The sequence below is a fragment of the Python bivittatus genome, unplaced genomic scaffold, assembly GCF_059951505.1.
Source record: "Python bivittatus isolate LINGU-HERP-01145 unplaced genomic scaffold, Pbiv_v1 ctg000700_np1212, whole genome shotgun sequence".
In the NCBI taxonomy this organism is placed as follows: domain Eukaryota; kingdom Metazoa; phylum Chordata; class Lepidosauria; order Squamata; family Pythonidae; genus Python; species Python bivittatus.
Window position 1 is genome coordinate 85,429,562 of NW_028277098.1, and position 124,831 is coordinate 85,554,392.

At 38.9% G+C, this 124,831-nt stretch overlaps 2 protein-coding genes, 3 long non-coding RNA genes and 3 other non-coding genes across 14 annotated transcripts; 6 read left to right on the plus strand and 2 right to left on the minus strand.

Annotated features, from left to right (window-relative positions):
* The first annotated feature begins 5,918 nt into the window (after positions 1–5,918).
* Positions 5,919–45,167, plus strand: CSE1L (chromosome segregation 1 like). Of its 2 annotated transcripts, none has more exons than XM_088128478.1 (25): positions 5,919–6,063; positions 9,761–9,853; positions 14,287–14,429; positions 15,127–15,228; positions 18,222–18,367; positions 18,506–18,596; positions 18,956–19,063; positions 20,008–20,100; positions 20,292–20,459; positions 20,551–20,680; positions 23,219–23,284; positions 25,075–25,277; positions 26,197–26,281; positions 26,861–26,922; positions 28,471–28,607; positions 28,982–29,085; positions 30,997–31,094; positions 32,866–33,016; positions 33,737–33,945; positions 38,632–38,729; positions 38,866–38,951; positions 39,172–39,253; positions 40,382–40,528; positions 42,647–42,878; positions 44,660–45,167. In XM_088128478.1, the coding sequence occupies exons 2-25, from the start codon at positions 9,769–9,771 to the stop codon at positions 44,747–44,749; spliced, it is 2,916 nt and encodes a 971-aa protein (XP_087984604.1). In that variant the 5' UTR covers positions 5,919–6,063; positions 9,761–9,768; the 3' UTR covers positions 44,750–45,167. The 2 variants fall into 2 exon arrangements, with proteins under 2 accessions (XP_087984604.1, XP_087984605.1); XM_088128479.1 differs by lacking the exon at positions 5,919–6,063 and adding an exon at positions 6,451–6,609.
* Positions 44,870–48,919, minus strand: LOC148214267 (uncharacterized). The gene is made up of 2 exons (XR_015793463.1): positions 47,917–48,919; positions 44,870–46,254 (listed from the first exon to the last, which is right to left on the minus strand). It is a non-coding gene; the product is annotated as an uncharacterized LOC148214267 (long non-coding RNA).
* Positions 48,920–49,046: 127 nt separating this feature from the next.
* Positions 49,047–92,916, plus strand: STAU1 (staufen double-stranded RNA binding protein 1). 6 transcript variants are annotated; one of them, XM_088128480.1, is made up of 16 exons: positions 49,048–49,277; positions 54,988–55,058; positions 60,798–61,074; positions 62,973–63,097; positions 67,105–67,261; positions 71,331–71,469; positions 74,076–74,241; positions 78,298–78,396; positions 79,741–79,971; positions 80,413–80,556; positions 84,657–84,803; positions 85,144–85,216; positions 86,215–86,531; positions 88,852–88,974; positions 91,432–91,517; positions 92,077–92,916. In XM_088128480.1, exons 3-16 carry the CDS (start codon positions 60,870–60,872, stop codon positions 92,162–92,164), a joined length of 2,100 nt encoding a protein of 699 aa, XP_087984606.1. In that variant the 5' UTR covers positions 49,048–49,277; positions 54,988–55,058; positions 60,798–60,869; the 3' UTR covers positions 92,165–92,916. The 6 variants fall into 6 exon arrangements, with proteins under 6 accessions (XP_087984610.1, XP_087984606.1, XP_087984608.1 ...); XM_088128482.1 differs by having other exon boundaries at positions 79,759–79,971; XM_088128481.1 differs by having other exon boundaries at positions 49,050–49,277; positions 80,419–80,556.
* A 379-nt stretch (positions 92,917–93,295) lies between these two features.
* LOC148214268 (uncharacterized) lies at positions 93,296–99,171 on the minus strand. Its single transcript, XR_015793464.1, has 3 exons — positions 99,079–99,171; positions 98,039–98,184; positions 93,296–95,123 (listed from the first exon to the last, which is right to left on the minus strand). It is a non-coding gene; the product is annotated as an uncharacterized LOC148214268 (long non-coding RNA).
* An 88-nt stretch (positions 99,172–99,259) lies between these two features.
* LOC103056096 (uncharacterized) lies at positions 99,260–105,344 on the plus strand. Its single transcript, XR_456537.4, has 5 exons — positions 99,260–99,279; positions 99,727–99,843; positions 101,585–101,710; positions 103,087–103,182; positions 105,224–105,344. It is a non-coding gene; the product is annotated as an uncharacterized LOC103056096 (long non-coding RNA).
* LOC112541882 (small nucleolar SNORD12/SNORD106) lies at positions 99,528–99,622 on the plus strand. Its single transcript, XR_003085833.1, has one exon. It is a non-coding gene; the product is annotated as a small nucleolar SNORD12/SNORD106 (small nucleolar RNA).
* Positions 101,421–101,511, plus strand: LOC112541881 (small nucleolar SNORD12/SNORD106). Its single transcript, XR_003085832.1, has one exon. It is a non-coding gene; the product is annotated as a small nucleolar SNORD12/SNORD106 (small nucleolar RNA).
* LOC112541883 (small nucleolar SNORD12/SNORD106) lies at positions 102,909–102,998 on the plus strand. The gene has a single exon (XR_003085834.1). It is a non-coding gene; the product is annotated as a small nucleolar SNORD12/SNORD106 (small nucleolar RNA).
* Positions 105,345–124,831: the final 19,487 nt, after the last annotated feature.

A 124,831-nucleotide genomic window follows, 5' to 3' on the forward strand; every position in this document is an offset into this window, starting at 1 on the left:
AACGGCTAAGACTTTAATTAAAAACATATAGGTGGGAATCTAATAACCATGTATTTATCATGAAGGGTAGCGTGTGTGTGTGTGTCTGTGTGTGCATGTGTTTGAAGATGTTCCATAATAGCCTTTGTGGTGTTCCTGAAGATTGTGAAGAATGGTAATAATGGTGCATATATTATTTGAATGTGTTTTTATAATGACTATGGGCATCAATACAACTGTTTTGGCAACACCAAACTCCATGGACAATCGTAATGTTAGGAATACTCCCTAGAAGAAAGTTTCCACAGTAATTGATTTGAGTTCAGATCATTGAACAGGTTCTGCAGGGTAAACACAGTGTTTCCTGTGTCACTTCTTTAAACATTCATGAAATTTTGTTTGAGCTGGCCGCATAATAGAATTCTGTATCATGAAACCAGTGCAGGATGAACTGTCTGTGACACACAATTCCAGTGTACATGCAGTTGCTATTGATCTCTTAGCAATAGTAGTAAGCCTTAGACTTGCATGTCAAGCTGCACTTGCCTCTTCCCTCTCTGGTATGAATCTCCCCTTCTTTTGTCAGCATTAGCTTTGCTTTGATTTCATGCCTACAATAGCAGCAATTGTGATAAACATGAAATAGATTCCTTCTGAAGCAGGTTTGCAACATTAATTTAAAATAGAAGCTTTGATTACCATTAACTCTAGCGGGTGCTGATAGCAGACAAAGTATTACTCTATTATTTCAGTCAAAGGAGTACAGAAATAGTAGTAAGAAAACAGAGGTAAGAATGTACAACCCTGCCCTACTGGTCATTCAGCATTGTAATGTCGCTCCCATAGAGTACTCTTATATTTTGAGATAGTTAGGTTCTGGTTAAGTCATGCTGCGACATTCAAAATACTGTGCAAAAAGTTGTACAGAGTTGTATGTAATCTAACACTTGAAATACTTGGAGGAAGTATTTTACAGTAAATGGGCTAGAAAGAAGCCCATCCGCAGCAGCCTCAAAGTAATTTCCATTTGACTTCTCCCTGGGTTATCTGGTGCAGCAAGTAGTATTTTTTTTCACATTTATATCACTTAAGAGTTTAGGGAGGAATAGTATTATGAATATTCTAAAACACCAAGTCCAGTACAAGTTTTCCCATTCAAATCCCTATTATAAATTCAGAATGAGGCTGAAAACCCAGTTATTTGAGGTCTGCAAATTTGCACGTAAGGGACATTTTTTAAAACAAATAAGTAAAATTGAATTAAAACTTGCTTAAGTGCTTGGTGCATTGCATTTTTTAAAGAATGGTTCACTTACCACTGTTATACTCCCACTGAAGTTAACACAAGCCAGTATAAATTGCCCGTGAAATTTGTCCCTAAGTATATTACAGTTCAATCAGATGATGTGATGTGATTCTTGGCTTGAAGCAAAGCAACAGAAAATTTTGATTTGTGAGAGGTGCAATTCTTTAAATGTCTTGATATTTTTGTCCAGAATATCTCTTTGCAACTTTAAATAAAATATACTTTGTGCAAAATGTATGTTTTATCTATATAATGCTTAAAATTAGTTATAAGCTACTTTTTTTCTTAAGAGACCTTCTATTATGAAGTACGTTTAATATCATTAAGTTAATGAAAAGCATTCCTTGCCCGATGGATGTATACATTTTTGAGAGAATAGCATAATTATATACTGTAATACAAAAGCTATGTAAAGTTTTTTATATAAAATATTATGAAGAATGTTGTATTCCATGCTTTAATCAGGTGGTAAATAAAGTTTAACATCAAACTTAATTTTTTTGACCTTGTGATTAAAAGCTTGTGTCAACTATTTTTATCACCTTGTCAGGGACTAAAGGCTGTAGAACAGAGGCATAGGTTATGTTTTGCACTCAGTGCAACTTCCTGGGACAGGCATAGCTTCTGGCCAGTCAATAAAGGGAGAAGCTCTAAGACCTAAAATGTGATGTGTTTTCCACACAACATCTCTGAGTTGAAACTCTTCTGTAAGGAGGAATGGGCTAAAATTCCTCCAAGCTGATATGCAGGACTGATCAAGAGTTATTGGAAATGTTTAGTTGCAATTACAGGTTTAATGACCACTCGGTCAGTGACTCTTTAAAGTTCTAATGGCACTGAACAAGACGATCAGTCCTCATAGTTGCAGCCATTGCAGTGTCCCCATGATCATGTAATCACAATTTGGGTGCTTGGCAACCAGCTCACAATTATGAAGTTGCAGAGTCCTGCGCTCACATGATCGCCATTTATGACCTTCACTGCCAATTTCCAACAAGCAAGGTCAATGAGAAAGCCAGCAGGAGGTCACAAATGGTGATCACATGACTGCAGGATACTGCGACCACATTGGATTTGCCTAACGATGGCAACTGGGACTGCTGGAACTGCCATTGTAAATCAGCATGGTCACATGACATCACACGTTACAACTGCATTGCTTAGCAAGAGTTCTCAATCCCAATTACTGTCAGTAAGTGAGGGCTACCTGTATTGCTGCTGGGAGGGGTGGGCTCACCAGTTACTGAAAGCAAAAGTTCACATACTTTTGCCACACACAAATATGTAGCTTTGGATCATTTTCCTCAATAAATAAATGAATAATGTTTTTTCTCACTTGTTTGAGTTCTCTTTATCTAGTTTTAGGACTTGTATGGAAAACAGATCACATTTTAGGTCATATTTATGTACAACTATTGAAAATTCAAAAGGGTTCACAAACTTTTAAGCACCACTGTATACTGGAACAGCACTCTACAATCTATGGAACCCCAAAAGTTGCAGATGATAATGCTGGCAAGAACCTGAGGTTTGGAATCCTACTTCTTTATCAGGATTATGAGATACACAGCTGGCTTAGTACAACTCAACAGGTTGTACTATATCATGGCAACGGTGATTTTTAAAATTCTTCTAGGACTGTGGTCAACAATTAGTTTTGAGGGACCGGAGGCAGAATATAATTTCACTTTACTAAAGCATGGTTAATTAAATAAACCACAGTTGCCAGATTCACACAACACATGAAGTCAGAAGAAGCCACAGATCCAGCTATTTTTGATAACTTTCATCCCATCTCCAACCTTTCCTTTTTAAGGAAAGTTGTTGAGAAGGTGATAGGGAATCAGCTACAGAGGATCCTAGGGGAAGCAGGTTATCTGGATCCTTTTCATTTGGGTTAGAGTTGTGGGACAGTGACCTCCCAAAGGAGATGGCTCATGACTTGGGTATCATCCTGCTTAAACAGCAAGTCATAGCTAACTAAGATTTTTGCCCAGGTTCAGCTGGTGTACCAATTACAATCCTCCTAAAGGAAGTCATTCTGACCTCAGTAACTTGTGCCTTGATCACCACTTGGGACTACAGCAACATGCCCTGTGGGGCATCCTTTGGAAATGCTGCAGCAGGTACAAAATGGAGCCACAAGATTATTGGCAGGACAGCCCGCATTGCTGGCCAGGAGGCTTCCAGAACCAATTCAAAGTGATGCTTGTTACCTTTAAAGTTTTAAACAGCACAGCATCAGAATACAGCAGGCAGTGTCTTGCCAGAATTGAATTGGGCCATCCAGCCCCATCATCAAGAGAAGGTCTGCTGAAAGTTCCCTGCCCTGTGAAATTCATGGAATGCAAGTGAGACAGAAAGACTTCTCTGAAATAGACCCCACTTTATAGAACAGTATACACCCAGACATATGTGCAGTCCTCATGTTGTTGCAATTCTATAAACAAAGTTATTTTATTTCAATTTACTTTCAGTCCCAGCTGACTTTGGGCACCTATTTTGGGATTCATAATTTTTCTTTTTGTTATACTGATTTGGATTATGTTTGTTTTTGCTTGATATTGTACACCACTCAGGGACTGGGGCAGGCTATTAAGTACTGTAATATATATACACAGAGAGAATAATGAATTAATCATATCTATTACATCCTCTTAATCCATACGAACATAAGCAGTTCCCTGCTAGATTGGACGCCTGGCCCATCTAGTCCAGCAATTTGTTCTCACAGCAGCCAGTCAACTGCACAAGGAAGCCTACTAGTCTCCCAGCAGATGGCTTTCAGAGGTTATCACTCTGCCATCAAGGCTAATAGGCATTGATTCTAATGACTTCCATGAACTGGTCCAACCCTTTTTTGAAGCCAGCCAAGCTGGTAGCCTTCAGAGCCATATTTCAGAGCTTTTACAGTCTGTGAGAAAATGTGCGCAAACAAGCAACCAACTAGTTTTGAAGTTGTTCTTACAGATGTCAAGAGCAGAAATGTGACAGATCTTCTTAGAATACTATTTAAGATGAACCCAACTTGATGACTTTATGTATACATCCATGTAATATTGTTGGCTACAATAGGAAAGTGATTTGTAATAAACAGATGTCTCAATCTCCTGAGTACAGGCACCCAAGAGGCATCTAATGGACTAATATGAGGGCGGGGGGGGGGAATGCTTGAGGATGTTCTTATAAGTCCTATGCAATTCTTTCTCTTCTGCTGTTTAATATCTACACACAGCCACTGGGAGGGGGATTTTAAGATTAGGAATTCAGATTGCGAATTCATCAATATGCAGATAAGACTAAAGTCTACTTTTTCTTAATAGCTGACTCAAGTGAGGCTTTACAGTACTGATCCTTTACAGTTGCTTGGAGGCAGTTCTGGACTGCATGAAAGCCAACAAATCTGAATCCTGATAAGACTGCTGTTATGAATCAGTAGTTCTTGGACTTAGGAACTGGGAAAGCAACCAGTTTTAGATGAAGTAGCAGTCTCTCCAAAATGGTGCATAGTTATAGATCTTTCCTCAATTCCAACCTTTAACTAAAGGCATAGGTGACATCAGTGACAAAGATGACTTATGCCAATTTTGGCTGGTACTCCAGCCTAGCTTCTAGATCCATGCCCTAATTATTTCGAAACTGAATTCCTTCAATATGATCTCATATGAGTGTACCCTTGAAGATGCAGCTGGTGCAGAAAAGAGCTGCCGAATTGTTAAGTAAGGTAGCCGAGTTGGGCCATATAACACAAATCTTTAAAGCGCTGCTCTAGCTGAGCTATCAGGCACAAATCAAAGTGTGGACATTAGCGTGCAATGCCATAAATGGCTCAGAGTATCCAAAGGCCTTTTTCCCTCATTACTCATCCCACGGGATATGATCAGCTGGGGAAGTCTTACAGTCCCAGCAGTGGGCATGGATTCTAGTGCGATGGCCAAGGTAGTGCCTTCTGGGTAGCGGCATCCTAATCCTAGTACTCTTTCCATTACAAATGGGTCCAGTTTTAAACAATTTTAAATAAAATGTATTTTCCCCTGAATTTGCGAGATAATAACCAGGTTGTCTTTTATTTCAGCAGTTTTAAATGGCTGATCCCCAAGGCTTTATCGCCTTGTGGGGGAGGGGGGATTTTTAAAAATTGAGTGCCTTTATTAAGAAGCTTTTTAAGGTAAGATTGTTTTCTTTTGTTCGTTTTCCATAAACCGCTCCAGTGGGAAGGAGAGCAGCATGGAAAGTAGCATTTTTCTGGGAAAGAACAAGACTTTTTACACCAGGCTGTGTTGGTTTGCCCTGCTTACCCATCGTTCCCCGTGGTCTAGTAAGCCGTAAGCCAGCCCACGGGGCTGGGTTCACAAACGTCAGGCTAAACGTGGTTGGCCAATCTGTGGACCGGCGTGTAACGCAAACTCAGCCCACAGCGTTCACAAGGCTCCGAAGGCTCGCCCAGCGAGGAAACGCGCATTTCCTATCCTTCTTGGGGCTTCGAAACCGCCTCACTACTTTCGCCACCCCGCAAGGCCTTCTGGGATGTCCCCGGACTGAAGGGCTCTGCTCATCTGGTTTCAGATCTAGCGCATCCGTGATTGGCTGGCGGTTTGGGAGAGCCGCCTGTGGATTGGTAGCCGCGGGAGGGCGGGGGAAAGCTGGCGCCGCATTCTGCGTGGTGCCGTCACCACGTCGCCGCCGCCGCGCCGTCTCACCGAGGTTTGAATGTGAAGCTGAGCCGTAGGAGGAGTTGCTGTTGTCGTTGCTGCTCGCGCTGTCAGGGGACCCGTCAGGTAAGGCCAAGCCGTTGAGCGCGATCCGGCGTCTCTTTCCGTGCGGCTGGGCCCTCCGAGCCGCCGGGGGAGAGAGCCGCGGAGAGAGCCGACGGAGGCGAGCGTCTCGAGTCTGGGGAGTTGGTCGCGAATGCGGGCCCACGGCGCAGCGGAGGGAGGTGCATCTGAACCTGCTGCGTCTATCTTGGCCTGCCTCCTTTTGCCTACGCGTGCCCCCGTTGGTTCCTGGGCCTCGCCCGCGGCAAAAGCAGTCTGTTGATTGGCTAGCCTCGCCTGTCACTCGGGCTGGAAACGAGATAGCGTGAACCGTGCACCTCGATCGCTGTCCCTCTCCATTTTTCCTTTTCCCCCTTTATCGCCGAGTCCGTCCTCGCGCGTCAATCTGTTGAGGATGGGTCAGGATCTCCAATGGCAGGGAGGTTCCTCGTCCTATTAAGGAAACTGGTGGTTTTTCATTTTCTGAGACAGCAGCGTAAAGGGATGTCAGCAACGCTTAATCTTTTTTTTTCCTTTTCGAAAAAGGATGCTCTGCGGACTCCTTCTTGGGTAAAAAAAGCAAATCCTTACTGCAGATGTAGACCGTTGGGGAAAAAAATACTCTACACGTACGCAGAAACTATTCTGTTTGGTGCTTGTATGGAGGGTTAAACCTAACGTAGCGTTCTCCTTGCAACACTATTACTGTATTTGGATTTTTTCAAATGGGGCGGAGAGAAATATTATGGCCACTTCGTGAGGTCATGGCAGAGGGAAGATTTAAATCAGCTGTAGTTTATTCAATACGTACGAATGAAGTAAGCTATCTACCCTATAGCAACATTACATTGCAGCTTGCTTACAAAAGATGGTTGGGATACTTGGTTTATTGATGTTAAATTCTTTTTTTCCCCTTTTCCCTCAAAGCCCATTTTTTTCTATTGGGAAAACACAGCTATTCTAAATAGTATCCCTTCTGCTTTAATTTTTTAGTCCTTCCTTCCAGATTAAACATAGTTTACTAATTTGTAATTGCATTTATGCATGTTCATTTTTTTATTTTTGCTGCTTCTGCCTCCCTAGGGCCTCTACCAAGGTTTAAATGAATTGATCCTCTTAGGAGGAGGGTACTGAGCTCTAGAGAAATTACCATAAGCTTTCAAAAAAGCAGTGAATCATAGGCATGTCACTGTGATAATAGGCTAAGGGATGTAAGGTATAGGAAGGTGTTTTCAGGCATAAGCTGTAGTTGATTTATATATTCCTCCTTTGTAGAAGGACAAGAGCTGTGTGTTTAATAATCAGAAAAGGTTTGTTAATAGTAACAGTATGGCATATAAACATTGTTTTTAAAAATTAATGTTAAAATAATACATTAAAATGCAGCAATTAAGAATTGAGAAACAAAATAGCTATCAACTAAAAATTCAGCTTATTACCAAGTTATACCTATGGGGAAGGTCATGTACTTAAAAAATGATTTAAAGCGGTTCTTAAAGTTGATCAAGGCCAAAGCCAATCACAACAGGGATCGTGGAACAGAATGCTAACACAGCTTCAAGGATGATTCTATAAAAGTCCTGTTTCTTTTAAAACAATTGGATAATTACCTGAAATGAACATGGATTTGCCAAAATAATCTTTTCTCATTTTTTGATTGGGTAACTTTCTGAGGTGATTGTTTGATATTTGTGGAAATTAAGGTATATTATGTCAACAGCATTTCCACAGAGTATTCTATGGCAAGCTTAATTAGCAATCTAGTTAAGTATGAACTGGAGGGCATGACAATTGTGGGTACATAGCTTGAAACTATGCCAAGAGTTCTTATTAATGGCCCATCATCAAATTGGAGAGAGGTATTAAGTGGGATGCCACCAGAATCAGTCTTGGGCCCTTTAATGGTCAATACTTCTTTAATGACTTAGATGAAGAAATGGAGGGAATATTTATCAAATTTGCAGATAGCACAAATTTGGGTAGAATGCATAATAACCTAGAAGATTATTAAATAATCTTAATATAATAATATTATCAAAATAATATTAATAGGTTGGAGAAGTGTAACAATAAATATAACAGGAGCAATAGTAGTTGATTGCAAATTGAATATGAACCAACAGTGTAAAGGGTGTAAAGAAAGGCAAGTGCAATTTTAGGCTGCATCAACAGAAGTATACTTTTTGATTCATGAGAAGTAATTATTTTGCTCTTTCTGCATCCTCAGACGTCACTTCAAGTCCTCTAAACAGTTCTGTCAACAAAGAAATTGAAACAGGTTCTGAGAAGCGCAACAGATATTATTAGAGGATTAAAAATGTTCTGAAGGAGCTAAGTATGTTTAGCTTTGAAAAGGGACATCTGAGAAGATGTGATAGCACTCTTCAAATATGTGAAAGGGTGTCACATAGAAGGTCAAGTCCGTTTTATATTGTTCCAGACCACAAGACTCAGAATAATGGACCTAAATTACAAAAAGACAGATTCCAGCTTCCTAACAGAGCAATTTGACAGTGGAACCAATTAACTGGAAAGGTGGTGGATTTCTCTTCCATGTTTAAGCAGATGCTAGAGAGGCATTCATCTGGAATGCTTTAGTCTGGCTTCCTACGCTGGAGGCTTGAACAATAGCCTAAATGGTCCCTTCCAACCCTTCAGTTCTAGTCAGAAATAGAGTATCTAATGTGATAAAGAATAAATAAACATCTGGAATTTGGTTTGGAAAATGCAGCTTCAGTGGAATTCGATACAGTTTTCGGTACCATGAAAAATGTGGAAAAATTAAAACAGCTTGAATGAAAAGCATAATAAATAATCTTTGTATTGAAAATGAAACAATTTGAATAAGGTCATAATTACCAGTATTTGGTGTTAGATAGTATAGAGTCATACATACTCTTATTTTTAAGTCGTTTCATGATTAATGTTAACTCTTCAGGGTAGGCAAGGTCAGGAAACAGGAACAGCAGGGTTTTCAGGAATGCCTTTTATTGTAGGGTATAATAATAGAGTCTTGAAAGTCTGTTAGCTAGTTTAGTTTATTTTTATTGATTAGCCATTAGGCCATATCAAGAACTCTCTAATATATTTTATATCAGTCTCAAAGAGGATCATCATCCACTAGATTTAATAAATTGTGTTACTCTTGGAAGACACATTGAAAAGAATGTAGGAAGGACGCAACGTTTATGTCTGATACTATTCTGAGATCATACTTTCCAACCCAATTTAGGCAAGATTGAACTAGGTTCAGCAAGATTTTCTTTATGCATTTTTAATCCCACCACAACATGTACTTTTCATATTTTTTTCTAGAGAATTGGGGGCGTTTTCCCAAGCAAATATGAGGCACAACTGAAATCTTAGTCCACATGATGTCAGATCATGAAAGTTATAATTTACATGTGAAGAAATCTATTATTTTTGTCTATGTTTTTATTCACAATTCCAGGTCATGTTTACTATTGGATAGGAGAATGTACAATGAACTGTGTGTGTATGTGTGTTTTTAATGACAGGTCATTTGTCAGTTTAGGAATCCTAATTGAGAACATATAGAAGACTGATTTGAACTTCCATCAGTGTGTGTTCTGTTGGCAAAAGGATACTTTTTAAATAATACATATTGTAGTGTTTGCTTTGTTGAGAATAAGGTTGGTCCCTTAACTGTTCTTAACACACAGCATTAAAAGTTACTGAACGCTATTTTGTTCATTTTTAGGTTCAGTTATGGAGCTGAGTGATGCCAATTTGCAGACTTTAACAGAATACTTAAAGAAGACGCTAGATCCTGATCCTGCCATAAGGCGTCCTGGTAAACCATTTAAAAATTAAGAAAGTGAATAAGAAATTTGAGACCACCTTAAATGGCATCTTGTGATGGTTTAGAGCAGAGTATTACCTGGCATTTTTAGAACTAAATGCTTCATTTTTTTTCCTGACTCAGATATGTTGACCAGAAGAAGATGTTTCAAACTGTTACAACATTATTATATGCAACATTTTAGATTCAAAGACAAAAGGATGCTTTAGAGTGCATGGGGCATGAACATAGCACCTGTCTATAACTTTTTAAACCAAATGTATCTTTTCTCAGGATGGTGTGCAGCTATGGAGGGCAGTCATGTGATCTCAGGAAAAGGCATCTCTGCTTTTAGGAGCTGCAGAGAAGTGCTACTTTACAGCCCCATGTGCTCCAAAGCATCTTTTTTTTTCCCTTTAAATCTAAGGTACTGCATAGCTATATTATAAAATGAAAGATAAATTGTTTGAAATGATTCTAGCTTCCTTATTTTTGAAAAAAATATAGCATTGACCAAATAGAAAAGGCATTAACTGGAGGACACTGACATGTGCCAAACTGAAGGATAATATTTTATATCCCTGTTTCATTTTAGAAAATGCATCTATTAAATTTCAGAGAAAAATAAAGTCAATTAGCTGATTAAGAAATTATCAACATGTCTTTAATACACTAGCTACAATCAAGGGGTAGATAAGCTTTTGCCAGAGTTATTAACTGTCTGAATCCCTAATGAGACCTCTGTATAATGAGATAACTGAGATGATACAAAGAATTTCATACATTAAAATCTAAGTGACCCCAATGAAGTAAATCATTTAGTTATGTATAATTACCTATCTTCGTATTTGTATTATGCCTCAAAATCACTATAGCAAAAGTAATGATTATGGTCCTCCCCATACTACAGAAGGGAAACCAAAAGAAAGAAATTTCATTAAGACAAAGAGAAAAACAAATGTGTATTTTGCCCATGGAGGTTTTTTAAATTTTGAACATTAGATCTTCATGTCAAATCATATAAATTATGAAACTCCCTTCACTACATCAGATTGGCTTTCTATTTGCAATACTGCAGGGAGAGATTCTGTTAAAAGAATACAAGTCCAAGCTGCTCTTTGGGGCAAGCTGCACCTTTCAGGGGCAGAAAAAAATATAAGATCTTTGCAACCCTTTTTAATTAAACTGGGGGCAGACTGAGGCTTGGTGGGCATTAGGAATATCACTGGTTGTGATAATGAAGGAGACACAAAGAAAAAAAAAGTTATCAAATCCTGGACACATGGCAGTAGGAAAAACAATAAACAGCCTCCAGTGTCTGTGTATCAGTATATAACAAATAAAATCCTAATATGGTAAGACAAATGATCTGATAATTATCACAGAATCCTGGTGGATAAGAATCATGATTGAAATATAGAACCCCAAAGATATTATTACTTGTTCAAAATTAATGTTCCCAATAAAAAGGAAAATGAAGTATCTTTATACAGTGGGGCAAAAAAGTATTTAGTCAGCTACCAATTGTGCAAGTTCTCCCACTTAAAAAGATGAGGCAGGCCTGTAATTTTCATCATAGGTATACCTCAACTATAAGAGACAAATGGGAAAAATAATCCAGAAAATCACATTGTCTGATTTTTAAAGAATTTATTTGCAAATCATGGTGGAAAATAAGTATTTGGTCACCTACAAACAAGCAAGATGTCTGGCTCTCACAGACCTGTAACTACTTCTTTAAGAGGCTCCTCTGTCCTCCACTCGTTACCTGTAGTAATGGCACCTGTTTGACCTTGTTATCAGTATAAAAGACACCTGTCCACAACCTCAAACAGTCACACTCCAAACTCCACTATGGCCAAGACCAAAGAGCTGTTGAAGTTCACCAGAAACAAAATTGTAGACCTGCACCAGGCTGGGAAGACTGAATCTGCAATAGGCAAGCAGCTTGGTGTGAAGAAATCAACTGTGGGAGCAATAATTAGAAAATGGAAGACATACAAGACCACTGATAATCTCCCTCGATCTGGGGCTCCACGCAGGACCTCACCCTGTGGGGTCAAAATGATCACAAGAACGGTGAGCAAAAATCCCAGAACCACACGGGGGGACCTAGTGAATGACTTGCAGAGAGCTGGGACCAAAGTAACAAAGGCTACCATCAGTAACACACTATGCCGCCAGGGACTCAAATCCTGCAGTGCCAGATGTGTCCCCCTGCTTAAGCCAGTACATGTCCGGGCCCGTCTGAAGTTTGCTAGAGAGCATTTGGATGATCCGGAAGAGGATTGGGAGAATGTCATATGGTCAGATGAAACCAAAGTAGAACGTTTTGGTCTAAACTCAACTCGTCGTGTTTGGAGGGGAGAGAATGCTGAGTTGCATCCAAAGAACACCATATCTACTGTGAAGCATGGGGGTGGAAACATCATGCTTTGGGGCTGATGGTCTGCAAAGGGACCAGGACGACTGATCCGTGTAAAGAATGAATGGGGCCATGTATCGTGAGATTTTGAGTGAACACCTCCTTCCATCAGCAAGGGCATTGAAGATGAAACGTGGCTGGGTCTTTCAGCATGACAATGATCCCAAACACACTGCCCGGGCAACGAAGGAGTGGCTTCGTAAGAAGCATTTCAAGGTCCTGGAGTGGCCTAGCCAGTCTCCAGATCTCAACCCCATGGAAAACCTTTGGAGGGAGTTGAAAGTCCGTGTTGCCCAGCGACAGCCCCAAAACATCACTGCTCTAGAGGAGATCTGCATGGAGGAATGGGCCAAAATACCAGCAACAGTGTGTGAAAACCTTGTGAAGACTTACAGAAAACGTTTGACCTCTGTCATTGCCAACAAAGGATATATAACAAAGTATTGAGATGAACTTTTGATATTGACCAAATACTTATTTTCTACCATGATTTGCAAATAAATTCTTTAAAAATCAGACAATGTGATTTTCTGGATTTTTTCCCCCATTTTGTCTCTCATAGTTGAGGTATACCTATGATGAAAATTACAGGCCTCTCTCATCTTTTTAAGTGGGAGAACTTGCACAATTGGTGGCTGACTAAATACTTTTTTGCCCCACTGTATATGCCTGTGAAGAAATTATATCCGTATAAAACATCTGAATAAAATACCATTGTGAGAGGTTATTACAGGTGACGTACTCAAACAGGGGCCAGTGCCTTTCCAAATGAACTCAGTTTTTCAAGAAGTGATGTGAGAGTTCAACTACTCTGCTGAGTACTGGAAAATTAACTCAGCTAGAATCTCTCTTGCTGACAATTTCATTTTTCAGAAGGTGAAAGAGGAAACAAGGGATCACTCTGGACAATCTTAATCAATAGAAAGAAGTTGGTCAATGGCCTGAAGGTGTTAGGCACCTTGGGGGAAAGTGACTGTGTTTCTGGTGGAGTTTGATAAAGGAGAAAAACCTGAGAAATGTCAGTTCTTGGACTTCAGGAAGGCAGATGTTAATGAACTCAGGTGAAAGATGAGCAGCAATATAATTGCAATTGACCCTAGAGAATGAAATGAAAATTTGTAGATATCAAATTAGGAAGATTGGCTACTACATTAAAGGATAAAATCGCTATTCAAAATTATCTTGGCAGGCCAATAAGAGGACTGGAAATAAAATTCTGTGAAGAATGGTTAAAGGAGCTAGGCATGTTTAGCTTGTAAAAGAAAAGCTTAAGAGAGATATGACAGCTGTCTATAAATATCTGATAGGTTGTCCTATACAAGAGGGGGCAGATCTGTTCTTTGTTCACACCAAAAGCAGGGTAAGGTATAATGGATTGAAATTAAGGAAAGATTTTGGCTGAATGTCGGACAGAATTTCCTGATAGGAAAAGCTGTTAAGAAATAGAACAGTCTGCTTAGAATAATGGTGACTTCCATTCCCTGGAGGTTTTCAAATGTAGCTTGTTAATAGTAGTGAATGGCTCAGTAAATTCTTGCTCTGAGTGCAAGTTTGAACTAGGTGTCTTTTAAGTTTCTAATTCAGATATTCTATGATTCTGTGAATAATTGTTCTATCCATAGTTTTCTCTTACTTTACATTTCTAAACAACTTTAAATATATTGCCAACTTGTTTCTGTACACTGTTAAAAATCCTCATTTTTCTGGTACAGTGATGGAGGTGAATCTATTTTATTCCTATTCAGTGATTCCAAGCAATATAAGAAAGTAGTCCAGAGTAGATGTCTTTTCAAAATATAATAGCCACAGTATAAAATTTAAGAGCAGCATCCTGAACTATGCTTAGCAGCTACTATACAAAGATGTTTAATACTAGCAGGACAGCAACAGTACTGTCAATATAAAAATATTGATTTCAATTTATTATCCTTACCCAGTCTTTTTATTTCTTTTTGATGTTAAACAATAGGAGTTTGGCAATAATAAAATTATGAACAATATTATATATGTTTTCTTACAGCGGAAAAATTCCTTGAATCTGTTGAAGGAAGCCAGAATTATCCACTGCTACTCTTAACGCTATTGGAGAAGTCACAAGACAATGTCATAAAAGTCTGTGCTTCTGTCACATTTAAGAACTATATTAAAAGAAACTGGAGAATTGTAGGTATTTTGTTAATTTGCACAGATGTATTATATGTTGCCTGTTTATTATGCCCCAAATTAATCGTTGGGATGCTGTAAAGAACTTGTAGGAAATCCAACCGATAGGTTTTCTGTTATATATTATTGGAGGCAGAATCAGTTTTATACCTGAATCCGAGAACAATAACTACATTAATTTGTCTATTATACATACATACACCCATGTGCAAATTCAGATTGATTATATGTTCATGGATTCAAAAGATGCTTGAGTTCCCAGGTCCTGTGGTCAATGCAGAGGTCTTCACTTTGCGTGTGGCACAAGCACAAGTGGCAAAAATAAATTGCCTAGCCTTTTCCCCTCTTGCATAGTATGGAGAAAGGACTAATGATTTCTCTCTTACAATTTGAACTTTTGGAGAAAGTAGAGAAGCCATCAGGAGATGAGGGGAGGGGGTTTTGCAGATCAAAGTTTTATAACTCTGATTTGGAGGGTATTACATAATTAGAATTGAACTTTAATTTCATAATCTGTTTCAGATTTTACAGCCACTGATATTAATTCAAAATTATATCATCTATCCTGAGTTGACTATGCATTAATTAGGGGTGTGCAGAAAAGTATTTGTCTCCTATTTACCCTCTGTGTGAAACAGTCGGCTTAGCAGTCTCTAGAAAAGGTATGGTCTTAAGTTAACTAATACTTTGTTTGTAGATTGAAGATGAACCAGACAAAATATGTGAAACTGACAGGATAGCTATTAAAGCCAACATAGTACACCTGATGCTCAGCAGCCCAGAACAAATTCAGAAACAGGTAAGGCAACTAAAACTGGAAATCTACTTCTTAATTTGCAGGGAGATTGGTTGTTACATAAGGGTTTTAAGGAACATTAGATGTATCAAAGTATATCAATTCAAGTATGTTAAGACCAAGAATATTTAAGAGCAGTCATATCTGTATTAAGTACATTTAAGTCAAATGTAAAAATTGATAGGTTTTTCTCTGTTGTGGTAAAAACAGTTATAACATTGGCTTACCTAACCTGGTTAAAGCATTCTGTGGATAGTTGGTAATGACTAATACTGTAGAGCCTAAATCCATTGGTCTCAGAGAAAAAAGATGCTGGATATGTTATAATGACTGTTTTATTAATTTTGAAAATATATTTGCTTCTGTTCAGTGCATGATTATCAGAGTAGAATACATATTTACAAAATAAAATAAGAATGAAAATAATGTTCTAAAAACTGGAGCACAAGGCAAGATTATGCAGTGGCTCTTTCTTAAGAATAACAGCTTCCCCATTGAATGTTTCTCATTAGAGATGAGATAGAATCACTCCATGTTTGTTGGGCTTTTCTCCACTCAGTGTTGCCAAACGTAGTTGATTTGTTAAAGATGTCAGATACATGTCACTGCAGAATAAAAACTTATAGGAGAGGTTTAGAGTCAGGAAATGTTAAGGCACTGTATGAAACTCCACCATTTTTTATTCCAAGAAAGTTTTTATTTTTAATTTCCATGTGCAGTATCTTTACCTAGCTTCATATAGTAAAAGTGGCATTGCTTTAGGGCTAAATTAGTTATAATGATAAATATATGTCTGCAGTTGAAAACAGCAACTTGTATGTATAATTATTTATCCATAGCATCTAACAGAACTTATAGCATGACATAGTCTGCGGCCCATTTCCATTTGCTAGAGGCAGCCATTTATATGGGGTGGCAGAATGAAATATGTATAAATTTATATAGCCATCTACTTGAAATATGAGTCAGGGTGCCATAATATTTTTTAAAGGAAATAACTATAAAAATGAAATATACAACATAATAAAACATTTTGCGCTACAGGCAGTTCATATAATCAATGACAGTCACTCAAGACAGGCTCCAAAGGCTTCCTGACCCAATATCCTGGGGGAAAATCAGATTTTAACAGCTTTTTGAAAGGCAGGCAGAGTCAGGGCCATCCTGATGCTGTTCCATAGGGCAGGCACAGTGACAAAGAATGGGCATTTCCTGGGTCCCAGCTGATGATACTGCTTACATGACAGGATCTCAAGTATATGAACCTTGTCAGACAGTGCCCCAAATAACCAGACCCTGTGCCATGAAAGGCTTTAAAGGGAATAACCAGCACTTGAATCACACTCAAAAGCCCACTGACAATCAGTGCACCTTGCAAAGTAATAGTGTTACATAAGCATACTGAGGTGTGCCCATTACTCACGCTGCTGCGTTCTGGAATAGCTGTATCTTTCAATTGGTCTTCAAGGGCAAGCCCTACACACTGCAGTAATCCAGACAAGAGGTACACAAAGGTGAGTGGCTGAGTAGGACCCTCTGATCTAAGAATCGTGCAATTGGCTCACAAGATTGATTTGTGCAAAGGTCCTCTGAGCCACAGCTGCCACCTGCTCTGGGTTGGTCTGGGTAGTGCAGCCCCATCCAGAATCAAGATGGAAAATCTCTGGATCCAGGAGGCCTTGAAATCTAGAGCCACTCAGTCTTATTAGAGTTGAGTCTCAATTTGTTCCTCCCACCCACTTAGACAGAACCTTGATGGCATCACTTGGGTAACCAGTAGCTGAGTATCATCAGTGTGCTGATCATACCTAACTCCGTGCCATGGATTAACTCACCTAGCAGCTTTGTGTAAATGTTAAACAGGAATAGGAAAAGAATCAAGCTCTGAGATACCCCACAGAGCAAGGTTCAAGACTGGACTTCTCCCCCATCAACTTTGATTAGAACCGGCCCTGGACGAAGGAGAAGAACCACAGAAACACTGTGCCTCTGACTCTCAGTCTCTTGAAAGAGTCATAAGAATACCATGATCAGTGGTATTGAAGGCCATCAAGAGATCAAGGACTGGGATGGACACCACCCAATCCCAGTTCCACAAGTGCTGTCTCAGTACTGTCCCCAGGCCTGAAGCCTGACTCAAAGGGATCCAGATAATCCATTTCATCCAGAACCCTCTGAAGCTGCAGCCCAAGCGCTCTTTCAGCAGCCTTAGCAGGAAAGATGGGAGACACATTAGATATACAGGTTTGAAATTGCCTGAGACCACTGGTCCAACAATGGCTTCTTGAAGAAGGAGCAGACCATTGCCTCTTTAAGTTCAGGCAAAACCATTCCCTCCCTCAAGGATGAATTCATCACTTGGATTCATCACATCATGTCCCAGAAGATCTTGACCAATCAAGAGGGCCATGGAAGTAAGCAGGTGGCCATGCTTACAGCTACAAGGACCCTGTATACTTCCTTGGGACAAACAGGCTCAATTTTTCCCCCAAATAACTATCCCAGATACTTCAGCCGGCTGTATGGGACCTGCATGCTGGAGTCCAACTCAGAGCAAATGTGAGCAATTTTATCCAACAGATGCCTCAAATAGTTCTCACAGTGGCCCTTCAAGTGATCTTCCAGCTCATTCCTCTGTAAGGAGGAATATCTTTAATAGGGCTGCTAGAAGGCAATCTGTGGGTGCGGTAAAAACAGAAAAATAATGATGTTTTGCTGTTCGTGCTACCGTGGGGTAATCCTTAATAAAGGCTCTTACCTATGTTCAGTCAGATTAGCTCTTTACACTTCATCTTCTTCCAGCAGTGTTCTAGGTATCTGTTCTGCAGCCTGATGCCATGAACAAGGTCTGCTGGAGAAAAAGGGAGGTAGACATATGTTTACTGTTTTCAGCTACTAATGTGTAATTGGGTCCTTTATTTAAATAAGGTTCTGTATTGCATTTAGTTAAAGCAACTGTTTATCCCTTTTCAAGTATCCTTATTCTCTTTTTGTAGTTAAGTGATGCTATTAGCATAATTGGTAGAGAAGACTTTCCTCAGAAATGGCCTGACCTGCTAACAGAAATGGTAAATCGCTTTCAGAGTGGTGACTTCCATGTTATTAATGGAGTTCTTCGTACGGCACATTCTCTATTCAAAAGGTATGAGGAAGGGCTCTGAACCTCCCACTCTTGTTGTGCAGTAACTGGATTTTGACTGACTTAGAGTGTAGTTTACCAACTTCTTTAGAAATGTATTCAGTATACATTAAATTACTTGAATTTTCCTTTCTTCGTTAGGTACCGTCATGAGTTTAAATCAAATGAACTGTGGACGGAGATCAAACTTGTCCTTGATGCATTTGCACTACCCTTGACCAATCTCTTTAAGGTACAGTGTTGCTTTTGACATTTGAATCCCGGCAAAAACACTTTACAATATCTTATCTTCATAGCATACCTTAAAACATAGGTTGGATACAGTGAGGTTGTGATTTCTGTTTTACTGCTTTGAATGTTAACTTCTTAGGAAAGCTAAGATAAGAAAAAATAGATACTGATATTAAGATTACTAAGAAAGTTTTTTAAAACAGTGCTTTTGATACAAAGACTTCTGATGGTAGTGGCTGTGTTTGTTTTGCTAACTCTGATTTTTTAATATCTTGTTGTTATTGTACACTTTTTGCATTTTAATAGAAAAGAAGCAGAAACTTTTAAGTTTAAAATCATTATTAATCTTTCCTTTTCTAGGCCACCATTGAACTTTGCAGTACTCATGCAAATGATGCCAGTGCTTTGAAAGTTCTGTTCTCCTCTCTGATTCTTATTGCTAAGTTGTTCTACAGTTTAAATTTTCAAGTAAGCCACCTTTATGTTTTCTAGTTAATAGTTCTGATCCATCCATAATGACAGAATTCAAGCAGCAATAGTTGATGAAACAGCTTGGTGTTGCTAATTTTAAAAAGAATCTTCATGGGTTTTTGAGATGATGAAATGTTTTAAAGCACAAAAATCTGGATAAAGGTGTATGCTGGCTGTATGAGTTACATGAACAGAATATTTCTTGCAGTTTTAACAGATGAAAAATAGTGCATATATCACCTTTTAATGTAATAAAATTGCATTTTACGTTTAGTTTCTGCTCTGGTTCATTTCAATAAGAATAAGCCTGATCAAAATTTATGTCAGGAGAGCAAAGGAAAGAGTTATAATGAATATTAAGAGGCAGGATATCAAATTTGGAAATAGTAGATGGACTTAAATATAATTAAGTCAAGACAAAGGTCGATGTTTTCAGAATTTGGTTAATTTTATGTTCACTGCCTTTAACTAAGGGGGCGTCTTTTGAACAAAAATGATTTTTTATAATACATTTCTGATCCATTCTGTGTGTCCACCTTTGCTGAATGAAGCTGGAAGTTAATGAGTATCCTGAAGGGCTAGAGAGGGTACTGGAATACAGCTCCTTTGGTTTACCTTCTGGTAAATCAGTGTTTTCCTACAAAGCTTGACAGCCATTTTGTGAATGGACAAGCCTCCCCCCCCATCACAGACATTTTCTTACATTGTTAATGACATGTTTTCAGATAGTCATGAATTCACTGATCCAAAAAAGTTGGATCAGCTGTACTGATCAAGAAATGAGAAGATTGGAACACTAAATATAAAAAATATAATTTGGATTTCATAAATCCTTTTTTTATAATTGCTGTGTTTTGAAAGCTTTCCTTTGAGCAGGTCCTGCCAGAATTATTTATTGTAAAAAATAATTTAAAATATGAACTTGTACTTTAACTCTGTAGGACCTCCCTGAATTTTTTGAAGATAACATGGAAACCTGGATGATGAACTTCCATAACCTTTTAACTTTGGATAATAAACTCTTACAAACAGATGTAAGTAATATGATGATAAATATTTTGTTAATTTTCTCTGAAATGTTATTCATATTCAGTAGTAAAAATGGCATTGTGACTGTATGTCTATTGGTAGTGAAATTTATATGGATCTTTTGGGTGGTAAGATGTATTAAAATGTGAATAAAATGAGTGTGATTGATGATTATTTTTGTTGGTGGTGGTGCTAGGATGAAGAGGAAGCTGGTCTTCTAGAACTTTTGAAATCCCAAATTTGTGATAATGCTGCTCTGTATGCACAAAAATATGATGAAGAATTTCAACCTTACCTGCCCCGTTTTGTCACTGCAATTTGGAATTTATTGGTCACAACTGGTCAAGAAGTTAAGTATGATCTGGTAAGTGTAAGTGCCTGGCTCTCTTTCATCATGCTTGAAAAACATTGTAGTATTTTTTCAAATAATGATTGTTCATGTCTTTTTCTTACAGCTGGTAAGTAATGCAATCCAGTTCCTGGCTTCCGTTTGTGAGAGACCCCATTACAAGCACCTGTTTGAAGATCAGAATACACTGACAAGTATTTGTGAAAAAGTTATTGTTCCCAATATGGAATTTAGAGGTACATCTCTTTATTTATTTATTAAATGTATATGCAGCCAGAGACCCAAAAATGACTTCCAGCACTTTACATCACAAAACATAAACCATCATTGAACATGAACACACCGTAAATTAATTAAAAACAAGTGCAAAGTGCAAATAAGTGACATTTCCAACTGCCCTGCAGAAGAGTTCATTCTTCAGTAGCTTCCAGAAGACCTGCAAGGAGGGAAGGGGGTACTATTTTTATTTAGTATGCATTTTACATCTAAGCTCAGTACAATACCTATTTTTTCCATTTCATGATACGGGGTCTGTAGCTGAAAAAGTTACCTGGGGGTTCCCGTCTCCTTCACCTTGTTGGCTTGGGGAACAATAAAAGTTGTTAGCAGGACATAGTCACTGGATGAGTCAAGAGGGCTGCTTCAGGGCCTAGAAGGTGGTCCTGAAAGTATGTAGGTCCTAACATTTTGGTCAAAAATAGCACCTTGAAATGTATTAGTAACCAATGAGCAACTGTAAAATAGGTGTTATGTGGCTGCGGGGACTTGATTTGTTAATATACAAGCTGTTACATTTTTCCATCTGCATTTTCTGAATGGTTTCAAAGTCACTCCCACGCAGGAGCACACTGCAATAAGCAGGTGATAAGTGCATCAGTCATTTCCCATTCCATGTAGGGCTGCAACGGGCACACCAGCTAAAGCTGGGCAAAGTTTCCCTGGGCGCAGACTCCGTCTGCCTACCCAGCAGTAGCTGTAAATTCAGGAAGACCCCACAGTCCCGGACTTGCTCTTTCAAGGGGAATACCACTTCACTAATATCATTGAAGGTGACAGAGAACTCTTCTGTAAATTTTGCTTGGACTCATCTTTAGATCTGGGTGTCAGAACTACGATGCTCAAATCCCAACGAAGAAAAATCTCTTGAAACTTGTAATAAGTTCAAAAAGAAATTCATTTACTGAGACCTACAAGTAGCTTCAAAGCATTGCTGAAACTAAAAGCCCACGCATCCCCATTCTACTTTTACCCTTTTTTCTACCCCTCCTTCCCCTCAGCCAGTTCTCATGTTGCTGCGACCTTGTACATTCCTGGCCCTAGATAGCAGTCCATCTGTGTTAACGGTCTCACCTTCCTTGCTCCCCCATCCCCCCTACTAAACAAATGGCAGAAACGAAGCAAGCAGCTAATGAGCTGATAGATTGATTGCTGGAGGTTCTGACACTGGGTGTCCGGTACACTACAATTAGGCATGAGCCAGCAGTGTGCTGCAGTTGCTAAAACAGCCAATGCAGTCTTGGGCTGCATCATTAGAGATCAAGATCACAGGAAGTGATAGTTCAGCTCTATGCCACGCTAGTCACACGGCATCTAGAACACTGTGTCCAGCTTTAGTCACCACAATAGAAAAAGGATGCTGAGGAACCGGAAGAGTGCAGAGAAGAGCAATAGAGATGGCAAGGGGTCTGAAGGCTAAAGCCTAAGAAGAACAGTTAAAAGAACTGTGTATGTTTAGCCTAAAGAAGAGAAGCTAAGGGGAGACATGATGGCAGCCTTCCAATACTTGAAGGGCTTCCACAGGGAAGAGAATGTGAATTTATCCTCTGTAATAAGAGTAGGACAAGAACCAATGCATGGAAGCCTGACAGAAAGAGATTCAAGCTTGAAATGAGGAGGATTTTCCTGACCATGAATGTTATTAAGCAATGGAATACCCTGGCTAATGGAGTCATGGGTGACCCATCACTGGAAGTTTTCAAACAAAGGTTAGATGTCTGGTGTGGGTCTTCCGGGCTGTGTGGCCGTGTTCTGGAAGTTTTGTTTCCTAACGTTTCACCAGCACCTGTGACCGGCATCTTCAGAGTGCAGGAGCACAGACAGGAGCAGTTCTCTCTGTGCCCAGGGTGATGTGACTCTTTTGTGGGTATTTATAGAGATCTGAGGGGGGCAGGAAGAGAGAACTGCTCCTGTCTGTGCTCCTGCACTCTGAAGATGCCGGTCACAGGTACTGGCGAAACGTTAGGAAACAAAACTTCCAGAACACAGCCACACAGCCTGGAAGACCCACACCAGCCATCATATGCCGGCCGTGAAAGCCTTCGACAATACAAAGGTTAGATGGTCTTTAGTTCTGGCTGGTCTGAGGATTCATGCCCTGGCCAGGGACCTGAAGTAGAAGACCTCCAAGATCCCTTCCAGCCCTATAATTCTATAAGATGCTCTTAGTTTCATTCATTGTAAATGGAAAGGGAGAATCAGAATCCTGCATGGTTTCATGAAGATTTCATAACCACAGTACTGAATGTTCATAAAACGTTTTCATACTGTGATAAACTGCTTAGGATTTTATAATGAGAAGTTGTATATTCATAATTTGACCTGGAAGTTCTCTTTATTTTGTGATGATAATATAACAAATAATTAAAAATATTCTAGTGATTATACTAAATTACTTCACAAATCATGCATGTGGTTGATTTAATTACTATCAAGAATATGTGATATTAAATTAGTTTTAACAAGTTGTTTAATCTTTACAATTTTATGTCACCTAGCTGCTGATGAAGAAGCTTTTGAAGATAATTCTGAAGAATACATTAGAAGAGATTTGGAAGGATCAGGTAATTGTTTTGATTGAGGATAAACAAATTTAGCAGATAAACGTGTGTGTGTGTGTGTGTGTGTGTGTGTGTGTGTGTGTAGATTTAGATATAGATATGCCTTTGAGTTAGTTTTTGAATCCTGGTGACTGCCTAGACAAGTCCCTGCAGTTTTTGTTTTTGTTTTTGGAAGTGGTTTGGCTTTGCCTTTTTCCTAGGGCTGAGGGAGAGTGACTGGCCCAAGGTCATTAAGATGGGACTAGAACTCACAGTCTCCTGGTTTCTAGCCTGATGCCTTAACCACTACACTAAACTGGCTGTCTATATAGTTTTCGCATATCCCTATTAGAAATAAGGATGTTTAAAGTATTCAGTGCATGAACTCTATTTCCAGGTAATCCATGCTTGGGTCAAAGCATGTATGTTCAGTCTGGACACAGGACCAAAACACATGTGTTTCTGATGGACGTAGTTCAGGAGGGGGAGAGTGGAAAAAGGCTGAGGACATCAGCAGAGGCTTACTTCACTAGTTCTTCTTAGCACCCTCCTTTCTCTCCTTCTGTATAGCCACCACCACTGATGCCAGCTTTAAGAGTTTTATATCCAACCAGCCTCTCTGCCTGCCCCCCTTGATATTCCCAGTGCCTGCCTTGCCTTTTCTCCCCTTAGTTGTTGCCAGTATTCTTGCCTTCAAGGACAGCATACCAAACTGGCCTGTTCCCGCAATTTTTCTGAAGGGGTAGAAAGGAAAGCAAGATATTTGGAAGGTGTTGGGGACAAATGTGCTCACCCTCCAATAAAGAGAAGAGAGAACATCTTCATAACTTGAAAGTGCAAAATTTTCTTATCTTAGAATAGACACTAAGTTGTAAGCAATTTAACTTTTGCGGTCCTTTATGCTTCCGTTATATAATGGCTAAGTGTTTACATTTAGTTTACATTCGACTTAGCCCTAAAAGCAGTTTTGTCTGATTACATTTTTCTTTCCTTGCTTTTTAGTATCTATTAATGCTCTCTTAATAGCTTAACAGTGCTACTGCAGTACTACCATGGGACTTATACTTTATCTCCAGTTCTAGAAGTAGCTCTCCAGGTGTTGCTTAATAATAATACCCAGGAGCCCTAGCAAGCATGGCTATTGTGAGGGAGTCTTGAAATTATAGTTCAGCAAATTCTGGATGGCCACAACATCTCTGCTTTGCTTTAATTTAACTAATGCCCCCAGTCCTTCTCAAGTCATTGTAAACAAGTCTGTACAGTGTTAATTCAGAGATCAACCACTTTGAAGGCTTCCTATATATAATTTCAGCATACTCAATTCATGTTCTTCAGCTCTGATCCTATGGAGTATTGTTGAAACTAACTTAGTAGCACATTATAAACCCAACTAATTTCTTATTCCAGGAGTTCAGTGCAGTATGTGTGCATTTAGAATTTAAAACTTACTGATTTCTGGGGCCATAACAGTTTTTTTCTTTTTTTCATTTTCATCATGCACAAGGTGGTGCCAAAGAAGCAACAATTTATCTTGTAGTTTTAAATGATTGACAGTATTAGAGTGCATATATAGAACCTTGAATTGTTTTTGATTGTGCATTCAATTTCTATATTTTAGCACTAATTAAACTACTATATCTTGACAAATAGGCACTTCATATGTTCTCTTTTTTTGTTGTTGTTGTCAGCCTGTCCTTACTAGTTTGGTATGCACAGGTCTTATTTGGTAATATGAAAAGCAGTGTATCAAAATCAAGAGACAGTGCTGGTGTTTAACCTGTCATGCATTTAAATTTTACCTTTTTCTGGTGTAGATATTGATACCAGACGCAGAGCAGCCTGTGATCTAGTAAGAGGATTGTGCAAGTTTTTTGAAGGACCTGTGACGGGGATCTTTTCTGGTTATGTTAATTCTATGCTGCAAGAGTATGCAAAAAATCCATCTGTCAATTGGAAGCATAAGGATGCTGCTATTTACCTTGTAACATCTTTGGCATCAAAAGCTCAGACACAAAAGGTACTTGGTGTTTGATTAGGAATTAAAGGGTACAATAAGATCTGAGTCCTTTTGGGGAAGAGATAAATAACATCAGTTCATACCTTGATTTCTGTCATGTTTCCCTATTTTAATCTTTAGCATGCTTCATAATGGTATGAGCCCACTGGCATATATTGGTTACAATCTTTGAAACCTAAAAAGTGGACATCATGGAATACTTATCCTGGAGATTGCCTGTATGGACACTGCTCACACTACCTTCCACCCATGCTTGAGATGGCCATCCCCCAGTGCTCAGCAAAGAACAGATATTTGTTAACCAATGTCGGGAACTGAATAGCGGTGTCTTAGAAATGATTAGCAAATGAGCAGTACTGGAATTGTGTGAGGTGAAGCATTTAGCAATGATAAGTCCTGAATAAGGGCCAGTCATCATAATGTATAGCTGGAGTGAATAGAACTTTGGTGATATGAAGACAGATATATGCCTGGCTGTTCAGATGATTCCATTTCTTTTCTGCAGTAGAATCAGCTTGGGTAACTTACTTCATTGCAGAGTTATAGGAGATCTCTACAATAAAAACTGTCATGGGCCTGCAGATCCTTCAAAATCTCAGTGTGGCTTAAAAGGAAACTCTGATGAATAAACTAGATTAACCGGGCCTACTACTTGCAGGGCCGCTTCTGAAACCCAGGAGATATTGCTAAAATATTGTGGTTAATCTAGTTTATGCTTGCCCAAATCTCCAGATATTTGATTTAGAGTGTTCATTTGTTCCTACTTCACAGTTTAAACTTTGAAATCAGAACAATAAGGCAAATAACTTACAGAAATTGCTAGATACCATTCACAGTGCATTTCAGCAATGCATATTCAAATAGAAGTATAAATAAACCAATAGACTTTTAAAAGTGATTATCTTGCTTCTCTCCATAGCATGGGATAACCCAAGCCAATGAACTGGTAAATTTGACAGAATTCTTTATGAATCATATTCTGCCAGATTTAAAGTCTCCTAATGGTAAGTTTAATATTCTATGTGAAATATCTTCAATATCTCTAACTATTAACTAACATGGGTATAATTTAAGAGCTGTGGTTATGGAATGCAGAAAATATCTAGGCCAACAGAAGGATAGTGGTGCTATACAGAGAAGCTTGATTTTGGAAGATTTTAGTGTTGTTATAGGTACGAGTAGACTGTTACACATATTGGATTTTTGTAGAGATATGTTCTGAAACATTATTACAGGAAAGGAAACTGCCTAAATCACTAAAGGGCCTTTGCTGATCAAGGACAAAATCCTGAACTAGATGGTACTTGACTGATTATATTCTAAACATAGAATCCAGTGGAAGAATAAGGTTTTTTTGGAGGAACATTTAAGTCTGGTGTATAGACATCTCATACTTGGTTTCTCACTCCTATTTTAGATTATTTTACTGTTTGTTATATCCTTAATTCACCCAATTACTCGTGTTATTAATATCATTAGAGATTTTGCTTCTTTTGTAAATTGGGGAGTATGCTGAAAAACAGATAGCAGACTTAAGGATTCTACTATATATATTTATGTATAAAACTATTTAATTTTTACAGTAAATGAATTTCCAGTGCTTAAAGCTGATGGCATCAAATACATCATGATTTTCAGGAACCAAGTAAGTTTTCATAAAATTTATTTATTTGTTTGTTTGTTTGCTAACTTTGTATGCTGCCTAACTCCTAACAACTCTGTTGCTGTCAGGTTCAGTCGAAAGAACTCCATGAGACAGTGCAGTACAGTTCTGTTGCATTTATTAGCTTCCACCTCAAGACAGAAATCTCTCCAGACTCAACCTAAGTTCCCAAGCCAGCAAGCCACAACACCGTGAATTCCTTAGGGTGGTGCCAGTCTCATCTTCTTAAACTTCCCACGCTCCTGCTGGGGGCTAAGGAAACGCTTATCTCCCTGAGCGTGGCCTTCATAACACCATTCCATCACAGTTGCCTTATCTATCTTAATTCTGTAATGCCCATCCATTCTTGTTGTATAACTGGGAAATGCTGTTTCATAGAATCTAATATGCAGGAAATGCTTGATCTTCATTTAAATAGGAGGTTGTTCCCTTCAGTATAACTCTTAAAGGTTCTTATCTTCAGTACAACAGGTCTCAGGGGCCCTGTTTTCCTGTGTATTATAAAGGCTAAACCCTGGGAAGATGAGAACCAGCAGTAGTTAAAACTAAACAGAACCACTGTGTAAATATGGAGCCAGGTGTACTTCAGTCTTGTCAATACTTGACATTTCTAATTTTACCTAATTCTGAATGTTGGGTTGAGTTTTGGAAAAATAAATATTTAGAGTCTGAAAAGTAGAATGTCTTAAGAGTCTTGCTGACTTTCATTCATTCATTCATTCATTCATTCATTCATTCATTCATTCATTCGTCAAATTTATATCACCGCCCAACTCCCCCACAAGGTGGTTCACAACAAAGCAATTTAAAATCAGTAAAAACATAAATAATACAATATAAAATACAATTATTAAATACAATGAAATCCAAGAGATGGTGATATTACTTCAGCCTGTGACCAGATAATATCGGTCAAAGGTAAGACTAGGGAACCAACCAACCCCAAAACTGACTATTCCCATCCCCACCCTATGCGTGATGACAAAACCAGGTCTCCAGTTTTTTTCTGAAGTCTAACAGGGAGGGGGCCAACCTCCCTTCTGGGGGAAGAGTGTTCCAAAGGGCAGAGGCTGCTGCAGAGAAGGCTTACCTCCTGGACCCCATCAGATGAAATTTTCTTGTAGACGGGGTCTGTAGCATGCCCCGTCTGCGTGACCGGGTGTGACGGGTTGATGTAATGCAGATGAGACAGTCCTTCAGGTACCCTGGACCCATGCCATGTAGGGCTTTAAAGGTGATAACCAACACCTTTGGTTAAAAAACTAATATTTTTTCCAACTGATTTTTTTTAATAGCTGGACAATCTAAGTATACTTTTACTTGATCCATGACTCTAATTTATAGAATATATTAAAAAGCTTCATATGGTTGTGACTAAGCCCTCAGTATTCTGTCTGCATTTTTAAAATACGATGATTAAGACAAATAATAACGTATTCAGTGGACAATAGTGAAATATTTCACCCATTATTTCGATCAGATCATTTGATATTGTTTCTAAAATATTTTACTTATATGTTTGTTTTGTAGGTACCTAAAGAACAGCTCTTGGTGTCTATTCCTCTCCTGATCAATCACCTTCAAGCAGAAAGTATTGTAGTTCATACATATGCAGCCCATGCTCTTGAAAGATTATTTACAATGAAAGGAGCTAACAATACCACGCTGTAAGTTTTAGTCTGGTTATAAATGTGCTACGGAAAACATTTATTTCTTGCTTTCTTATTGCTCAGTTAGAAAACATTTGATTTTTCCCATTCTTGGACTTAGGAGACCCTAATTTCTAAAATTATCCACATTTATGCATAATGCTGATTCTTACATTTCCTAAAATGAAACTTTTGAATTACTTATTGATTGAACTTCAGTTCTAGAGGGCCTTAAAAATAGCATGATTTTCTATTTCTTTGCACTTTTATCCATTCTCTAATGCTATGTACTTTCTCTCTTTGAGAGCAAATCAGAATATTTGTCTCCTCAAGGGTCTTGATGAGTAATCAGAAAAGTGCTGGGGATATTAAAATATTGTCTCCCTTTACAGAATTACAGCTTCAGAGATGGTTCCATATGTTGAAATGCTGCTAACAAATCTTTTCAAAGCTCTGACACTTCCAGGATCATCTGAAAATGAGTACATTATGAAAGGTAGGAGTCTACAAGAAATGAAGAAGTGGTAGAATAAGCTTAAAACTTAAAAGCCTAAGGATATCCTGCTGAATCAGATCAAGGCCCACCTTGGTCTAGAATTTTGTTTCACACAGTAATGAACCAGGTGCTTCTGGGATGCTTGCAAGCAAGAGATGGAAAAACAGCCCTCTCCCACTGTTGTTCCCCTGCAGTTGGTATTTGGAGGCATGCTGCCCCCAACCTAGAAATAATACTGACTTTTCAAGACCAATAGACCTGTCCTCCATGAATTTGTCTGTCTGTTTTTCAAGCCATCTAAGTTAGTAACCATTAGCATGTCTTATGGCAGTGAATTAATTCTACAAACTAATTATGCATTGTGTGAAAACTTCATTTTCTTTGTTCTAAGTCAACTTAACTGGATGACCTCTGGTCCTAGTGTTTTATTACAAGCAGAAAAATTACCCTGCATGAATTTATATGCCTTGATCATACCCTCCTTAGTTATCTTTTTTCCAAACTACAGAGTCCCACATGTTCTAGTTTTTTCCTGTCAGGAAAATGTCCAACCCAAGATGGTTTTGTTTGTTCCCTTCTGTACTTTTTCCATCTATCTATCTATCCATCCATCCATCCATCCATCCATCCATCCATCCATCCATCCATCCATCCAAAACTGCACACAGTATTTCAGATGTGAACATATTATAATTTATATAAAGGCATTCCAATGTTGTATGTTTTATTTTCAGTCCTATCAAAGTGGAAATTAGTCAGGGTGCAAAGAAATTCAGCAGAAAGGAAGGGTGTATATTTTCCATCTGAACTGAGCTATAAATTCTATAACTGATATCAGCCCTACAAGGTCTGTACAGTACAGATCAAGAAACAGATGCCACATAGGCTTAGAATATATCTTTTGAGAGAATCGCCCCATGGAAAACAATTTTGAACTTCTTTGATATCTTCCCCCTGGCAAAAAAATATAACCATAGATAAGAATGTGTATTTTCTGTGATGGAGAGAAAATATTTACCAATAGAAATGCACATGTCTTGGTTTCACCTCAGCCCTTATATTGTATTTATAAATGGTTTCACTGTATTATTCTTAAAGCAATGGCCAAGAGAATGTCCCATAGAAATGTCAGTTTTGTGAAACAGATTTAGCTTTATGAACAGTATAAACGCTTCAATAATTTGACAACCTTATTGACTGGACTAGAGGCTTCACATGAGGTTAATGATAAATTATAGGACTGTTCCATCCATTTGGCTGGTAGAACAAGAGCTAATAGTGGTAGTAGTGAATGCAAGTTAACTAATGCAAGGTCCTTACCCACTAGTCAAAGAATGATTTTTCCTGGGACCTTACGTTCTATTAGTTGTGATGTCCTTTTTTGTCAAAAGAGACAGTTCTGGGCTTTTAGAAACATTTCTGCAAGTTTGGGACTGTCTCAGGCAGTCTTCATGACAATTGGAGTATCTCAGTATGCAGTGGTATAAAAATGTATGTTACTATGTCCTTAGATATTTAGCAGCTTTTTCTCTACTATTTTGTGAGGTCATAGTGATTGCCATTTTATAGAATGGTGACTGAAAAGGCAGGGAGTTGCTCTAGATTAGTCTCTCCAATCTGATATTCCCCAAAATGTAATGACTGTTTTGATTACATAGGATTGTCATCCATTTATCATTTCCTCAAGCTGGAAACAAGCACAAGAATTGTAGCTTCCAGGCTAAATAATTTTTCTTATCTTAAAAGCTCTAAAGCCTGGATTGTATGCTTATTTGAAACTTAACAAACATTAATGTTCAGTTTATCTTGATGCATTGTACAAGATGTAGCATTTTATACAGTTTATAAAATTAGATTACAAAGAATTGCAGTTCTTTCTGCCTTCGTTAATATACATTTCTGAATTTCTAGCTATCATGAGGAGTTTTTCTCTTCTTCAGGAAGCCATAATTCCATATATCCCTTCTCTAATCACTCAACTCACAGAGAAACTGCTTGCTGTTAGTAAGGTAAAGAAAAAGATATTATATTTCAGTTGTAATACCTGTTGCTTTTTCTGTCATCTCTTTCATCAAAGTGATTAGATTCATTGACACTAGTTTCCATACACTTCATGACCAGTTAAAGTAGCAGCTACATTTTAGATTGTCTTTCTATGGAAGAAAGAAGGATATTTGCTAGAATCTGAAAATCTGCTAAAGTAATTTAAGTATTTAGAATTGCTATAGGCTAATACCTGTTGTATGTAGCCCAGATGCTGGATGGCAAAGTAGCGAGGGGGTGAGGGGAGAAGATGCAGAAGAAATTTTAAAACAATGTGAGGAGATTATTATTTTTTCCAATGGAGACAAGATAGTAATATTCAGAAATAAAAAGAAAGCTTTGCTCTCCTTTATCAGAACTGTAATATTTCTTAACATTGTGGAACTTTTAAGATATACAACTGTTCTAATTATTTAACTTATCTTAGGTTAACATTAAGGGTAAACCCCATTCTAACAGTTGCTTCTCTTAAAAATGTACAGCTCGTAGCCAAAACAAGTTGTCTACTCAGGTGTAGATGGCCTGCAGTTAAATGTCTTCTCTTAAGAAGGATTTCCTGATCCAAAATAATGAGTATTTCATAGATGTGGGTTTTTGTAACATTTTTAGTTCTTGTGCTTAGAAGAGAGTAGCTATGGAAAAAGAGAGAAAAGAAATCTTGTGCACTCAACTTTTCCTGTTTTATAAACAGGCAAACATATTTCCAGATAAGTTAGAGTGGAGATCTGCTGTTCAAAAGGTGAAGCAGTTTTTAAAAAATTCTACTAGATGAGCAGAACCCCTTGGGCTGCTTATTGGGATCTTGGCCATTTTATAAAACTTCATCTCATTTTATTTCAGCTCCAACTAAAATGTTTAAAACGTATTATGATTTATATTACAGAAGTTTATTTTTGTTAAATATAAGCAATAGAAGTAGCCAGAACTGGTTACTCCTATGACTCTTCACTCCATATGATTTTCTGAAAGAATACATTTTAAAAGTTGTAGGATATAGAAGATTCCTCTAGATAAGCTATGTCGCACCTCCCCACCCAAAAAGTGAGCTGTTGTATGGCACTACTTAATAGGAGAACTCTTCCAGTTGAGCCTACTTTCAAATATTCATTGGACTTCTGTCTAATGCAATAGAGTACAGAAAAAGCATAATCTTTTAGCTAAAAATCTAAATAGCACTCCAGAAGGGAAGACATACTCTAGCAATTTTAAAAGTGATGTATTAGCTAAAATATCCTGCAAATTTCTTATTGGTATTGCTGTATTTTGTTTTAGCTCTTGTGGAAGTTACTCATGTCTCATGTAGGCATTATTTATGAATGGAAATTGGAGGCATTCAGACTTTCCAGTAGAAATATTTTGATGTAATTTTTAATGTATGATCATCATATGATCTCTGTAGTTTATTGAACTTTTAATATCAGTATGGTAGAAAGTAACTGAGTAATCAGAGACATGTTGATACTTTTCTCTGATGAATCATGGAAATTCCAGAGAAGATTCTAGTCAGATGGAAACTAAATATTGCCATCTGAAGCCATTAATATGATTACTGACAGTGGGGTATGTCAGAGGTAAACTACATGATTTGTTATAATTTGAATAGAATATTCATAGTCTATACTGTATAGTGATCTGGACATTACATACAGTGGTAGACATTTTCCAATGTTTTTTTAATGCATACCTTTACCATTTTGAAGCATCAGTAATCTTGGTCTGTTCATATCTTGCTTTTAGAATCCAAGCAAGCCTCACTTTAACCATTATATGTTTGAATCAATCTGCTTGTCAATACGGATAACTTGCAGAGCAAACCCTACAGCTGTTGGAAGCTTTGAAGATGCTCTGTTTATGGTATTTACTGAGATTCTGCAGAATGACGTGCAAGGTACAAATGAGCCATTAATGAACTAATGCATTGATTCTTCATTTTAAATAAGAGTTATTTTTAATCTGCCTATATCCAGGCCTTTTTGCCTGTATATTGTTGCAACAGTTGACAAAAGGAATCATACTTCTTTGCATAACTATATTATGATTTATAGTCCATCTTTTATTCAAGTTTGGCATGTATACACTATGGAGGTTCAGGGCCACATGTGGGTCTTGTGGAATTGCAGGGCCATGTATGAGCTTTCTAAAAAGGAAATGGCATTTTCTTAAGTCCTATCTCCTGTATTCAGAAGTAAATTTCCTTTCCATAGCTACACCTTCCCATTGTAATCTATCATAAAGTCTTTTAATTAAAATGTAACTTAATTGGATATCAGCAACTACAGATGATCAGTGGAGTAGTGACCTGAGAAAGCATACATGTTGTGCCCATGATGTAGCCTGGGATAGTCAGCCTCTAATCCTACAGATGCTGATAAACATCTGTATCCCACATCATTGACCATGTTGGCTCGGGCTGCTGGGAGTTGAAGTTTACTAACATCACAACAGCCATAGAAGATGAACTGGATGGACCAGCAGTGTCTCTGTACAAGATAGCTTCTTAGAATGCTACAGGAAGCTTGTAGCATGAGCTAACTTTATGGCATTACTGTATATGAATATAATCTCTTAGTCACTAGTCCAGGATATTAACTATTTCCTCCTTTGCCAGAATTCATTCCATACGTATTTCAAGTGATGTCTCTACTGCTAGAGATGCATAAAAATGATATCCCATCATCCTATATGGCCTTATTTCCACATCTGCTTCAGCCGGTCTTGTGGGAAAGGTCAGGAAACATTCCCCCTCTGGTGAGACTTCTTCAGGCCTATTTGGAGAGAGGTGCCAATACAATAGCAAGTGCTGCAGCTGACAAAATTGTACGTATAAACTCAAATGAGGATAATATTTTTAGATTTGTATATGTTTGGGGGGGGGAAGGCAAATCGATTTCAAAATGAAGATCTTGCAAATAAGCTCAAAAATGTTACTTGCTTAAAAATGTAACTAAGCCAAATGTTCTATAGATCAGTGGAAATGCTTGTTGTATTCTTTTCATTCTAAATTTATTTTCAATAATAAATAACAATCACAATCTACAAAAAGGTATAATATGTTAAGCATATATGGAGGTTCCAATAGAAGAGAATATATGTAGCTCAGAAGTCAACTGTGGAGTCCTTGGTGCTCTCTGAGCTTGGTTGTTTGCTTTTCATTACCCAACTAGGTAACATCATCAGCGCGTGTGAGTGTGGGGTTTAATCCCTGTTTATATACCACACCCCACCAAAACTGGCAGGGGAAGCTACTGTATATGAACAGGGAGACTTACTGCCTGGCATTACATTCATTACTGGCAGAATCAAATATTCAGAGCTGTCATAAGCCAAGCTTTTTTTTTTTTAAAGTTTTTTATTTTTTACAACAAACACAAACATACATAAACAAACAAGAGCATAAAAAACATGAAAACCATCTTCCATCTTAAACCGTGTGTCAGCCAGTTACCAATCATTTGTGCCATCCTTTCATAGTCTTCACTCACCATTTATATAGATTCTCATATTATCTATCCAACATATATTTATATATTTATCAGTTATCAATTATTAATCATTTGTGACTAGTCTATCTATAACACCAACTTTCATTATGAGATTTGTATCATTTTTGTCCATTGATTATATATATATATATATAGTAATTTATATCAGTTTATCGAGTTTCTATTATATAATTTCCTAATCTATTACATTACTATATCTTTTCGTCCAACCATTGATAAAACAAATCCCATATCATATAAGATTGTTTGTCGTCTTGCTCTCTAATTTCAAATGTCAATTTACTCATCTCAGCACATTCCATAATTTTCTTAATAACTTCCTCCTGCATAGGTACTTTTTCATTCTTCCAATTCTTAGCAAATACAATTCTAGCTGCTGTCAAAACATTTACAATCAGATATTTCAATTCTTTACTGTATGTTTCCGGTATAATTCCCAGTAAAAATGTCTCTGGTTTAAAGTCTATATGTTGTTTTGTCATTTTTTCCAACCATGTGTGGATTTTAATCCAATATCTTTTGGCTTCTGAGCATGTCCACCACATATGGTAATATGAGCCGGGTATCTGATGACACTTCCAACTTTTATCGGACTTGTTCTTATACATTCTCATGATCCTCGCTGGGGTTAAATGCCACCTGTAAAACATCTTATACAAGTTTTCTTTATATGCAGTTGACATTGTCATTTTATAGTTTTGAGACCATAGTTTTTGCCACTTCTCTAAATCAATTCCATGTCCAAAATTTTTCCCCCATGCAATCATTGTTTCTTTGACCTGTTCTTCCTCCATTTTAAATTCTAGCAAATGTCCATAAAGTTTTTTAATCACCTTTTCATCAGTACCCATCAAAATTTTATCTAGAACAGTCAGCTCATCATAGATACCTTCTGCTTTAAAATCTTTATCAAATCTAGATTGTATTTGCAAATATGAAAACCAATTCATTTTTATACCTTGTTCTTCCAACACTTACATAGTTTTAAGTTCACCCTTTTCATTCAATATTTCAGTATATCTAACTGTTTGTTCCTTTTTATATGTTATTGGATAAGAGAAGGCTTCGATAATGGATATCCATCGTGGAACTTTTAAATAATATTGTCTTCTTGTCTTTTCCCAGTTTAAAAACAATGCCTCTCGAATATAATGCCTTCTAAAATAGCCCTGTGTTTTCGTTCCCTTATACCATAGGAAAGCATGCCAGCCCAACAACAGGTCATGTCCCTCTAAGGTCAATAATCTGTTATTTCTTAAAGTTATCCAATCCTTTACCCACATCAAAGTTGTTGCCTGGTAATATAATTCCCAGTTAGGCAAGGCAAACCCACCTCTTACTCTTGCGTCTTGTAGTAGTTTAAGCTTTATTCTTGCTTTTTTACCCTGCCAAATGTATTTCAATTCGATTTTATTTAAATCATCAAAAAACTCTTTCCCTAGACGAATAGGAATTGTCTGGAATAAATATAATATCCTAGGCAATATATTCATCTTAATGGTGGATATTCTCCCAATCATTGATAATTGTAGGTTCTCCCATTTTGTCAAATCTGTTGCAATCTGTCGTTTAAGTTTAACATAATTATCCTCCTTCAATGTACTACATCTTGGTGTAATATATATCCCTAGGTATTTAACCCTGTTTGTTAAATACCTGTATTTCTAGAACTTCTTCCAATTCTTTCTTTCGCCTTGCTAACATATTCTTTGTTAATATCTTTGTTTTATCTTTATTTTTAAACCTGCTACTTTTCTATATTCTTCTATCTTTTCAATTAATTTAGATGCTGTTTCTAATGGATCCTCTAGTATAAATACTAGGTCATCCGCAAAGGCTTGCAATTTGTACTCTTCCTTTTTGATTTTCATTCCTTTTATTTCTTTCTCTTCTCTTATATTCCTATTCAATACTTCTAATGTTAAAACAAACAACAAGGGCGATAGTGGACAGCCTTGTCTCGTCCCTTTTGTTATGTCTATCTGTTCTGTTAAATCTCCGTTTATCATGATCTTTGCAGTCTGCTTATGGTATATTGTTTCAATGGCTTGAATAAATTTTTTGCCAAAGCCCATTTGTGCCAATTGCAATAACATAAATCGCCAACTCACGTTATCAAAGGCTTTTTGTGCGTCTAAAAATATCAAGCCATTTGCTTTTCAGGATGTGCCTCATAGTATTCCAGAGTGTCCAGAATTACTCTCATGTTGTCTTTAATTTGTCTCTTTGGCAGAAATCCGTTTTGATCGGCATGAATAAAATTATTTAAATATCTTTTCAGTCTCTCTGCCAAAATTGAAGCAAAAATTTTATAATCTGAATTTAATAGAGATATAGGTCTATAATTTTTAACCTGTTGCGGGTCAGTGTCCTCCTTCGATATAAGTGTAATATATGCTTCAGTCCATGTTTTAGGTATCCTCTTCTTTGTCATAACTTCATTCATAACTTCCAATAGTTGGAGGCTCAATATGTCCTGGAAGGTTTTATAGAATTCCACTGGCAGCCCATCTGGACCTGGAGCTTTCCCAACATTCTGCTTTTTTAAAGCTTCTGTTAGTTCCATCATAGTTATATTCCCCTCTAACATTATTTCAATGTCTTTAGGTATCTGAGGTAATTTCGCTTTCTGTAAATATTGTCTGTCTTCTTCTTCTTGAACATTCTCTTGGTAATACAATTTTCCATAGTAATCTTGTATAATTTTTTTCTTGTCCTCATTACCAAAGCAGATCTGTCCTTCATTTATCAGTTGATTAATCCTTTTTGATTCTCTCTCCTTTCTCAGTTTATAAGCTAGCCATCTGCCTGGTTTATTTGCATCTTCAAAGTAGTTCTGTTTATAAGCCAAGCTTTGAAGAGATTCAGTAGCAGATAAATACATTCAAGAACTGGATCTGTTTTCTTAGAAGATACATTGCAGAACTGAATCTGTGCCACAGTAGCCACTCCACCCCCACCCCGCCACACTACATAGCACTCACCTGCCCTCCAGCCTGCTTGCAAACCGCCCGGACTTGCGACTTCCTGCTGGCTTCCCCATTGACTTTGCTTGTTGGAAGCTAGCAGGAAGTTGCAAGGAGATCCTTGCTTAACAACCCATGGTCATCGCTTAACAGTAATGGGGACTGCCAGGATTGCCATCACTAACCAATGCAGTCACAACTTCGCGCTTTACGACTGCATCACCTAGCAATGGAAATTCTGGTCCCAATTACTATTGTTAAGTGAGGACTACCTGTATGTGAAGGCTCAGAAATTGTGTGTCACCCTTGTTAAAGCAGCATCCATATAAATGTTTTTTGGTGCAAAATGCTCACAGGTGTGCACTGTTAGACATATATTACATCTGTTTTCTGGCCCTGCATCAGCTTCCTATTAGCTTCTGAATGCAATTTAAGGCACTGGTATTAACCTTTATATCTTGGTACTGGTTAGCTGCAGGACCACATCTCTCCTCTAGAATTGGCCCAACTACACCATTCATGCCAGGAGAAGCAGTTGGTTGTCCCCCATTTGGGGGATGTTAGGGGCCTGGAAGCACTGTTTTTTGGTGATGGGGCTGGCTCTCAGGAATAACCTCCCATGGGATATTCATCTGTTTCCAACTTTGCCTACTTTCCGGAAAAAGCTAAAAACAGACTTTTTATGGAGGGGGTTTGAGACTTGATGCCATGTATACTGTTTGGGTCTTAACTATTTTTTTTTCATGGTTTTGTATTTTATTGCATTTTTGTATATCATTAGCCACGGAGAGTCTTGTCACTGTGGCAGCATACAAATCTGATTAAATAAATGTTTAGCCCACAGCTGATAATTATAATCATAGCTTATCAAGTCAGAGTTAAGGAAATTGACTTCGGGACTCTTTGATTATTGTACTTGGGCAATATCTGTTGCAGAATTTGAATCAGGTACAATTTTGTAGTTAACCTGCTTCTTCACTGCGCTTTCAATAGCCAGTAACAGAGATTGTTTTGCTTTTTATCTTAATTTATAGCCTGGACTACTAGGAGTGTTCCAGAAACTTATTGCTTCTAAGCTTAATGACCATCAGGGGTTCTACCTTCTCAATAGCATTATAGAACATATGCCCCCGTAAGTATAAACATACATATCCACTGATTTTTGTAATGGGTGCCAACAATTTGATCATTGTGGCATTATTGAAACAGTGTCTACAATGATGCACTAGATGGAACAGTCAGATTGCTATGTTCTTTTTCATTTCTAGTGAATCCATTGATCAATACAGGAAGCAAATTTTCATTCTACTTTTCCAAAGACTTCAAAATTCCAAAACAACAAAATTTATCAAAAGTAAGTTCTATGTAAATTGCCTTTATAGTCTGGGAAATCGTCTTGAGGATGACTTGATACAATTAACATCAAAACGTTTTTACCCTCATTTTCAGTTTGATTTCTAAGATGAAAGAAATATGGGCCATGTGCTTATGAAAGAGATTGTACCAAATGATCATACTGTTAGTACTATCTTTTACAATAGGGCAATACAATAATCTCTTCTCTTTTTTTATAGGTTTCTTAGTCTTTATCAATTTGTACTGCGTAAAATATGGAGCAATAGCACTTCAAGAAATATTTGACAGTATACAACCAAAGTTAGTATGTTTTAAAAATACCATTTATTTTGTACAAGGGATTACTAATTGCTGTATTTTTAGAGCTAATTATAAGTGTTATGCCAGTAACCTGATAATATACTTTCACTGGAGATCCATCCTGATTGGCTATCCCTTTTATGTTATTACTGTTGGATATCTATTGCTATAATAAGTTAGTGTCTGTGGAATATTTATATTTCAAATGAATCATGGGGATGAAATGATGCAGCTCTCTGAACTCTGCTCAGGAATGCTTATGTTAAAATATACATCTATAGCAGAGTTGGAGGGCAAGATTTTTCTTTACTGGATCAATATTCCTGTATGCAGGTTTTTCTTTCTTTTATCCATAAGAGTGAAGAAACGAAATAGAAGAGAAAGATATACATCTGGCTACATCACTGGGATAAGGGTTAAACATGATCCTTAGCTTGGTAATGTCCTCCTTTCTCCAGTCCTCAGCTTTGAGAAGGCGTCAGTCTGTTGGACTTAAATATACAAAAAGTACCTTTGACAAATGTTTGGAAAAAAGGGGTTAAATAAAAAAAAAAATCATAAGTGAAAAGCAACTTTCACCTATAGACTAACAGTGATTGAGCAAAAGGAAGTTATACAGATTTCACTGAGGCTTGGAGCTTTTCTAGCAGGGTAAATTGCAGAACTTACAGGAAGACTATTATTCTGATAACTGGCTAAAATCCTGCTTAGCCAGAAATTCTAACAGATACTTTGGGTGTTTATTCGAGTCAGTGATGAGCTATTCTGTCTTTTTTTCTGTCCATGAAAAAGTTCGAGTTAGTTGGAGAACTCAAAAAGCATGGGTAGTTCTTTGTATATTAAGGTGCCCTTATGAATGAAAGTCAACTAATTTTAGGGAAGAAGCAAAGGATGAAAAATAATCTGTTCAATTCAAATACTTAAGGATTTTTTTGAGGTCTATTTATTGAAAAGGAATGATGAGCCCTCTTAAAAATTTGTGGGAAGTAACAGTACTTCACTTATTAAAGAATTAATGAAGCAGATTGCTGGTTGATTAATTTGTTCAAAATTCAATACAGTTGAATTTTGATTTACTCTAGGTACCTATTAAAATAAAAATAAATTTATCTCTTTTGCACTTAATAGGATGTTTGGAATGGTTTTGGAGAAAATCATAATACCAGAAATACAGAAAGTATCAGGGCAAGTAGAAAAGAAGATCTGTGCAGTTGGCATCACAAAAATACTTACAGAATGTCCTCCAATGATGGACACAGAGTACACAAAGTTATGGTAGGTACAGCTACTATTTTGATAATTAAGCTTGGTCATTAATTCTGCATCCAAAAATAATATTGCATTTAATTTAAAATTTGCTAAGGTGGCAAAGTTTATGCCGCTACTCTGTGTAGTTTATTACATGTTTTTGCCATAGACTTTTGTTAAGTAGCATTGGTAGTTTTTGCTTTTCTGTTCTTCACATACCACATTGATTCAAATAAGATTTTTTTTTGAAGCAAAAAACTAGAGAAACCTCAATTTACCAAGCCTCAGTGTAAAGACTACACATGGAACAGACCAATGTATGCATTGATAAACATCATATGTGTAATGATATCATTATTTATTGATTAATTATGTCCCATCAAGTCAGTATCTACTCTTAAGTGACCACATAGATTTTCTCCAAGACAATGTCCCCAACATGGCCCTTCAGGTCTTCCAATGGTGCACCATCGCCAGTGTTGAGTCCATCCATGTTGCTACTGGTTGTCCTCTTCTCTTTCCTTTCACCTTTCCCAAAGCATCTTGAAGTATGATCATTTGAGCCTGGTCATTTGTGCCTTGAGCGAGAACTTTGGGATTTGGATTTCCTTTTCCTGCATGGCAACATCGCTAACTAGATTTCCCAAAGGCTTTAATCTAGCCACATCATAAGCGCCATTAGTACTCTGAAAGATCCTCAGCTCTTCCTCAGTAGCATGTTGAGGGCCATCCTACCTAACAGCCCATCGTCTGGTGCTATATCTTGAATAATTTTATATTTTATATTCATGTGGTTTTCTTGGTAAAATACAGGTGTGATTTACTGTTGCCTTCTCCCGCACTGCATGAAATGATGCCTTTGCTGTTGTCACTAAAGTGATCATCTTCCTCCAGCATCTTCCTATATTGCTGCTGCCCAGTATAGGTGCCTACTTGCTTTAGTTGGGCAGCTGGGCTGATCTTTTAAGCTTGGTGACCCTGCTGGATGTATACTCTGGGTGTTCTTCACTCATCCCTCCCAGGAACACCCCATTCACCACAATTAGGCAGCACAACAGGATTTCAGTGTGTATGTGATGTCATTATGCAAATGATATAAATTGGCACATGTAATTTGCATGATGCTCTTGTTAAGCAAATACATCATTGGTATCACTTGCAAAATTACACTATTATGCAACAGATAGAAATTACCATGACAGAAATCACTGTGGGTCGATGCTTTCCAGTGTAAAAGACAATTCATTAATAATGAACATCCTGTCTCTCCAATTACTCTGTTAAGCAAAGTTTCACACTATAATGACCTGATTCAAACATAGCGTTCAATCACAGTGGGTGGCTTCACCAATTCTGCTAAGCCTAAAACAAACTATATAATGATTTGAAACAATGTGTGATCCCTGCAAATTTTGATTGTATATTCCATGTTTGAGAAGTAGGAAAATAAGTTTCTTACACTAATTGCTCAGTGAGAAAGTGAGTGTAGGTAAGTGGTTTGGATCTAAGGATAAGTTGAATTAATAGAAAGCTACTTCCACTTTCACAAGATAACCCCATTGACATCCCAGGCCATCGTGCCCCATTGTATCAGATTCAAGAGTATCCCTCAGCATTTAGGGGTACCTGGGGGGAGGGGGAGGAGCCAGAAAACTGGTTGCATGAGAGGTTTTACTTGTCTCTGGATCCAACCTAGTGTGAATAAAGGGAAACTATACCATGATTGTACTCTGCATTCAGACAACCAAAAGTAATGAAATCTGTAGTAGGAGTAAAGAGTGCAAGCAAAAGCTGAACTGAAGTGCTGTCACACTACAAAATGCTCCCTCTTCAGTAACAGGAATAGCTTCAGTGATATTTAACTTTACTAAAATAGAGGTTATAGTTTGATGAAATGTAAGAGAGACTTGAATTATATGAACAAATAATGTATGTATGTATATAATATTACAGAATAAAGGAAGAAGAAATTATTTGGACATCTTTAGAAAGATAGGCTGCATTAGGCAGGCTTTTTAAAGAAGCTTTTGTCTAAACTGTTTTAACTGTCATAGTTATTGTCAATCCCTTTTCTAGCTATGATAAATAAATCAGGTATTCTCTTCTAACCAACAATTTGATGAGACGTATCTTCTGGTCTTTCAGGACACCCCTCCTTCAGGCCCTTATTGGTCTTTTTGAACTGCCTGAAGATGACACCCTTCCTGATGAGGAGCACTTCATTGATATAGAAGATACTCCAGGATACCAGACTGCATTTTCTCAGCTTGCCTTTGCTGGGAAAAAAGAACATGATCCAGTTGGCCAAATTGTGAATAATCCCAAAATCCATCTTGCACAATCTCTTCATAAATTATCTACTGCATGTCCAGGCAGAGTAAGTTCCTTTAATGTGGGAATAAGTATAGAGGTGAAAGCAATACAGTGGTCTTCAAGTTATGACTGGAATTGGGACTGGAATTTTTGTCACTAAGTGATGGAGTCATAAAGCGTGATGTCATGCAACCACATCCCTTAGTGACAACAATCCAGGCAGTCCCCATTGCTGTCGTTCACCAAATCCTACTGGTTGTTAGGCAAGGACCCACCCCAAGCCAAGCCCAGCTTGGTCCCTCCCAGCCCTGAGCCTTGGTAAGGTAGGGGACTGCCTCCTCTGCCTCTTCTTCAACTCCCCTCACCTATCTCCCCCCTATCTCTGCCTCTCTGCACAGTGGCATCCCTCGGTAGTGGCAATGCTGGGGATGAAGTAGAAGTCCAGGGCCTTCAGCATTCTCAGCCAGCCACCACCATCTCTGGGCCTCTACTGGAGCCCCAGTGCACCGCCGCCGAGTGCCGCCTCAAGCTGTGCACTGCAGCCACTGCCCCCGCTACCCTGTGTTCTGCAGACCCAGCTGACCTTCGCTGTCTTCCTCCTACTGCCGGCAAGGTGCACCCGGCCTGGCCCTATGTGAGGCAGCTGCTGGCCATGCCAGGCCTTCTTCCTGAGACCATTTGTGCTGTTCTCCAAATTGCACATGCCATTCTTGCAATGGTTCAGAACACCTTCTGAAAGCTTCGGAAGCCTTCCAAAGCATTGCAAGAACAGCATGTGCAATTTGGAGAACAGTAGGTGAAGCTTTCTCACAAGGTTTCAGAAGCCTCAGGTTTCTGAAGCATCCTAAGAATAGCGTGCGCTATTTGGAGAATGGCATGCACAGCCTTGGCAAGAAGGCCTAGTGCGGCCAGCAACTGCCTCACAGAGGGCCAGGCTGCACATGCCTCTTCAGCAGCAGGAAGAAGATGGCAAAAGTCAGCTGGGCACGGCAGAGCCTGCGGAATGCAGGGTGGTGGGGGCAAATGGGGCTTTACGCTGGGATGGGTAGCTATGGCACACCATGGTGGCACTGGGGCTGAAGGAGAGACTTGGGAGTGGTGGTGGCCAGCTGAGACTGCTGAAGGCCCCGGACTTCTACTTCAGCCCCAACGCCGCCATCAAGGAGTGCCACTGTGGAGGGCGGCCAAAAGGGCAGAAATGGAGGGGGGAGATAGGCAGGGGGGGTTGAAGCACCCCTGCAGTCATAAGTGCAGGCAGGTTGCCAAGCACCCAAATTTTGATCACATGACTGCAGGGGCACTGCATTGGCCATAACTTCGGGGATCCGGTGTAAGTGCCATTCATTCAGTGCTACTGTAACTTCGAATAGTTGCTGAACAAATGGTCATTTGATATATATTCTATACAGCTACAGCACATACATAAAAGCATCTTCTGGCTGTCACAAATGCCAAAGGACACTGAGGAGGGGCTGCTAAACAGGACAAGCAAAACAACATGGTGACTTGACTTCTCTTGAAGGAAGATGTCATGTTACTTTGCAAAGCAATTTTGAATGGATGTTCATTGAAGTAAAGTATCTGTTTGAACATTTGCACAGCCCTCATATAAATATATGAAATAGTTTTCAGCAACTCTTTGGTACAATAATTGAATATAGTGGAAATTGTGTAGGTGCTGGAAACAGAATGGAATTATAGCATGGGCATACAATCCACAGGACACACACAAGTAAGTAGCTGAGGATTGATGGAACCTAGGATGTTTAATTGCAATAATACATTTTTGTTTCAAACTATTGTAATTTAAATGCATTTTAATATATATTGCTTATTTATTTTAAGGTTCCCTCAATGCTGAGTACCAGCCTGAATGCCGAAGCTTTGCAGTTCCTTCAAGGATACTTACAAGCTGCAAGTGTAACATTGCTCTGACATTTTTATTCTGAGTGGCAGAATTTCACAGTTATGTCAAAGAACACTGATATTGACTGTCTTCTAAACAAAGCTTGGACAGGATGAAACGAGTTGCTATTTCAGAAATACATCACAGAATTATTGCTTGATGCAGAGGCTGAATGATATTTTGTTCATGTGATCATAAGTAAAGAAAGAAGTGACTTTCCTTTTCCCAGTTTGCTTTCAAAGGGAATAGTGGTAGAAGTTTATCATTTGGGATTGATTGGAATTTCACATATGCCATGATTGGGTAATATTTTAAAATATATTGAATACTGGCTGCACACTCATGTTGTCACAAGATTTTTTTCCTGTTTATTGTCATTTGTTGTTTTTTTTGTGTCTTCTAAAATTTATCTGAATTGTGAATAAATAAGTTCTTGTTTAAAAAGTATTTGTCTAGTAGTGTATGTGTTACTATGGCACAGAGTTGTTAGTACCATGCCATACCCACACTTCAACATGATTTACCTAATGCGGTTCACAATGAAAGTTAACACGTTTTGAAGAGGCTTTTTCATAGAATTCTAGCTGCCTTTATTAAGGAAGACCATACTTCAGTACCTTTATCTTTGAGAAATGTATTGCTGTAAAATATCATTGAAAATTAATTCTTTACTTCATTAATCCATGCAGATGTTTCCTTTTAAGCAACTTCATTTAGCTTTCCTGTGATTCTTCAGCTTAATGTTTGAATGCTAAATCTCAGTTTAGGTAGTATCAAGTACCTTTGGAAGAACATTTATCTTTCTAAATTATGCCTAGATATGTGCAAACATAGTGTAAATAAGGTTTGTGGTGAGAATGCCACATTAACTTAAAATGGTTGGGATTTGATACACTAAGAAATATTTTAAACTTTAAAATATGGAAAGCATTGCCTATCTCCCATGCTGCTCATATAGCAAAGACTAACAAGCATGTTACTACTTGGGTGTAAAATGTGCTAAAAGTCTTGAGTTTCAGAATTGTATGCAGCTTTAGACAATATATAGTGCAATTTAAAGGTTGGACGCTAGATCAGTGAAAAGGTTGAAGGTACATAATGTTGATTTGTTTCTGTGGTTAAGCAGATTTAGTCAAACATGGGATTATCAAAGTATTTTAGGACAAATTCTTTTCTTTAAATACATTCTTCAGTGTAGATTTGTTAGTTGTTTTCCCCGATGTTCAGTTACTACAGTTGGAGAACATGCAATGATAACCATCCCCAGCAAATTGAGATTATATCATAATGACGACCTGCACACAGTGATGTCATGGCACAAACTCCATCCTTACAGAGGTGCATCCCAGCGTCTATACATTGGAATGTGCATTGTGGAGGAACAGTCTGTGGGTAAACTTGAAGAGCCCTTTCCAGTGATGATGCTTCTCAAGAACCAGGATAAGGATTGGTCTTCCTCTCCCTGCATCGCACTGTGCATTCTCTGAACATACCACGCAGATTTGCAGGACAGGCACTGAGAACTTGGAGGAGACTGCATGGGGGAGAAACAAAAGCCCTGTTTATTGAACTGATGTGTGTTTATATCACAATGCATGAATATATGCATGCAGGGGTAGGAAAGTAGGATCTAAACATCAGTATCTCCATCTATCTATACCAGTATTTCTCAACCTTAGCAACTTGAAGATGCGTGCACTTCAACTCCCAGAATTCCCCAACCAGCCTCCCATAATTCTGGGAGTTGAAGTCCACACATCTTCATATTGCCAAAGTTGAGAAACATTGAACAACTATGACTGCCATAAGCACATATGAAGCTTAGAAAATGGCCAACAACTCAAGTACTTTATCTCACCCCCCACAACTACAAACCAAACTACAAAACATACCAACATACAATATGCATATAGATTTTAGTGGAATACCCAACATGGAGCTGCAGATACCTCCCTTGGTACCTGCCAGGCCCATCTGATTTCTATATTTTATTGAGGTGTTTTTTTTTTCTTTTTAAGGGAAACGGATATGCTGCAAAATAAAACACCAATCTCCTCTAGCGTCATCTTTATTTACAAAAATGCTTCTGGACTTCAGCAGACTCTGAGGAGTCGTTAGAAAACAAAATGGGGCATAAAAGTAACTTGATACTGGAATGATGAACCTGGTGTTATTCTAGCAAAGATGAAAGGCTTGAGGCCTGAAGATAATAACATTTATACATTTATTTATAGCTATAATATGGTTGGTTTGTTTTGGCTTTTAGCAAGTAGTGCAAACCTCAGCCAATCATAGCAGAATTGACAAATCATGATTAAACATCTTAGCAGTGTGTGGACCAGGTTAGAAATTAGGAAAGTTGTACCTGCCCCATTTCCCTCAATTCCATCCAAAGATGCACGATGATTTTTTTAAAGTAGCAGAAGCAAACCCCAAAGTTGGCATTCATGTCCTAAAAACTGAATGCTTTGTATAATATTCCAAAGCAAGTATTGCATGTCTAACAGAAGCCTCTTTCAATCTGACTGAAGCTTGAAAGTCCTTGCTCAAAGCATGCTTTGGATAAAGAAAAAGGCAGGGCTCCTTCTCTTCTCACAATTCTGTCCTGCCCTATCTTTACGAATTCGAGGAGGCCACGGGAAGGCTTCCCCTTTTACGTGCACAGCTCTGTGCGGCAGACACCGCAGGGCTCACGGTTGGCTAAAATGAGGCCTAAGGTCACACGCAAAATTCCACTGTAGGCAAAAGTGCCTACTTCTGGAAGGAGGAGAAGAGCAGCGTTTTAGGATCGCGCTTCGCCAGGCGACGCAAGAACCGCACCGACTCGCTTTGAGTCAGTGCCTGAAATGAACAAACGGGGCCGAGGCAGAGCTCGCTGCAATCTCCACCGCTGAACACTTGGGCTGCTGAGCGCTATTACGTCGCCTCAGTCAACAACAGAGCGCTGCCCCTTTGCCACACAAGCACTTTACGATGGTCCTGCCATCGATCTGCTTTCGACAGAGCAGCATGCTTGAATCAGCAGCTTTTGAATGCGTGGGGAGCCTACACGACCCAGAATCCCCCATGGCTTCGCGAGGACAGAAGTAAAACAACTCGCTCCCTCCTCTCCCTAACAAATCTTTCTCTCTCACGCTCATGAAAGTTCTCCTTTCCCCCCCTCCCCGGGAACAATTTTAAAAAGAAAAGGGTTTACCTGATTTAAACTGGGTCAGGTCCAACTAAGAAAATAAAAAGAGCTGGAGAGGATTGGGCTGGCGACTCTAATTCACCTGAAAGAGGATTTTGAACGATCTTGATTCTTCGGTCATTTCATTTCGAAGAGAAAAAAAAAAAACAGGTTGCAACCCTCTGTAGGATTATTAAGAGGAAAAAAGCCGAAATTCTAGAGCTGGATAACAATTAAGTCTAGGAGTGGAGCTTGGCTCCAGGGGACTTCATGGACAACAGCGTGGAAGAGTTCGCCGCTGCCTTCATCCAAAAAACTTTTTTAAAATTTCCCTGGGATTTCTTGGTGGTCTCCTATCCAAATACCAACTCAGATGCGATCCCTCTTAGCTTCTCCAGATCAAGCTGAAGCTGAGCCAAACAGCCAAATCTGACCCAAAACTGCCTCTCATGCTGTTAAGTTCTCCAGCACTCTTTAAAATCAGGCGTTCCAGAGAAGTGGAAAACTTGCACCCTCTACTGTTTTATTACGGTTGGTCATAATTAATGTATTCTATTATCCAACTTTAAATCGTGGCTTTGCCTTCTCAGCGCCCAACGGTGCTTTAAAAAAAAAAATAGAGGAACTGAATCTCGCTGCATTTAAAAGGCGCTACACTCGACACTGCTTAGGCCAGCAAGCCGAGCCCTGCCAGGTCCGGCAACGGGAGCCTTTCCGCGCACGCAAACGCTCCCGCTTCCCAGCCCAGCGCGAGTCCCACCAACAAGCGCGCTCTTCCGCCCGGCGTACGGGACCTGCAACCACGCCCCCTCCCGCCGACGGTAAAGAAGCAATGCACGCTGGGAGATGTAGGGCTTTAGGAAGCACGTGGCAAAAGACGTATAGGGGACGATGCCCGAGAAAGAAAGAGCTGTCACCTCTCGAGGGAATGGAGCATGCTGGGAAGTATAGTTTTTTTTAATTTCCGAGGAAAGGAGCGGAGCCGTGAGACACTGACAGACAGACACGTGTTCCGGTAGCGCCGGACTACCCAGGAGCATGCTGGGTGCGGTAGTCATTCGTGCGACAACGCAAAACTCTCTAAAAGCCGGCCAACTAGAAAATCCACAGCATGCGTGGTGCTGGGCGGTGCTATAAATAGCTGCCAAGGACGCGGCTCCTCCCCCTTCCCCTGCCTCCCCGTGTGGTGCCGTCACTTCCTTCCCGGCCGGAGCTGGCCCCGCTCATTCTCTTTAGTGTTTGCCCTGTGTCTGCTGCCGCCGCGACTCGCTCGCTTCCCTCCCCTTCCCCGGACCCCCCTTTCCTGGGAGCTACCAATGGACTGAGCCGCCCGATAGCCCGCCGCCAACACGAGCCGGCCCGGGAGCCGCAGCCCAGACCAACACCAGGTAAGGGGGGAAGAGGAGGAGGAGAGGGAGGGAGGGAGGGAGGGAGGGGGCGCGCGGCTGGGATGAGGGAGGGAGAGGCCTCGGCCGGGCCTGCGCTCAGGTTGGGGCCTAGCGGGACGGCCAGCCTCGGGCCGGGGGGAAGGAGCTCGGACTGCTCTGAGGGGGCGACCGCGGCAGCGGCGCTTATTGGCCGCCGACAGGTGGAGGACGCGAGGCTGACAGGCTCTCCCGTCCCTCACCTCCGCTGTAGGAGGAAGGGGTTAAAGGTACGCGGGAGATGCCTTCAGGGGTTGCGGCTCGTGCCTTCTCGCTGTCGCTTCGCCCGCCGCCCGTTCCTTCGCTGCCTTCCCCTTCCTCGTGGCCCTGCGTGTGGGCTGCCCAGCGCGTCGGGTTGGCGCTATGGAAGAAGAGGCGGTGGACCCTGGAGGGTCTGAGGTGGCGCAGCGCTTCTCGGGATCCTGGTGATCAGTTTCGGTTAGGATCACATTCTGGGGAAAGTACGATGGGGCCTATTGTAACTTACTATTTATATAAAGTGGGAAGGACGGTAACTCATCTCTGTTGTAGCTATATCCATGCCCAGTGTGTAGATTTCTTTTCCTAGAGCTGTGTAGCCTTCTCCTCTTTATTTATAACTACAGTATGTGTAGGCTGTTCTTCATAAATATCTTGCAATTACCAGATTTCCTGATGTTTTCATATTCTCTGCAAGATAGATGCTAATGTCTTTCTTCACTTGGCACTGCAGCAGTTGCAGGGTAGGAACTATTATTTATCGTAAACACATAGGTTCCGGTGGAGAGTTGAATTTAGATTCTGTCTACTCAGTCAGAGTTTTCACTGGATTCTACTACAGAAGTATTCTGCAGCATAGCCTTGAAATAAAGCTGGTAGATTTCATTCGGTTCAAAAAAGGCCTTTTGTGCTTTCATTGACAAACATACTGTAATGTATTCAGCTTCTAATGGAAATAAATGGCTTAATGGTTCTAATGCTGTAGTTTCCCCCCACAAACTCTATGCTGTTTCACTTTAGGAGAATAATTAAGCATTTGATAAATCAGAACCACTTTTGAAGATTAAGTGGCTTTGTATATGCATCTCTTGCTTGGGTTTGACAGGGTAGATTAAGATTTAGCTGCACTTGGAGAACAATATTTGAAATCAGTGAGACTTTAGTTACAGTTACTTTCCATTCATTCACTTCTGTAGGCCTTTGTAAGCATTCCAAAGTGTGACTTTGCAACAGGGTACAGAAAAAGTACCTAGTACTAGTAAAAATACCTAGTACCTAGTACTAGTAAAAATCCCATTGCAAATTGAAGATAGAACCTGGAAATATTTTATTTGTTCCAGGTAATAATCAAGCTTCTTAACTAATATTTTAAAGTTGGGAATTAAAACAAAAATCTGGAAAACAGCAGTAGCAAATCATTTCCACATCACACCAGGAAAACTGCATGTGTTTTTGTAAGTTACCAGGAGTCAGGCCCAATTCAAAATATGACTTTACTTTCAATACTGTTTTTAACTTTTTTATTTGCCCTGACATGACAAAGTCTCTTCTACTGAAGTATTGTATATCAAGAAAGCACAAATTTAACCAGAACTTGGGAGGACTGCTTTGTTATCAAGAGACCATAGTCTGAATGTCTTGAATGGCATTACATTTTGAAAACCTGTTTAGCCTTTGAACATCATTAATAATATTCCAATCCTCTGCTAACCCTCCAAATATGCACTTTTATGTGATTAAAAGTTAAATAAAACAATTAAAACCCATAATTTGTCTTTTGCTGGAGATGTTTAATAATTAAAACTAATAATTTATGGGTCTGGTTGCAGTTTTGATATTGTATTTTTTTGCAAGCTGGCCAGAGTGTTTGGTTGGGGGTAGCATGTAAATCTGGTAAATAAATGGAAATCTTAAAATTTTGGTTTGAGCTATATTGGACCTTATTCCATGCTGTGTCATAAGCAATTAATTTGATAACTGACTAAAATATGAAATTCTAGGCACTTTTTAAGAAACACGTTTCACTGAACTTCCTATGTCTGTAGTTGATTGTGAATATTAACTTTGTTTTCATAAAAAAAGAATGAAGTCCCTAAGTAGTTTTACAATCTTCTGACATTATAAAGTCACATTGTTTAGATTTAGTAAAGGCTGATTAGAAGTAGTTTGCTTATTGTATGAACTGTCTCTGTTGAAGAGCACTGTAATTGATTATAAAGGCTTATCTGTAATGGATCTGTTATGTTGTAACAGCCACTTGCACCAACACTAAAGCTCTGGGCTTCTTTAACTTTTCACAAGCCCTAATTGTGAACTATTATTAGTTCTTGATTTAGGATTGTTATGTTTTGGAGTAGCAATTTTGGATGACATGCAAAATAATCTATTTCTTATTTGTTTGGCAATCAGAAAAAAACAAAGAGTTTGTGCACTAGCTCATAACTTAATAATATGCCAAATGAAGCCAAAAAATATGAACCTACTTGTAAAACATTATGATAATATGATAGTTCTCAGGAAAGGTTCTATAAATTAAGGTCATTGTGTGAAGAATATTCATTCCTAATATATTAACAGAATAATTTTTCTGTTACTTGACAAAGTTGTAAGTAAATTATTATGTACTAACTAAACTCATGGGGGACACAAAGTGAAATACTATTATGTCTGCAAGATATTCCTATTTCTAGTAACTATGATGGTATGACACAGCTGCACATCTCCTCATCATGAGTACTATAATATATGCCATACTTTGCCTTGTTCTGTGGATGTAGCCCAGCTTGGAGTGTCACATCCCATCAGTGTTTTGATCTGAGCTTGATTCTCTTACTTTACATTTATCCTTAATGAATATATTTGCAAAATTTAACCTGAGCTGTATTAATTTCCCTAGTTGTAAAACTATGAATGTTCTTTGTTCTCCTTCAGCCCTTAAAGTAACCAGAAGTGTTTTCCATGTATGCAGAAAATTATATTAAAATAATGCTGCAGTTCCAACAAAAGCATTACTAAAAATGCTATCACTCTCTGATATAAGTGATGGAATTGGCAATCCCACCAACTAGACTTCCTTTGCTAATGTATTGGCTAATCAAATTCTTTTGATTTCTAAGTGTGCGTATGTACTTACTGTCTGGGCTAGAGAGAATAAAATAAGACAGTTGAAGTTACTGTCTTTCCATTTATTACAACCATAGAATGCCATCCATCAGGAAATATTTGAGTACGCACACCTGCTGCAGTGAATGGGAGTAGACCAAAAGAATATATGTATTCACTCATTTCATTTCTTTGAAATGTACCCACATTTATTTATGTACTTCCAGCGAAGACTCCTGTGGCATCTGAAAGAGTAGCCTTACTGATTGCAGCAAGAACTTTGCAAATCTAATAAAATTGCTGTAGATCAGGCCTGTATGATTGTAGAGGGGAAAGGGCCACGTGGTAAATGAAAATAATAGTGGCCTACAAAGGAATAACTGGTGCACCAATCAGCTGTTTGGTAGAGCAGTGGCAGTGATGGAGCTGGCAGTGTTGGTGAGGCCATGGGATGCTCAGCAGCATGTCTTTTGGGACAGTGACAGATCCTTCCTGGTGCACTGGTGTTTGGTGATGGTGCCCAATGGACCGCCCAAGGCTTTTTGGTGGACTGCATGTTGTTCAGGCCTGCCGTACATTATGAATATCATTCTTTAAAGTGTAATTAAATCTGAACTGTCTTGTAGTTTATGTCATTGTGAAGAAGATACAGGCTAGATTCAGAGGTCTGTCTAAGAAATAGGGTAAGTAGAGGCTAACCTTCCTGTATTTCCTTTCTCTGCTATTCCCCCAATGCTTGAATCATCAGGAAACCTTGCTTGTGGCATTGTGGAAAGGAGGGTGAAAGAAACAGAAGAAAGCATTGGAAATAGGGTGGAGGCATATTTTATGAGCAAGTCAGGAGGTGATTGAAGAAGATAAGATTGCTGCTTTGGCCAAATGATGTATCTGTAAATTGCAATTTGTTATGTTAACCAAATCACTTTTTTTTAGTGGAGTTGCTAATTATTGTGGTCCTTTTTATCTCTGTAGTATTTTCAAATGATTTTTCAATGCACTTCTCCCCCTTTCTTAATTATTTTTAATTACTGTGTCACTGTCATTATCTGTTTATTTATTGTGTGGTATCTAGCTGCTACCACTTCATAAAACCCTTAATCAGTCTCAATCTGTTGCACTGTAATATATTTACATGGCTTAACTTTTCTAATATCTACAGTACTGCATAATCAAAATGTTCAAATTTGGTTTTGTTTACTTCCCATACTGTTTAGAATATCAGCCAGCAATGTTCTGACCAATTTTCTTCAGCTTCACCAAAACACTACAGGAATAAAAAATAAGGAGAGCTGATACAGTTATCCAGTAATAACAAATAATATGTATTAGTTTTAAAGGGTTACTGGCTAAGTCAATTCTTTATAGTCAGTGGATGTCTGAATCCACTTCTTCCATTTTACAGAACAGTAAACATATCACAGTGAAAGAGCAGTTGTTGGACATGAGGATGTACATACAGTATTTCCTTATATGATAACTAATCTAGTATTCATGAACTATGTAATGAGTGTCCCATTCTGATTTTAACTGATTAGTTGTTATTTTGGAAATTAAAGGCATTCACTATACAAGACAAAGGTGAAACTTGTGTGCTGAGAAATTCAGCAACATTTGAGCATATACACTGTCAATAGGTAAACATGTTTAACTTATTAAGTATAGTTAAATATTGCAAAAACGATCTTAGAGTAGATAACTATTAATGCATATATTTACTAATGTGTTAATGTATTAAAAATACAGGGCTCTTTATAACAGCTGTATGAGAACCACTGTAAAATGCATTCAGGTCTCCTTTAAGTGACTGTAGCCTATGCAGGGTTGTTCATAGTTGTATCTACATTTAAATCATATTATTAGTCTTTATATGTGTCACCTTTGACCCAGAAGAAAGAAATCCACACCACAGATGCATTGGCTAGTCTGCTACTGCTGCGCATTTAAGTTAGATCCCTAATCCTACACATGTTGCTGATTGCCTATCCTTCAGAGGTATTTTCCCCACCTTTAGTTAAATGAAAATTACAACATAAGTAGTCAGAAAACAGTAGTCCTTAGATAGGAAGCTGTAGAACTTCAGGATCAGAGCTTTTTGTCCTAATTTCAGAAGAAGTAGAATCTTCTATGGCTGTTAAAGAATAATATGAATTTTAGAGATCATTGTGTGTCTAAATGCTGACATATGCAGGACTGAAAATGAATTTAATAGATAATAGGATACAGTTGATAAGGCACAGTTGCCAAAACCAAGTCAAATATATTTGCATGGGATATTTTGCCAACATAAAAACAAGAATCCGTGTTCTCTGCTTTCAGAATTAACAGCTTCCTAATCCTAAAGGATAGGTATCAGATATTGTTAAATAACTATCTCAAATATATGGTATAATCAAATATACCTTTGGGAATATGGTGGCTTATTTCAGATAATACCCTGAAAGAAATTAATATTTAATCAAGTTGTACATTTTTTCATTGTTCCAGGTGATGTTGGTGAATATTGTAATGTAAATGCTGCGCAACATTATTATAAAGTAAAATACTATGGAAATATCACAGCATATTTCTAACTGTCCTTTTCCTTTTGGTGTAGGCAATCTCCATCATATAAATATTTCCCTTGGAACTAACACCAAAAGTACACTGTCCCAGGATCACCAAAAGGTATGGGAAACTTGTATTTGGCGTATAATCCACCAATTATGTGTATTAAATCCTTGCCAGTTCTAATAATTAGATACTGGTCAAAAGCTAGTGTCACAATTTGGTTTGCTGGCTCAGTTGTGAAACTGGCTCCTTGTCTGCATAGCCTTCTGTGACACATGATCTCCTTATTTATCACACTATCCTTTCCATGTGAACGCCATGCATATCTTCCTGTTCCTAGATTTCTTTACAAGCTGTTCTTGTTTGTATATTTATAGTGGTACTTAAAAGTTTGTGAACCATTTTGAATTTTCAATATTTCTGCATAAATATGACTTAAATGTGATGTGTTCTCCACACAAGTCCTAAAAACTAGCTAAAGAGAACCCATTTAAACAAATGAGTCAAAAACATTATACATGTTCATTGGTTTATTGAAGAAAATGATCCAAAACTACATATACGTGTGCTGCAAAAGTATGTGAACTATTGCTTTCAGTAATTGGTGTGCCCCCCCTTGAGCAGCAATAACTGCAATTAAATGTTTCCGATAACTGTTGTACATCAGTTGTACAACTGTTGTACATCAGTCTTGTACATCAGTTTGGAGGAATTTTAGCCCATTCCTCCTTACAGAACAGCTTCAACTCGGAGATGTTGGTGGGCTTCCTCACATGAACTGCCCACTTCAAGTCTTTCTACAACATTGATATAGGATTAAGATCGGGACTTTGACTTGACCATTCCAAAACATTAATTTTCATCTGCTTTAACCATTCTTTGGTCGTTCTTTGGTCGTACGATGTGTGTGTTTTGGACCATTGTCTTGCTGCATGACCAGCTTTCTCTTGAGCTTCAGTTCACAGACAGATACTCTGACCTTTTCCTGTAGAATTTGCTGGTACAATTAAGAATTCATAGTTCCATCTATGGTAGCAAGCCATCCTGGTCCAGAGGCAGCAAAGCAGGCCCAAACCATGAAACTGCCACCACTATGTTTCACAGATGGGGTAAAGTTCTTATTCTGGAATGCAGTGTTTGACTTTCGCTAAGCTAAAAGTTCTATTTTGGTCTCATCCATCAACAGAACATTCTTCCAATAGCCTCCTGGCTTATCCACATGGTCTTTTGCAAACTGTAGATGGGCAGCAATCTTTCTGGAGAGTAGTGGCTTTCTCCTTGTAACCTTGCCACGCACATCATTGTTGTACAGCATTTTCCTGATGATAGTCTCATGAACACTTGATATTCGCCAATGTAAGAGAGGACTTTAGTTCCTCAGGTGTTACTCTGGGGTTCTTTGGGACCTCCTGAAGTATTACATGCCTTGCTCTTGGTGTGATCTTGGTTGGTCGGCCACTCCTGGGGAGGGTAACAATGGTGTTGAATTGCCTTCATTTGTACATGATCTACCTAACATTGGACTAGTGGAGTCCAAACTCTTTGGAAATAGTTTCGTAACCTTTTCCAGCCTATTGAGCATCAACAGCTCTTTTTTGTAGATCTTCAATAATCTCCTTTGTTCAAGCCATGACACACTTCCACATACCTGTGTGGTGAAGATCAGACTTTGATAGCGGATACCCAGAATACTGTTTTTTAAATAAGGCAAGACCCCCCACATTCATACCTGATTATCATCCCATTGATTGAAACTCCTGACTCTAATTTCCCCCTCAAATGAACTGATAATCCTAGAGGTTCACATACTTTTGCCACACAAAAATATGTAGCTTTGGATCATTTTCCTCAATAAATAAATGAACAAGTATAACATATTTTACTCATGTGTTTAACTGGGTTCTCTTTATCTAGTTTTAGGACTTGTGTGGAGAGCAGATCATGTTTTAGGTCATATTTATGCAGAAATAATTGAAAATTCAAAAGGGTTCACAAACTTTTAAGCACCACTATATTATGTCCTTGTTATCTTTTCTCTCAATGTTTTGCTTTTCACATTCTTATCAGCTTAGTACCATTTTGAATCTTAGCCTTTCTGCTTTTAATGGGAATTGTGCTTGGGAATAGCTGCGGGGGGAGCTAAAATACACAATTCTACTTTCTTTTTGAAATCTAAGCACTAGTTTTGCTTGCCACACAATTCTTGCATTTAATGCATAAATCGATGGTGATTGAAGCGGTTCCATGACTAATATTCAGAGACCATTGAAATGCCAGACAAAATCTGTGTGAATTTTTTTTATTTATTTGGAAAGGCCAAATATTGAGGCAAAGGATAAGCATAAATCTTGAGTATATTTTTGACATAGTGATCTTGCACAGTGAAACTGATGTGAGCCTTCAGCAGAGAAGCTGTTTTTATCTTTTGCTATATCCAGGTGACTCAGTGCTCCTAATGTGGCAGTGAGTCATTCTAAACTGATTGGATGGAAAACATCAAATACATGTCAAGATAATGGGATGTATATAAGTTTTTGAAAAGGGCATTGTAGACTATTGTGCATGCATAGTCATTTTATAGAAGACTCCTTAACTAATGTATTTAGTTGTTTCAGTTTAAAAAAAAAAAAACTATAGATTGTGGTGGAAACAACTTTGTTCTTTCTTATTCAAGGAACACTTACTATCTGTAGATTCATTCCAACTTAAAATGGAAGGTACAGAATCTCTACTTTCATGGCTGCCTGGAGAGGCTTCAGGCAATGGTTAGTGGGGTGTATCCTTGCTACAAAAATATATGAATGAAATACTACTTGGTCATTTCTTTCTTTCTGTGAGTCAGAAATTGGCTCCATGTGGAGATTTATGATGGAAATCAAGGAAGAGCTACTTTGTGATGTTGCTTTGTCAGCTTTTAGAAGTGACCTCCCCAGTCTACTAATGCACATTTAGTGTAGTTCATACTGCCTTTCCTCCAAAACTTTATAGTAATGTTGGAAAGTAAATGTCACTAATTCTAAGGAACTATTTAGTGTGGTTTTTCTTTTTGCTATCCTGGATGTATAGAAGAGAAAAGCTTGCAGCCAGCCAAGTCCGTTTTTTAGAAATGTCAGAACATAGGCTGACCAGCTATAAGGTAACTTCCTATTTGTCCATCTACCTCAGTTGTTGTGTACTTTGACTGGCAGTGACTCTAAACTCCAGTGGAGGATCTTTAAACATTGCTTGCTTCCTGACACTTAATCTAATCGAACTAAGACAACCCTAGTATCATCAGCCCCCTAATACACTCAGTGGAATACAGAGTTTTAAAGTTGTCTTAAAAGCCAGGAGGTGGGGGCATTTCTTATCTTGGGAGTCAAATTTTCCAAAGGACAAGTGTGGCCACCAAAAAGGGCATCAATGAGCCTTCATACCCTCATCTCCTATGGGGTGCAGACCTCAGCATTCCTCTTCTCAAAGATTGCACAGTGCAGACTGAATCTATGTAGGCAGACAGGCCTATAAGTATCCAGGTTCTTTAAATCCAGATTTGAAGGGTATTAAAGCACTTTGAATTGGACCTGGAGCAGGCCAGGAGTCAATGCAGCAACCCCAGCATAAGTGAATTGTGGCTAAATTTGTTACCCCAAATAAACAGACAAGGCACCTCATTTTGGACTAGTTGAAGCTTTTGAAAGATAACCCCATATACAGTGTGTTATCTTAACCTATATATGAGGTAAGAAGGACATGAGTCACTGTTGCCAGGGCATCCTGGTCCTGTAAGGTCCACAATTGGTACATCAGCCAAATCTGGGCAAAGGCATCCTGGCACAGCATCTACCTGCTTCTCTAGCAGAAGCTTTACTTTCAGGAGAATCTCCCAAATTTCTCATGGGGTGGTAGGGAGTGCAATCCCTGTTTAGAGCCAAAGACGGGGCCAGATTGATCACTGACCGAAGCAACTTTGATTCAGTAATTTGATCTGAGTTTGTTTTACCCACCCAGAACTAGCACGTTATATTATCTGTCATATATGTGGCATTTTTAATATATATAATGGGGAGATGTTGTACAGTTTGAAGTAGAGCTATAAAGCATCAGATACTCATATGAGCTATTTCACAATATATTTCAGCACTTACATTTTAATTTGGAGGCCAAATTAAGCAAAAAGCAAAGTTAAAGGAATGTTGAACTACAGGAAATGTGTTCATGCCTGCTTAAGTGACTTTAAAAAAAAAACTTTTTACCATGATTTATGATCAACCCTTATTTATATTTCCAGAAGTATTAGGGTTTTTCCCCCCCTCCTAAATTCTTTGGAAGGTAGCCTTGATGCCATCAGCAATACAGGTAGTCCTCACTTAATGACTACAATTGGGACCAGCAACTCTGTTGCTAAGCAAGACTTCACATGACCACAGTGGACTTACAACCTCACTTCCACCATGGTTAAGCAAGTCACCATAGTCATTAAGTGAGACATCATGTGACCGCAACTTGCTATTTTACCGATGGCTTCTCCATTGACTCTACTTGTCAGAAGCCACCTGTGAAGTGCACAAATGGCAATCATGTGACTGGGGGATGCTGTGATGGTCGTAAACACCCACTGGTTGCAAAGTGCCCGAATCTTGATCACATGGCCACGATGCTGCTGCAGCAATTGTAAGTGCAAGGACTGGTCATAAAGTTACTTCTTCAATGCTGTTATAACTTTGAACAGTCACTAAACAGAACAGTCATTAAGCAAGGACTACCTGTACTTAAAGGGAGATTTTAAAACATTCCTTATAACATTTATTTATGCCTGTGTGGAGCAAATGCAGCAGAGGATTTCACTCACTATTTGCTTCATTATTTTATTTTTGCAAAACCCCAGAAAAAAATTCTACTGCCTCTCTTGTAGAGAAAAACTGACTGGCCTGATCATTACAAAATCTTTTTCCTGTTGTCCTCAGCCAAAGAAAAAAATAAAGACTTTAACCAATTTTGCCTGGTTTGCAGCCAAATGTCAAGAGAAATTTGTCCATAGTGACACCTACACCTAGGTCTATAAGAAAATACACGCTGTGCTTGCTGTCATTTTAATTTTTTTTAGCTTGGTATACTTGCTGTTATTTATCTTATTTATTTTTGCTACTTCATAATTTTAATTTGTTACAGCATAAGTGCTATACAAATAAAAACAAGAAAATGAAATGAGAGCTTGCAAATTACTTTTGTCTTTGACACATCCATTCTAAATTTGGCATCAGTTGTGAAAGCCTGCAGAGTACTTGGAAACAAATCAGTGCTATTAGCACCCAAGTTTTAGAGCAGCATTTATACTTTCCTAAAGCTGAAAATGGGTCAGCTTTACAGTTTTGAAACAAATGTAGAAACATCTGTATTTATTTAAAGTAAGTAAACCAAAATATAATAGACATTAGAAATGTTTTATTGTCACAGTGGACATATGAACAGAATTCATCAAATACTATTATAAATTTCATATATCCCAGTATGTTAAACCTGACTCAAATTAAGGCTGGTGGATAGTGCCCAGCGTTAACTGCATTGGACATAAAGATTGCCTACTGAAAGATTTTAACTGCTATTACTTCCAAGAACTCATTAATGTATGTCTTTGTGTGTGTTTGTGTGACTATCCTTTTATGTGTTTTTGATCCCTAGCTGTAAATGGATTTAATGATTTATCCAACAAGAATGGATAGCTAAAAACTGTAGGCTCCTTGGTAACAACACCAAAACTGAAATGTTAATTCTTGTATTGTATTGGCAGTCCTCTCAACTGCATATTTAATCAGAAAATAAGAAAAAGCAACTGATCAACATAAACATTTTATATTTTTTCTTTATATTTTAAAGGTACAAATTCAAGCACTTAAACAGAAAGAACCTGCATTCAAAGCCAAGTTTACCTGCAGTGATTAGGTTTGGATGGAAATAAACATGTCTCAAGTTCAAATTCAGAATCCATCTGCTACTCTTTCTAGCAGCCAAATATTAAACAAGAACCAGTCTCTTGCACAGCCTTTGAGTATTCCTTCTCCCACTAGTTCTTTGCCCTCTGAAAATGCGGGTAGACCTATTCAAAATTCCGCTTTACCCTCTGCATCTGTTACATCTACCAGTGTAGCTGCAGGTAAGCTTTAAAATATCTTTGATATATTTTGGTAATCTTTGATATTAATCTTTAGCTCAAAATGTTGTCTTTAAATTATCTTTTTAAAGAAATATTTTTAAATAAATGAAAACCTTGTAAAAAAGTATGTGATTGAAATGCTCAAAAACAGCATGTGTTTATCAAATGAAATGTGGTTAAAACCATTTTGCTAATTTGGTTTTATAAATATTTTCTACCTTTATTCATCAGTAAGTCTGATTCTTTGGTGCATTGTCTTCTGGTCTAGTATGTAAAATAAGATACAAGAATGCTTGTTTAATAGAACTTTTCAGGGAGTTTGTTTTTTCATCCACATGGTGGTTCTATTAGTAACTGGCAAACTATTTTATGTGTCTTATTCTTTGGATCTAATCAAGCATTAAAGCTGAGCAAAGCTTTGGTTGCTCAACTTCTGAAAGACAGATTAGGATATCTAGAGCTCTGAATAGTTTCCTCCTGCCCCAGCCTGCTCTACTGCTCATACTTTGACTGCTTGATTTAAGAGAAAGGAAAAAACCTGATGTATCACCAAGTTATCTCCTGTGCTCTCTTTAATCACAGTCACCGAAACAGCCCTTGTAGGCTGTATCTTCTAAATCATGGTTTAGACTGAAAATGTTAAGAGTTGTACTTATGCTTTATTAATTATTTTCACATTTTAATCAAATGATTAGCTACATTAGGCAGGAACATAATTTGCCTGATTTCAGCTTGGTACAGTGTGTGAGCCTGGCCAATGTGGTTTGTAAACCATAGGTTTAATGTCTTGTGCAAATCCAGCCAATTGTGTTTAATTCAGTAAACAATGATTTAACAATCTATGACTTAGGCTGATGCATGAAATATCATTTGTCACTATGAGGAATCTATCAAAATTACGGTTGAAAGTCATGCTTTGCAGGACCTGAATACATCCATTATGTGCTAGTTTTTGAATATTGTACACACAAGCTACAATGAGAGTGGTATTGCATAACAGTTAACATTGTGCAGCATTATTGATCCTGTGTAGTCTCTGGCCATTTCATAAATTTAATACAATTAATAAATGCTAGTATTATTGTTTCCAACACTGGTAATTTAAAAAAAGCAAGAGATACTACTATGATCAACTTACTGTCTTGCTGCACATTACCAACTTTCTTGCAGTTAGAGCTGCAGTTCAGGAAGCCTTTAACCTGTTTCCTATTATATGATTCTAATCTTGGAAGACTGAAGACTGGAGGTCAAAGACACAAGGCATTTGTGGCTTGGATCTCCATGTTAGGGCAGTTGAAAATTCTCTGAAATTTACGCTTTGGGTTAAATTCTAATTGGGATGAAATTAGATGACATACTAGTAATGCTGTACCTGGAATAAGGCACTCAAATAAGGTTGTCTTTTTAAAGGAGGTGTTGGGGTTAGAATGAAAAATCAGAACTGAAATTTTGCAATTTTTTAAAGTATTAAGTGATAAATAATGCAGATAACAGTAACACAAGTGAATTCTTGGGGTGACAGCAGCTCTAACGGAAGGGTTTACCGTTATGAATATGCCATTGCAATAATGTGCCAATCAAATATAAATTACACAGCCTCTAAACATCAAAGCAAGCTTATAGATGTTTAGCTTATTTTCTTGCAAAGCAAATTAGTTGTTTCCGTTGCCAGAATTTGTAATAGCAGTACTCACTGATCTTAAACATTGATTGTAAGGATAATTCTATCTGGCCATCTAAATTGTCTAGAGTGAACCCATTAACTTTTGTTACAGAAATCAAATGCGGTGGGCATGTTGCATGTTAAGTTTACATGGTATTACTAAGAGGCCAGGCAGTTTTCAGTTTTACTTGAGGGATTTTTACATACTGTAGTAACAATTTACCTTATCTTTCAGTTTCTTCTAACATGGCAAACCCCAAAGAGAAAACACCCATGTGTCTTGTGAATGAGTTAGCCCGTTTCAACAAGATTCAGCCTGAATATAAGCTTTTGAGTGAGCAGGGTCCAGCTCACTCGAAGGTAAAATTGTTTGTATGGTGTACATGCTTATAGTAGAAGGCTGATCTCTTGAACAAAGGTGTGTGGGTGTGGGTGTGAGACAGAGAGACATAGGGAAAGGGGAAATAAAGTTTACATATAGTCTACAGTATAATTATGTTGGCATGGGATACTAGATGATTTTGAAAAAAGTGATAGAAAATCACAACAGTAATTAATTCTACTACAAGACCAGTTTAATTTTTAAAAGCATCCCATTGCAACCTGATATACTTTTACTAAATTTCACTAAACTCCTCAAAATACACTGAATTAGCATTGTATGTGTGAAAGGTTGCAAGGATTTTAAGTGTTTTTACTGGAAAAGATCTCTGACCCCTTTCTCAGAAAAATGGCTAACCAAATTGTGGTAATATATGTTGATGTCCAGAATAACTTCATATTAAAAAATGAATCCAATGTAGAGTTTAATACTACCTGGAAATCATTCTTGGATTACAGTTTTACACATGAAAATGTGCCAATTCCAAGTTTAAGTTTTCTTATGTACAGTCAGGTCCAGAAATATTGGGACATCAACACAATTCTAACATCTTTGGCTCTATACACCACCACAATGGATTTGGAATGAAACAAACACAATGTGCGTTAACTGCAGACTATCAGCTTTAATTTGAGGGCATGTACATCCAACTCAGGTGAACGGTATAGGAATTACAACAGTTTGCATATGTGCCTTCCACTTGTTAAGGGACCAAAAGTAATGGGAAAGAATAATAATCATACATCAAACTTTCCCTTTTTAATACTTGGTTGCAAATCCGTTGCAGTCAATCACAGCCTGAAGTCTGGAATGCATAGACATCACCAGACGCTGGGTTTCATCCCTGGTGATGCTCTGCCAGGCCTCTACTGCAACTGTCTTCAGTTCCTGCTTGTTCTTGGGGCATTTTCCCTTCAGTTTTGTCTTCAGCAAGTGAAATGCATGCTCAATGGGATTCAGGTCAGGTGATTGACTTGGCCATTGCATAACATTCCACTTCTGTCCCTTCAAACACTCTTTGGTTGCTTTTGCAGTATGCTTTGGGTCATTGTCCATCTGTACTGTGAAGCGCCGTCCAATGAGTTCTGCAGCATTTGGCTGAATGTGAGCAGATAATATTGCCCGAAACACTGCAGAATTCATCCTGCTGCTTTTGTCAGCAGTCACATCATCAATAAATACAAGAGAACCAGTTCCATTGGCAGCCATACATGCCCACGCCATGACACTACCACCACCATGCTTCACTGATGAGGTGGTATGCTTAGGATCATGAGCAGTTCCTTTCCTTCTCCATACTCTTCTCTTCCCATCACTCTGGTACAAGTTGATCTTGGTCTCATCTGTCCATAGGATGTTGTTCCAGAACTGTGAAGGCTTTTTTAGATGTCATTTGGCAAACTCTAATCTGGCCTTCCTGTTTTTGAGGCTCACCAATGGTTTACATCTTGTGGTGAACCCTCTGTATTCACTCTGGTGAAGTCTTCTTTTGATTGTTGACTTTGACACACATATACCTACCTCCTGGAGAGTGTTCTTGATCTGGCCAACTGTTGTGAAGGGTGTTTTCTTCACCAGGGAACGAATTCTTCAGTCATCCACCACGGTTGTTTTCCATTGTCTCCCGGGTCTTTTGGTATTGCTGAGCTCACCGGTGCGTTCCTTCTTTTTGAGAATGTTCCAAACAGTTGTTTTGGCCACGCCTACTGTTCTTGCTATCTCTCTGATGGGTTTGTTTTGTTTCTTCAGCCTAATGATGGCTTGCTTCACTGATAGTGACAGCTCTTTGGATCTCATCTTGAGAGTTGACAGCAACAGATTCCAAATGCAAAGAGCACACTTGAAATGAACTCTGGGCCTTTTATCTGCACATTGTAATTGGGGTACTGAGGGGATATCACACACCTGGCCATGGAACAGCTGAGAAGCCAATTGTCCCATTACTTTTGGTCCCTTAACAAGTGGGAGGCACATATGCAAACTGTTGTAATTCCTACACCATTCACCTGAGTTGGATGTACATACCCTCAAATTAAAGCTGACAGTCTGCAGTTAACGCACATTGTGTTTGTTTCATTCCAAATCCATTGTGGTGGTGTATAGAGCCAAAGATGTTAGAATTGTGTCGATGTCCCAATATTTCTGGACCTGACTGTATGTGTTCATATTTTAATTTAATGTATAATTTCCAGTATTGACCTGATATATTGTTTACCATCTATAGTTTTTTCTTCCTTTTTTTTAGTGACTTCTATTAACCAAGTATTTCTAGCTTAAAGTTTAACAGGGACATATGGATTTTGTTTAGAAAGTGGTTATAAAATATTTTACAATATTAAACATCTTCCATGGTGCACTGCAGTGTTATTTTTATATTTCAGATTTGTTGTTTATTCACCTTTATTTCACTACCTGTACCTTATTTTTTTTTACTTTTTGTATGATTTGTGTTATTCCTTTTTATAAACCTTTAACAATAAGTTTTTTTTAAAAAAAAGTTTCTACATTGATGCAGCTCAATGAACAGTGTGAGCTTAGACTTTTCTCAAAACCGGCCACCTTAGGGTAGACCATTATGCCTTGGCCTCACTATGAAATTCTAGAAGTAAACTAAGAATAAATGTGAATGAATCAGAAGACCAATATTACGCACTATATAACTGCAGTGCTCCATTCAGTGTGCAGTTATAATCTTTAAAGGCTGCATGGCCTTGGGTACCTTGAATGTAAAATTCTTCTATTCAGATCTGGTTAGCAGGGTTATTATTTGTATTGTCTTGAAAGACTTGGTAAACAAATTTAGAACAGGGCTTTTTCAGTGGTAGTTCTGAAACTCTAGAAATTCCTACCAGTAGAAATTAGGGCAGCTGCTACTTTGCTTCACCTTCAAAGGCTGCAAATTCTATTTATAGGAAGGATAATAATGTGGTTGGTTAGTTGGCTGGATTTTGTGAAGCTTTTTATTTTTTTGTAGCTTTTTTAACTGCAAAGTGTGTATATCGTTAACCTAACAAATACATTTTTAAAATATAGAGTGTAAAACTGCATTATGGTTGGGCCATCCAAGGAGGGTGCACAGAAAAATGGATCTGCCTGGTAACAATAGAACCTAATAAATTTGAAATCTTGAGCTCATAGTAAATAATGGAAGGGATACTATGTCCCTTATGTTTGTTTGTTTTGTGCCTTTAAGTCAATTTTTGACTCCTGGCGACTGCCTGGACTAGTCCCTGCAGTTTTCTTGGCAAGGTTTTTCGGAAGTGGTTTCAATTGCCTGCTTCCTAGGACTGATGGATAGTGACTGGCCCCAGGTCACCCAGCTGGCTTTGTGCCTAAAGCAGGACTAGAACTCGTGGTCTCCAGCTTTCTAGCCTGATGCCTTAACCACCACACCAAACTGGCTCTAATGTCCCTTATGTAGTTACCGATTTATAGCATTTTACATTTTCACTGTGACTTTATACAGCGTATCAACATAAAAACATTTGTAATAGAAATAACTATACATTTGTTACAGTTTCAGGCAATCTTTATGTTGTTTCTTTTATTTTGGTTATGCACAGTAGTAAGAAATTATGTAAACAAAAAATCTACTAATTTACTGTGGCATAGCAAATAAAATCAAGTTGAGTAAAGACATAACTCTAACATAGTTTGAGAAGTTAGTTACAAAATGGTTCCCAGATCATGCATGTGTCTGATAATTTTTACTTTTTAAAATAAACATACTTTTGTAAAGCTGTATGTAAAGATAGATGGGGAGATGAAACCCATAGAAAAAACAAGGCCTTTATTGAGAAGTTGATGGAATGTGAAGTAGTTCAGTTTTACTAAGTAACTTTTATACATATTCTGAACAGCAACTTCAGTGTCATGTACTAATGATATATGGATGTTACGACTTTTAACCTATATATTTGAACACCATATGTATACATGGTCAGGTAGTGAGGGGTAATAATTAAAGCTTACTTTTCATTTATAGGTGTTTACAGTGCAGCTGACTCTTGGGGACCAGCATTGGGAAGCTGAAGGAACTAGTATTAAGAAAGCTCAACATGCAGCTGCTGCCAAAGCTTTGGAAGGGACAAGATTTCCTAAACCTACAGCTCGCCCATCTCGCAATGAGGGAAAGAACCCAGGTATGAACTGCTGCTTTAAAGAAGGTAGAAACTTCAGTAACATGTGAATTCTTGCCAGAACTTGAGAATTTTGCCCTTGCCTTTAAATCAGAGTACAATCTTGTGTTATGATTAATGTGTTAAGAGAGAAGACAGTATTCTTGCTTTGCTCAATTCAGTAAATAAATTGTGAGATTAAGCCATCTGAGGAGGCTTAACTTTTCTTCTATCAGGAGGAATCAAATGGCAACGATTGACCAGTACACACATCCATATTCTCAGGTCAGAATTCTAAAAAGGTTTGGCTTACAATGACATCTGGACACAGCCAAGGTTGGGAATAGATCAAAAGCCACATAATTATAATAAAACAGAAGAATTGAATTTACTTCAGGAAATCAGGAGGAGTGGGTGGATTTCCCATGAAAAAGGTCATTTTAGATCTCAAATTTAATTCCTGATAACACTGTTTCATATTTTTTTAAGTAGTGGTGCATAGCTGAGCAGTAATATTCATGTATAGCACATTTGTGAGTGAAATGGAAAATTGTGTCTCATTTCAGGCACAAAACAAGAACAATGTGGCTTGAAAGTTTGGCTGGATTGTTCCATTTGGATTGTGGTTCGGCCAAAGCAGAACCTGGAACATTTTGGTGCACCAGCCTGCCTGCTCATCTCTTCGTTCCCTTACTACCCCTTAGCCCCTCCACTTCAGTTCAGAGTAGCATGCCAAGCCAGCCTGCCCAAGCCTCTCTGCCATCTTCCCAGCCCCCCCTCTACCTCCCCTTAAGCATCACATCCTGCCATCAACACCTTGCTTGTTCCCACTCTGTTCCACTCTAGAACACCTCTGCTTGGAACACACGTGTTCCAGGTCTGTGCTCAGACAACGCCAGCTGTTTCATGCATGGAATAGTTTGCATAATCCAAATTTACAGATAGAGTATTAAAATGTTTCATTTGTTCAATCTAACCTTGTGTCTTTCTACTATATATGTTACATTTTTCTTTTTAACCATACAGTGTAAATTATTCCCATAATAGGTTTGCAATCATGGCAGTTTAAAATTTAATATAAAATAAAATAGAAAGCTGTGTACTAGGCAATTTTATCTTCTTTCCAGTGTTGTTTTTTTTGCATTTTACTGTGACTTGGCATATTCCCCCCCCCCAAAGTTAAATAAGAGAAATAAATGTACTGTATATGATAAGATAAAGTGTGGTAATTGCTGGACAGAACTGAACTCACAATTATCATGTGAAAATGAATTGCCTGATAGACAGAATGTAAATATTCAACTTTGAGATGATCACATTGATTTTTCATTTATGAATAGGTCTCTGTTAATTTAGAATTCCTCTATATCCATTGATTTATTTAGCATTTAACTCCAGAGGTAGATCAGATGGATTAATGTTACCCAATTTATTCTTTAAAAGAAAGTCATATTTTTTTTTTAAAAAAATACTGATTATGATAGACTATATTAAAACTGAACATTTGAGAGGTTTAAATGATACTTTTCCACCTTGGTTTGCTAAGCAGCACGTACTACTAAATAAAAATAGTTACAAAATCATAAAGTATTCAAATGTATAACTTTCCTCCACTTAATGTTTCAGTATCTTATTTGAACCTATCTTGAAATCTAATTAAGACAATATTCTTTTACAACAGAGCCAAAAAGCGGAAAGCTCATTCATGACTATTTAAGATGCACAGATAATTCCCTTTACAATTCTCAAGTCTGTCTTAACAGATAGAAACTCTTTCATAGGAAAAAGGGATGGCCAGACCTGTATTGATTTGAGCCAATCCAGGTTGACAGTTGCAAGTCGGTTCAGATTTATATATCAGTGTATGTGAACACTGGTACCAGGTTGTTATTCTATGCATGTCTGAATCACAAGCAGCGAACATCAGAAGATGTGGGCTTTAAGGGAACATTTTACTTGACTGAATAACCTGATAACCTTTTAAATCCAGCCCACTACTGCCAGAGTCATTAAGGAATATAGTACGATGTGTTCTTTTACCAAGTAACAGTGATGTAGCTAACTTGGAAATTAGGTTTTCTATAGTGTGCCTTGGCTGGAATGGGTGTTATAATACCAAGTTTAGAAGGTGGCTGCAGAATTTATTTTTCATAAATTGTCTTTACTTTCCTTGAAATCGCAAAATGGTGTTTAAATACTTGAAATGAATTTGGAGGTAGCTAATCTTGAAAACTTAGGCTAAGGTTCAAAGAGCTCCTTTGGGGATGTTGTGGGCTTTTCACTTTCATATTAAAGGAATTAAATTGTTGTTCTATATTTTATCCCACCTTTTTAATATATAACTCAAGGCAGCAAGCATACCTAATACTCCTGCCTCCTATTTTCCCCACAACAACAACCATATACAAGTAGACCATGCTTAACTACTGCCCGTTTAGTGACTGTTTGAAGTTACGACTGTGCTGAAAAAGTAGCTTTACAACCGCTCCTCGCATTTACAGCCGTTGCAGGATCCACATAGCCACATGATCGACATTCGGGTGCTTCGCAACTGGCAGGCATTTACAACCATTGCAGCGTCCTGCAGTCACGTGATTGACATTTGCATGCTTCACAGCTGGCTTCTGACAAACAGTCTCAATGGAGAAGCCGGCAATAAAATCGCAAGTTGCGGTCATGTGATGTTTTGCTTAACAGTTGCAGGTGATTTGCTTACTGACCACAGCAGAAGTGAGGTTGTAAGCACATCACAGTCACATGATGTTTCACTTAATGACCATATTGCTTAGTGACAGATGCTGGTCCCAGTTGTGGTCATTAAGCAAGGACTATCTGTATATTCCTTTAACAGTTGATCTTTGAAAGCCTCCTTAGGTTTAGAGGGCTAATTGGATAGTTTTTGGATGCTGACCTTAGGGGAAAAAACATTGTCTTTCTCTGTTATCCCTGCACTGCAGTTACGCGCCCATTATGCCTCTTCTATCTTCAACTTACTGTGCAGTTGTCTCCCTCCATATCTTGCTCTTTTTCTCTTTTCCAGTTTTGCTTTAAACAATTTTTGGGGACATTGAAATAAGAACAGCCACAGTTTGACGCACCCAGGAGAATGTATTCTGGGAGCACTGGACGTTGTTCTATGCAAGCCTGCCTCCTGTCTATCCTTATTCTTAATCCTTTGCCCTAAAATATTTCATATAGCTTGGTAAATTTTGTTAATGCCTTATTGGAAAGCTGTTACGTAAGTGGGCTTTTTATGATCTGTTGGTTTTTATCTGTGAAATCAGACTTGAACTCTTGCTTCCCTTGATAGTTCTATAATTCTTTCACAGTAAAACCTTGGTATTTAATCAAGGCAAAATAATCCAGAGAGCTACTTTATGTGGGTTTTGAGGTCTTAGTTGATAGCCGGAGAACTTCGTGTACATGCTTCATTCCCCATTCTAGCTGCAGCCTCATTCACTTCCATTTGAGTTTTCAGTGATAAGCACAAGGCTGCAGCAAAAGTATATGCCTCAGAAAACTCTAGTGTCCTTGGAGAAGCCTGCCTGTCGCTCTTTGGGTTTATGCCACTAATTTCAAGTCTGGAATTCTGATTTGCAAACATTGCCATAATATGCAAACAAGAAATGGTTCACTATCAGGCCGAAGCTGAATGCAAGCTATAGGCAGCATGTGTTTACTCTCTGTGAAGTGAAAAAACCATTTGTGTTAAATCAAGTATATATAACGCAGACCTTAGTAATGTGTAACTTTCAGTGCCTGCTGTACTCTTTTCCCCCTGCACATGTAATCCAAGACTCTAATTAAATGCTTATATTTAAATACTGTTTGCAAATATCAATCAACCTATGTGCTGCAGGAAGAATGTCTTCAGATAACATTTCCATTAACACTTTTTAATTAAAATGAGGACCTTCCCTTAGCAAATTTACAGTAAGACTTGCAACATAGTTACCCTCTGCCACTTACATAGAAGTCTTGTTCTCCCCCCAAATACCCCCCCCCAGGTTTGCTTTTAACTGTTAAGTGTTCTCAGCATTGCATTAAATTTTAAAGAATTCCACTTTTAACACTTGCTCTGTATTTGTTTTAGATAGTGTAACACCCACAGTGGAGCTGAATGCGCTTTGTATGAAACTGGGAAAGAAACCTATGTACAAGCCTATAGATCCTTACACAGAGATGAGGTCCACCTACAACTACAACATGAGAGGCGGAGCTTATCCCCCACGGTATGTCTTGCCTCAACACTATTATATAGTGAAATCCTCCAAAACATTTTGGCTTCTGAAGAATGTTCCGGTTGTCTCCCCAGAAACAGCAAGTTTTATGGATGAATTAACTAAATAGATACTTAATGACAAGCAATTGAAATATACTCTAGTAATTGATACGATATAGTCACTGCTATTGCAACTGTAATTTTCCTTCACAAAATAATGGTGCAGCCTTTCCAAGCATAAATATGACAATAGATGAATGATTGAGCTGACAAAGCCTTTCAGGGTAGGAAATGCCAAAAAAAAAAAAAAGTCTGAGAGCCAAGAGATATTAAAAGAACAGAATGTGGGTTTTTATTTGTATACAGTACTTGGTGCGCAAAGCATGTGTTATGTTGTTGAGCAGGGCCTCCTGTTTTGCAGTGTTCTGAAAAGAATAGATTAATGTCGTCGTCCCCCCCCCCCCCAGCACTGAAGCCTCTCTCCTGTTGTCCCTGGCAATAGGCTCACTCTCCCCAGTGAGAATTGCTTAACACATTTTATTTATTTATTTATTTATTTATTTATTTATACTTCAAATTTGTCACCGCCCATCTCACTGTGAAAATTTTAAAATTCTTCCCCTTTTTTAAAATCACCTGTCCATCTATTTACTGATTCGGAATATTGTCTCTTGTCCCTATTTATTCAGAGAAACTGGTGTTTTCCACCTTGTATTAGAACAAATACTCCAGCAAAAATGCTAGGATTAAAAATGAAAATTGAATAATTCAAATTAACTAGAGGGTGCTGGGCATTTCTTGGCATACATCAGCAGGTTACAGCCCTGTATTTAATTGTGTCCATCAGTACCACAGTATACATTAACAAAGCAGTTGTCTTCTCATCTTCAGCTTTTTCTGCTTTCCAGGTTTGTGCTGGAAAGTTGGAAAGTCCTCCGGATTTACAGGTTACATGGAACTGCAAATGGGAGAGAAAAGAAAAGTTCCATTGCACCAGGAGAAGTCTACATCAGCAACATCAAATGTCACTTATAGACTATGTTTGTGGTTCATGCTAAGCTGTAAACTTAGCAGTGAACTATGCACACTTGCAACCTACACTGACAAGTGTGTATGGCTAGGAAGTTTCTCATGTCTTCGTTAGACAGCCTTAGTGACATGAGAATGCAGGTCTCTGGCTTCTTCTGGATGGGCAAAGCAGAACCCCACATTTTTATTTATTAATTTAATTTGTATAGCCACCCATCTCACATCTCACAGAGTTACAACTCTGGGTAGCTCACATAATTAAAAATACAAATATCATTAAAAACAACCCTTTTAAAACCAAATTAAAACCAGAAAACATAATAAGCAGGCAAGTGCAAGTCATATGTCAATCAATATAACCATCTAGCAGGCTCCAAACCATAACTAGATCCCCAGGCATGTTGATAGAGCCATGTCTTTTGAGCCTTTTGTAAGGCCAGCAGGTTGGGGTCAATCTAACCTCTGGGGGGATGATATCCAAAGGGCAGGTGCTGCGCCAGAAAAGGCTCTCCTCCTGGGTCCTGTCAGATGGCATTCTTTAGTAGATGGGACCCGAAACATGTCCCTTCTGCCGGACCTGATGGGATGGATAGATGTAACCAGGGAGAGGTGGTCCCTCAAATAACCCAGCCCATTCCATGTAGGGGTTTATAGGTTATACCAGAAGCAAACTGGCAACCAATGAATTGAACCCATAAGCAAATTGGCAACCAATGCAGCTCACAGAGCATGTTACACTAAATTTGGCTAACCAAGTCATGGGCAAGTCGTGGATGAAACTGTGGATGAAACTAGTTGTGTGCAAATGTATTCACTAATAAATCAGTCTTACTGCTAGTTTGGCCTTTCTTCAGCTTTGTTGGCTAAATTACAGTCCTGAATGTTAGGAGGGATGGTCTTAGTATGATTACTATCCTTGTATTTCATAATTGCTTCTTTCTATCACATTACGAGTTTTGGGCCAGGCAGGAAGGATTTTTCAGATTATAATTTCAGAAGTAGATTTTTCCTCCATGAGGATAACTTGAAAGAGCACATGGGGACAACAGGTCCTTGCAGCATGCCCTCCCTCCACTATAGGAAACAAACCTACACACTAAATTCAGTATTACATGTCGACTCAGCTGCGGGTTTGGAGCTCACCCAAGCTTTTGGGGAATCACAGGTTCTACATCAAAATCAGACAGGGAGAATGCATTAAAGACATGAGGAAAATATTTGTTGTGCTAGGTTCATGATGTTTTTATTTGTGTTTCTGGCTTTATATGGAGACAATTCTGTAAGTGTACAGTGTTGAGCATCCTTCTCCAACTAGGAATCCTCCAAAAGGGCAACTCTTAGAGTTCACTTGTCCATGTTGGCTGGGAGTTCCGTGAGCTGCCATTCCTCTGTGTATCTGAAGAGAGCCAGTTTGGGTAGTCTGATAAACACTGTATGCTGCAGGGTGTGTCATTCAAACATTTAAGGACTAACCATTGAGCATTTGGTTCAGTACTGGCTTTCAGTGTAAGCTCTTAAACTTTGTTTACTGGCAGAATAACTTCATGTGCACTAGAAATCTGAAATGTCAAGTCTTTCTGTTTTTAGGTACTTCTATCCATTTCCGGTGGGACCGTGGCTCTATCAAGTAGAGCTTTCTATAGGGGGACAGCAGTTTCATGGGAAAGGTAGAACACGACAGGCTGCTAAGCATGACGCAGCTGCTAAAGCACTGAAAATCCTGCAAAACGAGCCCCTGCCTGAGAAACCAGAGGTAGTATGTCTGGAGCATTATCCAAATCCATTCAAAGCTTGTGTTTATGCTTTGAAGCTCATTGAAAGTAATAGTGTTGTTCTGTTTAAGTTTGTGCAAACGCTGTGGCATTAATATTTTAAGACTTGTGCACACTATATTTTTGTGACATTGATCCTGTCCCTGTGGTGGCTTTCCCAGTTTAGCTATAGTGAATCCTTCATGTACTTCTAGCTGATTAGAAATAAACATGTTAGTTGCTGTTACAGCATCTGAGAGATACATAAGCTGATTGCAGGATAGCCAACATGTTATCAAGTAGAAATTGTTTTCTTATAAGCACAATAAACAAAGTTGTAATTTTTTTTTGCTTAAAATATTTTTAGGCTGTATTTCAGGGCTTAGTAGTCTTCCAGGGCAGCTTAAAAGATAAAGTAGTATGTTCAGTATGAATGTATAATCCATGCTAGTGTGTGGCTAGCCAGGGATAGTAATCTTGAGAACTGATATTCATAAATTGGCCAAATAGGAAACACTGCTGGCTTAGCATGAGTCTGTCTTTCAAGGTTCATAGACTTTTACATTGCCCAGTGTTGAGACTTTCTTACTTTTGTCTCTTGTAGCTTAGTGACTGGATTCACACATTGTGCTAAATTGCGTAAACTGCAATTTGATGACTTCATTCAATATAATCACATTTTGTTTACAAACCACAGTGGCTAGCACATGTTGCACTTTACCAAAACCAAACAACATTGTAGTTTAGCATATGGTATGAACTGGGTCAGTGGATAATTTTAGATAGATTGACAGAAGAAAGTGTTGCAATAAACCCATTCAAAGACAGTTTATTAGTAAGTCTTGAAGGCATTGCAGAAATAGGATACTTTCTCCCATAGGATGTATTTAAGTAATATTGTAGCAGCAAGGGAAATTCTATAATTCTGTTTCATGCAATGCTGGTCAAAAGTTATTGATAAGGTTGTCTCTTCTTTAATTATCCTGAATGAATTCTTCGGTAATTACCAACACTTAAGCCGCACCAGAGATTCTAATACCTATTTGAGCCATATACCTTAAGCTACAGGAAAAAATGTGATCTGTTTGCAGCAGAACTGAATTACTGGTACCATCCACATGCATTTGTGAAAGGCGATAAATGTATCATTGCTTAATTTGGTGTTGCTTTAGAAGCTGCCTGTTGTTTAGCTAGTACTAGTTCAGAGAGATAGCTGTATTAGTCTTTTTGCAGCGTATTAAAAAAGTGTTGTGGCACCTTGAAGTTTAACACATTCATTATTGCATTAGTTTTTGTGGGTCACAGTACACTTCATCAGATGCATGGAGTACTATCCTATGTGAAAAGTATTATGCATTTCATGGTCTGCGATCTATAGAAACTTTGGATAAGCTGAGGTGCCACAGGACTCCTTGTTATAGCTAGTAATGTGCTTCTTAATTGACAGCAGTTCTATAGGTTCTTCGGTAGGGCACTTGTCTAACATTGCTATCTGAGTTCTCTAAACTCAAAAGATCAAAAGCTGGGAACTTGTCACTTCTATATTCAAAGCATCCTCTGTATGCAAAGCTATGACTATACAGACACTTTCTAAATAGCATCAATCCTTCTACTTTTCCCTTTGTCTACCACTTCCATTATTGCCTTGTAGAAGTATAATTCTAAAGAATTGCTGTTTGCTTCAGCTTTCCTGATGATCCCCTTCATCCTGTATGAAGCTATTTTGCATGATACTAATTGGAAGAGAGGAGGTTGTGCTTGTGATGTGTACCATTGCATGGCATAGCGATATTGTTTTGCTGCTGTAAGTGGAAGAGCATGTGTAGCGTATAGCTGCTTGCCATGAGTAGTTTGAACGTGTTCAGGCTTTTGTGTTTGTATGGTTTTAATTAGGCCTAAAGTTATTGCTCTTTTACGTATGAACAGAAGCTTGTTTGATCTGATTTTAAGCGGGCACCATAAAAATAGCTGATGCAAAACATCTGTTACCTTTTGTCTCATAACCTGGCTTTCTCTCATGATCTCCTCTATTCATAATTGCTTGAACAAATAATCATTCTCCGAAGCATTTTATTTACTGGTATTACTGCAGTTTATACAAATATACTTGGATTTGCTTAAATTCCAGGTGATTAACTTGCAGTGGAAAACTTGTTCAAGAATTGAGAATAAAAGGAGTTCTGTCAAAGAAAAATCCTGGCTTTTAAAATGAAATTTAGGAGGCTTTGTCTTCCTTGGCTGTATATTTCTAGTGTTTTCAGAGGGTAAAACCATTCTAGTACAAAAAGTAGAAGGAGGAGGAAACCACACCCCCACCAAAACTGACAGGGCAAGCTACTATATATAAATAAGCAGCAAATCCCACACTCACTTGTACTTATGATGTTAACCTAGTTGGGTAATGAAACGTCTGCAAGCAAACAACCAAGCACGGAGAGCACCAAGAACTCCACAGTTCAACCCTGAACTCTGATCAGCCAAACTGATCACAGTAGTCCCTGTTGGAAAACTGGGTATTCTTTTGACCCACCCATTTTTTAGAATTACCTTTCTGATTATATTTTCAAATTCTGTGTAGCACACTGGACTATAGCAATGACTGTACTGTTTAATGTAGCATGCTTGGACTGTAGCAAAGCTGGTACATTTATAGTTGGCATGACACATACAGTAAGCTTTCTACTTGCTTAAAAAATATATTTTGAACCTCTCTGAAACTTGGAAAAGGAATAAATCACACAAATGGAAGTGTTCTCCAAAATAAGCTAGTTTAGCCTCATGCTGCAGAAGGAAATCTGTTACAGCCTCTGCTGAAAAGCTACTAATGAAGGAAAGTTTACAGATTTCTAAGTTAATTTGTTCACTGCCCAATAGCTTGTACTATTAGAAAATTCTTCCTGAAGTTTACCGAAACATTCCCTTTTTGAATTTCAAATCTCTTTGTTCAAGTCTTTTTCCTCTGGAGGAAAAAGCTAAATTTGTTCCATTTTGTGTAACACTTCAAAATTTGAAGGCAGTTATCAGCTCAAATTCTTGAGATGTGTGCAGAATTATGCCTTCAATTCTGTCAGAATTTCAACATGCTTAGTTGTAATCTTGTTGCCAAGTATGTCCACTCTTGGAAACTTTATATTGGGCTCAAAGTTCAGCATACTAAGAACCTGTTTTCATTTATTTCCTTATGGCTGCAAAGATTGGTTTGAAAAATAAGAGCATGTGCAGGTATAGCATAGCTAGTAATTCTAAAAATAAAGTATGCACTAAATAGGATATGCATGGTGCTTGAACATTGCGCATACTTTTTTTCCTGATACAGAATCAACTAAGGTTGAAAAATACACTTGCATTTTTCCAGGTTTCAGAAATCACCTTGATTTTGCCCCAAATAGGATTATTTAATCTTTTAAGTATAGAATAAATAGTTGGGAAAGGTTTCCCAGTAACGTAAAGGAAAAGAGTTTATGTCATTCCTGTTATAATAGTGTGTTCCTTCCTAAGCTACATAATTTAAATGCCTACACTGCAGTTGGTTTATATTATGAGAGTAGGTTTGGGGCAAAGGATTAATGCTAGAACAACCCAAGTTCAGAGCTCCCCTTGGGCACACAGCAATAACCGCATTATTCCTCAGAAAGTAACTCAGAAAGGCTAAAATGTATAAAAAAGCAAATCTTACTGGTCTTTGCTTACATAATACATGCTGAATTGTATTGTGTAACAATACAAATGCAAACAATACATGCTGAAACTCTAAAGTTTCTTGCCATTTTTTTACATGCTTCCCGCAAGCTGTTGCATGTATACATCAAATGCCCTCTCCTTGTATGTATCCCTGCATCTTTCAGAATATTCATAGATTTTTCAGACAATAACTTTTGGGCACTTCACTTGCATGTTAGGTAGTCATAGTAAGACATCCCTGAGCCTTCAATTTAATCTGCCTTTAAAGACATTATGCTTAACATTCCTATACTAACCCTCTACTGTGTGTAGTAGTCTTGTTGTTAGTGAGCTAGTATGACAGCTGTGCCTCTTCAATGTAATTGTTCTTCTCTTAGATAAATGGGAGAGAACCAGATGATGAAAATCTCAATAAATCTGAAATAAGCCAAGTGTTTGAGATTGCACTTAAAAGGAACTTGCCTGTGAATTTTGAGGTAGGTTTAGTTAATTGCTCTAAAAGCGGTTTTATTTTAGCATATTGAAGGCAGTAAAATATTTGACAGGGATACATTGGGGTCAGATCTGACTGACCTTTAAAACTGTATTAGGTATGTTTTTTTCCTGGGTCCAATAGTTAAATTGTTTTCCCTTTTAATAGATTTCAGGTATGAAAATTAAAGGAACTTATATGCTGGCAGCAGCTAAATTATTCCAAAAAGAATAGAATAGAATGAAAGATGCAACAAGTATTCTGTTCTAATACTTCATTATGTATTAATAAAGTTCCATTAAATTATAGGGCATAGAAATATATTAGCTTGAATTTAAAGATGCTCATGGATGAGCAGAAGATAATTTTCACTTGCATGTGGAATTCCTGATTTTTGCTGCAATCCTTAGAGTGTGTCCCACATTATTCCAGAAGGTCTTCCAAGTCCTTAGGAACAGCTGAGGAGGGGCTGCAATATGAATGGGAGGGGGTGTCGCAGTGTGGAAGGGGAAAGTAAGAAATCTCTTTCAGCAAAAGGAAGTCCATGAATGATTACTGATTCTATTGGCTCTGTTGACACATAATGCCCAAAAGTAGTTTACTGCACTGTGGATCAACCACAACAGTCATTAAAGAAGCCACAGTTTGAATTTCTCCTCCTTGGCAGTGCAGATAGTAGAGAAAAAAAGATGGGAAGCTCTGACTCACTTTGATTCATTCACATCAGTAAACTATGTTTTAGTGTGATGTCCAAATGCTGCCATTGGGTTGGATTCTTCTTGAGTTTTAGAATTTAAAGATCACAACTGTCGGATTATCTTGGCATGAGAGTGTATAAAATGTCACACATGTTCATGTTTAAGAATGTACTGTCTTTCTGATAATGTTTGTGTAAAATATAAAAGTATAAAATATCTTAGCAACAGCAGCATTTGTTTCTTCACCGTGAATTAATATATGGATATTTGTTTAATGCAAGCATGAATGCATGCCCAAGTGCAGGGTTTGTTTTTTTAATCCTTAAAAATTGTGCTGGCCTAAATATTTACCATTTGGGCAAAATTTACATCATACGGGTCTAATTTTATTATGATAATAAGATGACAAAAACCATGCAATAATTAAATATATAGATATGTATCTGTGTTTAGATTTTTAATCTGGAGGGGTGCTATGGTATACTGGGAGGTTTTTAAAATACAATCATTTCCTGATTAACAGGAATGCTGATTAACTTCTTCTTAATACTTCCTCCCCCACAAATTTCAGTTTAGCTCATGTGAATGAAATTTGTTACAACCATTGTACCTTACCATTTTTAATAAGTGTTTATCACGCTTTCACTCAGTTTTTACCTCTGAAACAGGTGACCCGGGAGAGCGGTCCCCCGCACATGAAGAGCTTTGTAACAAAGGTATCTGTGGGCGAGTTCATGGGTGAGGGTGAAGGCAAGAGCAAGAAGATTTCAAAAAAGAATGCAGCCATTGCAGTCCTAGAGGAGTTGAAGAAACTGCCTCCCCTTCCTACGGTTGAGAAAATGAAGCCGCGAATCAAAAAGAAAACGAAATCAATAGTCAAGGTGAGAGAAATGTACAACTATTCAAGGAAATTCCAGAGGGGAAGCAAAGGGACCCCACCTTGCTATATTTACTATTAAATACTGTAACTCTCACTTGCTGTTGTCATTATGCCAAATTACTGCCACTCGTATAGCACTTGCATTGCTGTGTGTGCTTGCTGCCCTCTGTAAGCCAAGTTTTCCTCTAACTCTGTTTCAACGAAGGCTTGCGTTAGTGGGCATTCCCAGTACTTGTTTTGCATGCGTGTTCAGCCTTATGCAGAGGTCGGTCATAACATGATGGGCTAAGTACATTTGTTTGCTGCTTTCAAATTTCCCAGGTGTCTATAAAGTCAAGAATAAAAAAGTGCTCCCTTGATTCTTAAGAGTGTGTAATGTGACTGCGCTGTGTTACAATTGTTCTTGACAGCTGTTAGCTGATGTCAGCTTTTTCTGTCCAAGTTGCAGACGAGTCCTGAATACGGCCAAGGTATGAATCCTATTAGCAGACTGGCTCAAATACAACAGGCCAAGAAAGAGAAAGAGCCAGAGTACATGCTCATCACAGAGCGTGGGCTGCCAAGACGCCGGGAGTTCGTTATGCAGGTTTGGGCAGAGTTTGACACTCTCCTTTGTTCTGTGCATAGATTAAGTCTAACAGATTCATTTACTGAAGTCGTAAATGCTAATATTTTAGTTCATTCTTCTGTGGTAATATCCACCTGTCCTTCTCTGGGCTCAGAATTACGGAAAATTGGGACTGGTTAGTACTTGGATAGGATACCAGATACAGTGGGGCAAAAAAGTATTTAGTCAGCCACCAATTGTGCAAGTTCTCCCACTTAAAAAGATGAGAGAGGCCTGTAATTTTCATCATAGGTATACCTCAACTATGAGAGACAAAATGGGGGAAAAAATCCAGAAAATCACATTGTCTGATTTTTAAAGAATTTATTTGCAAATCATGGTGGAAAATAAGTATTTGGTCAATATCAAAAGTTCATCTCAATACTTTGTTATATATCCTTTGTTGGCAATGACAGAGGTCAAACATTTTCTGTAAGTCTTCACAAGGTTTTCACACACTGTTGCTGGTATTTTGGCCCATTCCTCCATGCAGATCTCCTCTAGAGCAGGGATGTTTTGGGGCTGCCGCTGGGCAACACGGACTTTCAACTCCCTCCAAAGGTTTTCCATGGGGTTGAGATCTGGAGACTGGCTAGGCCACTCCAGGACCTTGAAATGCTTCTTACGAAGCCACTCCTTCATTGCCCGGGCGGTGTGTTTGGGATCATTGTCATGCTGAAAGACCCAGCCACGTTTCATCTTCAATGCCCTTGCTGATGGAAGGAGGTGTTCACTCAAAATCTCACAATACATGGCCCCATTCATTCTTTCCTTTACACGGATCAGTCGTCCTGGTCCCTTTGCAGAAAAACAGTCCCAAAGCATGATGTTTCCACCCCCATGCTTCACAGTAGGTATGGTGTTCTTTGGATGCAACTCAGCATTCTCTCTCCTCCAAACACCACGAGTTGAGTTTAGACCAAAACGTTCTACTTTGGTTTCATCTGACCATATGACATTCTCTCAATCCTCTTCTGGATCATCTAAATGCTCTCTAGCAAACTTCAGACGGGCCCAGACATGTACTGGCTTAAGCAGGGGGACACATCTGGCACTGCAGGATTTGAGTCCCTGGCAGCATAGTGTGTTACTGATGGTAGCCTTTGTTACTTTGGTCCCAGCTCTCTGCAGGTCATTCACTAGGTCCCCCCATGTGGTTCTGGGATTTTTGCTCACCATTCTTGTGATCATTTTGACCCCACGGGGTGAGATCTTGCATGGAGCACCAGATCAAGGGAGATTATCAGTGGTCTTGTATGTCTTCCATTTTCTAATTATTGCTCCCACAGTTGATTTCTTCACACCAAGCTGCTTGCCTATTGCAGATTCAGTCTTCCCAGCCTGGTGCAGGTCTACAATTTTGTTTCTGGTGAACTTCAACAACTCTGTGGTCTTGGCCATAGTGGAGTTTGGAGTGTGACTGTTTGAGGTTGTGGACAGGTGTCTTTTATACTGATAACAAGGTCAAACAGGTGCCATTACTACAGGTAACGAGTGGAGGACAGAGGAGCCTCTTAAAGAAGTAGTTACAGGTCTGTGAGAGCCAGACATCTTGCTTGTTTGTAGGTGACCAAATACTTATTTTCCACCATGATTTGCAAATAAATTCTTTAAAAATCAGACAATGTGATTTTCTGGATTTTTTCCCCCATTTTGTCTCTCATAGTTGAGGTATACCTATGATGAAAATTACAGGCCTCTCTCATCTTTTTAAGTGGGAGAACTTGCACAATTGGTGGCTGACTAAATACTTTTTTGCCCCACTGTAGGTAAGATTAAGAAGTTAAAAAAAATCCTGGAAGAAGACAATAGCAAAACATTTCCAGAATGTTGCCAGGAAAATTGCATGGGTACATCCATGTAGTCACCAACTGTTGATAATAATTGGGATACATAGAGTAATATCATGTATAAGAAAAAGAAAAATGTAAGCCTAATGTATTTGTACAAGGGCCCTCAAAGTAGTTTACAATGAAATCATAATAGAATATTGGGAAACATTAAACTTCACTTAAGTGAATATTTATTATTATTAATTCAATTTGTACGGCTGCCCATCTCATCTAAGTGACTCCGGGCGGCTTAGCTGCACTTCATCTTCTTTTAACAAACCCAAAGCCCAGTCTGATAGAATAAAAATTAAATTATCTGTAAAAACACTTCTGCAGTGAAAAGAATTTTATTAATTTATTTTTGTAGGGAATTCCAAAGTACAAGTGTTGCTACCAAAAAGATTCAATTTCACCATCTCTGACTCCCCAAAGCAACATCTTGACAAGATTATGACACAAAGTCTGGATGCATGTTTAAGTGGCAGAACCTTAAATAAGTCCAACACAGAGCTTCAGCGTTTTCCATTTTCTATGTTCTATGCAAATACTTGCTTAACTCAGATTTGCGTTTCCCTGAGCCCACGTGGCTACCATGCAAGCCCAGCAAAAGGCATGGCTCCTTCAAGGAGCTCGTGACAGGTAGAGATGCTCACGCAGGATCTGAAGAACTTCTACCCACTTTGGATCCAAATACAGCAGGCCTCAACTTGTAACCAGTGAAGTTAACGGAAGAAGCAGGCAAAAGACATGTTGGTCAGTATTCTGAATCAGCTGACACTTCAGAAAGTGTTAACAGGGCAGCAGAATATGCATGATGGACAGCTATATATTAATAGGCAAGGATCTAGATATCCCATGCCAATATCTGCACAGATAAAGTTATTTCTCTGGTTCTTGTATGGTTTCCTGCTTGTTTCTCCTTAATTACAAGTGTGAGTGCTAACTTTGTACCTTCCATTTTGAAAACATAGAAGGGATTCAAGTTTAATAAATTTATTATTATTATTACATAGATCACATTTAAAATTAAAGTTTACTATGGGTAACATTAAAGGATTTTTTAAAGGTGATTATTTTGGCAATCTTTTCAGTGCAGAACTCTCTGCAGTAGCTTCTGAGATATGAAGTAATCTCTATTTCTGTAACTGAAGATTGCTTCTGGTACTGTACACGAGCAAGTAGTTACGGATGCTAGGATTATTCCCTGATTGAAACTTTATATTCAGTGCACATGCAGTTCTATGTAAAACTGATTAATTTTGGAATAAGCTGCTTTTCTTTCATATATATTAATTTAATAATCAAGTTATTTGTCTAGATGAATAGCAGTACACAATACTTTCTTTTTCCTTTACTCTGAGCTTATTATGTCATGTGTTCCATAAGCAGCAAATACATTCCACTCTGTTTCCCCTCCCACACTGACTCCTGTAGCTTCTAGCCCAGCCTTCCCAGACCTAGTGCTCTTGTGCTGGGATTATAACTCCTCAAGTTCTTGAACTTACCAGGCTGATTTAGCCTGATCTCTTTAACCCATATTTGCTTCCTTGGGAGTAGAAGTTTGGAAAGCTTCATCTTTTCACAGTCACTTGATATGAAATCCTTTGAAATCTCTCCTGGGTCTTGAAAATGTAGCAGTACCAATGAACAGTAAACGGTTAGCTTTTTTCTTTCAGCCCTAATATTCTGGTCAGCATGGGACACAGAATCCATTGCTGAAACAGGGCAATGAGCTTGGAGTTATGTTTTCTTGATACTTTTACTATATGCCAGAGATTTCAAGAAATTAAACTTACTTGCAGCATTAAAAGAAATTTCTAAGGGAGATCATGACACAGATTTGTCTGTGTTACTTGTGCTGCAGCACATATAATAAATGAGATTAAGGCAGTGAGTTGGCTAATTTATCTTTCCATTTGACATGGTTCTTTGTCAGGCTATATTTGCATGAATAGGTTGCTAATGATCACCTATGCTTCTGCTTTTTATAAAAAGATACTTAAAAGAGCCAGTTGGCATAGTGATTAAGAAGTTAGACTGGGAATAGGGGAACTTGAGTTCTAGTTCTGCCTTAGGCACTGAAGCCAGCTAGGTGACTTTGGGCCAGTCTCTCTCAGACCTAGGAAGAAGGCAGTGTTAAACCGCTTCTAAAGACTGCATGGACTTGTCCATGTAGTTGCCAGGAGTCAAGGCTGACCCAAAGGTGTCCAAAAAACAAAACAAAACTGGTTTTTTCTGTATTTCTAGGTGAAAGTTGGCATGCACACAGCTGAAGGAATGGGAACTAACAAGAAAGTAGCCAAACGCAATGCAGCTGAAAACATGCTGGAGCTCTTAGGATTTAAAGTCCCTCAGCCACAACCCCCAAAGCCAGCACTAAAGACAGAAGAAAAGGTAACACAGTATTGATTTATATTATTATTTATGATGTAATACCTAGATTTAATGAACACTCAACTCCAACTTACTCTGGGTGCTTTGCATAAAAAATAAGAGCGATAAAAAAGAGAAATAGATTATATTCATCAAGAAAATTATTTTGCAGAAGACTGAAATTATGCTTGCGTAGGTATTCATAGTAGAGGGAAAGCGAGTGTGAAATGAGCAGGCTGATTGTGGATTTGCGTTGCAATGGCATATTAAAACAAGATAGGAAGCTCTTTATTTTGACTTAGAGTCCCATCTTCTGCATTCAGGTTAATGCAATAATAAATCTGAATATCTTTTCTGCTAGACGCCAGTAAAGAAACCAGGCGATGGAAGAAAAGTAACTTTTTTTGAACCCGGTTCTGAAGAAACATCTACTAGTAAGTGACCTTAATTTTATTTATTTATTGTATAATATTAGGTGGATTGACTTAAATTATTTAAATCACCAAGAAATAAATACTATTTTAAGTTGCTTATATAAAACAATTTAAAGCAAAATATAAATATATTCTGTAATTACTATAAATTTGAAAACATTTAAAATTTGAATAAAGTAAATAAAGAGGATAAATATAAATGTTACTGTTTTGAAAAATAACATAATACATTGGCTATTAAGTAGATATTTATGATTAGATGAAGGCACATTAGAATTACTTGTATCTGTTTATATTTTTACTCAACATAAATTTTGTCATACAATTTGCCCTGCCACAACTAATAAAAAGATAATCTCAAACAGAAGCACAGATTATTGTTAGCAGTGGAAAGAGAAATGCTCTCAATGAGATAAATGCAGAGATCAGGTAGTTAACTAGATATTAATCAGAAATAGACAGTCTTCCAAACAGACACCTTTGGTGGTTTTTCAGTTAGTGATTCACAGTCTCAAACTATAATGCACATGCTCAAGCTATGAAATTGCTTCCCCCAAGTGGGTCATAAAGCATAACTTAAAGCATGATACATTGCATTTAGGCTTCATTTTAAACCAGGGTGGATTTTTCTTAAAAGGGGAAATATATCTTATTGAAATAATCGGGAGTCCATTATAAATTTAAAAATTGAATTCTGTCCATTCTGATAAAATTAAAAAACTGATTTATATGGGGGATTGGCAGATCACTTGCATTGTACACTGAAAATGCATTTTCCTTAATTTTGTAAGCTGCTTCTGGTAGTCTTTTAAGAAGAGCAGCATTGAAAATCACTTTCAAAATCATATTAGCCCTGAAACGTTCACTCTTTTTTTGAAAAAAAAAATGGATTAGAGTTGCAGTATCTTTTCAGACCGTATATTCAGTGATCTGCCAATTTGCATGCAGGCGATGTTTGCCTGTTAAATCTCTACTCTTACATTCTGTCTCTTTATTAGGTAATAAAGAGGATGAGTTCAGGATGCCTTATCTCAGCCATCAGCAGCTTCCTGCTGGCATTCTTCCCATGGTCCCTGAGGTTGCACAGGCTGTAGGAGTCAATCAAGGACATCACACCAAAGAGTTCAGTAGGGCAGCCCCCAATCCTGCCAAGGCTACAGTGACAGCCATGATTGCAAGAGAGCTGTTATATGGTGGCACTTCTCCTACTGCTGAGACCATTATAAAAAACAGTTCCTTGGGCCATGTACCCCATGGGCCTCTCACGAGACCCTCCGAACAGTTGGATTACCTTTCTGGTGTTCAAGGAATCCAGGTAAACTAAAAGTGGATTATTTCAATGCCTCTCTGTAGGGTTTGGCTTGGTAGATGAACAACTCAGTCCACCAAGCTATTTTGGAAGAGGGTTTACATCAGCCTCCCTTTTAGGTGTCAAGGTTTTCTGGGTAGTCTTGGCCTATAGCATAGATGACTGGAGGCTGTTCCTGTGCTACTTTATTTTGTTGTATAAATAGGTTGTCTCTTTACCAACTCATTTATCAGCATTGCAGCTGGACATCCTCCGTTTGTTTTAGGATTAGTTGTAGCAAGGCTGTCATAAGCCTTTTCCAAGGAGACTTGTTAGCAGAAAGATACTTGAATTTTTCCATTTATATCTTGCATTAGTTTGACTTGTGTCTAGTTACCCAATCAGCTCTTGCTAGTCTTGAGAGCCTTGCGGGGGAAGATTTCACTCTTAGGATGTCCCCAGCGTGGAAAAATATGATATAACCATTTAGAAAAATTGAATTGTAAAACTCATGTTTTTACCCAACATCATAACAACCTGTGGATGTTGACCGGGTGCTTGATAATGTCACTACCAGTTATATTGATATTGCCAGCTAACAAAGAGGGGCTGGCAATCTAGCACCATGGGTATTATAAGACTCATGCAACTTCCACGTGGTCCTATTGACTCCCCCCCCCCGAAAATGGCTTTTTAAAAAACTCTTTTTAAATGGGCAAACCCTTTTTGAGGTTTTTTAAAGTTGTATGCATTTCCAAAGATACATACATTTAAAATGTATTGGGAGAGCACCCCTGAGATCACGTAAACGTGTATGATCATTCCTGCCACAATTGCTGACCCTGTAATGCAGGATGGAATACTTAATGCGGGGTTATACAGGTGCAGTATTATGCAGCATCACTATTTCCATACACACACCTGTTGCTCCCCTGCCAGGCTCCCCACCCCTTGCCTGTATTAATTTGATCATAATGGTGGTTAGATATTTTCAAATAAATAAATGAATGGGATGCTGACGCATTGTAAAGAAGCAGCCTGCAGCAGCATCTTTATTTACTGGAGTGTGTTTGAGTCCCATGTAGGGTAGATGGAGATGTGCCTCTCTTCCCAGAAAAAAGCAAAAGTAAGCTAGTAGGGAGCACTGGGGATGGGGTTATAGTTGGTGGTACCTTCTAACAAATGGGTGTTTTGTGATCACTGTGGCAGCAATTTTGTGAATGTGCAAGTATCCCCCATGTTTGTGCAAATGCTCATAATATGCTATCAAAATTTCATATGTCCATCAGACTTAACGTTTAAACAAATTTTATGTACTGTTCTCTGAAAAACAATAAGATGAAGATTATGAGGGTATTCCTTAATTTGTCACTGCAATAGAAAAATCCTCCCCTCTACTGTACCTGTGTCATGCTTGTGATGGTGGAAATACATACAACAGAATTTCTGAGATGGATGTAAGTGTTAGAAAGCCTTATTATTAGATGGAAAACATGAAGATGAATTGTAAAAGAGAGATAAACCAACTCTTGAGAACGGTCTTGAAGAATAATATAAGGCTATTGCTTGCGAACAGAATTGAGAGGGGGAAAAAATAGACCAGCCTTTTAAGCCTGGTGGCTTCCATATGCGTAGGAAGATTGCAAGTTTATTATCTCTTCTCCTAAGTCTTTGGCGAGGGAGAATGAGACCCCTCACTTTATTCCATCTGGTCTTGCCATCTTTTATTGTAATTTCTTTGTTTGATTGCTATGAGCTGCCTAGAGTCATTGGGTGTTGGTGGCATACAAGTGTAATAAAATTAGTAGTAGTAGTCGTCGTATTTTTTCCCCAATTAGCATGGATAAAGGCCATATGTGATTTCTCAGTATAGATTAGGTGGTTTGTTATTTATAAAAAAAAATCCAAGATCCCTAGACAATAGCTTGGTGGTTCTGGTCTTGCATATATTTTCTGTGCTTCAACAGCACATACATGTTCAGAAATGAGTGCCAACTATGTTGGATCTTGGTATTGCTACTTGTTCCTATCAGAGTCCTGATTTTTTTGCTACCATAGACTAACACAGCTCTCCTCCTGCAGTGTCTTGTTGGCATGGCTAACTCAACCCTAAACTTCTAGGATATTGTGGGGGGGGGTCCTTCCTCCCCCCCCCCTTTTTTTTTTGCACTGTATCTGGATATGAGTTTTTGCTTAGAAGAAAACCTTGCAGTTATTTTTCAGAATGACAGTGCTTAAGAGTGCCTGAATGTCTGGGATTTCTGTTGGTCAAAAAGTTGGGACACTCACTGTGGAAAATAGTTCGGGGACGCTCAACTGAAAGTAATCTAATATTTTTCTTTTTTAGGTGGAATACAAAGATTTCCCCAAAAACAACAAGAATGAATTTGTGTCTCTTATAAATTGTTCCTCTCAGCCACCACTGATCAGTCATGGAATTGGAAAAGATGTTGAATCTTGCCACGATATGGTAAGAGTACCATAAGTATTATTGGAGCTGATGCATGTGAATTAATTACAGTCTTGATAGGCTGGTATTAGGAATGACATTAGGAATGGAAGAACAGGAAGTTTATATTGAAAGATCTCCATGTATTTACTTCTTTAATCCAAAGGGAAGTATGTTTATCCAGTTAGTTTTTAAACTTGGATAATGAGAGGTCATATGAATTATGAACACATTTTCATATGAATTTTAAATACTGCAGAATATATTAAGTTGAACTTTAAAATTTACTGTTCAATTATATGATGTTGCAGAGAGCTGTGGTCATGTGATCACCGTTTGTGACCTTCCCTGCCAGCTTCCCACAAGCAAAGTCAAGGAAAGCCGGCAGAGAAGGTCGCAAGTCGTTCTTGTAAGTCGCTCCCGACCCTTTTTCTCCCAAGGAGCTCTACTACATACTCTATAGCATCCCCCCCCCCACTCATACTTCCCAGCACCCACCAGCTACCCTTGCCAACCTGCCTGCAGCAGCCCCCCCCATCCTCCCGCGCTCCTTACCTAGGACTCCCACCTCTTCCTGCTTAAGGACCTGCATAGTCCTGTGGTTACAATGGCAACAGGATCTACCAGGATTGCTATTGCTAAATGATGCAGTCACGTGACGTCACGCTTTAGAACCGCATCACTTAGTGACAGCAATCCCAGTCCCAATTGCCATTGTAACCCGAGGACTGCCTATATACTGATATATCTTACCAAAGAAAACTCTGTAGTGATATGAAGGTTCCTGCGATACAAATTTTGTTTTCATACATTCTGTCAAGATATAAACCTTCCACATCTAACGAGGAGGAGGGGGAATGCTATGGAGGAGGAATTCTGAAGCCCTTTTCTGCTGCCGTTTGGCCTGTTATGGAGTTTGGGTGAACTTCTGGTCTTCCTCTGAGATTAGGTTCACCATTGATGGTTTAAAACTATACAACTTTGACTACTATATATAAAATAGAAAAACTTTTGCTGAGATTTTTGTGAATTACTGGGCATCCATCAGTGAGCAGAAACTTAGGTTACCATGGAGAAATCCATGAGTAGATTGCTCAGTAGCTGCTGCCATATGGAACCAACATCAACAGTGATGTTGGAGCTGAGATCTTGTCCTGCCCAGAGAAAATTAATTGGTCTTCAGTTATCTACTCAATGTAAATTGTGGCATGTAGCAAATGATACCACAATTTCTTGATATGCCATAAGTCACAGATGTAGTGCATCCTGTAGAATTCAAACTATAGTTCATTTAACCTTTGTGTAATTGGGCAAGGACACAACATATCCTTAGATTTTAATTTCTCATCAGTCATAAATTGCTGATTCTTAAACTGACCACTGGGATGCTCTTTCAGGGGTTGAACCCAGTGGGCACTGTCCTTTATGGAAACAGGTTTTTTTCCCTGCTTCTCAACTGACAGACACATATCTTCAAGTTCACTCTATATAACAAGGTGGACTAGTTTTAAGTACAAAAAGAAAAATAAGAGAAAATGGCAAAAAGGAAAACCAGGAGAACTATGAAAACATTTGTTCCCCCCAAATCTATGAGCCAATGATTCTAGTACTCTGCTGGAGTGTGGTGCCCACCTTATCCCTCTTTGATGGTTAGATAAATATGTGAACTCCATTGAAGCCATCCTTTGAGGTGACATGTGATTTTCTCATATCTATACTGCCTTCTCCAGTCATTCCCTAATTAAATGGATCAACAATGAAATAATGAAAATGTCTGAGCTAGGCCTCCCAGGGAACTTTATGTGGGTTATATCACAGGAAATAATATAAACATTTGCCATGCTATTGTACAGATTGGAAGGCAAAGAATTTGCTGCTTTAAATGTAGAAATTGAGATTTTGCAAAGTGCAAAATTTAACTTTTGGTCTATGTTCTGCCCATGGTTTGGAGTCAAAATCATGCAGCTTGGCATATATATAAAAATATTTGAAATAGAGAAAAATACCACATAGAAGAATATTCAGAACTCTGCTTGCATGGCTATAACTGGGTAAAAATCACTCAGTTCCTAAACTTTCCAGGAGGACTTCTTTCTTGTACAGGACTTCTGTTTTTCATACTATGTTAGGAAAGAGCAGGTGTCACTTGTGTTTATTTCTCCTGCTTGTAAGAAAAGTGATATCTGAATTCTTGTATATGTAGCCTGATATTTGAGAACCATTAAAACGTCATTGATCCAGATAAAACTTATTAGATATTTAAACTAGAATAAATTTGTCCAAGTATGTACTGTACTTTCATTGGGAAAACTTTTAAGGATGCTCCAATGGATCCCTTGAAAAATTTGTATCAGAGAAACTATTTTTAATGGTATTTCCAGCAAATCCAGTATTATTGTCTAATACTATTCTAGTCAAATATGATAATGTTGTCCATCTTAGATAATTAATTTTAATGGGCCATTTTCCCTATTCCAGGCTGCATTAAACATCTTAAAGTTGCTGTCTGAGTTGGACCAACAAAGTACAGAGATGCCAAGAACAGGAAATGGACCAATGTCTGTGTGAGTGAAAATATTTTCCATAATTCTGCAAAATCTGGGCTGGTTTTTTATTATTTTAAGAAAGTTTCATATAAATGTTATTTGCCTTACATGGAAAGTCACAAACATGGTTGTAAGTGAGAAATGTAAATGTAAATGAGAAAACCTATGACCCAAATTGTACATCAACATGATTGATTGATTGATTGATTTAACAAATTTCTCATCTCACTGAATGTGACTCCGGGCGGCGTACAGTCAACAATTAAAACTGTCACAGCTGTGATTGTCTGTCTTTGGATTACAGCAAAATATTCTGCCATTCATTTTTCTCTGAAGGTATTACTCACATCGTTTAGCTACCCCCTTCTGAGGAAATTGATTATATTGCTTTACTGGAGTAGGCTTTGCTTACTAGAGGTTATTTAATTGCATTGTTGGCAGTGCACTTAAAGCAAATGTATAGCAGTAATTTGCTGTTTGAGAAAAAAAGATGGTTCTTAACATGAGCTGGTAAAAACTGAATCTTCCCTAATCCAAAGCATGTTTTCTGAAAGAGGTGTGTGGTTTTTTCCCCCAGATGCGTGAAGCAAGAAATGGAAAGTGACCCTCTCCTCAAACCGGCTAGCTCAAACACTTTGGGACAAACACTGGACACCACTGCCTAAACAGGCTTGACTGGACCCAAACCTGAAAGCACCAGAGAAAATCAAATGCTTCCTAATAATGTAACCTAACTGTTTTAGAGTGCTACAGTTGTTACAACCCACTGTAGTGTCTAAATCATAACCGTTGCTTTTCAAACAGTGATAAAATTTTTAGTTTCATTGCATTGTTTTGAATGACACTATAAATTTTTCATTTAAAAGTTTCTTAATTGTACCTAGAACTATAGCACAGTTTAGAAACTTGGTTGTCTGACACACTTACCTATGAACTAACTTGGGAAGATCATATCCATGTATGTGTTCAGTTTTTTGCTTTTAATGAAATTGTAAAAATAATTTCACTGGAAAAGGTGTGCCTACCATTTGATTATCAAAAGTCAGTAAGGCGAACCTCGCCTAAATCTCAAACAATTGAAGAAATAATTATACATTTTAGGAATTTTAAACTTTATTTGATCACTTTGATTTCTAGAATATTTTTGATGGGTAGGGAAGAGGGAGGGAAACCTGAATGCAACAGAAGTTTAAATGGTCGCTAATCTTTGTTTTAAAAAAAATTGTGTGTGTGTGTCTGTATATAAAGGCACACAAACTCAGTACAGTACAGGATATGATCTCAATGTAGTGCATATAAAGCTGCAGATTGATTTTCCTGAGTGCTTTATACTGTTTAATTACATCTCCATGTAGGGCTGAAAAAAATTACCTATGTTTATATATAAACTGTGTTGCTTTTGATGTTGTGTTTATTGCCCACAGCAATGTGGGCAATAAAGTTTTTGCATATGGTCCAGGTAAAGCACGATAGCATTGCAAGTTAAGTACTGCTTCAGTTCATTGTTTACGCTGGAATTTTTTCTCCCCATGGAATGTAAGTAAAACGTAGTGTTTGTCCAATAAATGGTAAATACTAAAAAAGAGGAAAAAGTGGTTTTTATTAAATGGCAATTCCATAGAATTTTCTTTTGTAACCGCAGCAGTTTTGAATAATATAATACTTAATATGAGTAAAAATTTAAGGGTAATAAATTGATTCACAACTGGTTGTAAAGTCATTAAACAAAAAGTTTACTCAAAGTTATGCATACCTCTCTAAATACTCAACATGTTTTTTTTTAATCTATATTTTGTTACAAATAATTCTGTCTCTTACAGAAGTAAACAGGGATCTCCTTCCCAAAATATGAACCAAGTGGAAACACAGAGGCTCTTGCTTATCTGGGCTTATCTAAGTTAATACTTAGACTAGTGGTGCACAACTTTGGGGGGCAAGAACCAGCACTCCAAAGAATGGCTGAAGCCAGGACAAAAACTAAATATAATAAGATGACCCCATTCTGTCCCACTAAAACTATATTTTGAAGTCTCTAGGAGCTGCATTCATCCCTAAGAAGCTGGGTTGTATATATCTGCACTAACACACGCCTTCCCATCCCTCTGTTGACCATATTTCCAAACTGGAGCGGTTTTAGGGCCAGGATGAATGGAAAGCCTTTTCTTGCACAACAGTCCCTCAGGGCTTTAAAGCAATTTTTTTTTTCTCTGTAGGTTCTGGAAGTTTCTTTGGGTGGAGGGATGTATAATATGTTGCCACCAGGATACTGCCAAGAAACATGATTCGGGTATATCTCTGGTGAGAGAAAAGGATTCCTTGTTTAATGGGTAATGTTTATAAAACTGCCTTCCCAAGAAAAAGGGAAAAGGGAAAAAATTCATTATGATTCAAAGCACAATTGCTTACTGAAATAAAGAGGAAGAGAAAAATGGAAAGCATTTCATGTGAATGTCTTAACCAACCTTCATGACAATATATTGCTGGAATGGAGTACTTGGTGCCCTCTGATCTTTGGGATTGTTTCCATAATCCACAGGCATGCTTGGAGCTTTTAGCAAAATATGACAGTCACCCAGTTAGAGACTCTACCCTAAGGGTAATTCTTGTACCCTATGGTACAGATAGTAATAAGCACTATTGCAACTGAAGTGTAAACTTCCAGCATAGCTGGAATTTTGGTAGACCTCTCAGGTCCCACTGCAAACAAAGAAGGCAACCTTTAAAGGCTAAAGAGAGTATAACAAAATTCAACAAAAAGGATCAATGAAGTAGTTAATAGACTGAGTTCCATTCCATACTGATAGATTTACATCTTCAGGTCTTCTTCTTTCTGAAGTGTCTTCAGAAAAACTTTACTTTCTGTTTATCAAAATCAGTAACTTTTTGTTCTTGGGGTCTTTGAATGTGACAAGATAAGCAAGGCTTTTTTCTCCCTATTTTGAGAAGTTTAGGTGCAAAATGTGCATCTAAACCCCTCCAAATGGAGGAAACAGCCTGATGGTTGCAAGAGGAAGTGGATGCCTTATGCTTGTGCAGAGGTGAAGGCACCCATTTTGCTCTTAATACCACCATTCAGTAACTGCACACCAGTTACTGAAAACAAAGGTTCACATATTTTGCTATGCACAAATATGTAGCTTTGGATCATTTTCAAATGAACAATGAACAACTAAACAAATGGTCCTAAGTCAAGGACTATCTGTACTGCCTTCTTCCAAGATGGTGGTCCCCCATCTATGTGGTATGTTGAACCTTGCTTGGCTTTCAAAATTAGCCAAGAACAACTACACACTAGTTTGGCTTTGTGTTCATGACTGAGCTTGATTTTGTAGCCTTTATTTGTTATAAATCCGTCACCCTCTGCAGTGTTATAATCAAGAATTCTGGCAAGTTGCAACAAGGTGGGTTTTTTTAATGGTTCCTGGAGAGATTTATTGTTACAAGAGCAGTAATTAATATAACTGCCATTTCTTGATTGGTAATGAAGATTTATGTGTTAATAATGGCTACAAAGTACATCATTCTGAAAATACAAATCATGAGCTGATTCTGGAATAGTCCTTGCAGTGCTGTCATCACAAAATAGCTTAGCCTTAAGAGAGGATGTAAGTCATCCAGTTCTTGCTGGAAGACAAAAAAATAAAATTAAAAAAAAATGCATTCATGTCAACACACATTCACAATTCTGCAGCTCTAAGATTTGTGGACTCCTTTTTTCAAACATGAAACCAAACTTTGCAGAATTTTGCAGACACTTCAGTCAAGTTCAACAGAGACCTCCTTTGCGTATAAAACTCATTTTATTGCTCATTCAGATCCAGGTGTCTCCTGTTGAAATAATCTAGTAAAAGCTCCTGACTAGAAGTGTCATAAATACTGCAAGTCAGTGTAGATGAGAACACTGAGTTACATGGACTACCGGTTTGCTTTGTGTCTTGCTTCCCATGGATACTAAATGAAGGTATCAACTGTGCATGGGATGGGAAACTTGGCTGCTGAAACTGGAATAATGCAATCTTCCCTGAAGCAAAAAAAAAAAAAGGGGGGGCTTTATCTAGAGAAGTCCTTCCTGTTCTGATTCCCCCTCGCCCCGCCCATGAAGCCAGCTGCCTTCACTCAAATTCCAAGTTAATATTTTGCAACATTTAGCACAGCTGGAAACTGATTAACCACAATAACAATAATCTGTTGAACCTAAGTACAGTTGCTGTAAAGAAGTCTAAATAGGGATCCGCTGATTCTGTTCTGTACAAGGTGAGTTCAAGGTATCATCATAGTAAGAGAAGCTCTGCAAACAGCAGCACATTCCCCTGGGAGTACTAAACAATTCAGGTAGAGATCAGTAAGCAATGAGAGCAATCCAAGTTAAGTAAATTGGCATATCATTGTTCTGTCCCAACTTTTTGTTCTCAGAGATGTTGAAAGGCTAGATATCACTTTTGTAATTATTTTGCTTATTTTCTCAAACCCTTTCCAAGCAAATGGCTGCAATCGTTGAGTAATTACAGTGGGGCAAAAAAGTATTTAGTCAGCCACCAATTGTGCAAGTTCTCCCACTTAAAAAGATGAGAGAGGCCTGTAATTTTCATCATAGGTATACCTCAACTATGAGACAAAATGGGGGAAAAAATCCAGAAAATCACATTGTCTGATTTTTAAAGAATTTATTTGCAAATCATGGTGGAAAATAAGTATTTGGTCAATATCAAAAGTTCATTTCAATACTTTGTTATATATCCTTTGTTGGCAATGACAGAGGTCAAACGTTTTCTGTAAGTCTCCACAAGGTTTTCACACACTGTTGCTGGTATTTTGGCCCATTCCTCCATGCAGATCTCCTCTAGAGCAGTGATGTTTTGGGGCTGTCGCTGGGCAACACGGACTTTCAACTCCCTCCAAAGGTTTTCCATGGGGTTGAGATCTGGAGACTGGCTAGGCCACTCCAGGACCTTGAAACGCTTCTTACGAAGCCACTCCTTCGCTGCCCAGGCGGTGTGTTTGGGATCATTGTCATGCTGAAAGACCCAGCCACGTTTCATCTTCAATGCCCTTGCTGATGGAAGGAGGTGTTCACGCAAAATCTCACGGTACATGGCCCCATTCATTCTTTCCTTTACACGGATCAGTCGTCCTGGTCCCTTTGCAGAAAAACAGCCCCAAAGCATGATGTTTCCACCCCCATGCTTCACAGTAGGTATGGTGTTCTTTGGATGCAACTCAGCATTCTCTCTCCTCCAAACACCACTAGTTGAGTTTAGACCAAAACGTTCTACTTTGGTTTCATCTGACCATATGACATTCTCTCAATCCTCTTCTGGATCATCTAAATGCTCTCTAGCAAACTTCAGACGGGCCCAGACATGTACTGGCTTAAGCAGGGGGACACGTCTGGCACTGCAGGATTTGAGTCCCTGGCGGCGTAGTGTGTTACTGATGGTAGCCTTTGTTACTTTGGTCCCAGCTCTCTGCAGGTCATTCACTAGGTCCCCCCATGTGGTTCTGGGATTTTTGCTCACCATTCTTGTGATCATTTTGACCCCACAGGGTGAGATCTTGCATGGAGCCCTAGATCGAGGGAGATTATCAGTGGTCTTGTATGTCTTCCATTTCTAATTATTGCTCCCACAGTTGATTTCTTCACACCAAGCTGTTTGCCTATTGCAGATTCAGTCTTCCCAGCCTGGTGCAGGTCTACAATTTTGTTTCTGGTGTCCTTTGACAGCTCTTTGGTCTTGGTCATAATGAAGTTTGGAATGTGACTGTTTGAGGTTGTGGACAGGTGTCTTTTATACTGATAACAAGGTCAAACAGGTGCCATTACTACAGGTAACGAGTGGAGGACAGAGGAGCCTCTTAAAGAAGTAGTTACAGGTCTGTGAGAGCCAGACATCTTGCTTGTTTGTAGGTGACCAAATACTTATTTTCCACCATGATTTGCAAATAAATTCTTTAAAAATCAGACAATGTGATTTTCTGGATTTTTTTTCCCCATTTTGTCTCTCATAGTTGAGGTATACCTATGATGAAAATTACAGGCCTCTCTCATCTTTTTAAGTGGGAGAACTTGCACAATTGGTGGCTGACTAAATACTTTTTTGCCCCACTGTAGTTGATCTGAATCCATGCTAAGACTTCCAATTTTATTCCTTCCTTCAGTGCAACTCAAGAAAGCATACATAGCACTCCCTGTTCCACATTTTTATCCACCAAAATGATCCTGTGAAGTAAGTTGGGCTTATAGGCTCAAAGCCACCCAGTGCCTCCAGTCATTGGGGTAGACTTGAATTTGGATCTCCTTTTAGTCCCTCAATTTATCCACTACAGTACTGTGCTGGCTATTGGATGAATGTGTCTGAATTCAAGCTGTTTTGCATCTTTGCCATAGATGATATCTTTTTGATGTGTTTCAGCTACACTCCCATGCCCCTAGTTAGGTAACGGGCACTGTAATCCAACACATCTGGAAGTTGCCCATCTTGGGAGGACAGTACATTCTTTATTGACTGGGATCTGTGTATATGAAAGCATAGCATTATTACCTGTTTCCACAGCCCTGAAACATTCTGGAATTAATGAAACAAAGACATGGTAGGAGAGTCCCAGCATCACTGATTCTTCTGGCTTTCATTTCATGGCTAAGAGCTTCATGACATTCAATCACAGCAGACTTGCTAGCACAGTAACCCTAAGGAAAGAAGTGTTTTCTGATTATTAAGCGTCATCTTGTACAATCCCTTGAAGGATCTTCTAAATGAAGGCTGGGCTGTTTCTGAGGGTGGACTAGAACCCGGCTCTCCCCTTTCTGGTCCAACACCTTAACCCAGTGTTTCTCAACCTCAGCAACTTCGACTCCCAGAATTCCCCAGCGAGCCCCAGAGGTTGAGAAACACTGCCTTAACCACTCATTTCAAAGCATGCGTGCCACGGTATCTGCCCTCCAGTTATCTACCCTGCTTCTTCTAGTGTTTCCCATTTAACTTTGTCTGGAGACTTAAGGATGCATTTGTTTTCATCATCTTTCTTAACATGTGGTACAGGATGGAGAACCTAACACAGCAGTGTTTTGGTTTTTTAAGGAAAAATGGTTATGTATTATGGGAAGGATTTTAAGTTCTTATGAGTACACTGTGGTGTGCAGTAGCAGGACTGTGATTGCTCTGACAAGTGAACAAGATTTAAGCTGGGTATGCAACCCGTTAAATTCAATTTCCTTGGATTTATTTAGTGACTTTAGTTCTCTATTATATATTCTTTTTGACTTTGCAAAAACAATATGATTATGAAAGTTATCCCATAAAGTCTGCGTTCCTTTCTACAGGTGTACTTTCTATTGAGCTTCGAGAAATGTTCCTGAGTAAACATGTACACGATTGAGCTTCCATTAGTCTTACGCAGAGCAAATCCGTATTTGTCACGTTTTATCTATTATATAGCCATGTTTTCGCTTTTACCATCCGAATAAAGGATGATTGGCCGTTGCCCTTCTACGTTTCACACCACTACTATATTCCAGGATGACTAAACGAGGTAGAATTGCGTTCAATGTCTATGTATCAAATCTGCAAAGCTAAAATGTTACCCTGAATCCTCGAACGTAGTTTGTACCGTCTCATAACGCCAGGTACCTCTCAAAGAACAGCATGCGAATATTAACATACACTAGGGCCTCTGAAAACTACATTTCCCAAAATACCTTGGACGGACCTGCGCACAAGGCTGCTCTAGCGTATATAAAGACGCGACGAAAACGCTCGCATTCTTTTTGGATTCTTCCGCGAAGGTAGGTTGGAGGGAGAGCTGTGGCCGGTGGTGCTTGACGATCCGCCGCCATCCGCCACGTTCTTCGGTGTTCGTGAGATTTTAGCTTGCTTTGCCGGTTTCTCATCCCCCCCTTTTCTGTTTCCGCGATATATTAGCCGGGTCTACCTTCCCTTAAGATTATGCAAAATGTATTTAGGAGCCTCCCCGCTGCATTGTTCTTTCACAGTAGCCTTCTCCTGGGATGCAGCCTTAGCGCTTGGGGGCTTAGTTGGTGCTCATGATGACTTTTAAGACTTTTTTCCCCATCAGAGCGGAAGTGTTGAATTCTTCGCTGTTAGCCAGAACTTGTCTGATGCACCAGTTGTACTGTGAGGAGGGAAGCCGGGAGCTGGCTGGGAATCGGTATGCCTTGGTTTTGGTAGGAATGTAGAGTAATCTCTCTGTCCGGGATCTCTCTCTGTTTCAGGCAGTGTTGTGAAGAATGTACCAAGGAAGCTGTCGCAAGGCTCTCCAAGCTGAAAGATGTGGAATCACCTAAAGTGCTATTATCAGTTCTGTGGTGAACGTTTTAAAAAAAGGACATGTGAGTTTCTGAGTATTTTTAGTTGGGTGCAGAAAGGTTATAGCAGTAAAGGGTGAAAGATTTTAATAGTGCGCACATGTTGATTTAATTATTTTTATGCCTTTGAGGGGGGTTTTGTGCCAGGAGTTCTTGACTCCTAGTGACTGCCTGGCCAAGCCCCTGTGGTTTTCTCGGCAAGATTTCAGAAATGGTTTGCCGTTGCCTGCTTCTTAGGGCTGAGAGAAAGTGACTGGCCCAAGGTTACCCAGCTGGCTTTGTGCCTAAGGCAGAACTAGCACTCCCGGTTTCCTGGTTTCTCGCCTGATGCCTTAACCACTACGGCAAACCGGCTCTCTCACATGTACATGTACTTAGCTCAAAATGTTAACACTGTTCTGCTGAAGCTTTCAGTCATAGTGGAGTCTCTTTCCTGTTCACATATGAAATCTTGCAGACTCCTAAAGGATATGCTTGAATTGGCAAAACTTTATTTCTGTGTTGAAATTTTATTTATTTAAGTGAATGGGGCTGCCCATCTCATAGCAATGACGCTTTGAATATTTAAGTATTTCCTATGAATATTTTAAAGGGAGCTGTGCATGCTTTGTATCTGCCTTATTACAATAGAAGAAATAAGAGCCAGATTCTTCTTCTTCATAGGAATTGCAATTTTTCAAATTCCTACCCAATGTGAGTTTTGGTTGGAAATTATGGGAGTAATAAACCCATATTGTCAGGTTCTGTTTGCCTGTTACAAACTTGTAAGCATGGTGGAAGTTGCTCCTCCTTCCCTAACTTTCCTAGGTAGGAGGATATGTTCTGAAGAGAGACTCTAAGCCCATTCATTCAGTGGCATGGTGTGCCAAGCTGGGTATGCTTTTCAGCAGCACCACGGAGGAAGTATTGTGTATATGCATTTCCTACTTAAAGAGGAGGAAGAATACTGTTCCTGTATTGTCGAAGGCTTTCACGACCAGCATACGATGGCTGGTGTGGGTCTTCCGGGCTGTGTGGCCGTGTTCTTGAAGTTTTGTTTCCTAGAGAGCTGGGCACAGAGAGAACTGCTCCTGTCTGTGCTCCTGCACTCTGAAGATGCCGGTCACAGGTGCTGGCGAAACGTGAGGAAACAAAACTTCCAGAACACGGCCACACAGCCCGGAAGACCCACACCAGCCAACAATACTGTTCCTGTTTTATGCTTTTCTCTTGTAAATCCCAATGTTTTACTGACTAGCTTGCTTGATCACCTTGTACAGTAGTTAAAAGCAGATTCATTCTTGCAAGCAGAGTTAAAAAAAAAAAAAAAAGATAAATATCAGTACCTTAAGGATCACATTTTTGTTAATTTTTGCACTTTGGGTTGCTGAAATTTCCATAGGAATTCTTTCCAAAAGCGATCATGTGGCTGGAAAGTATGATGCATTAATAGATAATCATTTTAATTGAAAAGAATTTAAGCTACCTGTAAATTATTTGTTGGTTACATGTCATTTCTTTGTGAAAGCTAGATTGGCAAATAGGAAAATTTTGAAACAAGGAAATTATAGTCATAGTTGCAAATGTCCTGGGAATCATCCCTTCTCTGGTGTGTCTTTAGAGCTGATGTATATGATGACTAAAGCTTTTTTCCCCATCAGAGCGATGCTGTTGATCTTACTGTCTTAGCCAAATCTTGTCTGATACATCAGCTGGAGTGCTTGCTTATTCCTCCCAAGGCAGACTAGCCCATAATGTAACTGCTAGGTCTCCTGTATCATTTTAGGATTCAAATGGATCCATGAAGAAATAGCAGGATTCTTCCAGTAGATGGAAGAAAAAGAGGAGTCACTTAAAATAAACCTCAAACGAATTGGGCTGCTTGTTCCAAGCACATCCAGTAACCATAGAGGTGAGAATGTTTGTTTTTTTATGTTCTTATTAAGTTAGAAAAGTAATCTCAGTATCCCATTTCCTAAATGGAACCTTTAGGAGGACTCTGTAGTGTTACATTTCCCTCCTGAACTATGCTGATCTGGCTGTTCTCACTGGAAGCTTTCCAGACAATTCACTTCTGGAACACTTTCAGAACAGAATTGTTGGATTGACTTGGTCCTGGAGGAAAGAACATTTTGGAGTTCTCTGGAAGGGAATGCTTTTCACCTCCTTATGATGAATTATTTGGAGACCATGTACCATGGAGTGTCCTGGAACAAATCCTGCCTCTCCCAAGGGTTCATGGCATAACTCAACTACACAGGTAAAGAGTAAAATGTTCAGTACAAGGATTATCCTGGTCAATCTTGTTTTAAAGATTTTGGAAGGATGTATGAAGTACTTTGTATGATTTCCCTTTGGGCTTAAAGAATGAAAGGTAATGTTGAAGACTTCAAGTTGAGGTCAAATTCTTAAGGCTATCTGGATGGATCTATGCACATTGGGAAAATGTGGGAGGAAAGAACTTGGAAATCCTAGTTGAGTTTGATGAAATTGGTTCTTGAAGCTGCCTAAGTTGCAGACTTCTGCGTTCCAAATTGACTGAAAAGGCAGTTCATAGGAAACATTTCATTATGGTTTAATCAAAGTTTCTCCTTAGCTGTCTGTGCTGTGAACTGTATTTAGTTTAAGTATTAGTGAATGGAGGGGGATACAAACCACAATTTTGTTGTGGATTGCCAAAACTACAGGCAGCTCAAACAATGTGATGTCCTCCAGATGGGCTTTAACTCTCATTAGCTGCAGCCAGTATGGGTAGTACCTGGGAAGTTTCCCACTCCTGATTTAAACTGCTTAGAATTTGTGTAAGCTTGCACCTAACTGGAAAGGATGGGAGCAGGAAGTTGATGAGCTTGAGGCTCATATTGTGCTAAATCATGGTACAGTGTTGTATCTAAAATGACCTCAAATATAAAATGAATTGTGCTACTCTGATCCAGAAGCTTGACGGTAGTTGTCAGAGTTGTATGGTTTTTAAGACTGCCACAGAACCTAATGAGACTGGGTAATTGAAAGAATCAAAAGCTAGGCTATTCTCTGCAGTTGTCTCCTATCAAGCTTGCTTGAAAATCAAGTACTCTAAGATAAAGACAAAGGGACTGCAAACATGTTGTTCAGTGGTACATGATGACTTTCTTTTTTCCCCATCATATTGACTATGCTGATCAAGCATGTGTTCTAGCCAAATAGTCTGATTCCACTGATGTCCAAGTCTCAATATTGCAGATTTTGTATTGAGTTTGAAGGCGGAAGCCTGATGTAAATCTTCTGTGCATGTGGCTTATCTTACAGGAGATTGGTGCTTGGCTTGGGATACATGGTGATACACAAAGCGGCATCAAATTTTTCTTGGATTGCTACTGATGAGTGCATAAATCCTGCAGAAAGGTTTGTTTTACTTTGCACACAAATGTATGGGATCATATCTTTTATATGACTGCTCTGACACAAATGTACATGTTAGCTTCTTGAAAGTGCCTACAGTATACAGTGGGGCAAAAAAGTATTTAGTCAGCCACCAATTGTGCAAGTTCTCCCACTTAAAAAGATGAGAGAGGCCTGTAATTTTCATCATAGGTATACCTCAACTATGAGAGACAAAATGGGGGAAAAAATCCAGAAAATCACATTGTCTGATTTTTAAAGAATTTATTTGCAAATCATGGTGGAAAATAAGTATTTGGTCAATATCAAAAGTTCATCTCAATACTTTATTATATATCCTTTGTTGGCAATGACAGAGGTCAAACGTTTTCTGTAAGTCTTCACAGGGTTTTCACACACTGTTGCTGGTATTTTGGCCCATTCCTCCATGCAGATTTCCTCTAGAGCAGTGATGTTTTGGGGCTGTCGCTGGGCAACACGGACTTTCAACTCCCTCCAAAGGTTTTCCATGGGGTTGAGATCTGGAGACTGGCTAGGCCACTCCAGGACCTTGAAACGCTTCTTACGAAGCCACTCCTTCGCTGCCCAGGCGGTGTGTTTGGGATCATTGTCATGCTGAAAGACCCAGCCACGTTTCATCTTCAATGCCCTTGCTGATGGAAGGAGGTGTTCACTCAAAATCTCACGGTACATGGCCCCATTCATTCTTTCCTTTACACGGATCAGTCGTCCTGGTCCCTTTGCAGAAAAACAGCCCCAAAGCATGATGTTTCCACCCCCCATACTTCACAGTAGGTATGGTGTTCTTTGGATGCAACTCAGCATTCTCTCTCCTCCAAACACCACTAGTTGAGTTTAGACCAAAACGTTCTACTTTGGTTTCATCTGACCATATGACATTCTCTCAATCCTCTTCTGGATCATCTAAATGCTCTCTAGCAAACTTCAGACAGGCCCAGACATGTACTGGCTTAAGCAGGGGGACACGTCTGGCACTGCAGGATTTGAGTCCCTGGCGGCGTAGTGTGTTACTGATGGTAGCCTTTGTTACTTTGGTCCCAGCTCTCTGCAGGTCATTCACTAGGTCCCCCCATGTGGTTCTGGGATTTTTGCTCACCATTCTTGTGATCATTTTGACCCCACAGGGTGAGATCTTGCATGGAGCCCTAGATCGAGGGAGATTATCAGTGGTCTTGTATGTCTTCCATTTCTAATTATTGCTCCCACAGTTGATTTCTTCACACCAAGCTGTTTGCCTATTGCAGATTCAGTCTTCCCAGCCTGGTGCAGGTCTACAATTTTGTTTCTGGTGTCCTTTGACAGCTCTTTGGTCTTGGTCATAATGAAGTTTGGAATGTGACTGTTTGAGGTTGTGGACAGGTGTCTTTTATACTGATAACAAGGTCAAACAGGTGCCATTACTACAGGTAACGAGTGGAGGACAGAGGAGCCTCTTAAAGAAGTAGTTACAGGTCTGTGAGAGCCAGACATCTTGCTTGTTTGTAGGTGACCAAATACTTATTTTCCACCATGATTTGCAAATAAATTCTTTAAAAATCAGACAATGTGATTTTCTGGATTTTTTCCCCCATTTTGTCTCTCATAGTTGAGGTATACCTATGATGAAAATTACAGTCCTCTCTCATCTTTTTAAGTGGGAGAACTTGCACAATTGGTGGCTGACTAAATACTTTTTTGCCCCACTGTATATGGTGATGGGCTACCATATCCTTCCTCATCTTGGATGGGAAGCATGCAGATGATGGTGCTTTTTCACCCAGTTCTCCATAATAAATCAACTATAGCATGGTGCACGTAACCTGGGCTGGCATATTTTGCTAAGCTATCTTGTACTGTTTTTGGTTTATCTTGGTCTGTGAACAAAGCTGCTGCAGATAATTCGACAAACTCTGGTAAAACAAGCAATGCACAGAATGATATGGGTATCGAACGCTAAGTTTGTTGGTGGAAAGGGTTTAGGGCTTTTATTCAATTCTGCTGCCTTTAGTAAACCCAAATTGAACATTGTTTTCTTTTTTAACAGATTCTTGACTGCCGTCTGATGTTTGCAAGAGCAGTGTGAGACCCTGACTGTGTGGAAAATAATTTGAATTCAGTAGTGCTGATGCTCAATAAATAAATTATTTGCACTATGGCAAAATTAAGTGGTTGCAAGTCTTCAATGGTGGAATAAACTCAGTTTGTCTTCTTTGAGGGGGATGGGCCCTCAGTTTGTAGGTGCAGAACTCGCCCTGTATGAATGGGGCTATAGTTGTTTACTGGGATAGATAACACAGGACTGTATCTTGGAAGGATATTTTGTGTTGTTATATGCCTACAGATTCATGATATCACCAAGTAGTGGAACTGTGGAACAACTGAGTAAAAATAGGCTGACATTGAGCCATGATCCCTCCTTATTTCTTAAATTGTTTGTTAGATTTATATCCTTTTCATTCAGGAGCTCAAGGCACCATACATAGTGATTTCTCTTCTCATTTTCCCCCACAATACTGACTGTTGTAGATTGGGCTGAGAGAGAATGATTGGCCCAAAGTCACCCACTGAGCTGCTGTGGAGAAGGTGGGCTAAAACCTGGGTCTCCCCAGTGCCAGTTCTACATCTGAATCTCTGCATCAGATGGGCTCTCTGTTGTGTTACATAACTAATATAGCACACAGCTAATAGTGGAGAACCTCGCAGGAGGGGATGTTGAAAAAAGGACCATATTTGCATATTAAGCTGGAATGGTGCCTCCTAGGCACTGAGTCTTGATGTAGATCACTGATAGTCAAGGTTGGGAGATTTATTTATTCTGATTTATATGGTTGACCATCTCATATATATGACTCTTACAGACATGTCAGCTTGCCCAGGTGACTTGAAAAAAAGGGGTTTTCTGCTTTTTCTCTCGTGATGGGTATGAACCAGCCTGCTAAGCTCTGGGTGGCAGACACCTGAAGGGTGCACCATTTGTTGTCTTAGAAGAACATGTGAGCTTATTCTTTGGGGTGCTGCTGCCAAAGACAAGCATTGAGTAATATGGCACAATTTTGCTGAGAGTGTAGATGTAACCAGTCTTCTGTGTATGAACAGGCTTGGAGCTTAATTGCAAAGTAAGACCTAGAATGTTTTTTACACACACACACAGCGCCAATGCACTGAAAAAGCTGTTCTTCGGTCTCTACAATTCCAAAACTGTTGTGTAAGGATAGTTAACAGCTTTATTATAGCTTTCTGTCATGCAATTTGAATTTTACACCCTGCCTTTTGATGGGAAGATTCAAAGTGGTTTAATAATATAGAAAAACCTACAGAAGACTGCCCAGCAACTCAACAACTTTTAATGTTCAGTCTGATAGTAAAGAAAGACCAAATCTGTGATCTTCCTAGGACACAAGTCACAAATACCCAGTTGTCTTCAGTTTCTTGGTTCCCTTTATGCTTTGCAAATTCAGGGATCCTTTTCAGAGGAAAATACCATTTCTGGGGGATTTTTATTTATTCAAGCAGACCTCAAACTCTCTTCAGAACTTTCTGGAGTTCAATAGGATGTGACTTGTCCAGGAAGTTTCTTACTGCACGTTTCCATCCCACTCCATATGCCTTTGGGAAACAGCTGACATCAGGTTCCGCAACTGAAAAGAGTTTCCTGTCTGATGCTAATGATCACCATTAATATTTATTGCTTTCAAAATTCCCATCTTTGCTGCTAAATAGGTGTTTTTTAAATGCAGGCTAGAAATCATAATTTAGCTCTCCTTCCCAAGATTTCCCCCATCCTCTGAAGATAGGCCAATTATTACATGGCTACATTTACATTTACATGAGTAGTTAAACATTTACATGAGTAGTTAAAGCTCACCTGTAACATTTCTCATCCTTAGCAATTTTTAAGATGTGTGGACTTAAGTCTCAGAATTCCAGAATGCTCTGGGGAATTCTGGGAGTTGAAGTCCACACATCTTGAGCATTGCTGAGGATGAAAAACACTGATGTAGTGAATGATGTAACTCCCATTCTGAGTTGTTTGGTTTTAATTTAGTCCTCTGTGTGAACCTCCCTTTTCTACTTTGTAAATTACAGTGCATGAATCAATGTATTGTGCAAACCTGGTCAAGCGAGCCTAAACAGAACGTTTCTCTAGGCCTTGCATAAGCATCATGATTATAAAGCCACTTTTCCTTGGAGCTAAGACAGGACTTACAAAGGTAATCTATGACTGAAAAGGCCTGAAAAATGTGCTGCTTTTGGCTGTCCATGTTCTGGCTTAAGTTCAAAATCGGGAGAGAAGCCCTGGGCCCTAAGACCAACCAGGGCCAGCCAGCAGGGTCAGCAGGGGGGCTGATGTTGGCTGGCTGCATTCTACCCACTTCAGCTGTGACCAGGTTGCTTGCACTGACCTGACACGTAGCAGGAAAAAAAATGTAGATTTTTTTTTACCCCGCCTTTATTATTTTTATAAATAACTCAAGACAGCAAACATATCTAATCCTCCTCCCTATTTTCCCCACAACAATAACCCTGTGAGGTGAGTGGGGCTGAGGGAGAAGGACTGGCCCAAACCCACCCAGCCGGCTTTCATGCCTAAGGCGGGACTAGAACTCACTCTCTCCTGCTTTTTAGCCTGGGGCCTCCACCACTAGACCAAACCGGCTTTTTGCCTTTACAGTGGTACCTCAGGTCACGAACTTAATTCGTCCCATGACTCTGGTCGCGACCTGAATTGGTCACGACCCGAATCAAATTTTCCCGTAAGGTTCAGTGTAAATACGGTTAATCCGTTCTGACCTCTGCGAATTTTGTCGCCAACCTATTTTAGTCGTGACCCAAATCAAATTTTCCCATAACGTTCAATGTAAATATGGTTAATCCGTTCTGAACCATATGTATTTTTTTTTTAAACCACAAAAATATGACACAAAGTACAGTACAGTACACTATGAAGAGAAAGAACGCTAACCTTGCTTGAGGCGTGGAGGACAGGAAGGCGGGTGGGGAGGCGGTTATTGCTTGGAGGGAGAGTCCCCCCTCCCTACAGGAAGCCACGACCACGGGTCACGGGAGGGAAAATGGGTGCGGATCCTGTTCGTCACCCGATCCGGCACTGGCAAACGGAAGCAAAATTTTGCGAACGGTGCTGTTCGTGACCCAAATTGGTCGCGAACAGAAGCATCCGTGACCCGAGGTACCACTGTAATTCCATAATCCTCATTAGGGCAATGCTTTCATTAGGCCACTGAGCCTAGCGTTTTTTCTTCAAATTTATATCCCGCCTATACTTCAGCATTTCAGTGTGGTATACATAAATCTCTGTATTTTTCCTGACAGCAAGCTAGGGTGTGCTAGTAATAAAAATTACTAGAGAAGATGCTACCAAAGTCCTGATGTTTTGCTGGTGAACTGCTGTGGCTGAGGGAGGACTTAAATTTGGTGTGAGTCTATGGTAGTAAAAAAATCAGAAGTTGGGTAGCACCTTTTCCACCTAACATTTTTAATTGAAAGGCACAAGGCGTGGTAACTGCAGCTTGCCTCATCAGATGCATGGGGTGGCTAGACTGATCTAGGCTTTAAATTGGGGTGAGGTGAGGGGAAGACAGGTTGATTTTACAAATGCAGGATATACGTGAGACAGATTGCCAGTAACTTATCGATTAATTGTCTTAGCTGAGAGCTAAGATTGCCTGAAACGATTTGATATATTCGGAAGGTTTTGTGTTCAGCAGCCTCTCAGGTACAGGTAGACTTAAAGCCCTGTTTTTCCAAAATGCTATAGAGTGCCTGGGAGGTTGAAATACTCTGACGTTACTTTGTCCTTGTTTTGAGCCCAGATGTCAAATTTGTTCCCATTAATTCTTTAGTACAAAGTTTGTCCCATTTGTCCTATGGAGCATCCAGAGAGCCATTGCTGGAGATGATGGCATATGTCATGCTGGAGGAAAAGCAGGTGAAGGCACTTCTAATCTTGTGTGTATACTTGTTGGGGAATGTGATGTTGCTGTTGGTAGAGATGTGGGGGCAAAGTAGACTGTTCACACTTGTAAATACTTTGCAGTGAAAAGTTTTATATGAATACTTTAAGTAACTACATTCACTAGGATGTACTTAAATATGTATTTAAGTATATAAGCACGTACATAATACATCAGACAAGTTCAGTGGAGTTGCTTTTCTGTGGCTTTATCTTACCTGCTGAACAGCTGATGAACTCAAAAGCAGACTTTTTATATCTGTGATCTTGATGCTGCCCAAATGTGGATTATACAATGAAGAAAAATCCCAAAGTTCTGCATGGCGACTTTGAACTTTCTGTTTTGTTTTTGCATTTTATCTTAAGACTTCAGGGGGTGCTGTCTGCCCACTTTTTGCTCAGATGCAAAGGGCATTTAAATCAAACAGTTCACTGTTTCACATGCTTTTTCCTTGTCATTAGAATGGGGGATGTAATAGTTTATAGATCACAAACATAATTTTATGTTTTTACTTTCTATTAGTGGGAGGAGGACACCCATTTGCCACTTGTCCTTTAAAATGCAGACTGAAAGCTATTCTGGGGTTCAATGAATAATTCAAAGCTATTCTATCTCTTGGGAAGAGTTATCTTACACAGTCTGTGAACAGCATTCTTAAAGAAGAACCAGACAAACATAGTGTTGCAGTGATGTGATGCAAGTTCTATCCCTTTTCTATGTGTGTTGCAACAATGCATGTACAAAATGGAGGAAGTTTAGGTCAGAACTGCAGAATGCTGTTTTCAATTTGTCCCTCTTTCCAAAATATGCCTCGTCAAGAAAGCCAGTGACCTAGTCAACTTTCCCTATGCTAATGAGTCAAGAACCACACCTTTTGGGGTTACTGGAGGCCTGATGCTTGTGGTATCTCATAAGCCCATACACCAGGAGTTTATTTGCAAGGCTTTATGATATCCCTGGTCATTAGCCCTTCCCCATTGGTCAGCAGGGGGCATGACGTAGCTATAACAGCCTTAGTAATGAGTTTTGCAATAGAGAGGCTTGCTTGTCTGTCACTCCTTCTCTCCAGCTCTTTAACTCAGAGGGATAGGTATGCAAAATCCAGTTGGTTGGGCTTGGTGATCCCATGCACAAGTAGGTGGGGTTTAACTCTGCATGACTGCATAGATTTTGTAGTAACATTCTGAGAATTGGGTAACCAGGTTTCAGTCACATTTTGGTGTTCCCACATAACATTCGAAACCTCCAATTGACTATCTGTGGGTTTAAATGGAGGGATAATAATAAAAAGGCTGAACCAAAGGGTGGGGGGGGGATAACATTGATTGTGTTCCAAAGGATCCAATACCCAAACCTCCACATTATCACCTCATACATCTGAGCCAAACCCCAATAATATTTTATTTCACCACCTGTGTGCCATGCATATATCTAGAGTTGGAATGGCCCATAAATGGCTCTGTTTCTTATTAAATACAGGTAGTCCTCGCTGAATGACCATTCATTTCGCAACCGTTTGAAGTTATGACAGCTCTAAAAAGTGACTTATGACTGGTTTCTGAAGTTACAACCGTCTCAGTGCCCCTGTGTTCATGTGATTGTGATCTGGGTGCTTGGCAACCAGCTTGCACTTATGACAGTTGCAGTGTCCCAGGGTCACATGATTGCCATTTGCAACCTTTCCAGTTGGCTTCCAGCAAGCAAAATCAATGGGGAACTATGTGATTCACTTAACGACCACATGATTCACTTAATGTCCGCCACAACAAATGTAAAATTAGGTGCGGTCACATGGTGCCTACTTAATGACTGCATTGCTTAGCAACCTAAATTCCAGTCTCAGTTTAACAAACAACCTCAACGGAAATCTAAATGTATCTTATGATCGCACACTATGAGCTGTCTGGAAAACACTTTTCATATAAACTAGTTCCAAATCATTTGCACAATTGTTCTGGAGTCATAATCTAATCTAAAATGGACTCACTCCTGAATTACAATGCAAATATTCTCAGGAACTTCTCTTGCTGAAGCAAACTGGCAACCAGTGCAGCTCGCAAAGCAGAGGCGTTACATGGGCATATCAAGGCATGCCCATCACTGCCCATGCCACTGCATTCTGGACCTGTTGAAGCTTCCAGGTGGCTTCAAGGGCAGTCCCATGTAGAGAGCATTGCAGTACTCAAGCTGTGAGATGACTAGGGCACAAGTGACTGAAGGGAACCCACAGTCTAGGAAAGGACACAACTGGTACACCAGATGGAGTTGTGCAAAGGCCTTCTTAGCCACAGCTGACACCTGCTCTGGAATTCAGGATTTGGCTATCCAAATATCTAATATATTAATGACATACATGAGATACGCAAATGAACAAACATCAAAATCAACATGCATTGTTTAGTAAAAAAAACCTGATTAAGTGATGCTAAATCAGTGTAAGATTAGAGAGAGAGAGGGATGGATGGATGGATGGATGGATGGATGGATGGATGGATGGATGGATGGATGGATGGATGGATGGATGATAGAATGTGAAAATACTTTGCCTTCCATTGCAAAGTACATACAAGTGTGGACTGACTCAGAGCAAAAGAAGCAGAAGAGCCAGTGTGGTATAGTGGTTAATTGTTGGTGACTGTGGAGATCTGAGTTCAAATCCACCCTCAACAATGGAAGCTCTTGGACAAATCTCTCTGAACCTTCCCTCCCTCCTATGGTTGTTAGTGTGGAGCACAACTGGAGTTGGGAGCGCTAAGTGTGCTGCATTGCACTCCTCGAGAAGAAAAAAAGTTGGAGGTGTCTACAGGGGGCTGAAAATTAGAAAAGCGTTGTCATGCTGTTTCAGTGCATGCTCCATCCCTTTCATGCATGCATTGTGATGTCACACATGTTCAGCAGGGGCACAGCTTGCATTGCGATGGCACAACAATGTTTTCATCATTTTGACAAAAGCCTTCAGTCCTGGTATTGAGATAAAAATCTAAGAAGCAAACCAGTTTATAAAATCAAAATCTGGGACTTTCCAAATGGACTTTTCTGTAATTTTTGTTTTTCTTTAAGAATATATCTGCTTGATTGCTATTTTACTATGATCAGACTAAGCTGTAGCTTGGTTTCATGGGGAAACAGCAGAGTATTGATCTGCCATATGTAGCTTTCAATAGATTTCCCTTCCCCACCCTTGCAATGAATGGTTTAACATTTATATTCTCATGGTGCTCAGTAACCTTTCTAGCCATATGCTGACAATTATATTATTTTTAGTCCCTTTTGCTCAGCAGGGCTATTCCCTGCAATGAAGGGACAGTATAAGTGGTCCTTGTTTAACAACCACTCATTCAGCAACCGTTTGAACTTACAACTGTGCTGAACAAGTGGTAATTACAACCGGACCTCACACTTAAGGCCGTCGCAGCATCCCATGGTCATGTGATCATGATCTGTGACCTTCCCTGTTGGCTTCCCACAAGCAAAGTCAATGGGGAAGCCAGAAAGAAGTTGAAAGTTGCAGTCACACAAGGTCCTTGCTTAACAAGGGCAACTGAGACTGCTGGAACTGCTGTCACAGTCACATGGTTTTTTGGCTTACGACCATGTTGCTTAATGATGGCATTACTAGGAAGTGAAACCCAGACATTTCAGTGTAAATTGCCCTGAAATAAAAGCCTGAAAGATGGCAAGGCTCACCCATTTCCTTCCTTGGCATATTGCCTACCTGCTGGTGCATCAGTTTGGTTAAGGATTGCCTTCTATGCCCATTGCCCCAAAGAGAGGAATCAGGTTTGTCAGATTTTTGCAGCTGCTCTAAGGAAGGACAGCATGTCCTGTTCTTGGATTTGCCCATATAGTACAGATGTTCCCACTTCAGCAATCTAGAGATCATAGTGGCTTTCTTTTAATGATAAGGAAAGTCTCTACATGTGTTTGCATAGTAAGCAAACTTGATGAGGATGTATTGCCTATTCATTCATTCATTCATTCATTCATTCATTCATTCATTCATTCTGATCAAGTGTTTTTAGAAGTAAGTGTTGTTTATTGTTTTCAATCTGGGGTAATGAGTTATATTGTAGATTTATTGCCTGTATTTCTTAAGAATTCTAAATCATGGCAAAACAAGAAACAAACTCATTTTTTTGTTGTTAATTGCAAAATACTGGAAAAGAAAGAATATCTTTCTTTGGATAGATGATTCAAAAGTATAGGTGAAAAATTAGCACAATAACAAAGAGCCTTGAAGAGCCTTTTCAGTAAAGGATTGATTTATTCAAACATGGCTTTCATTTTTTAGTAACTGATTACCTTAGACTTTGCAAATGTTTTTTCTGGGTACAAGTGCTGAATATAGATCTTTACAATGTATAGCCCTCTCCTGAAGAGTATATATGGGTGTACATTCATTCATTCCCAAGTATAGGCTATCCAGAGTAATAGAAAATCAGAGAGGTTAAATAAAGTCAAGCCCCTAATTCCTGAATCAGTGTTTTTCAACCTTGGCTGAATTGAGTTGAGTTGAGTTGAAAAACATGCTGGCTGGGGAATTCTGGGAGTCGAAGTCCACCTCTCTTAAAGTTGCCAAGGTTGAAAAAGACTACCCTAAATATTGCCCAGTATAAAACAATGATGTTGACTCAGCTAAAAGCAGTTAGGTGCTAGAAATTCTCAAGTGCGCAAAATGTAACAAGTGTCAACTAGACCAGTGAAAGTTTAACTTCAAGAATGCAAACTTAGCTGCAAGGAATTCATAATTGGCTTTGGGAACTCAAGGTTTTTAGAAAACAATGCACAGCTCCTGCTCAAAGAGCAGGTGGCAACAATGGCCAAGAAGACCTTTTCAGCACTGAATAATTATATTTTAATTTTTAAAGTTAAAAATCTTTTAACTTTAAATCTTTCCTTTATTTAAAGAATAATGTTTGATTTTATTTATTTCTTGTGAGATTAGTCTGTCTCCCAAGGTTAGGGGGAGAAGGTCTGATTCCTTTAGTCACACGTTTCAATGCAATAAAGCCAGGAGGTAATACTATAGAAATTATTTCTTTCTTCTTTTTTAATCTTTATTGCCAGAAAGGCAATAGATAAAAGAAAGTGAAATAAGGCACTTCCATACAGCTACCATTTTGATTCTCCAAGTTCTTCCAAACTTATTACCTGTGGTTGTGCTCGCTGTCACTGTTCTCAAACTGATCCACGCTCCTGATAGATGGCCAATAAGGGAGAAAAAAATACTAAATACTCATTGACTTGTGCATATGTTGTGAACAAAAATAATTGGCAATGGCAGGATGAGGGAGGACTGCAAATCCATCCATCTTTCCTCACTTTCAGTAGGCAAGTGGAAGAGTACCAAGGCACCGTGGTCAGTCTCAGCAGGGAGAAGGAAAGTCAAGGAACCAATGTGAAAGTGCCCATCTCCAAGCTCCATGCAACTTCAGCGTCTCATGCTGAAATGGGAAGATTTCCGATTTCTCCTGCCTGAGACAGATGATGGTATAGAAACATAGGGTGAGATACTGATCCAAGAGCAGTGCCAAAGCTTCTTGTGGAGGTCCTATTTGAGTAACCCACCAAACAGACACCCATCTTCACCAGGGATATCTCTTCCCAGTGTCCTTCAATTGTACATTCTGTTTTCCTTGGATCTCTTCATCATCTCTCCAGATGGCTTTTAATGCCTTTTATGCAGAAAGTGGATGAGAAAACTCATGACCCTATTATACCATGCTCCGACTGAGGCAGAGTTATACAATCCCTCTGGAACCACCCTAGAAAAAGAAACAGTGTAGGAATTGCCTCTTATGGTTAAGGACTTCCAACAATATGGAGAGAATGCATGACATGACATGGCAAACATCTGGTTTATAAAACAGCCGGACTTCAGAATATTATTAATCCCAGCACGCCATGTCCTTTTAACCTAATACTGATGTTAACATTAATGCAGATCAAAAAGTTGTTTTTTTAAAAAAAATCTAGGCAGAAAAACTGGCAATAATTGTGTTAACGCCCGGGAAAGGAGTCTCTAAGAGTTGGGATTTTATTTTTGTCCAAGAAATGGTGAATCAGGTCTCTCAGCAAACTGCAACCACCCCCCTTACCCCATGGTAATCTTCACGTCATCTTGCTTAGAAATGGTTGTTATTGAAACCCAAAGTGAGCAGAGGAAGAAATCTCCCCTGGATGAATTTCTCTGCTTTGTTTACAGTAGTTAAAATAACTACCAGCCATTCAAATTTCTCAGCATTAGAACATTTATAAAGAGCTGGATTAAAGGGAGGAGGGGGGTTTGTGAGTGTGTGACAAAAGGCACATTTCTGAAGTGTTTCTAATTGTGCAGGACTTCCTGCATTTGTTAACATCTCAGAAAATGCTTTGCCTGTTTCCGTTGTTGTTGCTGCTATTTTTTTGAACCACCCCTTAATGCACCTTTCCTCCGAATGGTGGTGGGGATAGAGTCTCAAGAAAGGCCACGGTGCTCCTTGCGTGAGGGGCACTTAATAGTAAGACAAGGAGGTACTGCAACTTGCATTGGAACGCATGGGGTTATTTTGCATTATTATTACTGTTTCTCTTAAAAGAGGAAAGGAGGCATGGAACTAACACTCTGTTCCCCCCTGTACTAGAGGGTTCTTTGTGAACTTCAAGACATAGAGATATAGAATGCTGCTTCATTGTGAGTCAATATTCTGGCTGTTTAGCTCAGAACGTTGTCTCAGTTCCCCAGGACGTCAGGCTGGAGTCTTTCCCAAGGCTATCTGCAATTACTTAAACTGAGCTTTTCTGCATGCAACAACAAATGTTATACCACTGAACTATTGACCTGGAGAAATTTGTCCACCTTGTAGAGCTTAGATGAGTCACAAATCAAGAGCTCCTTGTAAGTTCTTCTCTGGCCTGGTATGTGGCATTTGATTCTGACCATGCAAAAGTCAGCCTTCAGGTTTCCAAAGACTTGGGAATGCTTTCATAAAACTTTTGGCTGAAAAAAAACTAATGCCCTTATTTCCTTTATACCTTATCACAGAGTAGACACCACATCACCTGATGCTGTTATACACTTCTACTTCCCTGACAGTAATGTATGTGTTTGCCAGCAATTATCAGGATGGGCTCAAATGTACATATTAATTATTAAAAAAATAAAATAAAAATTTATTTTCTCATGCCATGAAGATATTAGCTCTTATAATCTTTCAGTAATTTTGTTTTATTTTTTAATTTGGTGGACTGCATCCATTTTTTCCCAAGTGAAATTCACAGGGAATTCACAGCAAAAAGAGAGGGAGAGAGAGAGAAATATATATTAATGTTTAGATATATATCAAACTACCTATAAGGATCATTCAAGAAGCAGCATTTCTGCCACTGGTCAACTGGTGATGTCTGGCTGAAAATTATTTTCACATTAATATTTCAACCAATAAAGGGAAATTATCAGTCCAGATGCATTTCTATGAAGGGCAGTAAGAGGTTTGTGTGCAAAAAGTATCCATCAGGGCCGAGCGTGAAATCTTCAGAATTCACTGCAGGTCAGTGAGAGAAGGACTTGGCATAAAGCAGTGTCCTACAGTCCTCATTTTTATTTTCTTTTTGAGAATTGGCCAAGGGGTTTTCTGCTCTCTTTCTAATTACCTGTAGGTGGGGAGTCCATACAATGCTGATTACAAATGCTGAAGTTAGCAAAAATAATGTGCAATCGTTTTATTGGTCCTATGACCAGAAATGCAATAATGGTGAGGTGAAGAAGAATAGAGAGAGACTGTAAGGGTTTCAACAAGCAGTCGAAAATCCAAATATCCTAGATACATAGATGTGTTTAAACCATTCACTTCAGTAAAAATGGAAAGATTCAGTTCATTAGTGCAGGAGAGAGTAAGCACAAAAAGCCAACTCAAAATAATTAATGGAACAGAATTATTTAATTTCACTCAACAACCTTCATCCATTCACACCTTGCCACCACATAGCAGTTCTACTTCCATGTTGCTTCAGTGAAGATCATTTACTATTGAAGGGATGGTCCACAAGACCACTTTTCCCTTGGATAATCACTGCAGAGCCTGGCAGGCAAGCCATCACTGATACCTGAGCAGAACTACAATAGATCCTCTGGCATGGAGCATGTCTTTATCCCTCAGCATCCTAGTTTGTTTATGGTTAGTCTGTGCTTATGGATATCTCTGGTTCATTCATCCTTATCAGGACAGTGGTTCCCATCCCCTTTTCCAGCTCCCATGAATCATTCACACCAGCAAAACACAACTTATAAGTTACTTCTATTTATTTCATGATTGTTCAGTTACAGTTACTTAATTATAGTTCAGCTTCCTTGTATACATAAGGAAAAATCAGACATATAATTCTGAATTTTCTGCTTAATCGCTTCTATCAAAGAATGATTAAAATAACAGAAAGACTCTGTAGAGTAATTTACCTATGGGTGTAGAAATAGGGGTAAGAACAGCTGGTGGCCAGCCAGTTCCCCACCTGTCAAGATGAAAGCTGATGGGAAGATATTAGGAGTTAGGATACATTATTGGATAGAAGAGCTGAACAAAGTACTGAATTAATTAGCTCTCCCCCCACTCCACAATACTAGTTGGAAGAACAATGTGGTAGACTCTGTCCAGGAATTTCCAATTAATACAAACCTGGATATTATTATAATTTTACTCTCTTTGGAAGGGTGATATACTGACAAATTGTTTTCTTCTGGTCTCAGGAATGTTATCTTCAGAATCCCTTCATCCCTCAGAATGAGCTGTTTGGCCACTGATCACTGGGTTTCACTTCTCATGTCCTCCCAATTGTTCTCTGCCTGTTACTGGTGCAGCATTACTGGTCTGGAATGGAATATCTTCACTTCCTATTTATTCTGTTATGATTTCTTTCCTCCTCCTCCTCCTCTGATATATTTTTACTTTCACCTCAGAACTGTTCAGCAAATCTGTTTTGTTTTGTTTTTTTTGGTGCTTTCAAGTCAGTGTTGGACAAGTCCCTGCAGTTTTTGTGGCAAGATTTCAGAAGTAGTTTGCCATTGCCTGCTTCCTAGGCCTGAGAGAGAGGGACTGTCCCAAGATACCCAGCTGGCTTTGTGCCTAAGGTGGGACTAGAATTCACAGTCTCCTGGTTTCTAGCCTGATGCCTTACCCACTACACCAAATTGGCTCTCTCAGTAAATCTGAATGTGCTCCAATTCTCAATAAGAATTTTTTTATCCGGTATTGACAGCCACGGAAACCAAGCAATAATTTTCCCCTCCCATTTCATAGTTTGTGCAAATTTGCAGAGCTCCTGAAATGTATTACATTAAATATGAAAGCACAATAAGAAATCAGGAAATAAAAAACCTTCATCGTATCAGTGTTACAGTTGTGTCTGCAATTAATCAAACCAATTCCGGAATGTGCATCAAAGGTCAAAGATGTTTTCCATGCAACATGTAAAACTAAGGAATCCAGATGGGCAATGCTGTTTCATTTACCCAATACTTATACAAGTATTGTATAATACTGTATAAGTAGTATTGTGTAATGAACTCGAACCATTGTGTATTTAACTCAAATTTTGCTACAATAGGCTCTGTCTTAACTATGGGTCATCTATAACCTGGGTGTTCTTAACCCAGGGACTCCCTGTAGTTTGGGGCTAAACAATTAAAGCTCTTCTTTCAAGATATTTAATTTTCTGGAGCAGCTTGTAGTTTCAGAGCTTGAGAATGAATGCGTCAGCCCAGCTGAACCAGCCTGAGGATACCAGATCCTTGTTATTCTTACAATAGGGCAGTAAAGATGACAGTGAGAACCACCTGCCTTTGCCCTACTGATGGTTGCACAAAATTACCGACAGTGGCACTACTCATCTCAGAAAGTAGCCTTCTTAGGACACGCTCATTTTAAGAGATGTTGCTTCCAGAGGCAAATGCTAGGTGGTTTGTTTATATACGGCTGAATGGGGAACCTGTGGCTCTCGAGATACAGGTGAACTACAATCATGCAGCAGCTCCAGCCAGCATGGTCAACAATGAGGGATGCTGGGAGTTGAAGTACAGAAGGCCACTAGCTCCTCATTCCTGATATACAGTGAATGCCTTTTGAATTTCCAAGGGTACTTCCACACAGTTATTTTTCTACTTTCTGATCCCTCAAAAGCAGTCTGGAGGCAATTGGCAATTGTCTTCTGCCAAACTTGCCATGCTGAGAAAAAAAAGCAAAAGCCGTTGCCCTGAGTTATTACAGATCCTGGAGAAACAAGGATTTGCTCATCTCCACTCCAAGCAAAAGATAAAACAGTTGCTTGTATCCACACATACCAAAGGGCAGGGCTTCAATTATGATGCTGTGCCGAGAACCTTGCAGGTTGTTGACACGCTCTCCTCTTTTTCCTGACAACTAGTACCCAACTCTGACTTTCGAATAATGAAGTGAGCAAAAGCACTCTGTTATACAGTACACAACAAGTTCATTTCACTCTATCAGCTCTTACAGGATGGGCAGAAACCACATGAGACAGATGGTTCCCCACATAACTAGGCCCTATGCCATGTAAGGCTTTAAGGTGATAACTAGCACCTTGAATGGAACCTGGAAGCCAACTGGTAAGCTCTCTTAGCATGGGTGCTACATAGGCATGGTGAAGCCTACCCATCACTGCTCGTGCCACTGCGTTCTGGACCAGCCGTAGCTTTTGAATGGTTTTCAAGGGCAGTCCCATGTAGGGTGCATTGCAATAATCTATCCATGATATGCTGACATTAGTGACCATAAGAAAGGCCTCTTGTCCAGGAAACAATGCAATTGGTACATGAGGTAGACCTCTCCTGACCACAGCTGCTACCTGCTCTTCCAGCAGGAATTATCAGTCTAGAAAGACTCCAGATTGCATGACTGACCTGAATGGAGTAGTGTGACCCCATTCAGGGCCTAATATGGAAGATCCACAGCACTAGGGGTGTGTGAACACTCATGGCTATTCAGTCTTGCTAGGGTTGAGCCTGAGCCCGTTCCTCCCCATCCAAACGCCCATGGCCTCCCAGGGACATGACTTCAGTAGCATTACTCAGGTGGCCCAGGGTCGAGATATACAACTATCGTGAGCATACAGGTATACCTGACCCCAAACCTTCAGATGACTTGACCCAGTGGCCTAATGTAGATATTAAATAGGAGGGATGAAAGTGCCAAGCCCTGAAGCACCCTTCAAACCAAGAGCAGCTGGCCTTAAATATTGATTGCTTAAATATTGGTGGCTGGAAAGTGACAGTGGAAGGAGGTCCTCACCTTCCAGTCCAAGCTTATAAGATCCCAAATGCAACCTGTTGGTTACTGTGTGACCCTGAATACTGGACTAGATAGACCTGTGTCCTGATCCAGCAGCAGAGCCTTTCTTATATTCTTATTTTCTTAAATAAATTGTCTCAGTTCACTGCTAATGTGGCATCACACAGGTCCCGAGCTGCAAAATGATGTCGTGTCCTTCTCTGGAAGTGTCCTAAATCTTAAAAAGCATTTGATTAATACATTTCCCTCTCCTCCTCAAGTGCTTCCAGGCATGGAAATATGACAGTAAAAGTGCTATTAGACACAGATCTGTAAGGTAATGTTTTCCACAATAAGCCCTGAAGAGCATTTCTCTGGACTGGAAGAAAAGAGCCAAATTGAAAATACTTAAAAATGCTGCTATTCTAATGTGCATTTATTTAGGAGCAAGACCCAATTAACTCAGAAGAATTAACCTGTAAGTAAATACAATAGAATCTGGTACAGAGAAATATTTAAGAAAACTTTTCTAGCTATTTCAAAAAACATAACTGCCTTCACTTTATGAGGTGGCCCAAGGACATAGTTTCATATTCAGTTCCTGCATCTGCAGCTTGAACTAATATAGGGAACAGAATCTGGAAAGCAATCTCTGCCCAAGAAGTTAGAGAGCCACAGGACTAGGCTGAATGACTCAAACAGTCAACATTCACTCAACAGTCATGTGTTGCATTCAACACAATGCAAGGAAAATTCATGCAGCTATGTCATTAATCAATCTAATGTACTGGCTGAAATATCTTCACTAAGATTGAAACCTTACTTTAAAGCCAGAATAGGGAACATGTAGTCCTCTGAAACTCTGCTGTTGTGAGTTGCCTCCAACTCGTTGTGACCCACTGGACATCATTCTGTCAGGACTATCTGTCGGTAACTGTTTATTTGAGTACTTGTAGGCTCATACTCATGTCATCTGTGTTAGTATCTAGGACACTTTGTCTACTTCAGCCTCTTTTTTAATAGCCTTCAATTGTTCATCAGGGTCTTCTCCAATGACTTTTTCCTTTAAACTTTAGCTTCATTCTTATTGCCTCCAGTGAACAGTCTGGTTTTACTATAGCTAGTATTAAATGATTAGATATTCTTGTGGCCAAGTTATTCTTGGCCATTTTCTCCATTGTCTCAGTCCAAAATCGTCAATTTTTCTTTTTTCAGGCTTTTGGATGATCAGGCTTTCACAACCATGTGTTACAGTTGGGAAAACCAGGAAAACCTGAACCCTTGACAATATGTACCTTTGTTGTCCATGTGAGATCTCTGTATTTCAATATTTTGTCTAAACATGTCATAATCTTTCTCCACAGAGACAAACATGTCTTTCTTTCATGGTTATAATTGCCATACTGGTGAATTTTTGAGCCTATAACGTTGATTATAATTTCTTTCTGCCTATTTGCATTGGGTTAGAATCACCTGTTGTCAAGATCTTAGGGGTTTTTATATATGGGGGGGGGGGAGAGAGGGAGAGAGAGCGCGCATTAGTTTCAATATTTGCACTCTCTTCTTTCACCTTCAGCAAGTTGCTCTGTAAGTCTTCCTTGCTTGTTTTAAGTGGCACTCTCAGTATATCTGAGGCTGAGGTCTCTTTCAGCAATTTTAATTCCAGTTTCTATTTCTTCTAGTCCAACATTTCTCATGATCTGTGAGCATATAAATTAAATAAATAAAGTGATAGTATACAACTTTAGCAAACTCATTTCTATAATTGCCCTATATTTCATTCTGTTATTTTCTTGATCATCATGCAAATTCTTCAACAGGCAGAGGAGGTATTCTGGAACGCATGTATTGTAAGGGTTATACAGAATTTGTTGTGGTCTACACAGTCAGAAACCTTAATATAATCAGTAAAGCAAAGAGAGATGCATTTTTTGGACTTTCTTGCCATTTCCTTTATTCTTTGAATGTTATCAACATGATCCTGGATGCTTCTGCCTCTTCTGAATCTGATCTATAATTTCGAATAGTCACAGCTAGCATGGTCACCAATGAGGAATGCTGGGTATTGTAGTTCAACAACATCAGCAAGTTAAAAATCACAGTTTATCAGCATTTTCTAAATCTCAAAAGGACGTCAGTTTTACTCCGCATTCTCAAGTCTTACCATTCCTTCATTTTTAATAGCCATTTTCTATTCAGAAAACATGCATACAGGGATTTTGAAATGGCAACAGCAGGTGTGAATACAGACAAATTCTGCAGGCATCTAGACCCATTGTTTTCACAGTATGTCAAAGAGGACCACAAAGAGGCTCATAATACCCACTCTCAGATAATGGCCTCATAGACTATTTCCTGCTGTGATACAACCCCATTATGTACTTTGTTTTCCATATTATTGCTCTGAGTGTATAAATTCATATTTTACTGAGCCCTACTTGGCTGGAATCTACTCCATCTATCTCTGCAATAGCAGCAGAGAGGTGTTGTTAATCACAGAACACTTTTTCCTGTTTCTTTGTTTCTGAGAACCAGTGCAAAGGATATGGCTTCCAGGAAATTCTCATTTTAGCAGTCAGCTCCTGGAATACAAGACATTACCAAAAGCACATTTGATCTTGGTCTTCATACACAGCATGAGACTATTAAATTGTATTTGGCTTTAAACTGCTGATAGGGTTACCCGTTTTTAAATTTTAAAAAACAGGACATGAATGTTTCTAGGTTCTGTTTCATAAAATATCTCTACCATATTGTTGGACCTTCAAAGTATTTTGCCCCATTTCTATTTCTTTGTATTAGTGTGTGATTATTCATTACGTTGTTTCTTAATTATGATTCACATTTTTTAATTATGTCACAAAATGCCTTGGCTATTTTAATTGAAAATATGTGGTTATAAATAGGATGGAAGGGGAGAGAGCTAGTAAATGTGTGAGGCGCGGTAGAAGAAGAATAACCTTTACAAAACTCTCTGGATTATGGGCATGTAGACATTCCCCACTGTTATATACCCGTATACTTAAAGGCAAGCACAAACTGCTGGTGTTTTAAAACTGCCTTTCAAGGGGATTTTATTTTCCATGAAAAGAGAGGCTGAAAGGAAATGCGAGAGGCCAGATAGTCCAACTGCAGTTTGATAGCAGCTCCTTCAGTGATTTGCTTTTCTGCAGGGTCAATGAAGTGAACACTTAATTAGCAGAATGAAAGGGATGTTTAATGAAGTACAAGGCCAGGCTATTCTGTCTTCTTTTATCACTGAGTTCCCTACCAGCATGTATATAACAAAAGGGTAATATTATTGCACAGAATATGAAACCAAATTATTGTGCTCAGATAACATTGCCTGGATGTAGGTGTTCCTTACCCTACTAATGACTAGAATTTCTCCCTCCTATATCCAGAGATTATACCCCCAGAGTTTTAAAGTAATAGGACTCATGGGCAGCATGAAAAGTTCTTGGGAGCAGAGGAATATTTATGCCATGATTGGAGAAATATGACAAGGAGGGTTGTTAAAATGCCAGTGAAGGAGAAATGCTCTGGGGCTAAGTTATTCTATGTTCAGAACAAGTAATTATTTATTATATCCTCTCCATAAATTTAGGCTTCTTTCCAGCTGGAGCCAAAGAAGTGTAATTTTGTGTATGTGTGTGATTTAATATTTCTACTGCCTGGCACTTTCCATTGCAAACCATTTTGAAAAATTAGAATTCTATTTAATAAGCATTTGAAAGCTGTATACTCACAATCCTGTGCTGCATTTTGTCAGCAACTCCAAAGAACTACTGGTAACAACCCTTTAATAAGAATGAAATATCTTTCTTGAACATGAAATACAGAAAACTGATTCAGAAAGTTCAGAGCAGAAACATCCTTTGGTAATGAAAACACAGTGACATTTCTTGTAGTTCCATAAAGAAAAGGGGTTCAAGCCAGGCCTGCAGGTAGCACGAAGAACTAGGATCCACAGGTATGCCCCAATGTGGATCACAAGCCCCCCTCCCCCCCAATTCCTAGGCCATACACAAACAGAAAATGGGCTGACTTGGTGATGATGGAGAGGAGAGAGGCTTTACTATTCCCCAGATGATTGCCGAGAAGACAAACTTCTAAGCTTGCTCTTCTCCACTCTCTCCAACCTGCATACATTTGTCTTCCCCCCCCCCCATCCATTTCCCTCTATTAAATTAAAATAATCTAGATAAAAGCATTAGCCAGCTGGGAGAGTCTTGTGGATGCCAAGGGAGGTCTCTGTGGGTAGGTACCATTTTGGGGACCCCAGCGTGGACAGTAAAATAATATACAAATAACTGTGGCCCTTCAGTTGGTGGTAATATCAACAGAACTGTTTAGCTGTTATGCCTAAAAAGGGAGCATAGGGGTGGCTGCCCTGACCTCAAAGTACATTGGCCCCTTTCT

What these genes read in the sequence shown, in the direction of transcription:
- STAU1 (XM_088128480.1), top strand. Translation starts at nt 60,870, where the DNA reads ATGGAAATAAACATGTCTCAAGTTCAAATTCAGAATCCATCTGCTACT. An exon ending in ATCTACCAGTGTAGCTGCAG is followed by an intron (nt 61,075 to 62,972) that starts GTAAGCTTTAAA and finishes CTTATCTTTCAG; the next exon opens with TTTCTTCTAACATGGCAAAC. An exon ending in CAATGAGGGAAAGAACCCAG is followed by an intron (nt 67,262 to 71,330) that starts GTATGAACTGCT and finishes TATTTGTTTTAG; the next exon opens with ATAGTGTAACACCCACAGTG.
- CSE1L (XM_088128478.1), top strand. Translation starts at nt 9,769, where the DNA reads ATGGAGCTGAGTGATGCCAATTTGCAGACTTTAACAGAATACTTAAAG. An exon ending in CAAAAGCTCAGACACAAAAG is followed by an intron (nt 25,278 to 26,196) that starts GTACTTGGTGTT and finishes TTCTCTCCATAG; the next exon opens with CATGGGATAACCCAAGCCAA. An exon ending in TCTGCAGAATGACGTGCAAG is followed by an intron (nt 33,017 to 33,736) that starts GTACAAATGAGC and finishes CTCCTTTGCCAG; the next exon opens with AATTCATTCCATACGTATTT.